Source organism: Salmo salar, chromosome 06 (genome assembly GCF_965601325.2).
Source record: "Salmo salar chromosome 06, fSalSal1, whole genome shotgun sequence".
Lineage (NCBI taxonomy): Eukaryota > Metazoa > Chordata > Actinopteri > Salmoniformes > Salmonidae > Salmo > Salmo salar.
This window is the reverse complement of record NC_138296.1, coordinates 64,692,926-64,837,104: the sequence shown is the minus strand read 5'-3', so window position 1 is coordinate 64,837,104 and position 144,179 is coordinate 64,692,926. Positions and strand designations below refer to the sequence as shown.

At 43.5% G+C, this 144,179-nt stretch overlaps 5 protein-coding genes across 9 annotated transcripts; 4 read left to right on the top strand and 1 right to left on the bottom strand.

Annotated features, from left to right (window-relative positions):
* Positions 1-35,010: 35,010 nt before the first annotated feature.
* Positions 35,011-37,677, top strand: LOC106607767 (hairy/enhancer-of-split related with YRPW motif protein 2). Its single transcript, XM_014205107.3, has 5 exons — positions 35,011-35,239; positions 35,608-35,686; positions 35,882-35,965; positions 36,122-36,203; positions 36,723-37,677. The coding sequence occupies exons 1-5, from the start codon at positions 35,157-35,159 to the stop codon at positions 37,394-37,396; spliced, it is 1,002 nt and encodes a 333-aa protein (XP_014060582.1). The 5' UTR covers positions 35,011-35,156; the 3' UTR covers positions 37,397-37,677.
* Positions 37,678-40,556: 2,879 nt separating this feature from the next.
* On the top strand, positions 40,557-70,543 carry pex7 (peroxisomal biogenesis factor 7). 2 transcript variants are annotated; one of them, XM_014205106.3, is made up of 10 exons: positions 40,557-40,886; positions 41,196-41,253; positions 41,384-41,537; positions 41,759-41,836; positions 41,966-42,077; positions 49,982-50,088; positions 50,496-50,609; positions 57,802-57,857; positions 63,052-63,154; positions 69,894-70,543. In XM_014205106.3, the coding sequence occupies exons 1-10, from the start codon at positions 40,781-40,783 to the stop codon at positions 69,972-69,974; spliced, it is 969 nt and encodes a 322-aa protein (XP_014060581.3). In that variant the 5' UTR covers positions 40,557-40,780; the 3' UTR covers positions 69,975-70,543. The 2 variants fall into 2 exon arrangements, with proteins under 2 accessions (XP_014060581.3, XP_082832966.1); XM_082976840.1 differs by lacking the exon at positions 63,052-63,154 and having other exon boundaries at positions 69,894-70,132.
* A 1,406-nt stretch (positions 70,544-71,949) lies between these two features.
* slc35d3 (solute carrier family 35 member D3) lies at positions 71,950-75,528 on the top strand. Its single transcript, XM_014205105.3, has 2 exons — positions 71,950-72,588; positions 74,128-75,528. The coding sequence occupies exons 1-2, from the start codon at positions 72,153-72,155 to the stop codon at positions 74,985-74,987; spliced, it is 1,296 nt and encodes a 431-aa protein (XP_014060580.3). The 5' UTR covers positions 71,950-72,152; the 3' UTR covers positions 74,988-75,528.
* Positions 75,529-99,120: 23,592 nt separating this feature from the next.
* On the bottom strand, positions 99,121-103,828 carry il20ra (interleukin 20 receptor, alpha). Its single transcript, XM_014205104.3, has 7 exons — positions 103,590-103,828; positions 102,513-102,645; positions 102,142-102,347; positions 101,842-102,017; positions 101,475-101,619; positions 100,978-101,117; positions 99,121-100,876 (listed from the first exon to the last, which is right to left on the bottom strand). The coding sequence occupies exons 1-7, from the start codon at positions 103,627-103,629 to the stop codon at positions 99,902-99,904; spliced, it is 1,815 nt and encodes a 604-aa protein (XP_014060579.3). The 5' UTR covers positions 103,630-103,828; the 3' UTR covers positions 99,121-99,901.
* A 723-nt stretch (positions 103,829-104,551) lies between these two features.
* med23 (mediator complex subunit 23) lies at positions 104,552-137,316 on the top strand. Of its 4 annotated transcripts, none has more exons than XM_014205100.3 (30): positions 104,552-104,736; positions 105,328-105,359; positions 105,550-105,637; positions 105,755-105,879; positions 105,966-106,077; positions 111,668-111,766; positions 111,861-111,962; positions 112,081-112,150; positions 112,264-112,376; positions 112,490-112,585; positions 113,126-113,143; positions 115,621-115,821; positions 116,039-116,182; positions 116,651-116,796; positions 117,481-117,726; positions 118,651-118,793; positions 119,090-119,264; positions 120,370-120,533; positions 125,362-125,486; positions 125,770-125,987; positions 127,741-127,921; positions 128,145-128,315; positions 128,704-128,920; positions 129,149-129,385; positions 129,640-129,805; positions 130,121-130,193; positions 130,538-130,752; positions 133,201-133,321; positions 133,894-134,025; positions 136,619-137,316. In XM_014205100.3, exons 1-30 carry the CDS (start codon positions 104,686-104,688, stop codon positions 136,796-136,798), a joined length of 4,161 nt encoding a protein of 1,386 aa, XP_014060575.3. In that variant the 5' UTR covers positions 104,552-104,685; the 3' UTR covers positions 136,799-137,316. The 4 variants fall into 4 exon arrangements, with proteins under 4 accessions (XP_014060575.3, XP_014060576.3, XP_014060578.3 ...); XM_014205101.3 differs by having other exon boundaries at positions 104,553-104,736; positions 125,770-125,975; XM_014205103.3 differs by lacking the exon at positions 113,126-113,143 and having other exon boundaries at positions 104,553-104,736; positions 125,770-125,975.
* The last annotated feature ends 6,863 nt before the right edge of the window (positions 137,317-144,179 follow it).

Below are 144,179 nucleotides of genomic sequence, written 5' to 3'. Positions count from 1 at the left end.
AGTTGCTTACCAAGAAGACAATTAATGTTTCTGAGTGGCAGAGTTACAGTTTTGACTTAAATCTACTTGAAAATCTATGGCAAGACCTGGAAATGGTTGTCTAACAATGATCAACAACCAATTTGACAGAGTTTGAATAATTTTGAAAAGAATAATGGGTAAATGTTGCACAATCCAGGTGTGGAACACTCTTAGAGACTTACCCAGAAAGACTCACAGCTGTAATCGCCCCGAAAGGTGCTTCTACAAAGCATTGAATAGATTGGCACTTCTGTAAGTGAGATATTTCTGTATTTAATTTTCAATACATTTACAAAAACATGTTTTCACTATCATTATGGGTTATTGTGTGTAGATTGGTGAGATTTTTTATTTTGATCAATGTTCAGGCTGTAACACATCAAAATGTGGATTAAGTCAAGGGGTATGAATACTCTCTGAAGGCACTGTATACATGTCTCCTGTAAGACCAGGTGTGGGCCCATTCAATCCGGCCCGCGGGAGGTTTGAGTAAAAAATATAAAATATTGAAAAATAATTATTATTTTGGGTAAAAAAATACTCCAGGCCAATCTTGAATGTCTAAAACTAGATAGAAAGTATTTTGAAATGACAAAGAACCTATTTATTTATATAAATTACAATGTACCTATATATTTTCAAATAACTGCCCTTTTTCTGGCCTGCAAATTGCTTTTGACGAACAAATAGTTTCTAAAACAAATCAGTGCGGCCCTCCACTGAATTTTGAAATCCCGATGTGGCCCGCGAGCCAAAATTATTGCCACCCCACTGTAAGACCCTATGATCCGTGAACCGTACATGATACAGACAATATCTTGGTGTCATTATACTCCTTATTGTGTTCTCTCAAATTTGAAGTATGTCTAGATTCTGAAATACACATTTTCACATTCATTTATTCAACATTAAAAATATTAATATGAATAGCTAAAAAGTACCCTTTGTGATTTTTTTTTCATCAATATACTCTACAAGTACATCACATTTCCAGAGTGGGTGCTCTGCTACTTTTGAAGTTATGATCTTTTAAATGAGCACCACCAACACAGGGAATGTGAAAATGGATTCAAAGGGCTGGTGATTTGCTGAATGTGATTGGTTAATGACCTATAATGTCTATTTCTATGTATAAAATTAGTCCTGTCTTCAAAAATGTAAGTGTATTGAATTGAAGAGTATATTTTTCCAAACAAACAATAAATCAAAAAGGGTACTTTGGATATATTCAAATTAATGTGGACATTTGTATTTCAGAATTTAAACATACTCCATATTTTAGAGCACACTATAATGATACCAAGATGTTGTCTGTATCATGTGTGGTTCACGGATCAGAGAGACATATGTATAGGTCTAAAAAGTGCCTAAAATGGTCACATTCATCATGACTTTCTCAAAACCGGTTTGTGATACAGATGTGAAAAGCATATCAAGCATCCTACCTCCCAATGAAGTTTCGATGTAAGAATTGTCAGAATAATCTAACATTCCTGGTGTGAAATCACCCTCAAATAAATATAGTGGATGCCACAAGTTATCATTTGAAGGAATGTCACCAAAGACATTGAGGATGTATTGTGTATTCACACTAATGTTCAGTGTGCACTGTGGGTTTATGAGTAGTGTACATTGGTTGATCTTTTGCCCAATTATTGATCTTTTAACCAATCAGATCAGATCTTTTGCCAATTATTGGGCAAAAGATCAGAATTGGGTTGCATTTGTAAACACAGCCATTATGACCTGAAATGGTTTGATTTATGTTTTGACAACCTGTCAACATACTGTGTATTGGCAGGCTTACATTGTGAGGATTTAGGTGCACCTATAATGTTGTCAAACTGACAGTAGACTAGTTGAAAGTGTGTGTGATCTAGGTATGAGTATTGTTTCTTGTGTGTGGTCTTGAGAAGGACCGGTCATATACAGTATCGGCACAAATTAGAGCAATAGCACTTGGCGTTGTCTCTACAATGCATTTACTTTGTCCATATTCGAACTGAATTACGTTTCATTATGTTTCATTGTGGCTTCAAGATAATAATGATGATGATGTTGATGTTGGTTAAAGGTGGCAATGTTAGCTAAACAAGCTCAAGTAGAATCGGGAAGATAATTTAATCTCGTGGGAAAATGTTCGTGCCACTACAGCGTTATAGTTTTATATTATGGCATCCCACCACTTTTCCTGTTGGTTTGTCAAATGAATAACTCTCTTTCATTGGGTAACGTACAATTATCCTCCTCTATCTCAATGAGCAAGGAAACCAAGCCACAAAGATTTCTCAATGTTTTCATTGTCAGGGAAAGAGCTGCTGTAGTACTAGACGACTCGCACTACGCAGTACAGGGAGAGACTGGCGACCACACGGAGAGAGAAAATCACCATAACCTTTGGGGAACCTGGTTATCCTAACTGTAAAATGATGTATCTAATAAACTGTAGAGTCAGGATTTTCCTGGTCAGACCCTGTGGTCAGGAAAAACTCATATGGACCCATGTAATGCCTTATATAGTAAAACAGTGATATTTTTGTAACATTTTTTTTTACTCCATGACCGATCACTTCTCAGCCTGAAGGTGCGTGCCACCACTAATTAAGGGTCATAATGTTGGATATATTTTGACGGGTGGTGCCCAGATCAGACGTACAATGAGTGATCTGAGTATGCCATGTGATCCATTTGTCACAAAGTCCCCCACCCAAAAATCATAACTGCTCTCCAACATTATTTAATCTGGCTAACGTGCAGGGGAAAGGACCCAGCCCAGGCTTGATAACAGATAAAGTGAAATAAGCAATGTGGCGGCCGCTGATTAATCCACACTCTTTTACATTCCTGTGCAGACTAGAATGGCCTTACAGCGCAGGCAGCTAGCAGACGGTTTGGCTTCCAACACGGCTGGATCCTTTGACATGTGAGGAAAAGGCCAGCTGGGTTGTTATGCTTCCTCACTGTCAGAGCCCCATTACTGCTTCAGAGCTGCTCTTTAGGAACACACTGCCTGATTTATGCTGCCTTTGTAATGCCAACTACCAAAGCAGTGAGCGAGAGGGAAAGTGTGTGTGTGTGTGTGTGTGTGTGTGTGTGTGTGTGTGTGTGTGTGTGTGTGTGTGTGTGTGTGTGTGTGCGTGTGTGCGTGTGTGCGTGTGTGCGTGCGTGCGTGTGTGTGCGTATGTGTATGTGTGTGTGGTCTTAAACGAGGACAGGTCATATTTAGCAATATAGTATCAGCACAAATAATATCACTTGGCTTTGTCTCTTCAAGGATTGTTGCTTTGTCCTTTTCAAAATGGATTGCTGGTTCAAGATGTATAATGACACTAAGATGATGATGCACCTTAGCCCCACATAAAAAGAGTACGTCAATCTCGACAAACAGAAAATACAGCCTTCCCTACCTTTGTAGGCTTACCAAATATCGAAGGCTTGGTTTGACAATCTCCAAATGTCATTCAACTTTTTGGTGTTTTGTAACAGATGTCACTTTGCATTCATCAATTGACCACGACACAGTTTGGATTGATTGATTTTTTTATTTGTCAGTAAAAAAAAATCTATACACTACCAGTCAAAAGTTTGGACACACCTACTCATTCAATGGTTTTTCTTTATTTTTACTATTTTCTACATTGTAGAATAATAGTGAAGACATCAAAACTATGAAATAACACATGTGGATTCATGTAGTAACCAAAAAAGTCTTAAACAAATCAAAATATATTTTATATTTCAGCTTCTTCAAAGTAGTCACCCTTTGCCTTGATGACAGCTTTGCACACTCTTGGCATTCTCTCAACCAGCTTCATGATGTAGTCACCTGGAATGCATTTCAATTAACAGGTGTACCTTGTTAAATGTTCATTTGTGGAACTTAATACGTTTGAGCCAATCAGTTGTGTTGTGACAAGGTAGGGGTGGTTTCCAGAAGATAGTCCTATTTGGTAAAAGACCAAGTCCATATTATGGCAAGAACTGCTCAAATATGCAAAGAGAAACGACAGTCCATCATTACTTTAACACATGAAGGTCAATCAATCCGGAGAATTTCAAGAACTTTGAACGTTTCTTCAAGTGCAGTTGCAAAAACCATCAAGCGCTATGATGAAACTGGCTCTCATGAGGACCGCTACAGGAAAGGAAGACCCATAGTTACCTCTGCTGCAGAGGATAAGTTAATTAGAGTTACCAGCCTCATAAATTGCAGCCCAAATAAATGCTTCACAGAGTTCAAGTAACAGACATATCTCAACATTAACTGTTCAGAGGAGATTGCGTGAATCAGGCATTCATGATCGAATTGCTCCAAAGAAACCACTACTAAAGGACACCAATAAGAAGAAGAGACATGCTTGAGCCAAGAAACACGAGCAATGGATTTTAAACCGGTGGAAATCTGTCCTTTGGTCTGATGAGTCCAATTGTGAGATTTTTGGTTCCAACCGCCTTGTCTTTCTGAGATGCAGAGTAGGTGAACGGATGATCTCCGCATGCGTAGTTCTCACCGTGAAGCATGGAGGAGGAGGTGTGATGTGTGGGGTGCTTTGCTGGTGACATTATCAGTGATTTATTTAGAATTCAATGCACACTTAACCAGCATGGCTACCACAGCATTCTGCAGCGATACGCCATCCCATCTGGTTCGCGCTTAGTGGGACTATCATTTGTTTTTCAACAGAACAATGACCAATACCACACCTCCAGGTTGTGTAAGGGCTATTTGACCAAGAAGGAGAGTGATGGAGTGCTGCATCAGATGACTGGCCTCCACAATCACCCAACTTCAACCCAGTTGAGATTGTTTGGGATGATTTAGACCGCAGAGTGAAGGAAAAGCAGCCAACAAGTGCTCTGAATATGTGGGAACTCCTCCAAGACTGTTGGGAAAGCATTCCAGGTGAAGCTGGTTGAGGGAATGCCAAGTCTGTGTAAAGATGTCATCAAGGCAAAGGGTGGCTACTTTGAATAATCTCAAATATTACATATTTAGATTTGTTTGACACTTTTTTGGTTACTACATGATTCCATATCTGTTATTTCATAGTGTAGATTTCTTCACTATTATTCTACAATGTAGAAAATAGTACAAATAAAGAAAAACCCTTGAATGAGTACGTGTGTCCAAACCTTTGACTGGTATTGTGTATACACAAAGATTGATAGAAGTGACAAGGATTGCACAATAATATCGGGGACTTATTTCCATTGTGGTCTCCATTTTTACATAAATACATATACAATTACATAGATACAGACATTACAGAGATAGAGACAAAGAAATGCTACACCTCCGGAGTATGAGGGGGGAGTTTAAGTACAATTCTTACAAGCTTGTTTGGCTGGTAGCTTAATCTTTACATGTTGGGGCTTTAGGGTGCCTATAGCTAGGTTTCCATCCAATTCACGACAGATTTTAAAGTGACCTGTTAGGGCTAGGGGGCAGTATTGACACGGCTGGATAAAAAACATACCCGATTTAATCTGGTTACCACTCCTACCCAGTAACTAGAATATGCATATACTTATTACATATGGATAGAAAACACCCTAAAGTTTCTAAAACTGTTTGAATGGTGTCTGTGAGTATAACAGAACTCAAATGGCAGGTCAAAACCTGAGAGATTCCTTTACAGGAAGTGGCCTGTCTGACCATTTCTTGAACTTCTTTTCCATCTCTATCTTTTACTAAGGATCTCTGCTCTAACGTGACACTTCCCACGTCTTCCATAGGCTCTCAGAGCCCGGGAAAAAACAGAATGTCGTCATTCCAGCCCCAGGCTGAAACACATTATCGCCTTTCTCAAGTGGCCGATCAAGGGACTCTGGGCTTATGCGCGTGACCCGACCGCCCCCGCCTTTGTGATTTTTTCCTCTGTTTGCCGAAAAGGAGATTCCCTGTCGGAATATTATCGCTTTTCTACGAGAAAAATGGCGTAAAAATTGATTTTAAACAGCGGTTGACATGCTTCGAAGTACGGTAATGGAATATTTAGAATTTTATTGTCACGAATTGCGCCATGCGCGCGACACTTCTTTACCATTTCGGATAGTGTCTGGAACGCACGATCAAAACGCCGCTATTCGGATATAACGATGGATTATTTTGGACCAAACCAACATTTGTTATTGAAGTAGCAGTCCTGGGAGTGCATTCTGACGAAGACAACAAAAGGTAATCAAACTTTTATAATAGTAAATATGATTATGGTGAGTGCTAAACTTGCCGGGTGTCTAAATAGCGAGCCCGTGATGCCTGGGCTATGTACTTAGATTATTGCAAAATGTGCTTTCACCAAAAAGCTATTTTAAAATCGGACATATCGAGTGCATAGAGGAGGTCTGTATCTATAATTCTTAAAATAATTGTTATGCTTTTTGTGAACGTTTATCGTGAGTAATTTAGTAAAATGTTAGCGAATTCCCCAGAAGTTTGCTAGTTCTGAACGTCACATGCTAATGTAAAAAGCGGGTTTTTGATATAAATATGAACTTGATTGAACAAAACATGCATGTATTGTATAACATAATGTCCTAGGGTTGTCATCTGATGAAGATCATCAAAGGTGAGTGCTGCATTTAGCTGTCTTCTGGGTTTTGGTGACATTATATGCTGGCTTGAAAAATGGGTGTCTGATTATTTCTGGCTTGGTACTCTGCTGACATAATCTAATGTTTTGCTTTCGTTGTAAAGCCTTTTTGAAATCGGACAGTGTGGTTAGATTAACGAGAGTCTTGTCTTTAAATAGCTGTAAAATAGTCATATGTTTGAGAAATTGAAGTAATAGGATTTTTAAGGTTTTGAAAATCGCGCCACAGGCTTAAAAGTGGCTGTTGAGTAGGTGGGACCATAGAGGTTAAAGTGAATATTCTAAAATCTTCATAAAAACAATATGCCATTTCAGAGATTCCTTTAGGAACATTTGGCACAGTACAACACGACAGGGAATATTTCAATTTCCTGGACATTTGAGAAATTTCACGGACATCCATATGCATTCAGATCCAACGCCATCAATAAACGAGGGATATTGGCAAAATGAGCCACATTTACATGTCCTTAATTACCTCTATAAAAATTTAAAAAACGCTATTCCTTGTGTTCCAAGGTGTAGCATATGCCAAACTTTATAGACTATTTTGTTAAATAGTTTTTTTAGGCTACTTTCCTAAAATAATAATTGTCCACCTCATGGTTCAGCTGTCAGAGATTTTAGTACTAAATGTATCAGGGTCTCCACTGTATAATATATACAGTTAAAGTTGGAAGTTTACATACACCTTAGCCAAATACATTTAAACGCAGTTTTTCACAATCCCTGACATTTAATCCTAGTAAAAATTCCCTGTCTTGGGTCAGTTAGGATCACCACTTTATTTTAAGAATGTGAAATGTCAGAATAATAGTAGAGAGTGATTTATTTCAGCTTTTATTTCTTTCATCACATTCTCAGTGAGTCAGAAGTTTACATACACTCAATTAGTATTTGGTAGCATTGCCTTTAAATTGTTTTACTTGGGTCAAACGTTTTGGGCAGCTTTCCACAAGCTTCCCACAATAAGCTGGGTGAATTTTGGCCCACTCCTCCTGACAGAGCTGATGTAACTGAGTCAGGTTTGCAGGCCTCCTTGCTCACCCACACTTTTTGAGTTCTGCCCACAAATGTTCTATAGGATTGAGTTCAGGGCTTTGTGATGGCCACTCCAATACCTTGACTTTGTTGTCCTTAATTTTGCCACAACTTTGGAAGTATGCTTGGGGTCATTGTCCATTTGGAGACCCATTTGTGACCAAGCTTTAATTTCCTGACTGACGTCTTGAGATGTTGCTTCAATATATCCACAGAATTTTCCTCCCTCATGATGCCATCTATTTTGTGAAGTGCACCAGTCCCTCCTGCAGCAAAGAACCACCACAACATGATGCTGCCACCCCCATGCTTCATGGTTGGGATGGTGTTCTTCGGCTTGCAAGCGTCCTCCTTTTTCCTCCAAACATAACGATGGTCATTATGGCCAAAAAGTTATATTTTTGTTTCATCAGATTAGAGGAAATTTCTCCAAAAAGTACGATCTTTGTCCCCATGTGCAGTTGCAAAGCGTAGTCTGGCTTTTTTATGGCGGTTTTGGAGCAGTGGCTTCTTCCTTGCTGAGCAGCCTTTCAGGTTATGTCGATATAGGGCTAGTTGTACTGTGGATATAGATACTTTTGTACCTGTTTCCTCCAGCATCTTCACAGGGTCCTTTGCTGTTGTTCTGGGATTGATTTGCACTTCTCTCTCCAACGTACGTTCTTCTCAAGGAGAGAGAACACGTCTCCTTCCTGAGTGGTATGATGGCTGCGTGGTCCCATGGTGTTTATACTTGCGTGCTATTGCTTGTACAGATGAATGTGGTACCTTCAGGCATTTGGAAATTGCTCCCAAGGATGAACCAGACTTGTGGAGGTCTACAATTTTTTTCTGAGGTCTTGGCTGATTTGTTTTGATTTTCCCATGATGTCAACCAAAAAGGCACTGAGTTTGAAGGTGGGCTTTGAAATACATCCACAGGTACACCTCCAATTAACTCAAATGATGTAAAAAATTGTAGACCTCCACAAGTCTGGTTCATCCTTGGGAGCAATTTCCAAACACCTGAAGGTGGACTCTACGATTTGTCGAAAGCATTCCACAGGGATGCTGTTGACTCCAATGCTTGTGTCAAGTTGGCTGGATCTCCTTTGGGTGGTTGACCATTGTTGATACACACAGGAAACTGTTGAGTGTGAAACTCAGCATAGTTGCAGTTCTTGACACAATTTTGTGCCACTGGCACCTACTACCATACCCCGTTCAAAGGCACTTAAATCTTTTGTCTTGCCCATTCACCCTCCGAATTTTATAAAACATTTTTACCTTTATTTAACTAGGCATGTCAGTTAAGAACAAATTCTTATTTTCAATGACGGTCTAGGAACAGTGGGTTAACTGCCTTGTTCAGGGGCAGAACGACAGATTTTTACCTTATCAGTTCGTGGATTCGAACTTGCAACCTTTCAATTACTAGTCCAACGCTCTAACCACTAGGCTACCTGCCGAATGGCAGATTGTAACGGCTGTAACGGCTGTCTGTGGAAAGAGTAGACCAAGCTGCAGCAGAGTTAGTGTTCATCTTGAGTTTTAATAAACGTAAGACCACTATACAACAAAACAAGAAAACCGACAGCCAAACAGTACTGTCAGGTGCAAGACACTAAACAGAAACAATCCCCCCACAAAACCCAAAGGAAAAACAGGCTCCTTATGTGTGACTCCCAATCAGCAACAACGAACTACAGCTGTGCCTGATTGGGAGCCACACACACAGCCCAAAACAAAGAAATACAAAAACATAGAAAAATGAACATAGAACGCCCACCCAATGTAATACCCTGGCCTAACCAAAATAAAGAACAAAAACCCCTCTCTATGGCCAGGGCGTTTCACAGATATACACAATCCATGTCTCAATTTTCTCACGGCTTAAAAATCCTTCTTTAACCTGTCTCCTCCCCTTCATCTACACTGATTGAAGTGGATTTAACAAGTGACATCAATAAGGAATCATAGCTTTCACCTGGATTCACCTGGTCAGTCTATGTCATGGAAAGAGCATGTCCTTAATGTTTTGTACACTCAGTGTATATAGCCTACATAAAAGAAGATAAGCTTAGGCCTAACCTCAGAGAGATAGAGAGATATGCCGGGGGCATGCTACAACACCGACATGCATTTCTTTATGTCAGATGGCTACTGTGTCTGCTATACAGATATAGAAGTACAGAAGGAGGCTAATTCATTCATTTTTTATCAGAATATTTTTATGAAGATCAGCATTATGTTGTTAGATTATAGGAGTAACTCTAGTAGGCCTGAAACATTCTCTCTCACCTCAAGTTCAACTGTTGGAGTCAGATGGAGCGCTGGGGCGCACTGCCTTCATATCATAGACCTGCAGTAGCTAAGTTGAATAATAGTTATGCTATACCAAACTTTAACAAACGTTTCTAAACTCTATTAGGATAATATCAAAACTATGTCAATCCATTGTTTATAGGGAAAATACTAGCAAAAGTGTGCATGTAAACCAGGGAAAAAACACACAACCCTCCCCTGTGCCCAATAAAAAACCACATAACCCTGCCCAAAGCAAAAAAAAGAAAATGCCTCAAGTCCTCAACTGGCAGCTTCATTAAATAGTTCCCTCAAAACACCAGTCTCAACATCAACAGTGGAGAGGCGACTCCGGGATGCTGGCCTTCTAGGCAGAGTTCCTCTGTCCAGTGTCTATGTTCTTTTGCCCATCTTAATCTTTTATTATCCAACATGGCACCGACAGAGATGGTCGCCTCGCTTCGCGTTCTTAGGAAACTATGCAGTATTTTGTTTTTTTATGTATTATTTCTTACACTGTAACCCCAGGAAATCTTAAGTCTTATTACATACAGCCGGGAAGAACTATTGGATATAAGAGCAACGTCAACATACCAACATTACGACCAGGAATACGACTTTCCCGAAGCGGATCCTCTGTTTGGACCACCACCCAGGACAATGGATCGGATCCCAGTAGGCGACCCAAAACAACGGCGCCGCAGAAGGGGCAGACGGAGCGGTCTTCTGGTCAGGCTCCGTAGACAGGCACATCGCTCACCGCTCCAGAGTATACTACTCGCCAATGTCCAGTCTCTTGACAACAAGGTAGACGAAATTCAAGCAAGGGTTGCCTTCCAGAGAAACATCAGAGATTGTAACATTCTCTGTTTCACGGAAACATGGCTCACTCGGGATATGTTATCAGAGTCGGTACAGCCACCCGGTTTCTTCACGCATCGCGCAGACAGAAACAAACATCTCTCTGGTAAGAAGAAGGGTGGGGGTGTATGCCTTATGGTTAACGAGTCGTAGTGTGATCATAACATACAGGAACTCAAGTCTTTTGTTCACCTGACCTAGAATTCCTTAAAATCAAATGCCTACCACATTATCTACCAAGAGAATTCTCTTTGATTATAATCACAGCCGTGTATATCCCGCCCCAAGCAGACACCTCGATGGCCTTGAAAGAACTTCATTGGACTCTATGTAAACTGGAAACCACATATCCTAAGGCTGCATTTATTGTAGTTGAGGATTTTAACTAAGCTAATGTGAAAACAAGGCTCCCTAAATTTTCTCAGCATATCGAATGCGCGACCCGGGCTGGCAGCATTCTGGATCATTACTACTAACTTCTACGATGCATACAAAGCCCTCCCTCGCCCTCCTTTTGGAAAATCTGACCACGACTCCATTTTGTTGCTCCCAGCCTATAGACAGAAACTAAAAGAGGAAAGGCCCGTGCTCAGGTCTGTTCAATGCTGGTCCGACCAATCTGATTCAACGCTTCAAGATTGCTTCGATCACGTGGACTGGGATATGTTCCAGATAGCCTCAGACAACAACATTGATGTATATGCTGATTCGGTGAGCGAGTTTATTAGCAGGTGCATTGGTGATGTTGTACCCACGGTGACTATTAAAACCTTCCCCAACCAGATACTGTGGATTGATGGCAGCATTCGCGCAAAACTGAAAGCTCGAACCACTACTTTTAATTATGGCAAGGTGACCAGAAACATGACGAATACAAACAGGCAATCAGCAAGCTAAGCCTCAGTATAGAGACAAAGTAGAGCCGCAATTCAGCGGCTCAGACACGGGATGTATGTGGCAGGGTCTACAGTCAATCATGGATTACAAAAAGAAAACCATCCCCGTCGCGGACACCGACGTCTTGCTCCCAGATAAACTTAACAACTTCTTTGCTCGCTTTGAGGACAATACAGTGCCACTGACACAACCAGCTATCAAAACCTGCGGCCTCTCCTTCACTGCAGCCAACGTGAGTAAAACATTTAAACGTGTTAACCCTAGCTGCGTCCTCAGAGCATGCGCAGATCAGCTGGCTGGTGTGTTTACGGACATATTCAATCAATCCCTATCCCAGTCTGCTGTTCCCACATGCTTCAAGAGGGCCACCATTGTTCCTGTTCGCAAAAAAGCTAAGGTAACTTAGCTAAACGACTATCTCCCCGTAAGACTCACTTCCGTCATCATGAAGTGCTTTGAGAGACTAGTCAAGGATCATATCACCTCCACCCTACCTGACACTCTAGACCCACTCCAATTTGCTTATCGCCCCAATAGGTCCACAGATGACGCAATCGCAATCACACTGCACACTGCCCTAACCCATCTGGACAAGAGGAATACCTATGTAAGAATGCTGTTCATCGATTACAGCTCAGCATTTAACACCATAGTACCCTCCAAACTCATCATTAAGACCCTGGGTCTCGACCCCGCCCTGTGCAACTGGGTCCTGGACTTTCTGACGGGCCGCCCCCAGGTAGTGAGGGTAGGAAACAACATCTCCACCCCGCTGATCCTCAACACTGGGGCCCTACAAGGGTGCATTCTCAGCCCTCTCCTGTACTCTCTGTTCACCCATGAGTGCGTGGCCATGCACGCCTCCAACTCAATCATCAAGTTTGTAGACGACACTAAAGTGGTAGGCTTGATTACCAACAACGACGTGACGGCCTACAGGGAGGAGGTGAGGGCCCTCGGAGTGTGGTGTCAGGGAAATAACCTCACACTCAACGTCAACTAAACAAGGAGAGGAGATGATCGTGGACTTCAGGAAACAGCAGAGGGAGCACCCCCCCCTATCCACATCAACGGGACAGTGGTGGAGAAGGTGGAAAGTTTTAAGTTCCTCGGCGTACACATCACGGACATGCTGAAATGGTCCATCCACACAGACAGAGTGGTGAAGAAGGCGCAACATCGCCTCTTCAACCTCAGGAGGCTGAAGAAATTTGGCTTGTCACCAAAAACACTCACAAACTTTACAGATGCACAATCGAGAGCATCCTGTCGGGCTGTATCACCGCCTGGTAAGGCAATTGCTCCACCCACAACCGTAAGGCTCTCCAGAGGGTAGTAAGGTCTGCACAACGCATCACCGGGGGCAAACTACCTGCCCTCCAGGACACCTACACCACCTGATGTCACAGGAAGGCCAAAAAGATCATCAAGGACAACAACCACCCGAGCCACTGCCTTTTCACCCCGCTATCATCCAGAAGACGAGGTCAGTACAGGTGCATCAAAGCTGGGACCGAGAGACTGAAAAACAGCTTCTATCTCAAGGCCATCAGACTGTTAAACAGCCATCACTAACATTGAGTGGCTGCTGCCAACATACTGACTCAAATCTCTAGCCACTTTAATAATAAAAAATCGGATGTACTAAATGTATTACTAGTCAATTTAAACAATGCCACTTTATATAATGTTTACATACCCTACATTACTCATCTCATATGTATATACTGTACTCTATACCATCTACTGCATCTTGCCAATGCCGCACGGCCATCGCTCATCCATATATTTATATGTGCATATTCTTATTAATTCCTTTACACTTGTATGTATAAGGTAGTTGTTATGAAATTGTTAGATTACTTGTTAGATATTACTGCACGATCAGAACTAGAAACACAAGCATTTCGCTACACTCGCATTAACATCTGCTAACCATGTGTATGTGACCAATAAAATTTGATTTGATTAGAATTTTATTGGCCAGTCGCAGATATGGCTTTTTCTTTGCAACTCTGCCTAGAAGGCCAGCATCCCGGTGTTGCCTCTTCACTGTTGACGTTGAGACTGATGTTTTGCGGGGACTATTTAATGAAGCTGACAGTTGAGGACTTGTAAGGTGTCTGTTTCTCAAACTAGACACTCTAATGTACTTGTCCTCTTGCTCAGTTGTGCACTGGGGCCTCCCACTCCTCTTTCTATTCTGGTTAGAGCCAGTTTGCACTGTTCTGTGAAGGGAGTAGTACACAATGTTGTATGAGATCTTCAGTTTCTTGGCAATTTCTCGCATGGAATAGACTTCATTTCTCCGAACAAGAATAGACTGACGAGTTTCATAAGAAAGTGCTTTGTTTCTGGCCATTTTGAGCCTGTAATGGAACTCACAAATGCTGATGCTCCAGATACTCAATTACCGTAATTTCCGGACTATTAAGCGCACCTGAATATAAGCCGTACCCACTGAATTTAAACAAAATTATTATTTTGAACATAAATAAGCCGCACATGTCTATAAGCCGCAGGTGCCTACTGGTACATTGAAACAAATGAACTTTACACAGGCTTTAACGAAACACGGCTTGTAACAAAAATAAATAGGCTTTAACGAAACACGGCTTGTAACAAAAATAAATAGGGTTTAACGAAACACGGCTTGTAAAAAATAAAAAAAATTGCAGTAAGCTTTAGTTGTCTTTTTGCACTGAGTCAATTCCTCACGCTGCTGTTTCCAACGTCTTATCATCGACTCAAGCTCCCGTGCAGCAGCTCTATTTCCTTTTCCAACAGCTAGATCAAGATTTACCATTGTGTTAGCTTTGTTAAAGTAGTGCACATAGTTATTTCCTACATTAACAGTTCTGCTTACATTTGACCATCACTTTCACATGAATTGTGGTGCAAAAAAATCCAATATTGGTGCCAATGAATTTCTATTGTGGAAAAAAATGTCCAGAGGACTTGGCCACTGTCCACAGAACCATTGTACTGAACTCCCAGAACCCCGAAGACCAATGTCAAGATGGTAATTCAATTAAAGAGTAAACCTTGTCTCCCATACAGTGATCCAACATTGTCTGTGTGGATGAAAGTCACCAATAACCACAACTTCTCATGCTACTTATTTTTAGATGTGATGGGAATAGTGGAGATATGGCATTTATGAAGGTCTCCTTTCACAGTAGAACACAGATTCCCAGACTGTAGGACTGGGATTAGCAAAAAAGTAGTGTATCCATCTTCCAACCTCGTCCATGACCATGTCCCAAATTCTTGAGGTCAGCTTTCAACGGAAGCAATGAAGACACTTGTGCTTTTGATTGAAATTATCTCATGCCATCAGAGCTATTTTTTTGACCTGCATTCTTTAGGTAGCACGCACGCATGCATGCACACGCATACACACACATTTACGTCCTGCTCTCGCTTACTTTCTCCTGCATCCACACTGGGAATTAGTCACGGAGCAGCGACAGCCACTTAAGCACTCCTCAGTGGGAAGAGAACAGAGCAGGTCTGAATGGCCGCAGGTGGCGTTGGCCCTCTCCACACAATGCCAGAATCAATTTGCTGGTGATGTTGAGCGTGGTGCGAGAGGAGAGTGCTGCCAAACTGGCAGTGAAGGAGTGGGCAGTACAGGAAGTCAGCACGCAGGCAGGGCCTAGTTCAAAGGAGAGTTGCCCTGGAGGGAGACTCAGCTCTCTCTCTTTCTTTTTTTTCTCTATTTCTCTGTCTCTATTTCTCTCACACACTCTCACTCTTTTTTTCCTCTCTCTCTCCCCCTCCCCCCCTCTCTCGCTGGTGCTTGTCTGATGAGATTTTATCTGCAGGTATACCACTCAGCCACCTGGAGAGACGTCTCTTCCTCTGCCAAGCGTTGACATCCTCAAGTGTGCCCGGACTCTGTTTGGCTGCCTGCTCTAAATACACTGCTGTGATACTATCTCACACTCCACTCAGTCCTTTTCTCAATCTGAAAAAAGAGCGTGTCTGGGACTAAAACTGACCTGGAAGTAAAGTGCATCACAACAAAATAACTCTGGCCTTGGATAACAACCTGAAGTCATCATTGAAATGTAAACATACAGTAGATCCATACTCCATCTTCATTTTGTTTAATTATTCTCAGACAATTAAATGACATTTGAAGGAGGGGGGGTGTATTTGGCTAAATAAATCCCTATTTCAAAATGCCATTGTCCAATGTCAATGTGTAAGAAGAAGCAGCTGTCCAGCCAGTAGGGTTGATGTGAGGTCTGTGTTAAGTATGTCAGCATTGGTAGGGCCAGCAATACATTAGCACAGTGACTTAAACTGTGACTCCCAGGCCTCCTGAGTGATGGGATAAACATCAGGTTAGGGTTTCATTTTAATTACCAGACAGCTCTTCCAGCAGATAACTGTGGATGAAAGTGATTAAGAGTTTATAAATAACCTGTTCTTGTGGCGATAACGATGTACTGTACAAATACTGCAAACTGTCTGACTAAATGTAGCTGGGGAGGTCAACTGATCAAATTAGACATATGTAACTTGGCAAATGTATAGAACTACAGGCTACATGATACGTTTTCAACGGATAAATAGCCTCTAATACATTGCTTTTTCTCTGTGATATTTGCAGTACTGTACTTGCAACAATACAAGGTACTGTACAGCTGCATACTGTATTTGAGTGTAATATTTACATAAACATGTTAATAAAAAAAAAGGATCCTGCTGATTGCATTGTGAAAACAACGTCAGTGGTTATTCCAGCATGTTGGCTGTCATCACTGGGTGGACATTTGTGTTTCCTAACTCTGCAAAGCAACACAGGAACACATTTCTGTTAGAGTTCCTGGCTGCTGACTGAGACGGAGGTGGTGTGATCAACATGTAATTGCCATCACTCCTATCGACCTCATCTGCTTCAGCATGCCACCCTAATTGTGTTGTGCTGGAAATGGCGCCTTGTCCTGTCCAACAACCTGCCACAACTATGTCACCAAGGAAACTGGCAGAAAACATGGGGCCCATCTCACTTTGGGCTTCCCATAGTTAAATATTCAACAGGTGGCTGAACAGATGCGTACCTGGAGCCTATATAGGGCCAACATTAAGTTAGTTCCCCCGGGGGCTTGTGCTACATATTCTGTGATCGCCTACAGTCAACTCCTGATAACTGCACTTCAGATGAGTGCCAACTCTTCTGTATCAGTCATAGCAATGTAAGTAGGTTTAACTAAAGGATCATTAAAATGAATGCAATTGAATAATTCACTCTGCAGTCTGCACCACAACTATAATTGTTGTTTGTGTTTTTCATTTGCTTAAAACTAAGGACTCAGTGACTGACATTTTGAGTGTCTCAGACAGTCTCACTAAGTAATCAAATGGAATTATGTCTCAAAGATGGTAGTAAAACTTTAGTTTAAACTTCTCTTGATTTACTTTATATTGGGTTTTTTTGTCAGTTGATAAGATCTCATTGGAAGCTCCAACCCAACTTCAATTACAAATTCATGAATACTATGCAAACGCTACCACTAATTCTGCCATTGTGAGCCAACGAAAGGAGAAACTAGAAATGAAACAAGGGGGAGAAGTTAATCAAGCCTTTTCAACCACTTCATAAGACCCATTTCAAAAGACCCTGCAGTAATGTCTCACTCTGCACGGTGGTCCTGTTTTGTGGGACCTGATTTTGAAACACGGCTCCGAGCTACAAAGGCTTTTCTATTTGCTCTGCAGCATAAATTAGAAAGAGCACAATCAGAGCAATCTAACACCAATAGCAGCCCAGAGTCTGAGCTGTGCTCTGGTCACGTTCTGAACTCTTGTCTTGGGGACTTTCCCAAAATCTTGACCCTGTATCAATGGAAACTGTATCAGTAATTTAGTAATTAAACATGGCAAAGAGGAGGGTGATGTCAGCTGATCCAGGGAGGGGCGCAGCCATCAAGGTCTTTCCCACACCCCTGTCTCTTCTGGGGAATGTGCTGAAGCTCATATTCCGCACCCTGCGCCCCTCCGATGCCATCTCTGGAACGTGTGGGGTTAGGCGGCCACAATACGTGCTCTGACAAAGGTCGCACTAATAAAGGGGGGAGTCGTGTAAGTAGCTGGTTCACTTTGCATAATCAGGAGCTGTGCTGACGAGCTCAGCCTATTGTGCCCATCCTCTCCTGATTCACTAAGTAGGCTGATGTTTTGTACGTGCCTGAAAGACAGTGATGCAGTCACATGAACTGCAGTAATCAACCTTTTCTTCATTAAACGTGACAAAATTACACACTTCTATCATTGACCATCACCGACCGTTGAAAGACTTAAACCATAAAGGTTTACATGGTGGATTTAAATATTTAGATGCAGAGAAGCGAGCCAAAAGCTTCATTCCAATGGTAATTTGTAATGAATAATTCTGATTTCATTATAATAACAAATCAGAGACAAGAGAAAACAGTCTTGCTTTGTGACTGTCTGCTGTATTGGCCCTAAGGTATAACCATATCCTGTATAACCACATAGTTGTTATACTCAAAGCAGTGTCTCACAGAATGAGAAAACATTAAATCCCCGTAGCCTTCATCAATGTTTCTATTGCCTTACATATCTTCATATATTACATCTTTCGAATGATGGGCACCTTGTTGAACCAAGTGCAAACAAAACCATTAGAGCTCTTACTATTGCTGTATTGTGATGGATAGTCAAAACAAATGTTCATGTGACATTATTCCCAGTAGTGCCAAAGCTTGATTACAGGGTAATGTAGCATCTCTTGAGAAGTCTTTTGAAAGGTTGGTCACAGCTGTACCTTAGGGACCACAGTTGTTGTTTGTCTCTCACCACTCTCTCCCTTCTCGCTTTATAAATAGATCAGAACAATGACTCACAGAAGACGTTGTCTATTTTGTAGACCACAAAAAGGGTCACAAGCAAAAACCTCTTCACATTCAGCAACTTATGCCAAATCAACCGTAAAGTTGTTTTGAAGCAAGGACAAAGAAAGAAACACAGACACAGACTTCAGAAATGCAGACTTCATTTCTACCTTTAAAATTAGATACAATAAGAGATTTAGGCCACCAAAGTTCTGTCAGACAGTGATATAGAAAAAGACAGAAAGGGCATGAGAGTACAAGTCTAAAATCGGGATGGGTTCGGGGGCGTGTGGTGTTGTGGTATGCTGTTCATGGAGCAGCAGTCGGTTCAGGTGTGGACAGATGGGTAAATGCCAGCTCATACAGTGGTGTGAACATTTGACCTTTCAGTTTGGGTGAGGAGGAACGCAGCTCGTTACAGTGCTGACCAGGCTTCCATTAGTACTGGCCCTGACACTGGCCCCCACACTATTAACAGCCGGTCCCCAAGGGCCCCAATCACATGTGACTACAAGGGTGGCACGGCGGGGCCTTCAAAAGGCTGTCAGCCTGGAACGGAGGTACAAGGTGACTGATGAGGGATTGACCCAGGCATCTAACTGACCACCCTCAATGCTCCCGGCTCTACCCTTTCTCCCCTCTCTCAGGGTGGCAGGTAGCCTGGCGGTTAGAGCATTGGGCCAGTAACCGACAAGGTGAAACATCTGTCAATGTGGCCTTGAGCAAGGCACTTCACCCTAATTTGCTCCAGGGGCGCCGTACTACTATGGCTGACCCTGTAAAACACAGGTGTCAAACTGATTCCACGGAGGGTCAAGTGTCTGCAGGTTTTTGCTCCTCCCTTGTACTTGATTGATTAATTAATGTCACTAATTAGTAAGGAACTCCCGACACCTGGTTGTCTAGAGCTTAATTGAAAGGAAAAAACAAAAACCTGCAGACACTAGACCCTCCATGGAAATGAGTTTGACACCCCTGCTGTAAAACAACACAGTTGACTGCACCTATCCGGTGTGTGACAATAATTATGTATTCATGTATTTTACTCATACAAGCTTCACAGCTCAGCACATATTGAACACACAGGTTTACACCCATTACAATTAACCTTTGACCCCTGCCAATGCCCTCTTGAACACAGTTTGGGAACATTTTATGTTTGAAATACACTGATATAGCAGAGATTTTTATGGCACCTGTGATGTTTTGGAAATATCCAAATCAGAGTTCAGTTCAATGCCATACATGGCAATGACAGTGTAATGGGACACACACGCACGCGCACACACGCTGGGACCTCTGTTGCTACTTGAAAGTCTCCTCTGACTCTGAGAAAGTGTGTCCCAGACTTTATTTAGCCCACAGAGGAATGTCTGCCTCTACCATTTGATACCACAGAGTTTCTCAGCACTCAGAATTCCCAAGGTGAGTCTAATGTTTTATGGGGTGTCTGAAAGGACGAAAGGGATTCTCTCCAACCACTGTCTCCTAAAACAGGAGCGGAATAACATTCACTGGAAGACAGAGGAGGCTTTTCCTTCAAGTGTTAGACAGTAGTTCAGAGAAACTCATGATGACATCAAAGGAAATGCATGACTACTGGATAAATAATATAAATAGAAATGCTCATGAAATTACCAACATGGCCTGCTGTCCACTTCTGGGATGCTTCTTTGGTTAAATCCTTCATTTCACAATAACATATAATCTATTTAATATGGTAATAAACAAGTTTAAAAAATCATTATTATGTGTAATAATTATTCCTGTAATAAGTATTTTTGGCACAGTGTAGCCTTGACTTCTAGAGTTTTTGAGGACCAAGCTGTGAGGAGAATAATGTAGGCTCAGCTGTGGGCTACAAAATGCAGAACTTCTGCAAGGAAGAGGCGGCAGGCCTGGGCTATTTTCATAATATTGTCTAGTGAATGTTTCTTATAGTATCACCCACGGAAAGACAGTTTTACAAAAGATTCATAGACAACCAAGGGAATGTGACAGAGGAAACCCGGATTCCAGGTGGGAAATGGCAGTATAGAAACCCAAATACCATGGCGTGTAGCAATCAATGGCATCCTTGTCAAGGATCAATTAGCACAAGGTCGGCTGCGGTATCCCCGCAGGTTTCCCACTGCCCTGCCGCTGCCCACGCGCCCGCCTCTCTCCCCCCATCTGGTGTTCTCACAGGCTCCCAGCGGCTGGCCCGGGCACATCTCATTAAGGAGTTATGTGTAACACAAACAAACCAACTCTCCCAGAGTGTTTATCTCATGGCACAGAGCGCTGTGTGCCCGCACATCAAAGACTGTGGGAACAGACGACGCTCGGCACAGCAGCTGCACTAGGATCCTGTCCACACCCTTCCTGTTTGCCGCGGTCTACCTCGGGGCTATTATTTTCCCAACGGCCCTGCGACGATAACCCCCCTACTGCCGTGGACACCGCTCCGCTGCCACCACCACCTCCCGGCTCCATGCCTTTCCTCCCGACCGCACCACGTCTCTCCGGGGCTCAACGGCCCACTGTGATGTCTGAAGCTGGCTGGCATTGTTCTCTCAGGGCGCTGGGGTCATAGACAGAGGTTTGATCAAAAGTTAATTAGCAATGTCAATTGAAAGTATTTGCCTCAACGCAGTGTAATGGTTATTAACTGGAAATGAATTATTTACAATCTGAAAATTACTTTGCAGAGGAAGATGTATAGAACAGATTTACAACTGACTGTATAGCATGTGAAGCTATCTTTATGTTAGTGCCTGTATACAAAATGAACTCTGTCCACATGTCACGCCCTGATCTGTTTCACCTGTCTTTGTGCTTGTCTCCAACCCCCTCCAGGTGTCGCCCATATTCTCCGTTATCCCCTGTGTACTTAAACCTGTGTTCTCTGTTTGTCTGTTGTCAGTTCATTTTGTTTGTTCATACCTACCAGGGTCAGGTCAGGCAGAGGTCGGTAATCCAGAGTGGGGCAAAGGTACAGGACAGCAGGCAGACTCAGGGTCAGGGCATACAGGAATGGTCAAAACCTGGAAACAGGCACTAAAGCACAGACAGGAGCAAGGGGGAAATGCTGGTAGGTACGAACGAACAAAACAAACTGACAGACAAACAAAGAACACAGGTATAAATACACAGGGGATAATGGGGAAGATGGGTGACACCTGGAGGGGGGTGGAGACAAGCACAAAGACAGATGAAATAGATCAGGGTGTGACAGTACCCCCCCTCTAGGGACGCCACATGGCATCTTACCTGGGCGCATACCTGGTTGAGCGGGGTGCCGGCGTTGGAACTGGGTCCCGGATGTCCCAAACGGAGACCCAGCACCTCTCCTCTGGGCCATAACCCTCCCAGTCAACCAGGTACTGGAATCCCCTGCCCCGAGGTCGAACCTTCAGGAGATGTCACACCCTGTATGCTGGTTGGCCGTCGAAAAGATGGGGGAGAGGGGTGGGCCTAGAAACAGGAAACAAAAGGCTGTGCGACATGGTATTAATTCTAGACACAGGAAAGTTAGGAAGTGTACGGAGGGTACGGGGCAACAGAGCACAAACAGCAGAGGGGCTAATGATCTTGAAGTGGGGGGGAAGGTCTCGGCTTCCGGATGGGTGTAGCCGCAGGGGTGTAGCCGCGGGGCTATAGTGGCGTGCCAGCGCATCGGGCTTGACCTTCTTGGATACCGGTCGGTGCTGTGGAAGCGTAGTAGCCCAGACCTTACTGAGGTCCTGGTACTCCGCGGGGTTGGCAGAGATGTCCGGGGCAATTTCCAAGCCCCCTGGAAGACATCCCGGGGCAGGCAGAGCTGACTTCAGGCAATGAGTATGGCAGGACGGGCTCCAGCCCATGATGGCACCAGTAGCCCAGTCAATAGATGCCAAGAGAATCCCAATACCACGGGAACCTGCGAAGACTCAACTAGCAGGAATTGGATCGTCTCACTGTGGTTCCCTGACACTCGTAGGTTGATGAGGGTGGTATGGTGGGTGACCCGGCCTATAGAGTGCCCATCCAGCGCTCTAACGTCCATGGGAATGGAGAGGGGTTGAGTGGGGATGCCCAGCTCGGACGCCAGGGTAACGTCCATAAGACTCACATCGGCCCCTGGGTCGATGAGTACCTGGAGAGACTTGGACTCGTCGCCCCACAGCAGGACGGCATGGAGAGGGGGGCAAGTAGGGGGAAAATAAAAAATATCTTTAAGACCCACCAGAGTACTCACTCCAACGAATGAGCTAGGTCTCTTGAAGGGACAGGTAGACACATAATGACCGGCAGTACCGCAATACAGACAACTCTGGGTGTCAAGTCAGCGTATGCATTCAGCTGGAAACAGCCAAGCCCTGCCGAGCTGCATCGGCTCGTAAAGAGGTGAATCGGCAGTCTTCGGAGACTCTTGAAGGAACTCTGGTAAGCTTGGATCCTCTCAGGGACGTAGACACCGGGGACTTCATCAGATGCAAGGTGGGATCCTTGAGTGAGCGATTGGGACCGCATTCAGACCTATTCTCCCTCCTACATACCCGTAGCCTACCATCAATCCGGATGGTTAAAGCGATGAGTGAGTCGAGGTCCGTCGGTAGTTCCCGGGCTGCAAACTCGTCCTTTACTTCCTCTGATAATCTGTTCAGGAACGTGTCGAACAACGCTTCTGGGTTCCAGGCACCCACCGCTGCTAGTGTGCGGAAATCCACCGCATAGTCTGCCACACTGAGGGAGTCCTGCCAAGCTGAAGTAACTTCCAGGCAGCCTCTCTTGCGGACACCGGAGCCTCGAATGCTTTTTTCACCTCCAGACTGTTGTTCCCAAACGCTCGTAGCCCAGGCTAGGGTCCTCCTGGACATCAGCGTGATGAGGTATGCTATCTTAAAGTGGTCTGAGGGAAGGAGGAAGGCTGCAGCTCCATGACACGGGAACACTGAGCGAGAAACGCCCGACAGGTGCCCGACTCTCCATCGAAGCGCTCCAAGGGAGGTAAGCGGGGTTCCCGGGAAATCTGGGTGACGGCCCTGCTACATGCCGGGTTACTGAGGGGCTGGGACGTTACCGTTGTGGTAGACTGCCTAGTAGTCAACCCACTGAATTGCTCCCGCAATGTGTGCAATGCTAGGTCGTTCGGCCACAGCCTGGAACCCTTCCATCAGACCGCGAAGCAACTCCTCGTGCCTACCAATGGTGGCTCCTTGGGAGGAGATGTCGTTGCGGAGCTGGTCCAAGTCTTCTGGGTCAGTCATGGTCAGTTCGTACATGACATGGTCAGTTCGTACAGGTAGGACGTACCTGGGGGGGTACTGTCACGCCCTGATCTGTTTCACCTGTCTTTGTGCTTGTCTCCACCCCCTTCAGGTGTTGCCCATCTTCCCTGTTATCCCTTGTGTGTTTATACCTGTGTTCTCCGTTTTTCTCAGTTCGTTTTGTTCGTTCATACCTACTAGCGTTTTGCCCTTGCTCCCGTTTAGTGCCTGTTTTCTAGTTTCCTGGTTTTGACCATTCCTGCCTGCCCTGACCCTGAGCCTGCCTGCCGTCCTGTACCTTTGCCCCACTACTCTGGATTACCGACCTCTGCCTGACCTGACCCTGAGCCTGCCTGCTGTTCCGGTGTCTTAGACCCTCTCTGTATTATTGACCCCTGCATGCCTTGACCTGTCGTTTGCCTGTCCCTGTTTAAAGAATAAACTTTAGTTTCTTCAACATTGTCTGCATCTGGGTCATACCTTAAAACATGATACCGCATATTGGTCCCATAAAAACAATAACCAAACTTGAATTTATGTTCTCTTACTTATTTCATTATTACCCATCTCCAGTGTCTGACATCAACTGCAGGCTCCGTGGGTACCCTGAGTGCAATTTGAAGAATGAGTCATAAAAAAAAGGTTACAGAGCGCATAATATCCAGTAACCCACAAGTATTCCCAGTGACATAGAAATGTCACAGCTCAGAGGATGTGTTTATGTGTGTCCTGTGTTAGGTCTGTGTGACCCCTGCCCTGACCACCTCCTGGGGAGGCCATGTTTCCTGTGGGTGGCGGTGCATGGCAGGTTGTCCCCGGTTACAGGAGGGAGGAGAGGCGTCAGAGTGTGCGGCACAGACCCAGGTGAGCCACTTCAAAGACCCAGGGTTGTGACCTCCACCCTAGAGCCCCACTACCATGTCCGGGTCGCACTCACGCATGACCCCTCCTCTCCCCAGGAGCGTTGTCCTCTCTCTCAGACCTTGGCGGGTCAGGAAATATTAGTCTTGGTCATGATTGGCACACAGGTTCACACAATAAACACACACACACACTACACACACATCATGGTGACAATCCCAAAACTGAGTGTAGTGTTACTGGAGAGTTATTTGACACTCGGGGGTGTTAATTTGTTCATATTGGGTTTACAGTTGAGTATTGAAAAGGTCAACTGAACACACATGTTAAATCTCATCTTTGTACAAATTCCCCAATGTTTCTTCTACAATTGTACTTTCTCACACAGTTTGTCTTCCAGTAGCACAAACCAATCCGTTTGGTCTGTGTCTGACCTGTGTGACATGAACAAGTAGGACAGGAAATACACAGTAATTATCAAATGACCAACAAGTGTCTGTAACCCCATGTTCAGAGGTTTTTCTCCCACACTTCTCAACATTGCCAATGTAAAATAGGTTCCTTTTGTCATTTTTCAGGGCCTGATCCAGTAAGTAGGTTCTCTTGCTTTGTGCACAGAAAATGAGAAATAGCAATAACACCAAAGTCCATTGGGAGGACAAATAAGTAGGCTGGGACATAAAAGTGGCATTTCAGATGAGAGGAGTGTTGTTTCATACATCAAACACTTATTTTCTACAGTGTTACTTCAAATGGTACTTTTGGTCAAGGGCCCCTGATCTTAAAACATTAAAGCCATGCGCAGGCTGTGTGGGCAGTGTGTGTGTGTGGTGGCTACTGGCACCTGCTCTGCCAACACTACTGGCTCTCACCAAACCAGCCCTAATTTCCATCTCAAAGGGGCAAGTTGTGAGAGAAAAAACGTATTATCTGCTTTTTGGACCAGATCTTAGCTTGAAACCAAGAAGGGGCCCAGTTTTACCATTATACCAACCATTTTGACTACAGCCTCCAAACAGAGACAAAACCAGAGCCACAACAGGAGGCTAGGTGAGAAAGAAGAAGTGTGAAGGAGAACTAGCTGAATGTGATGCAGGATATGAGGTCCTGAATGTGTGGAAGCATCCACTCTGGGCCCAGTATAAACAGTCTTGTTCTGAAAAGTGCAGAAGCCATGAAACGTGTCAAGAGTTGGCTTCCGTTCCCCTCCATTGTCATTCATCTCAAACTGCAGTGGGTAGATATGACAGCCTTGACTAACCCCCCTTTCCACCCTACTGGACTCTCATCTCTGAGGGAAAGGGTTTAATTGAGGGTAAATAGCCACAAAAAAACTGTACACTACCCTTTTGTACTTGTGGGTACATTAGATCACATTATCATTATCGGTGCTAATATCTGTCTAAGTGAGAGCTGAGTGCTGATAGCCTCTACAGTAGTCTTTTCTCAGCCAGGCCAGTAAAGTGGTCCCATGGTGCCAGTGAAGAGAGGACCTTCTCTTAACCCTACACGGCCCGTTCCATACATGCCTTGGCTTGAGCCTGGCCTGGACCCGGAGCACACTGAGGCCCCTCTGTGTGGCGTGCCAGCGCTCTGTCACCGCCCGTTATTTACTCTGTCCCCTTGGCAGTCAGGCCCGGTCAGGTTACAGTCTGGGAGAGAGGAGGGGCAGTGGCTTCGTCTTCATCAGTGGACCTGAACCAAGACCAGCAACCAGATCCACGACAGGAAAACAAAGAGCGTGGTTACGAACAATGGCAGCGACGGCCATTGGCTTGGCGCCGGAGGCACACAGGGCTGCAGCACACCTCTGGGCAGCCAGCTTGGGTCCCATGGACTTCTCTCTACCAGTTAACCCTCCACAGATGTTTAGTCAATAAGAAGAATAGAGTGTGCCATTATGCCTCATAGATTTGTCAGCTTATCCTGTTGCCCGGTCTAACAATGGGCAGCCACTTCCAGGTCCATTCACTGCCCAAGTTTCACTGAGATCATGTAAATAGATTATTCCATGGGGCCACTAATCTTCTGGTCCCATATCCTTTTATGAGGTAAGCATTGCTGGTCAATATGTTCAACAGGAACAAATGAACAGATAAATCATTCATGCTATCTACAATCAAGCCATTATTGCGTGAGTGTTGCTCTGGGGTTAGGGTCTTTTAAATGATAAAACAGAACCGAGTCCTCTTTTAAAGCAACTTTAAAGACTTTTGAATATTCAAAATGGTCTTGACGTCAAAGTAGTAAAACCTTAAATCATTGTTTTTCTTTCCTTTCATTTCCAGGTCCTTTTCTCATACAGGGTGATACATCCTCCTAGTCCAGGCACGTGATATCTATTTGCCAGCTCATTGGGAAAGAACAATGACTATCTGGGAGACGTCATGGACACCTCTTCCTCTCCCTGCGTCTTTCTGTGGTGGTCAGTGTGAACAGCCTTAGATTCTTCTGGGTGATTCACAGGCCCGTTGATGACAGGTATTTTCCAGGCCTGGGCCTCTACAGCCACAGCTGCCCCTCCCAGTGTTTCCCGCGCTGAGTGTGTGAAGAGCCGCTGGACGTGTGGGTGATCGGGGCCTGCGAGCACCCGGCCACCCCCCAGCCGCCCCCACGCACCCCGATAAGGGAGCTGACCCCTCTGTTGTCACATTCTCCCAGAGATTAGCCACGGTGGTTGGGGTAGATTGGACCGGGCTGCCAGGGAACAGAGAACCAGAGGGGAGGGGCAGGGGTCAAGCATGTATGGTAGTAATGTTCTTCAGCTCTTATCTCTGATAATAAGGATCCGCCCCTTTTTTTCAATTTTCGCCTAAAATGACATACCCAAATCTAACTGCCTGTAGCTCAGGTCCTGAAGCAAGGATATGCATATTCCTGGTACCATTTGAAAGGAAACACTTTGAGGTTTGTGGAAATGTGAAAGGAATGTAGGAGAATATAACACAATAGATCTGGTTGAAGATAATACAAAGAGAAAACCAACCTTTCTTTTGTATTTTTATTTGTACCGTCATCTTTGAAATGCAAGAGAAAGGCCATAATGCATTATTACAGCCCAGGTGCAATTTAGGGTTTGGCCACTAGATAGCAGCAGTCTATGTGCAAAGTTTTAGACTGATCCAATGAACCATTGCATTTCTGTTCAAAATGTTGTATCAAGACTGCCCAAATGTGCCTAATTTGTTTATTAACAACTTTTCATGTTCAAAATTGTGCACTCTCCTCAAACAATAGCATGGTATATTCTTTCACTCTAATAGCTACTGTAAATTGGACAGTGCAGTTAGATTAACAAGAATTTAAGCTTTCTGACAATATCAGATCTGTCTATGTCCTGGGAAATGTTCTTGTTACTTACAAGCTCATGCTAATTGCATTAGCCTACGTTAGCTCAACCGTCCCGTGGACGGAACACCGATCACAAAGAAGTATAAGGTATTGTCTTCCCAAAGTGATGGGGGACCGTGAAAAACTAGTCCTGAATTAGAATAGCGTTCATCTCAAGTCTGGCCTGAAATAGATGGCCATTCCCATGATGCAGCTAGACTTCAAGAATGTTTGCTGTCATATGGAAACTGTTATTGCTTCTTATGATATTTATCATATTCTTGTTTTATGTTTCATAAAACTTTTGTAAAAGACAACTGAAATTATTCAGGTGTGTTTGCAGTCAATAGAAGGTTTTATGTTTTTGGTTAGAATTTTCAGACCTCTGAGCGTTGGGCCAGTAACTGAAAGGTCGCTGGTTGGAATACCCAAGCCGACAAGGTGAAAAATCTGTTGATGTGCCCTTGAGCAAGGCACTTAACCCTAATTTGCTCCAGGGTGCCATACTACTATGGCTGAACCTGTAAAACATCACATTTCACTGCACCTATCCGGTGAATTTGACAATAAAACTTTTTTTATTTTTGACACATCAATGCCCATAGTTTCCATCCTTATCACTCATCACAAACCCGCAGCATTCGCCAGTGTGTGAACATTAGCTTATTGTAATTTCACAGGCATCCTTCAAAGTGGAAGAAAAGACAGTGATAGAACATTGGGGACACAGCCCATAACAACAATATTTAGCATTGTTTATCAGGAGCCAGTGACCGACTGTATCAGTGTTGTGGCTCTAGCAGGTCTTGCCCTGATATTGTCTGGCTGAGAGCTCCTTCCTGGACAGCCTTGTGGCTCCTCAGGGCCAGATCAAGAGGGCCCAGACCCACCCCAAGGAGAGATGGTCTGTCTAGGGCTGGGACTGGGCACTGGAGGGGAGAAGTCAGGCAATTGTCTGGAGACCCTGAACACAGACAGTGTTTTCACTAGGATGCCTGTGTTATACCTCTTGCAGAACAAAAGTTAGCTAATATATTCTGCACTAACAGTCTTGGTTATTTTTGACTTTCTGAAGATCAAACAAAGTGTAAGAGAAGTATGCACGTGTGTGTTTTTTTTTTTGGGGGGGGGGGGGGCAGTATCTGTTACTCTTACTGCTTTCTTGGTTCGTTTTCTCCCGTGAACCACAGTAGTAGACTAGAAAACAATTGGGAAGGTAGTTTCATTGGCTGAAGCCACAGGTAAAAGTGTATCTTTTTGCCAGACAACCGCTGTATCCTGCACGCCGGGGCCGCGATTTCACAGTGGTCAGGTCATTTTATGTGTGGCTGATGACTTCCTCACTCCCAGTTGATAATTGGTTTTACACATTTACCACGGGAGTCCCTCCAGTGTGTGTGTGTGTGTGTGTGTGTGTGTGTGTGTGTGTGTGTGTGTGTGTGTGTGTGTGTGTGTGTGTGTGTGTGTGTGTGTGTGTGTGTGTGTGTGTGTGTGTGTGTGTGTGTGTGTGTGTGTGTGTGTGTGTGTGTGTGTGTGTGTGTGTGTGTGTGTGTGTGTATGTGTGTGTGTGTGTGTGTGTGTGTGTGTGTGTGTGTGTGTGTGTGTGTCTGTCTGTGTGTGTGTGTGTGTGTCTGTGTGTGTGTGTGTGTGTGTGTGTGTGTGGTGCGCATCCCCATTGGGCAACCTTTACCAGGATCATTGAACAGCATAGTGGGACTGGTCATAGGTTATGTGATCAGAAATCATCAATTTGTTGTTCCTTTCCTTCTTTTAGAGGTAAAAACAACAATCAGTTGTTTAACTGATTATTTTTTTAAGTTTGAAAGAAATCGTAAATGTTTAATTTTGGCAAGGGATGCCACTACAATTCAAAGGTGAAATGGACAATGGGGTCTGGAGGTTTTGACAATGGGGTCTGGAGACATAGTAGGGAGACCCAATACTTCCTAAAGCATGTATCCTGACAGGAAACTCAGGTCACTAGACAGGAAATAGAAACAGTAGAGTGGAGCACCTGTCTGTAATATGTCTATAAATATGTTCTATACCACTTCTTCCACCAGGATGCCAAAGCTCTCTCACTGCTAAAAAACATTATAACACCAGATAAGTGAATGTCCCCGTCCTCAAGCATTAGTCTTCTCTGGGTATGAACATGCATTCATACCCCATGAAGGATGCAATCTGGACACACCTTATCTGGACTAGGAGATGTCAATCTAGAATGGGGATGATTTGTGGGCTGCTGGACAGAGTCTCTGAGCGTGTGCCTGCGAGGGGGAACTCCAGACGTGTTGCTTTTTAAAAGGCCTGACAGAAATACAGCAGCGTGACAGGGTGAATGGCAGGAAGGGACCTATTATTCTGTGCCGTTTTGTTCCAGCGTTGGCCTGTACGACGCCTGGACCCCGTCTGCCATGTTCTCGCTTCCCAGGATATCCGACTCACAGCCGCCGCTCCAGCTAAAAGCCAACTATTTCACTCCTGAGACGCACAGCGCTTCCTGATATAGGATGCACTTGCTTGTCTCTCTGTGACCTTAAACACTAATAAAGGGCCTATAATATGACTCTGGAGTCAAGAGGTTTGGAGTCCGCCCGCCCAGGGCATTGTCACAGTGACTGCTCGTTCCCACTCTCAGGGAGAATAAACAGAGGGTCGTTTGTCTCTGACAAATTGGACAACAATAAGGAAGAGTCTGGATTATTTGGATAGGACTGGATTGTTGTTTTAGCAAACCTGTTGTAATGATATACACTAATGTTTTGATTTTAAATGTGACGGATTCATTTATTGGTCTCAGACGGTTCTAAACACCCAGAACAAAAGTCTAAAATCCTTTTAAATATTAGTAGACAATTTATGGGGCTGAATCTATATGCCCAACAATGTTTGTACCCTGTTTTGCACTGCTACCATGTTGTGCTGCTGCCATATTGTGTTGCTACTATGTTGTTGTCATGTTGTGTTGCTACCATGCTGTGTTGTGTTGCTGCCATGCAATGTTGCTGTCTTATGTCTCTCTTTATGTAGTGTTGTGTTGTCTCTCTTGTCGTGGTGTGTTTTGTCCTATATTTTTTTTATTTTTTTTTATCCCAGCCCCCAAGGCCCTTTGCCTTTTGGTAGGCCGTCATTGTAAATAAGAATTTGTTCTTAACTGACTTGCCTAGTTAAATAAAGGTCAAATTTAAAATTTAAAAATAATAAAGTAATGATACAAGCAACAGGCTTGTATCCATTACGTATTAAGTTCCCTTAATATGTAATGGATTTACTCAGTAGATCCAAGGTCTGTAGCCTATTGCATTCTGTTAGAAATCCACTTGTTTTTCACTCATATTGGGAGTGGTGAGAGGGGACGTCCTTGTCTGAGCCCAAGAAAAGAGAGCGCAGGAAGTGGAGGCCCCGGTAACGGCGTCTGTTACCATGAAGCAGTTAACTTTGTTTGAAGAAGGCAGCTCGCAGGTGACTAAGGGGCAGCCTTGTGTTAGGAGGAGGGCTTGATATTGTGGCTGTTGCTGTTGTTTTCATTGTGTGCTGGGGACTCTGGGAGGGTAAGAACAATAATGCTTGTAATGCTGATTTTGGAACGACTCCACACAGCCTTTCCCAGGCTGGGCAGCCTTGAGAACCACTGATACCATGGCACACCGGGCCGGGGCCGGGGCCGGAGCCCCATCGCATGGCACAGGGGCAGGGGCTGGTGCATGGGGCAGGGTGGAGGATGGAGCAAGTATGTTTGGGATGACGAGAATTTTACCTCCTGCATGGGAATGGAGGACTCAGGCACAAAAACACACACACACACACACACACACACACACACACACACACACACACACACACACACACACACACACACACACACACACACACACACACACACACACACACACACACACACACACACGTGCACACACTCTCTCTCTCTCTCTCTCTCACACACTGACACACACATGTACACACAGTCTCCACACACACACACACACACTCTCTCTTTCACACAAACACATAGTCTCTCCCTCTCACACACACGCACGCGCATGCACACACACAGTACATTATGCCCTTGCGCACGTCGCCCAAGGCTGGACCAGCCTCATGCTCAGACTATTCTAAGAGGTGACACCAGACATACTGTTTCAAGACACCGTCAAGGAGACTCGACGATGGCAGACATATTTCAACTAATGTTTTCAAGTCATGTCCTGGGTTTTAATCAGTGGCTCTTGTTTTCTATCTCCCAAGGATGGAAGGTGAAAACAAACAGATTAAGGTGGGGGAGATGGAAGTTTTATCCCCCTTTTGGCAAATTAAATGTTCAACAATTTATACTGTTTTGAAGGATCTGGAGGACACGTGAAATTAATTGTCTAATACTTTGCCATCTATGTTATATCAAAACTGCCTTTGAAATCATTTTCAAGGGTCTTTGTGACCTTATATTGTTATAGATTTCCTTAGATAAATGTGGTCGGTTTGATTACAACTAGTCATTAAACATGTTAAAAGAATACATTTCCAGTAACACACTGGTTTGAAATCCCTTTTACGGATAACTCTCACCATGGGAGGGATTGGTAGGGAAAGTCCCAGTAGGACTACAGCACATGTTTTAATTACTCCTCTATTCCCTGGGTCACACCTGAGAGAGCTTGTGCAGGGCACTGGGCTATGAGAGGTTGTTGACAGGTCAATTGGCCTATCTTCAGGGGAGGTGGGTGTGGATGAGTGAGGTGGGGGGGGGGAGAGACCAGCCTCTCAGACCCAGGAGGAAGAGAAGAGGTAAAGAGTGTGGACACCATGGTCATAGTGCAAACCCACTGTAGCATATTAATCACTGATGGCGATAGAAAGAGACAAAATACAAAGAAATAAGGACTTTCTTTTTTTAAATATAATTTTGAGTGCTCAGTTTTTGTACTATTTTACTAAGAGACAGTACTTTCCCTCTAGTAGTGTGGTTTGACTTAAGTTGAAGTTATTTATTAATGTATTTCACAAACAAGAATAAAAACAACCTGTTTACTAAAGATCCCACCAAAGAGACCACCTCTTTGTTGAAACAAAGTTGTGAAAAAGAAATGAACGTGTGAAAGGTCAAAAGTTGCCCAGGTCCATTATGGAAGTGGTGCATTTATAAGCTTTTAGATCATGTGGGTTCAATTGGGCATACCACAAACACAAACAATGTGAAGAATAGGGTTACGAGCAGCGGTGTTGGCAGTGGGGGGGGGGGGCGAAGCTTGGCTAGCGGTAACCTCCCTGTCACACCAGCCCAGCCTGTGTTCCTGGCTGCATCTCACACGACGATTGGGTTTCACTGCAGTGCGGTGAGTTGTGGGAACGAGTCATCACACTGGCAGGCTGCCTGGGAGTCTGTGCTGCCCTCCACCAGGGGTTAGGCACATGACGAGGGGGGGGGGGGATTGTGCACCAAACAATGCGCTGTCTTCACTGTTTAACCCAGGAAACTAACTACAGCTGGAGCATCCAACTGGCAGGGGACCCAATTCATTGTGTGTGTGTGTGTGTGTGTGTGTGTGTGTGTGTGTGTGTGTGTGTGTGTGTGTGTGTGTGTGTGTGTGTGTGTGTGTGTGTGTGTGTGTGTGTGTGTGTGTGTGTGTGTGTGTGTGTGTGTGTGTGTGGTGTGTGTGTGTGTGTACCTCTTGTGGTGAGATACTTTTCTCATACGAACTGCAATGTGTTTAAAACAAGAAGCAAAATGTGTCTTTGATTCAATATTTCCTTTCTTTCTTTTGAATCCTCAATTATATTTACAATGTAATAATTTTGTTCAAGTTGTGTTTTATTTGATCTTCATCCCAATGTATTTTGTTCAGTTCCAAACAGCACTCCCTATCTGTTGCATCTCTGCTTTGGGTTATAGGCTGCATTTACACAGGCAGCCAAATTCCGATTTTTTTTCTCACTAATTGGTCTTTTGACCAATCAGGTCAACTCTGAAAAAGATCTGATGTGAAAAGATCTGATGTGATTGGTCAGAAGACCAGTTAGTGAAAAAAAGATCAGAATTGGGCTGCCTGTGTAAACACAGCCATAGTGTCATATCTCTGAACAGATTATTCAGATGCGTGAAAATCTCTTTCCCCAAAGCTCACATCAGATGTTCTTGGCTCCTCCATGTCTCCATCTACTCTTTTTTATAGTCCTTGATGTCGAGTAGACATTTTCAGTTCAAGACCAGGTGTAGACTCTTGACATTCTCCATGCAAGTCCATGATGTCATACACACTACAGACAGATAGACATTCCTTCCTTCCACTCCCTGGGGGCAGATTAGGATTGCCGATGGTCTGGATGTTCAGTTTCGCCATTTAAAACTTTCCTATGATTATCTAACTTCTCTCAAACACACCATCCCTTTGCCAGCCATGTCATAGACTAATGTGGTCAATTATTAAAATACATTTATTCTGGTTATTATGGAAAACTATTCAACACATTATTCCAAAGTATATCACTATATCTTTCCATATAGGCCTATAAGGAGGGAATGACTTGGTCATGGTGAATAGGTTTCAGGTGGGGGGAGGGGGGAGTAGTTGCTCAGAGGAATTAATTTCTCACTGAAGATGAAGGATTTCACCAACATTAACACAGACTCTATATTTAGAAATAATTATGTTGTTTTTATTGTTATCTTTTTTAGACGTATTACATTTCTCTCATTCACTACTTTTGCTTCGTTTTTTCAAGTTCATCTAACGGTTTTGCTACTGTAGCCTAATTGATTATTCCCTGGCGTACATATATGTTCTGTTATGGTTGACACAGTGCGCTATGTCCTGTGTATGTTTTGTCACAGTACGCGTTGCTGTAAACAGTTTCTCACGCTTTTCGCAGCCCGCGGGTGTTTTAAACAGTAGGCCGACTAAAACTGGGCAGAGCCAATTATCTAGGGAACTTGGTCCAGCGCAGCGGCACAAACCTCTCTCTCGTCATTGCTCAGTGGCTCGGGGCGTGTTTTTTCTACTGTGGGTGTTCCCAAGCAGGACGTAGGCGGCTACGCTGCCCTGCATCAGTGATTGAGGCTCCAACGGTTCGTGGGAAAGCTGTACAGAGGGAATTGTATAGGCACCAGTCATCAGTCTACCTGGCCGCGCACCGATCCACTGAGACGTTAGTAAAGACATACTCTCGCCATCACCATGAAGAGGCCTTGTGAGGATAGTACTTCTGACAGCGACATGGATGAAACTATTGATGTCGGCAGTGAGAATAATTATTCTGGGTAAGTTCATAAAAATGATTTGGGTTAGGTTAGCCACATTTTCCGCGTGTGCGCCACATGGGAAACGTTGATGAAACTTTAAGTTGAGAAAAGTTTAGCAAAAGTGAAAACGTTTTATTCTGGTGTCCTCAGGGACGTGCAAATTCTCACCCTGATGTGTGGTTTGTGAACACATCCAGGCAATTTTGGAGAATTCTCTCCAATGTATTTTGAATATATATGAGACTCTTGCTTGATCAGTGCAGGTTACATAAGTGTTTTATGCATAAATTACACACAGTAAACTGTGTGGTTTTGGATAATTGCTCATTCGCAAAATAAATATATTATTTTGAGTAAAACATATAGATTATGTTTGTCCCATGCAGGCACAGCAATGGATCATTTATTAGATGTGGCTCCCCAACAACAACAACCCAAGTTATGGCAAGAAAAAAACGAAGAGGGGTAATTATTTGAGTAGTTTATTACCATCATCGTTATTATGTATTGCTTATTATTCATTACTGTATTATTTATTACTTATTATTTAAACATGTATTTAATTATTGTCTCGTTATTGTTAACATTATTAGTAGTATTATTATTAGGCCTTGAATTGTTATATTTTCAAGTATGCAATAATATAATTGTCTATCCCAGATCATCGAGAAGAGAAGGAGGGATCGAATCAATAATAGTTTATCAGAGTTACGTCGACTTGTTCCAACTGCATTTGAAAAACAAGTGAGTTTGAATTATATCCGCTCTGATTTCTAAACGGAACTTACACAAAAGTTTAATTTTCATCAAAACAATAACAGATAAGGTCATTTTGTCTGTCTTTTATTCGTAAAAAGTTACGAGAGTTTTAAGCTTCATACATCCTGTTGCTCATTGCAGGGTTCTGCCAAATTAGAGAAAGCAGAAATATTGCAGATGACAGTGGATCACCTAAAGATGCTGCAGACCACTGGCGGTAAAGGTAAGGAGTTCATTGGCTGCTTCTAACTGCTCTCTGCCATACTGTGTAGTGAAATCCTTGCAAGCAGACCCCTTTGACAAGATTAAAGGAGTGGAAATCAATGCTAATGGCAGGGTTGAACTCGTGGGAAAGCGATGCTGGGACAAAAGGAGCACTTGACCCTGCATTGTGTTTGCTTTCATAAATCCGTGGGAGGAGAGAAGGCTGCATTCACAGGCTGCCCTGTTGGTGGTTTGTTTGGAGTTTCCAGCGAGTGTAAAAACGGGTGCACTGGGGAGACAAAACAAACATACAATCATCCCAGCACAATCCCAGACTGTTAAGCTTATGCCTGGAGGCACAGCCGGAGCCCTAATGGTCAGCCTAGGGGACCAGTGTGTATCCATCCCACACCATTTAGTCTTCAATCCCATCAGCAGCTGCTGGCTACGTTACAGATCGTTAGAGGGACCGGCAGTATTTATAGTTGCTTGGCATTCATATTTTCACTGTCACTCCTCTGTCTGTTTGTCTCTCTAGGGTATTTTGATGCCCATTCCCTGGCTATGGACTTCATGAGCGTGGGCTTCAGGGAGTGTCTGACGGAGGTGGCCAGGTACCTGAGCTCTGTGGAGGGATTAGACAGCATTGACCCCCTGCGCGTGCGCCTGGTCTCCCACCTCAGCACCTGCGCGTCTCAGAGGGAGGCAGCTGCCATGACCTCATCCATGGCACACCACCAGCAGGTGCTCCCCCCTCACCACTGGGCCACAGCCTTCCACCCCCTCCCCACCGCCTTCCTCCAGCAGAGTGGACTGCCCTCCTCAGACAGCGCCACCAGCAGACTGTCTGTGGAGGTGCCCCAGCGCGGCTCGGCCCTACTAACAGCCACCTTCGCCCACACTGACTCTTCTCACAGGGCGCCCTCTAATGGCAGCGTGGCACCCTGCGTCCCCCCACTCTCCACCTCCCTCCTGTCGCTCTCCGCCACCGTTCACGCGGCGGCCGCTGCCGCTGCGGCCCAGACTTTCCCCCTGTCCTTTCCCGGAGGATTCCCCATCTTCACACCTCACAGTGTGAGCAGCACAGCGTCTATGGTAGCTTCAGCTGTGTGCCCCTCCATTTCCTCCACATCCACTTCACAGCAGAGCAGAGACCGAGAGGGCAGCAGCAAACCATACAGACCTTGGGGAACAGAAGTGGGAGCCTTTTAAGTGTTCGACTTTTACAAGGTCGGAGGCCATCCACACTATACAGATAAAGGAACAAGATTGTTTTATTAACTATGGCTTTTTTTTGTGTCCATGGACTTTTATTCCACCAGCTTATTTCATTTCTGGCTGTGTGCAAATTCAGAGCACATGCATGCAAGCTCTCTCATGGGAGAGAGAGAGAGAGAGAGAGAGAGAGAGGAGAGAGCGAGAGAGAGGATAATTAGATCCACTTAAAATGTACTAATGTTTTATTTTTATTAAAGAACAGCACTCAAATTAGACCTCTCTAGACTCCATTTTCTCCCTTTGTTTTCATAATTTTCTTCACTGTCACTATTGCTTTAGCGCATGTGTTTCCCCAACACTGGCTGTTTCATTCACACTGTTATGAGCAATATTTTCAGAATTTGAGAAATAGAAACTAAATCCAGCAGACGTTTTGTTTTGCTTCGATCTCAACTCTTGGTGGAAAATAGTGTGATTAACAATCACAAAGCAGTGTCTTTAGTTTGGAGTTGCTCTAATCAATCAGATGAAGAACATTGGAGGTAGAACCAAAGGTTTTGGAGATAATAAGTCAACACATGAATCAATGTAGTGTGTATCTAATCAAATCCATGAACTAACAAGTTTGTAAATATGTATGAATATTAGATGAACTAGAAGCTATATTGAAGGTAGAGGAAGGCATATTTGGTATGATGCACTTCAATTTGCTGCTGTGAACACGACAGGAGCTTTTTTTCTTCTTTAGAAAGTACAAAAACGACACATCACATCAGAGTTCCAACTGCAGTTCAATGATACTACTATAACTTGTCTTTTTATATAACCGCTTTCTATGCAAACAGCCCTCTATGGATGTCACTGATTAAACATTTTTTTAAATATTTGGCCACTCAGAGTATATTCTTCTTTGTTTCACCACAGATCAATGGAACCAGTGTGTGTGCCACTGCCAATACTATAGTACCATATTAAAAGCTATTTTTTTAACAAGTCACAAATTGAAGACCACAAACTATATGTTCAGTCTTTTGGTGAGGGGAAAAAAATTATCTTTCCTGTTATTTGTTTTTGAGACAAAACAAAACTCCCTAAGAGAGACACACATAAGTACAATTGCATAACTGGCACCGTCTGGCACTGTCTGGTAGCCTATACACAGAGTTGTAAATCAGTCACCAAAATGTCTCTAGCCTTTCCCATCAAAAACTTACCCTGTTCTGTAATTATATCTACTACAGGGACCTATAGGCCTTGACGTTTTAAAATATATCAATTTCACGTGTCTATTGTGTCACTTAGACTGGACCTCTAGTTGATTGCATTGGTTAGCTTATGGCAATGCTTAATGGTATTCAAAGGGGAAAAAAGAGAATCTGTAAAGAGTCTGGTTCCGTTTCTCCCTTGGAGAAAGAACTTGTCAACGCGAATACAGGGTATCAACAGCCCTGACAAACCGCTGGTTTGGAACAGAAGTATAAAGGCAAAACAACTTTGGTCACTCCTCCCAAGATGGATCTTTATGCTGGCCTAATCCACTCTCTTTATCCTGGGTCTGTTAGAAAGATTTACATTAGTAAATCACTGTCACACCATTCAATTCCTTAAAAGAAAAAGTATCAGCATTTCCAAGTGAATGGGGATTACGACAAACAGCGCCTGCTGCCCACCGACAATCATGGGAACAGCGCTCGGTCATAAATCCGCGGGTTATATGCTTTGCTCCGGACTGGTTCTCACGCCGGGGCGAGCGCTTTGAAGTTCTGTCATAAATCAAAGACGCACATGAACCACAGAAACGTCAAATGGCCGATGCTGTGGGCTAGCCTGGGCTGGTCTGCACACCTTTTAGTAGGCTCCATCGTCGTTTAGAATGTATTAAATCTAATGTTTATCGATTCAATATCATTGTGGTTATTTTGTGAAATTGTTTTAATCAGTTCAATGTGTCCGACGCTACGCATCATCTCTGGGTTATCAATGTGCCCTTTTTTTTTTTGCCGCGTAGCCTAATAACAATATTTTTACCAGTTTATGCGCCAAAAATAAAAATCACATTGATAATTTAACGGATTTCATGTTCTTACATATATTTAAGACTGATTAAATATCTTCAAATGAAGCCGAGGAAAGGAGTCCTAAATACCTAACTTTGTACTTCAAACCTGAATTGCCAAACACTCAACAAAATGATCTAAGTGATACAATTGTTATTATCATTTTAAACATTTGTGATCAAGTTGCAACAAGTGACTTTTCTTGAATTATTAAAATAGTCATTGTGATTATTTTCAGTGAGTTTTATATAAAGTTACCAAGCAAAAAACAATAACTAGACCAAGACTAAAGAAACCTAACAATTTGAAATTGTACACTACAGGTGACAAATAACATTATTTAAATTACATAAAGTAGAAGATACGTTCAAGTGAGTGATTGCAGACACCCACGGCAATGTCGCCACCTTGTGATGAAATTAATTCAACCATTGGATACCCAGTATCCAATCCATAGACATGAATTTGGACCATAGAGAACCCAGATAATAAAATATATATATGACTAGGTTCTATACAATTATTATCAGCCGTTTGATCCGATTATGCTGAACCGTGAGGCACCAGGCGAAACACGGTAGGGAGGAGCTCCCACTCAAATCGAACAGTAATCTATGCCGCTCGTTCATTTTGTCAACAAGGCAGCATGGTGCATTGTCAGCATGGTGCATCGTCCATAAACATAGGCTACATCTCTTTTCCATAAAATACGTTTGAATTGTCTAACGCGTTTTCATTGGGAAGGCAGATAAAGCTAAATAGCAATCCATTTTGCATGTGATAACAGAATCCTACTCATTACTCCACATGCTCTTACGTCACTTTTTTGTGCCGACTTTGCCATGGGCTTTGAACGGGGCACCTGGCTCACGCTTGGGAGTCAGACCGGTTCCAAAATAAATGCAATCAACTTTCACCCGGGCAAAACACTCTTACACGGGAACCCGGGTCAGGTTAATCGAAGCCCCTTAAAAATAACACAAGGACTGATTTGAGATCAGTAAATCAGTGCTCAAAACCATTCGACCAATGAGGAGCATGCAAGAAATCACTCACCAATCAGAAGGCTTGTGATCTTTGTTCTTCCGTGGTGATCTCGCAAACGAGGAAGTCTGGAGACCATACACTGGAGATGAATGTTTATTAACAATATATGTTTACGTTCCTGTTTAATAAAGCTTTGTTACATTGTAGCCTATTGTATTTTCATAAAACTATGCGCGCACACAACTATTTTGGGCAGGTTAAACATTACAACCAAGTGTTGCTCTGTTTGACGACGCAGTGACATAGTACAACTCACCAAACAACTTGAAAGGTTATGAAGACATTCAAGTTCCCAGCTCGACACGGCTATGCAGTGGAGATATCACCGTTTATTCCAACACGGTTGGCGTGTGCGACATCCCAGTATTATGGAATTGCAGGTGAATAAACGGTGTAGACTATTTAATAAATTAATCTCGTCACGACAAAATCGAAGAGCAGGGCTCGGGTTAATGTCACATTGTGATTGACGGGTTAAGAGTTTCGAGACTGCAAGTGTGTATTTATTGTGGGTTACTGTCGGCGATTACAACATGACAGCCATTGTTTTTAGCTAGTTCCATAGTGTTATGAAACCAAGAACTTGTTGCAATTTAATGCAATGCTTACTTGCATTTATTCTAATGAAGTGTGTGTGTGTGTGTGTGTGTGTGTGTGTGTGTGTGTGTGTGTGTGTGTGTGTTTTCAAGGATGTGGGACGCTGCTTGTGCTGGAGCAGACCGAGACCGGGATCTCTCTTGTGAAAAGGTAATCAACTTTCCAACATTGAATTTCTCATACTGACACAGTTTGACAACAATGCATCACACATTCAACAGTCACTGAAACAACTTGCTGATGCATCTTCTCCCCGTATTGCTACCTCTGTCTCATGTAGTTTTGACTGGAATGATGGTCTGTTTGACGTGACGTGGAGTGAGAGTAATGAGCATATCCTGTTGACGGGAGGAGGAGACGGGTCTCTGCAGGTCTGGGACACAGCCAACCCCCTGCCCGGGCCACTGCAGGTGCTCAAAGAGCACACACAAGAGGTGGGCTTGTTACCTTGCATGAGCTTATATTACCAATGTAACTATTATAAGCATACCATTTTAGGGTTACATCTTACAATACATCATTGTAATACTGTTGTAAGTACAGTATAATTACTAAATGACAATGTTATCACTGTAGCCTACTGGTCCATGCATTATCATATGTGACACATTTGCTGCTACTGTAGTTTTAGTTGATGGACTTCCTGTTCTCCCAGGTCTATTCTGTGGACTGGAGTCAGACCCGGGAGGAGAACCTGGTGGTGTCAGGCTCATGGGACCGCACAGCCAAAGTGGTGTGTTTCAAAATGGTGGTGGTAGTATTGGCATCACACACACACACACACACACACACTGATAGTCAAACTGGATTGGATGAAAAATAGCATGGCTTTGTTTTATGAGTGGAGTTGTTGTTCCAACAGTGGGATCTCAGCCGTGGCGGCCAGTCGCTCTGCACCCTTCAGGGTCATGAAGGGGTCATCTACAGCACAGTGTGGTCTCCTCACATCCCAGGGTGCTTTGCTTCAGCATCAGGTGAGTACAGTTACACTTCCCTTGGTCACTAATGCTTCAGATATTACATTAGTTAAATTAGAATTTAAATTCTCTAGGTTGATCGAGGTTTGTGACTTTTTCATCAACCTTGACTAACCTGTACCCCCGCACATTGACTCGGTACCGGTACCCCAAGTATATAGCCTCTTTATTTTATTGTTACTTTTTATTACATTTTTATTATAGTTTATTTAGTAAATATTTTCTTAACACTATTTATTGAACTGCGTTGTTGGTTAAAGGCTTGTAATCAGCATTTCATGGTAAGGTCTGCCTGTTGTATTCTGCGCATGTGACAAATAAAAATTGATTTGATTTGTAATCAGGTTTTTAAAAATCCAGCAATTGATTGTAATGCCTTACCATAACCACATGGTGTCACTAAAGCTCTAGTTCGGATTCACTGGTCTGGCACACTGCCTCTGAAGCAGTGTACAACTGCTGTTATTAATCAGTACAGATGTAGCCTTTCATAGTAAGTATTTTCTTATTGTTCAATTCTGAATTATAGAGTAGAATATAGTAACTTATGCTTCTAAAAGGTTAAGGCCTACATTCATTATTATTGCTGTTTATGTTATGCTAGAGGCCCAATCAAGCACTATCCACAGTTTCTGTGCTCCTGAAACATTCAAAGAAAAGAGGTTTGGTATGTTACAACTTAACAAATTGACTTTAACAAAAGATCAATGGACTTAACCTGAATTTAGCATGAGCGCTTATCTCCATCAATTATCTGGATCATGTGACCTACAGTGCTCTTGTGCTGCTCGTGAACATGACATTGTTTCTATTAGAAAACAGATACATGTTCCTCTGTTCACAGACAGCTGCCACACTGTGATCTCATCTAAACATGAGTCGTTTAGCCTACAGCGTCCTCCCTCTCACAGTCAGTTCCCAGTCGCAGCACTCTAGGGCCGGGTGCTAACAGGGTTTGTCACCGCCGATAAGTCTTGGGCCCTGATGGGTATCAGAGCCTCTCTGTGGAGACCATATCAGAATTAACCAGGCTCTGTTTGCTCCGCCATAACTTTATTTTATAAGTGGCTGTCTTGTCATTGCCTACAGTCTATGTTCCAGTGTTCAGACAGTTTTCAGCCAGGGAAAAGTTCTGTAGTCAAAAGAGAAGATGTGAATTCATTGTACTATCCCAGCGCAAACAATTGTCATGGGATGTCACCGGGGTGTTTATTGGTTTATGAATCTACTCTACTCTTTATGAATCTACTCTCTTTTTACAGATGTATCAGAAAAATGTACTTTTATAAGTGAATGCTGTAGCCTATTACTAGTCAGATACGTGTCAAACATCATGAATAACAATGATTTGATAGAAGGGATAGTTACCTTTGTAAGAGTTGTGGGAATTATACTGAACAAAAATATAAACGCAACATGTAAAGTGTTGGTCCCATGTTTCATGAGCTGAAATAAAATGCAGTAAGAAGCCAAGGTAAGTTGCTAGCTAGCATTAAACTTATCTTATAAAAAAACAATCAATCAATCATAATCACTAGTTAACTACACATGGTTGATGATATTACTAGTTTATCTAGCCTGTCCTGCGTTGCATATAATCGCTTAGGTACACGTTGCTCCAACGTGTACCAACGTGTTTCTTAAAATCAATACACAGAAGTATATATTTTTAAACCTGCATATTTAGCTAAAAGAAATCCAGGTTAGCAGGCAATATTAACCAGGTGAAATTGTGTCACTTCTCTTGTGTTCATTGCACGCAGAGTCAGGGTATATGCAACAGTTTGGGCCGCCTGGCTCGTTGCAAACTAATTTGCCAGAATTTTACGTAATTATGACATAACATTGAAAGTTGTGCAATGTAACAGGAATATTTAGACTTAGGGATGCCACCAGTTAGATAAAATACGGAACGGTTTCGTATTTCACTGAAAGGAAAATCGTTTTGTTTTTGAGATGATAGTTTCCTGATTCGACCATATTAATGACCTAAGGCTCATATTTCTGTGTGTTTATTATATTATAATTAAGCCTATGATTTGATAGAGCAGTCTGACTGAGCGGTGGTAGGCAGCAGCAGGCTCGTAAGCATTCATTCAAACAGCTCTTTCGTGCGTTTTGCCAGCAGCTCTTCGCTGTGCTTCAAGCATTGCGCTGTTTATGACTTCAAGCCTATCAACTTCCAAGATTAGGCTGGTGTAACCGATGTGAAATGGCTAGCTAGTTAGCGGGTGCGCGCTAATAGCGTTTCAAACGTCACTCGCTCTGAGACTTGGAGTAGTTGTTCCCCTTGCTCTACATGGGTAACGCTGCTTCGAGGGTGGCTGTTGTCGATGTGTTCCTGGTTCGAGCCCAGGTAGGAGCGAGGAGAGGGACGGAAGCTATACTGTTACACTGGCAATACTAAAGTGCCTATAAGAACATCCAATAGTCAAAGGTATATGAAATACAAATCGTATAGAGAGAAATAGTCCTATAATTCCTATAATAACTACAACCTAAAACTTCTTACCTGGGAATATTGAAGACTCATGTTAAAAGGAACCACCAGCTTTCATATGTTCTCATGTTCTGAGCAAGGAACTTAAACGTTAGCTTTCTTACATGGCACATATTGCACTTTTACTTTCTTCTCCAACACTTTATTTTTGCATTATTTAAACCAAATTGAACATGTTTCATTATTTATTTGAGGCTAAATTGATTTTATTGATGTATTATATTAAGTTAAAATAAGTGTTCATTCAGTATTGTTGTATTTGTCATTATTACAAATAAAAATAAAAAATCGGCAGATTAATCGGCATCGGCTTTTTTTGGTCCTCCAATAATCAGTATTGGTATTGGCGTTGAAAAATCATAATCGGTCGACCTCTACAATGCACACAATTGCATTTTATCGATGGCAATTTGAATGCACAGAGATACCATGACAAGATCCTGAAGCCCATCATTGTGCTATTCATCCGCCGCCATCACCTCATGTTTCACTATGATAATGCACAGCCCCATGTCGTAATGATTTGTACACAATTCCTGGAAGCTGAAAATTTCCCAGTTCTTTCATGGCCTGCATACTCACCAGACATGTCACCCACTGAGCATGTTTGGGATGCTCTTGGTCAACGTGTACGACAGCATGTTCCAGTTCCTGCCAATATCCAGCAACTTGGCACAGCCATTGAAGAGGATTGGGACAACATTCCACAGGCCACAATCAACTCTATGCGAAGCACATGTGTCGTGCTGCATGAGGCAAATAGTGGTCATACCAGATACTGACTGGTTTTCTGATCCACACCCCTACCTTTTTTTAAGCTATCTGTGACCAACAGATATATGTCTGTATTCCCAATCATGTGAAATCCATAGATTAGGGCCTAATGAATTCATATCAATTGATTGATTTCCTTATACGAACTGCAACTCAGTAAACATCTTGAAATTGTTGCATATTGCGTTTATATTTTATATTTTTGTTCAGTGTATGTGAAGATTGACTGAAATCACATAATCATATCTTTTCTGGTGATCGCTGCTGGTTTGATATCAAAATATGATACATCTGGTCAAATGTACCAGATTTTTACCCCATGATGATGTTGCGTATTTCGTCCTTAATATACACTGTACATGATCCCCCAATGATCTGCCACGAAGGGGGCACAGTAGAACAATATAATAATTGTTAAGACAATGGTTTTAGTGTGAGACATTTTTTACCTAGCTTCAGGGGCTAGCCCCCTCACCCCACTACACACACACACACACACACACACACACACACAGACCCTGGTAGGTTATCTTATCCTTCGCTCTCCGCATCTCACTCAGTAAGGCAGCCTACCCCGAGAGCCATTAGCTATGATAACACAGCGAAGTGTTGATGGAAGGTCCCCTTTTTCCTATTAAAACCTTGACACTGAAGGTGTTACCAAGTAGGTAATGAGAAGTGGGTGAAAATCAATAGGAGGGCTGTGAGGCATGCACACAGATCCCACAGCACAGCTATATTGGTCCATGGGAGCAAGAGGAGATGGGAGAGAGAGGTTTGCAGGATGCTGCCTCAGCAGGGGTACATAGTAATAGATGCCACGTGAGTGAGATCTGGTGGTAACCCCACACCCGCAGAGACCAGAACCTGCAGTTAGACACTTGATCCAGAACTGCGTATTGTCAAAGCTGCCTTACAGCCTTCCAAAATCACAGTATTTAAATCCACACTCGGTTACGCAAACTCTGGATTGGCAAAGTTTTTTAGGGATATATCAGTGCCATATAAATGGATGCTTGCGTTTTCTATATTATATAAGCTGTGTTCCTTAAAAGCAGCCACACGTGGGTAAGTGATGTGCAGTTCACGAGCGATTCGTTATTTTTGAATGACTCTTTTTACTCACTCGATAGTCATGACTAGTTTTTCTGAGTGACTCGTTATTTTTTTGGTTGTTTGTTTCACCTGCTGGCCGTAAGCGCTCTTCCGGTGACTATGGACATGTGCTCTGACCAACAACTGTCTGTCATGTGCTCACAGGCAAAATAGATCAGGCTGCAGGCAGCATATAAAGAAGAAAAATACATGTTTACAACTGATAATTGATCGAATGGTGCAAGATTGAATGCAATTCATTGATTATTGAAACTTATTATAGATACAGTTTTGTAGAACCAAAACGTACACAACCTCTGCTCAACATCCCTGGGGGGAGGGGGGGGTGCATACAATGCTGGCACTTGCTGATTAGGGCTTATCGGGAACTCCCATATTCTCTCTCTCTCGCTCCTCCAAGATGGGCCACGGCGACAAACCCTGCCTGCTTGCAGCATCTTGGCAGGGATGAAGGAGAGCTTTACAGGCAAGTGGCTTTGTGAGGCTGCAATCTCCACCATGGATCCATTTCACTGTAATTAAAAATGTGAGCTGAGCCCTGAGCGAACCAAAAAAAGCAAAGATGCTATCAAACACCAGCATCTAGATCATCCCAACCACTGAATATTGACCTAACTAATCGCTCAGAAACGCTTGAACAATTTTCATTCATCTCCTCCCCTTCGCCGTGATTCGCTTTCGTAATTGGCAACAACAAAAAAACTCCGCTCCATTCTGAAAAGCCATCAAGGAATTCATTTCTGCAGTGGTTTCAGTCAATAGGAGTGACAGTGGGAGTTAGTCTGTGAGTTGCTGCCTCTCTTCGTTAATGGGAACGTAAAGTGGACAGATTCATTTAGAATTCAAGTCACACTTGGCTACCCCAGTATGGCTACCACAGTATTCCACAGCGATATGCCATCCCATCTGGTTTGCGCTTAGTGGGGCTGTCATTTGTTTTTCAACAAGACAATGACCCAACACACCTCCAGGCTGTGTAAGGGCTATTTGACCAAGAAGGAGAGGGATGGAGTGCTGCATCAGATAACCTGGCCTCCACAATCACCCAACCTCAACCCAATTGAGATGGTTTGGGATGAGTTGGACCACAGAGTGAACGAAAAGCAGCCAACAAGTGCTTAGCATATGTGGGAACACCTTCGAGACTGTTGGAAAAGCATTCCAGGTGAAGCTGGTTGAGAGAATGCCAAGAGTATGCAAAGCTGTCATCAAGGCAAAGGATGGCTACTTTGAAGCCACCCTTTTAACACTTTTTTGGTTACTACATGATTCCATATGTGTTATTTCATAGTTTTGATGTCTTCACTATTATTCTACAATGTAGAATTCTACAATGTAGAATAATAATATTATTCTACAATTCTTTATTTACAAAATAAAGAAAAACCCTTGAATGAGTAGGTGTGTCCAAACTTTTGACAGTGTGCGTGTGTGTGTATACAGTGCATTCGGAAAGCATTCAGACCCCTTTCCCTTTTCCACCCACAGGGGAGCCAGGCCCAGCCTTTCAGAATGGCTTATGGTAGTGAAATTAACATTACATTCTCTGGCAAATGCTCTGGTGGACATTCCTGCAGTCAGCATGCAAATTGCACGCTCCCTCAAAACTTGAGGCATTGTGTTGTGTGACAAAACTGCACATTTTAGAGTGGCATTTTATTGTCCCCAACACAAGGTGCACCTGTGTAATGATCATGCTGTTTGATCAGTTCTTAATATGCTACACCTGTCAGGTGGATGGATTATCTTGGCAAAGGACAAATGCTCACTAACAGGGGTGTAAACAAATTTGTGTGCAAAATTTTAGAGAAATAAGCTTTTTGTGCATATGGGACATTTCACAGAGAAGTTAAAGAAGTTAAGGCAATGCCTTGTGACCGGCTCCACACTGCTTTACAATGCAATGAGTTGCTCTTCCAAGCGGATGACCACAGATCAATGAGGTTAATTAGTGGAAGTGTTTTGCTGCAAACAGACCAACTCTTTATTCCAGAATGACTGGACATATTTCAAACCATCTTTATCCGACCTTATGTTGACTTGCAAGCTTGAGCTGGGCGATATGGACAAAAATCCATATAGTGATAAGTCGCCTGAATTGATGACATAACGATAAATAGAACAATATATTTATAACATTAATATGCTCCACAGTTTTTATTTTATTATCCTTTAAGCTACTACTACTAGTTTGATGGTTGTAGCCATCAAGTGATCCAGGCTGCATCACATCCAGCCGTGATTGGGAGTCCCATAGGGCGGCGCACAATTGGCCCAGCGTCGTCCGGGTTTGGCCTGGGTAGGCCATCATTGTAAATAAGAATTTGTTCTTAACTGAAGTGCCTAGTTTAAATAAAGGTTAAATTAAAAAAATCTATTGTCACATTAACAATCACCCATTTTAGCAAACGGATTTCATTTCAAACTTCACATTTCTCTAGTACGGGCTACTTATTGTAATGAACAATATCAGTAAAATGCCTGCGATAAGTGATCGGTATGGTTGGTGTCGATAATTGAGGGTTTATTGTCCCAGCTCTACTGCAAGATTATGTGTTCCATGGAAATGGCATGGGGCTGTAAAAGTGTTTTGCTTTGAATAGACCACCTATTCATTATAGAATGTCTAGAGGGTTTCTTTCAAGCCACATTAATCCAGTGCTGATACAGTATGTAAACATATTTCCAATGGAAATGGCAGAGTTGAAAAATAAGTCTTAATTTCAAATATCACAAATGAATACACAGTAATAACATGTATTGAATACAGGTGTATAAAGTGTTTAATCAAAATATTTAAGCCTCTAGATTCATATTTAAGCTGTAGATTTAGGACTAGATGGGAAATGCAAAAAAAATTGAAACGTAAACCTTGATTTTGCTGAACTGTAGTATTATGCTGTAGTGGACTATTGTATAGGGTGAAATGGTGTGAAGATGGCATTAGGCTGTGGAGCTGACGCAGCAGGTTTCCATTGATACTTGTAATAGACACTGAACACCCGGCCGAGGTCATTCACTGCAGACTGCAGAGGGAGTGGCCTAAAAACCCATTGTTAGAATCTCACCAGGAAGCCCCTTCTAGCTTGGGTCTGAGTGTGTGTGTGTTAAAGAAAGAGGAGAGGGAGGATGGAGGGAGGGAGGGAGGGAGGGTGGGTAGTGAGAGCATCTTGTCCAGACCCTCTTAAAATGCTTCCATCTGGCTGTCGTTGTGCCGATGAGTGTCGCAGTCCCTTGGCAGGCAGGGCCACATTCCCATGTCCCTGGTCTTGTATCTGATCCAGGATGAGCCAGGGGGAATGGGGGCTGCTGCCTGCCTGCCTGCCTTCCTTCCGCTGTGGAGGGAGAGCTGGCCCTTGAAATGAGCGTCATGTTCCAAAACCCTGTGGTAGATTGTGGGAGGGAGGCTGAGTGTGGGTACAATTGACTGTGGAAGTGTGAGTCATGACTAGAACAGCATGGCTGCCTGTGTCTGTGACCCTTCAACCCTGAATCTAGTCTTTGTCACCAGGGGACGGGACGCTGAGAGTGTGGGATGTGAAGACAGGGAGGTGCAGGCTGGCCATCCCAGCCCACAAGGCAGAGATCCTCAGCTGTGACTGGTGCAAATACGATCAGGTACCGAGGTACTTTACTGCAGTACAGCCCCCCACTGTTAAAACCTCAACCCAAAACGTTTAATTTGACGCTTGGAAGCAGGAGTTTATGAAGTGGACCTAAAGACATTTAGGTTTAAAATGCCAACACTTCAAACATGAATAAAACCCATCCTGAGATTGAGAACAGAGATACTGTACAATCACCTCTGCCATATACTAGCCTCACTGCCATTGTTATTAATGATATTGCATATTTATATGTGAGAAGACCTCTATAGGTTGTAAAAGGTCTTGTCTCAGCATTTCTTGCCATAAAGATTAATATGAATTTCCCCTAATTATAATGACAGTTAATACAGGCCTGTGATAGTACAGTATGTACGTTTGGGATACTTGTTTAACCCACTCTGTCTGGGCTGTCCTCAGAATGTGATCGTAACCGGAGCAGTGGACTGTAGCCTGTGTGTGTGGGACTTACGGAATGTCCGGCAGCCTCTGTCACGCCTACTAGGCCATTCCTACGCCATACGAAGAGTAAAGGTAATGTAGCATTCCTTCTCACCCATACACCATACTAGGGCTGGGCGGTAAACCGTATCTTACTATATACCGGTGTTGATGCACGGACTGGTTTGGATTTTTACTCAACCTTACGTAACGGTTTTTCAATATTTGGTTTGTTAGTTTCAAGTTTTAATGTCACATGCACAAGTACAGTGAAAGGCCTTTCTTGCAAACTCAATACCCAACAATGGGATAATCAATAACAATGTATTACTAGAAAAAAACACACAAGAAATAGGAAATATGAAATACACAAAGTTAGTAAGTAAGCAAGCATACTAAATACAGGAAATGTTGAAAAAGTCAGATCCAATACCATATTTACATGTGCAGGGATACTGGAGTGATGAAGGTAGATATGTATAGGGGTAAGGTGGCTAGGCAACAATATATAAGATAAAACAGAGTAGCAGCAGCTTGTACGTGAGTGGGTGTGTAGAGTCAGTATAAATGTACAGTTGAAGTCGGATGTTTACATACACCTTAGCCAAATACATTTAAACTCAGTTTTTCCTGACATTTAATCCTAGTAAAAATGTCCTGTCTTAAGTCAGTTAGGATCACCACTTTATTTTAAGAATGTGAAATGTCAGAATAATAGTAGAGAGAATGATTTATTTCAGCTTTTATTTCTTTCATCACATTCCCAGTGGGTCAGAAGTTTACATACACTCAATTAGTATTTGGTAGCATTGCCTTTAAATTGTTTAACTTGGGTCAAACGTTTCGGTTAGCCTTCCACAAGTTTCCCACAATAAGTTGGGTGAATTTTGGCCCATTCCTCCTGACAGAGCTGGTGTAACTGAGTCAGGTTTGTAGGCCTCCTTGCTCACACACGCTTTTTCAGTTCTGCCCACAAATGTTCTATAGGTTTGAGTTCAGGGCTTTGTGATGGCCACTCCAATACCTTGACTTTGTTGTCCTTAAGCCATTTTGCCACAACTTTGGACGTATGCTTGGGGTCATTGTCCATTTGGAAGACCCATTTGCGACCAAGCTTTAACTTCCTGATTGATGACTTGAGATGTTGCTTCAATATATCCACATAATTTTCCTCCCTCATGATGCCATCTATTTTGTGAAGTGCACCAGTCCCTCCTGCAGCAAAGCAGCCCCACAACATGATGCTGCCACCCCCGTACTTCACGGTTGGAATGGTGTTCTTCGGCTTGCAAGCCTCCCCTTTTTCCTCTTAACATAACGATGGTCATTATGGCCAAAAAGTTCTATTTTTGTTTCATCAGACCAGAGGACATTTCTCCAAAAAGTACGATCTTTGTCCCCATGTGCAGTTGCAAACCGTAGTCTGGCTTTTTTATGGCAGTTTTGGAGCGGTGCTTCTTCCTTGCTGATCGGCCTTTCAGGTTATGTCGATATAGGACTCATTTTACTGTGGATATAGATACTTTTGTACCTGTTTCCTCCAGCATCTTCACACGGTCCTTTGCTGTTGTTCTGGGATTGATTTGCACTTTTCACACCAAAGTACGTTCATCTCTAGGTGACAGAACGCGTCTCCTTCCTGAGCGGTATGACGGCTCTGTGGTCCCATGGTGTTTATACTTGCGTACTATTGTTTGTACAGATGAACATGGTACCTTCAGGAATTTGGAAAATGCTCCCAAGGATGAACAAGACTTGTGGAGGTCTACGATTTTTTTCTGAGGTCTTGGCTGATTTCTTTTGATTTTCCCATGATGTCAAGCAAAGAGGCACTGAGTTTGAAGGTAGGCCTTGAAATACATCCACAGGTACACCTCCAATTGACTCAAATGATGTCAATTAGCCTATCAGAAGCTTCTAAAGCTATGACATCATTTTCTGGAATTTTCCATGCTGTTTAAATGCACAGTCAACTTAGTGTATGTAAACTTCTGACCCACTGGAATTGTGATACAGTGAATTATAAGTGAAATAATCTGTCTGTAAACAATTGTTGGAAAATGTATTGTGTCATGCACAAAGTAGATGTCCTAACCGACTTGCCAAAACTATAGTTTGCTAACAAGAAATTTGTGGATTGGTTGAAAAACGAGTTTTAATGACTCCAACCTAAGTGTATGTAAACTTCCGACTTCAACTGTAGGTGCATAATATGTGTGAGTGAGTAAATGAGTGAGTGACTGTGTCGGTGTGTAGGGCCATGTGAGTGTGCACAGAGACAGTGCAAACATTGAAATCAGTTGTATTGCTTTGGGATAGAAGCTGTTCAAGAGTCTGTTGGTGTCAGACTTGAAGCACCGGTACCTCTTGCCGTGTGGCAGCAAAGAAAATAGTCTAAGGCTTTGACGATTTTCCGGGCCTTCTTTTCACACCGCCTGATATAGAGGTCCTGGATGGCAGGGAGCTCGGCCCCAGTGATTCACTGGGCTGTCCGCACAACCCTCTGTAGCGCCATGCGATCGTAGGCAGTGCTATTGCCATACCAAGCAGTGATGCAGCCAGTCAATATGCTCTCAATGGTACAGCTGTAGAACCTTTTCAAGATTTGAGGGCCTATGCCAAACTTTTTCAACCTCCTGAGGGGGAAGAGGAACTGTCGCGCCTTCTTCACAAATGTCTGTGTATGTTTGGACAAATTTGTACATCATTTTTTACCCCTTTTTCCTCCCCAATTTCGTGACACTTCTTGACACACTGCTCGCTTAATCCGGAAGCCAGCCGCACCAATTTGACGGAGGAAACACCGTTCAACTGGCGACACGAGTCACCGGCCCGCCACAAGGAGTCGCTAGAGCGCGATGGGACAAGGACATCCCGTCCGGCCAAACACTCCGCTAACCCGGACAACGCTGGGCCAATTGTGTGCCGCCTCATGGGTCTCCCGGTCGTGGCCGGCTGCAACACAGCCCGGGATGGAACCCGGGTCTGTAGTGACGCCTCTAGCACTGCGATGCAGAGCCTTAGACCTCTGTGCCACTCGGGAGGCACTTGTTTGGACCATTTTAAGTCTTTAGTGATTTGGACACCGAGGAACTTGATGCTGTTAAATGTATGAATATAATAACTGAGTGAAACTCGTAAAAAATTATGGCAATCGTCTGTTCTTACCGCCAGTAAGAGACCGCTAACAGACTGCTAGCTGAATGTGCGCACAATGCACTTTTTTTGCAATGAATCTTGCTTGCGATGCAATGCTGGTGCTGGTGCCAAAAGCACGGTAGAAATTGGCACAATGCTCCTGGTGGTGAAGTAAGAAACTGCCATTGAATCTATTGAAAATACTTGGTCATAGATAGGTCGTTTGTTTAGCAACAAAACTGACGCGTGCGCAACTATGGGGCAAAACAGACAGGTTTGGCTTAGACTGTTGACAACATGTAAACTTTATTTTGTTTCCAAATGTTTATTGAGAACAAATACATTTGCACAATTAGCTCTTGTTGTCTCTCAAATACGTTGTTACAGTTGTTGATTAGCTAGCTTGCAAAGTTGAGCCATGTAAGCATTGCCATGACATCAGTCAAAACACCTCAAAACAAGACATGGTATCAATAACAAGATAAAACTAGCTGAAACGAGCCACCTACAATTCCCCACATGGCAGCTTCTTGTCATTGTTGCTAGCTTACGATTCAGAATCGTAACAAAGCATGGCTTCTGTCCCCATCAACGCATGCGCATCATTTTCGTGACATTGTCAGACAACTCGTCTATAGAGGACAATAATTATGATAAAGGAAAAGTGACTTTTTCGCAAAATAGAGGCATAGAAAGACAAAACAGATGTGGTACGGTGTGGAAACGATAACACATGAGTGAAGGAAATGCAGAAATAGATAAATGCAAAAAAAGTATTTGTGGTTGAAGTTTGATTGAACATTGTTTTACAATCAGAAGAGAGAAAGCCCCATTAAAAACACTTAGAATGTATTTGTTGCCACCCCAGGGTCACGCACTACTTACAAAGCATATTTAGAACAGATAAAATACTGTCATACCGTCAAAAATGAGAAAAATATAATGATATTATATTTTGGCCATATCATCCAGCCCTACACCATCCTCTCAGTTCCACGAAAAGGCTTTTCCACTGTGTTAAATTATGTTAGCAAATTGCCAGCTGTTGGAAGCAGGAAACAGCTCAGCAATACTCGACAGCACAGATTCCCTGCCTTACCTGCCTGCCTAGCAACCTGTTCTGGAAAGATGGTTCTGGTGTGATCAAAGCACTTAGCTGAATGGAGTTAACAAGCACAGTACAGTACGGTCTGATGGGATCCTTGGCAGCTTTGCAGTACACTGGCCCTGCTCACAAGTCCTGCTGTGGTGACAGCTATAGATTTTTTTTGTCTCCTCCATGATCTGTTTAATGGATTTTGAGAGAAAGGTGGTGGGTTGGATGCTTGGATGGGTCGGTCGGCGGGCCCTAGCTACCATGTCCAGTCTAACAACCACCAATTAGTCAGATTAAACAGAATTGACTTCACCCAGCAGGTTTCTAGACCTCATCGGCCCTCATCACATGATCCATGTGATTCTCACTCCTCTTAACAATGGGGAATCACCCTGCCACACACTTTAACATCACATAATCAGCTAGAGCTAGCTACAACACTATCAGTTGGAAGTCCAGTGTTTTCAGGACAGATTTTTAGCATGCGTGGGTAATCAATAGATGCAAGGTGTTCGTAGTGGACCTCATCTTGAGATTTCCAGTGTGTTTGTAAAATCTGCCATCAGGTATAGATTTTCTTAAGGCAGCAAGTCAATGTGATGTTACAAATATAGCATATCAGCAAGTCTGCGAGGACACTGAAAAGAGTGCTCAAAGTAAATGAAAAAGTGCTTGGCAAATCCCTTGTGCTTTTACATATTGGAAAGGTAATATACTGTAGATACGAGCAGAGATTTGATTGCTTTCATTTAACAACATCAAAGCCCAAACTTAAAGATGTGTAAAGGTAAAAGTGTTTAGTCATGGTTGTGTGTGTGCCAGCCAATTTCCCCCTCACCAGGGTGACCACGTGTCCCGGATTGTGTGGGACAGTCCCGCATTTTGGCCCTTTGACCTGCAACCAAACAATCACGTCTCGCATTTTATCAACAAATTAAAACACTAATTTACAAAGAAAGGTCGATTTGACCCTTGTTTTAGTCAGACTCCCCATTAATTTGATGAGAATTGACTTTCCAACCTGTTTCTTTTGCAGTCATGTTGCGCTTATGACAAGATATACACGCAGTGGCCAGTGTATTAGGTATACCTATCTAGTACCGGGTCAGACCCCCCTTTGCCTCTAGAACAGCCTGAATTCTTTGGGGCATGGAAACATTGCTAAAATTTGTATCAAGGGAGCTAACGTGTGCCAGGAAAACATTCCCCACACCATTACACCACTGCCACCAGCCTGTACCATTGACACCAGGCTGGATGGGTCCATGGATTCATTTAGCTTACGCCAAATCCTGACTCTGCCATCAGCATGACGCAGCAAGAACTGGGATTCGTCGGACCAGGCGGTGTCAGAGGAAGGCCCTAAAAGACTCCAGTCACCCTGGTCATAGACTGTTCTCTCTGCTACCGCATGGCAAGCTGAACCAGAGTGCCAAGTCTACGTCCAAAAGACTTCTTAACAGCTTCTACCCCCAAGCCATAAGACTCCTGAACAGCTAATCAAATGGCTACCCAGATTATTTGCATAGTCACTTTAACTCTACCTACATGTACATATTACCTCAATTACCTCGACCAACCAGTGGCCCCGCACATTGACTCTTTACCGGTACCACCTGTGTATAGCCTTGCTACTGTTATTTTACTGCTGCTGTTTAATTATTTGTTAATTGTATTTTTTATTTATCTATTTTTTACTTAACCAACAATGCAGTTAAGAAAAATAAGTGTTAAGGGCTTGTAAGTAAGCATTTCACTGTTAGGTCTACACCTATTGTATTCGGTGCATGTGACAAATACAATTTAGATTTTGATTTGATTTATTTTTCCACTCCTCAATTGTCCAGTGTTGGTGATCGCCTGCCCACTGGAGCCGCTTCTTCTTGTTTTTAGCTGATAGAAGTGGAACCCCGTGTGGTTGTCTGCTGCAAAGGAATGACGCGTTGTGCTTTCCGAGAGGCGGTTCTGCATGCAACTGTTGTACTGCGCTGTTATTTTCCTGTTTGTGACCTGCCTGTTAGCTTGCACAATTCTTGCCCTTCTCCTTCGACCGCTCATCAACAAGCTGTTTTCGCCCACAGGACTGCCGCTGACTGGATGTTTTTTGTTTGTCGCACCATTCTCAGTAAACCCTAGACACTGTCGTGCGTGAAAAGCCCAGGTGGCCGGACGTTTCTGAGATACTGGAAACAGCGCGCATGGCACCGACGATCATTCCACGCTCAGGTCACTCGTTTGGCCATTTCTAATGTTCAATGGAACAGTAACTGAATGACGCGATGCCTGTCTGCCTGCTTTGTGTAGCAAGCCACAGCCACGTTACTCACTGTCTGTAGGAACAAACCATTTTCGTGAACGGGCTGATGTACCTAATAAACTGTATCATAAGGATGTGGTACTGGTGACGTAAAATACTTCTCCAATCGTTGTTGAGATCTGATATTCTGCGCAGAGCAAGTCGAGACGTAGGCCAATGTTATATCGTCAGCCAATCACATTTGTCAAATCCTTTTGGGCTAAATTTCAGCTGAACTTGAAGAGGACAGTTAACTACTTACAAAAAGCATGCTTGTAACAAAGAGCTATAAAAGTAAGTAAATAGCTGTTTTAGACTGAAATATATAAGGTAATTCAGCTAAACTTGTGAGGCTCTCCGTGCTCATTAGTTGCTCATTCAACACTTAATGTCGTTTTTAGAAGTCTCCTTTCCTAACTGTTGTACATTCCCAGAGACCAACCAGAAATGTTTCCTTTGCCAAATATTCCCATATTTTCATAAAATCTTTCGTTTCTGCATAACCAAATTTTGCGCAAGGCAGTAGAGTAGGCTAATTGTCCTTCGATCAGCTTGCTCAATGCAGCGGGAGAGGGATTTTTGTGTGTATTTTTATTCATGTAGGCTACACTGTCCGGCGAATGTACTGCAAAATCATTCCGTTGTCCCGCATTTGAGTATTTTAAATGTGGTCACCCTATCCCTCAGCTGTTAATAAAAAATGTAACTGTCAAATTTTGCAAGTTTATATTGTATTCTTATGGCTTTTCCCACAGTTCTCTCCATTCAACCAGACCGTGTTGGCCTCATGTTCCTATGACTTCACAGTCAGGTAAGACATTCTAATCATGATTCTGTAAATCTTGTTCAGCTTGTAATGCAAACTGAGCAATAATATCCCACTGTGCATGAACAATGTTTAAAGACAAACGCCACAAACAAGATTTCATTTGTGAAACCTTTACTAAAACTCATTGGAGTCAGTGAAGCTTGATCACTAGATACTGTTTCCTGGAAGAAGGGCAATCTCCTTGAATTATTTAAAAGAATTGACCTCCAGGAACACTCGTGTTTGAGAGGTCTGTAGAAAGATGTGTAAAATATACATGCAAGCAATGGAAATACCAACCACAATCGTACTATGTTGAGTAGGGTCATAAAATCTGTAATTTCAAGGTAGACTGGTTTATTTTTATTTGGCAATGCGTATTCTCCGTCTCAGAGTTTGAATATGTGAGCCTAATTCCCAAACAATGCCGTTAGTCAAGGGAGTGTTGTTTAGTGTCATGCATCCACCAACAGACATCTCTAGCACCGACAACATGACCCATAAATCACTTTTGTGTACGCTGTCGTATATTAGAATCATTCCTTGAGACAGAATTAACATCATCCTATGCTGTCCTGTACTGAGATCCTATTCTATTCCTCCAGTCTTTTTTTCAATATGGAGCCAATTTGTTTTCAGCACTTTTATTTCCATGACTGTTCAAATCTTGTTTTCTCATGGCTCTCTCGTCTCTCTGCAGCAGACATATGGTGAACAATATGTTTGGAACATCGAATCGCAATAAAATCACAGTATCGAATCACAATACGTATAGAATCGTGAGAATCACAATACATATCGTATCAGCACCTAAGTATCGTGAGGTCCCTGGCAATTCCCAGCGCTATTGTCTTGTATCTCTACAAGTTCTATTGTCACATACACTGCATAGGTGCAGTGAAATGTGTTGTTTTACAGGGTCACCAATCGTAGTGTGACACCCTGGAGCAAAGTAGGGTTAAGTGCCTTCCTCAAGGGCACATCGACAGACCTTGTCGGCTCAGGTATTCAAACCAGCAACCTTTCGGTTACTGGCCCAACGCTCTAACTGCTTGGCTACTTGGCGCTGTTTACAGTGCAGTGTGCAGTGTTCAGTGGGCTGGTTGGCTGCTGAGGTTTGGACCAGCACCAACCTGAATTTTATTGATTTGGCCTGGGGCAAGACTGCCTTGGTTAGTTCAGGCAGATTACTGTGGTGGTGTATTTCATTAGAAACTATCGCTGACTACACAGAGACATTTTATGCGACACCAGTCTTCTTCATGCCCCTCCAAGGCCAGCCTCATCTTGTTGTTTGAAGTCCGAAATCGAGTCAATTGCTTTCATGTGAAAAAAATAAACACTATTTTTTTTTAAATGTTATTCTTGGTGTTGGATCAACACAGTTTTTCTCTCTCTCTGACTGTTGGAAACCTGGTCTCTTTGTTGACAACTTGGTTGCATCTGTCTGACAGAAAGGTATGCCATGTTATGCAAGTACCCTTAGGTAAAACATAAGTAACACACTTGCCACTGATCGGGCTTACAAAAGAAAAACTTCCCACCAAGGAATGAGTCATTTTTGGGAGGTTTTCTTCAGCGTGCCATCACTGGATTACTGTCATACTGTTTGCTGAAGGCCTACCTGAACTATCTATCTCTGTTCTAGCTGCTGTTCACTCTTCACTTCCCTTGACTTGGCTTTTTGTTTCCGATGTCACGTGAAAGTCAGTGGCTATGGGAAAGCCCCTCTCTATATATTTTACAACACCTTGTCCCACACTGGTGCCTCTGTGCTCTTATAGGCCTAGACACACAGAGCAGGATCATGAGTCTCTCACTGAATTTCAGCCTCAAGACTTGAGAAGTGTAACTTGGTCATAAAAAAGGTTTGATTTTTACATTCTCTCATCTCAAGAGGTTATAAAAAAAGTGCCTATTAAGTGTCACATAAAGTAACAGTAACAGAGTTGACGATTTCTTCTGAAATCAGCCATGAATCCCCTTTTGACAGCGGGAATGGAAGCTTATTGTGTGCAACGGGAAGTGGAAATTGAATGCAAGCTTCACAAAACATTTTTTAAGTTCCCTTAAATTTTCATTTTATTTAACTAGGCAAGTCAGTTAATAACATATTCTTATTTACAATGACGGCCTAGGAACAGTGGGTTATCTGCCTTGTTCAGGGGCAGAACAACAGATTTTTACCTTGTCAGCTCGGGGATTCCATCCAGCAACCTTTCGGTTACTTGCCCAACGCTCTAACCACGAGGCTACCTGCCGCCCCATTGAGGGACAGACGTAAATGAATCACTAATCACATGAAATAAATAATAATCTTCACAAATTACTTTGTCAAAGCAACAAAATAACTAAGGCTTTACAATGATGATGAAACTTGGAGAAATTTTGGGATTTAAAATCTTCCTAGAAGTGACACATGGTTGGGGGACATGTCAAAATGCAGAATTTTGGCACTTTACCAAGCATTTATTTATATTAAACATCTGATTTATAGAATTTTCCATATGGTCTATATTAAAAGGCACTTCATTTAATATAAGTCTTTTAAAATTCAATATTGGTGCACAATTTCTACCTAAAATATCAAAAGGCACTGTTTTCATGTAACAACCCAATTATGTTGTGCTGGCCTGTACACGTGTGGGAGAAATTAGCAGTTATCATTCAGATTTATATATGATATGGGTTACTGAACGGATATTTAACCAGAATTGTCAGTGCATCTCAAGCCCACGTTAGCCTACAGAGCTAATAGGCTAAGTCTATGTACATATGGCTGAGTAAACTCATAGATCAATACTGTTTTTAATGTGGAGCGTGTTTAGCCATGGGGTTGTCATATTCCGTGAAGAAACCAGATAATTATTTCTAGCACTGCACTGCATCGATCACCTATGCTTTAAAGGTAATTAACGGAAATGATTTTCCTTAGATCGTCATGGCACTGCTGAACAAAAGGTTTGTTTTCCTATAGATAAAAAAATACGGCCAGGCCTTGTGTGTCATGCATGTACTGTCCATTCATTACAGGCATGGGACTGGGTTGAGGCGATGGCACCTGTTGTAACATAGACCTCATCCCAGGCCTCTGTTTACTCACTCCAAGTTACGTTTGGTTGTCTTTAGAATTCTACCAGGTCCTGGTGTTTACATGAGATTAGGTGTCCTTTTTGATTCACAGCGCAAGGTGAGGTTGGGTTGCCATGGTGGGCTCTGTTCATTCAGGAGTGTTGGGACTGAAGGTAAACGATGCGCTGGCCGCTGCCACCTGTTATTGTAGGGCTAATTAGAGCAGGATATTGCCTCACCTCAATTAGCCTGAACGCTGGCTGGGTATTGTGGGAGGAACGAGAAGGAGAGCCATCTACAGTACCTGAGCTAGAGCACATCGCCACTGGGCCTGGATCTGACTAACTGTTTGTTCCCACAGAAACGTACTGAGTGTGACTTATGGAGATGGATCGTGTTGTATTTTGAGTCCTACTGACACTACTCTCTTGAAGTGAATGGGGTGGTACACCTGCTCATCAAACATTTCATTCCAAAATCATGGGCATTAATATGGAGTTGGCCCCCTACCTGCTGCTATAACAGCCTCCACTCTTCTGGGAAGGCTTTCCATTAGATGCTGGAACATTGCTGCAGGGACCTGCTTCACTTCAGCCACAAGAGCATTAGTGAAGTCGGGCACTGATGTTGGGCGATTAGGCCTGGCTCGCAGTCAGCATTCCAATTCATCCCAAAAGTTTTCGATGGGGTTAAGGTCAGGGTTCTGTGCAGGCCAATCAAGTTCTTCCACACGGATCTCGACAAACCATTTCTGTATGGACCTCGCTTTGTGCACAGGGGCATTGTCATGCTGAAACAGGAAAGGGCCTTCCGCAAACTGTTGCCACAAAGTTGGAAGCACAGAATCGTCTAGAATGTCTTGTATACTGTAGCGTTAAGATTTCCCTTCATTGGAATTAAGGGGCCTAGCCAAAACCATGAAAATCAGCCCCAGACCATTATTCCTTCTCAACCAAACTTTACAGTTTGCAGTATGCATTCAGGCAGGTAACATTCTCCTGGCATCCGCCAAACCCAGATTTGTCCGTCTGACTGCCAGATGGTGAAGCATGATTCATCACTCCAGAGTCCAATGGCGGCGAGCTTTATACCACTCCAGCCGACGCTTGGTATTGTGCATAGTGATCTTATGCTTGTGTGCGGCTGCTTGGCCATGGAAACCCATTTCATGAACAGTTCTTGTGCTGACGTTGCTTGCAGAGGCAGTTTGGAATTCGGTAGTAAGTGTTGCAACTGAGGACAGACGATTTTTCAGCACTCGGCGGTCCCGTTCTATGAGCTTGTCTGGCCTACCACTTCGCGTCTGAGCCGTTGTTGCTCCTAGACGTTTCCACTTCACAATAATAGCACTTACAGTTGACCGTTGCAGCTCTAGCAGGGCAGAAATTTTACAAACCGACTTGTTGGAATAGTGGCATCCTATGACGGTGCAATGTTGAAAGTCACTGAGCTCTTTAGTAATGTTTGTCTATGGAGATTGCATGGCTGTGTGCTCAATTTTATACACCTGTCAGAAACGGGTGTGGCTGAAATAGCCGAATCCACTAATTTGAAGGCATGTCCACGTACTTTTGAAAATATATGGTACATACTGTAGACACTAATAAGGGGAAGCCTTGTTCTCTTTGGATTTGTTTTATTCTTCTGTTGAACACCGATATATGTCATTTAGACTAGAGAACACTCAACACATATTTTATTTTCCCAGGCTAATTTCCGAGTTTGTTTTCATCATCTGCATTGCTTTCGCAAACCTCTTATTTCCTTTTGACTCTAATGCTCTACATGGATCTTTTCTTGAATGCAATCCTACCTTTTAACATCCAATGGGCTCCAGACCCACAATGCAGTTGCAGTATGGGAGAGGCCTATTGCGGATTGACACTAACTGCTCTCCTTCTATAATAACTCTAAATGACTGACTCCCCTGGCACACATAAATAGGCCCAGAATATTTTTCAAAAGAAATCATTTAATTACATTTGCTAAGTGGATCAGTCTGGCGCGCGCTGCGTCAGGGCTTTGAGCCATCGCCCCGGCCGTCAGAAGGGGGAAAGGGGGGAGAAACGGCATTTCAATTAGTGGGATTGCCTCATGTTGTGTTGGGCTGCGTCTGCTTCCACAGGCTCTGGGACTACTCCAGGACCGAGCAGCCGCTGCTGGAGACACTGGAGCACCACTCAGAGTTCGTCTGTGGCCTGGACTTCAATCTGCAAATCCCCAACCAGGTCTGTCTCAGTATTGTCTAACTATTATCTCACTGGCCCATGTATTTATCTCAGCCACAGGGCTCAGCCATTGGACCCAACCTCTGCGGGAAAAAATCGCTACTAGGGGTTCCGATACAGCGACATAACACCACAGTGGACACTTACCCCTGCGGGTCCAGCACGTTCACTTAGAGAAAAACACTACTTCTGCCTTTTCCTGAGGTATATGTTGTACTGAAGAAAAGCGTTGCATAGAGTAAATGTATCCTTATAAAGTCCACTGCAATGCTGTTCTATCTATCTATTGGTCTGCATTACAGTAGCCAGCATCCATGAATTCAATTCTCCAGTCACATTCTCCCTCACAAAGTGTTTGATATCAGTCCAGCTATCAATCTAGCTGAGGAGCCATATAATTGAAAACGTCACTCTCACTTCTTCTTATTCCTACCCCGTACCTAGCCTCTACTGTTGCGTCTCTCATGGCTGTTTACATTGTTCAGCCTGAGAGGACTGGAAAATTGACTGATAGGATGTAATACGCTCTATTGTAAAGGCTAGTCATTACTGGGGATGTCATTTTTCATATGACGCTGATAGCCTTCCTGTGTTATTCTCTGGAAAAAAACTGTCACGCACAATTTGGCATAAACACGACTGTGGGTATACAGTGTCCATGGAGCCTGGGTATCTACACACACATACACACATCGAACAAACACACCCACATTCCAACTTTCAAAGTTGACCAGTAAACTACCAGAATGTTGGTATCTTTCAAGGATTTGATGTAATCTATCACAAGACATCTAGTGGCCCTTTAGGGTACTTCAGATGATCACAGGTGTCTAATAATATCTGGTCCTCTGTGTGGCTTTATCACCTATGAAATAATTAAATAAGAAAACATTTAAATAAAGAATGACAAAGCTGTAAAACATTATCATATATCTCTATATCTATCTATCTATATCTATATATATATATATATATATACACACACACACACACACACTACCGTTCAAAAGTGTGGGGTCATTTATACATATACTTGTTTTTGAAATAAAAACACATTTTTTTGTACATTAAAATAACATACAATTGATCAGAAATACAGTGTAGACATTGTTAATGTTGTAAATGACTATTGTAGCTGGAAACGGCTGATTTTTTTATTAGGTATCTACATAGGCGTACAGAGGCCCATCAGCAACCATCACTCCTGTGTTCCAATGGCACATTGTATTAGCTAATCCAGGTTTATCATTTTAAAAGGCTAATTGATCATTAGAAAACCCGTTTGCAATTATGTTAGCACAGCTGAAAACTGTTGTCCTGATTAAAGAAGCAATAAAACTGGCCTTCTTTAGACTAGTTGAGTATCTGGAGCATTTCGATTGCAGGCTCAAAATGGCCAGAAACAAAGCACTTTCTTCTGAAACTCGTCAGTCTATTCTTGTTCTGAGAAATGAAGGCTATTCCATGCAAGCAATTGCCAAGAAACACTAAGTTGACTGTGCCTTTAAACAGCTTGGAAAATTCCAGAAAATGATGTCATGGCTTTAGAAGCATCTGATAGGCTAATTGACAACATTTGAGTCAATTGGAGGTGTACCTGCGGATGTATTTCAAGGCCTACCTTCAAACTCAGTGCATCTTTGCTTGACATTATGGGAAAATCAAAAGAAATCAGCCAAGACCTCAGAAAAAATTGTAGACCTCCACAAGTCTGGTTCATACTTCGGAGCAATTTCCAAACACCTGAAGGTACCACGTTCATCTGTACAAACAATAGTACGCAAGTATAAACATCATGGGACCACGCAGCCGTCATACTGCTCAGAAAGGAGATGCGTTCTGTCTCCTAGAGATGAACATACTTTGGTGCAAAAAGTTTAAATCAATCCCAAAACAACAGCAAAGGACCTTGTGAAGATGCTGGAGGAAACAGGTACAAAAGTATCTATATCCACAGTAAAACGAGTCCTATATCGGCATAACCTGAAAGGCCGATCAGCAAGGAAGAAGCCACTGCTCCAAAACTGCCAAAATAAAGCCACACTACGGTTTGCAACTGCACATGGGGACAAAGATCGTACTTTTTGGTGAATGTCCTCTGGTCTGATGAAACAAAAAAAGAACTGTTTGGCCATAATGACCATCGTTATGTTAAGAGGAAAAAGGGGGAGACTTGCAAGCCGAAGAACACCATCCCAACTGTGAAACACGGGGGTGGCAGCATCATGTTGTGGGGGTGCTTTGCTGCAGGAGGGACTGGTGCACTTCACAAAATAGATGGCATCATGAGGGAGGAAAATTATGTGGATATATTGAAGCAACATCTCAAGTCATCAGTCAGGAAGTTAAAGCTTGGTCGCAAATGAGTCTTCCAAATGAACAATGACCCCAAGCATACTTCCAAAGTTGTGGCAAAATGGCTTAAGGACAACAAAGTCAAGGTAATGGAGTGGCCATCACAAAGCCCCGACATCAATCCTATAGAAAATGTGTGGGCAGAACTGAAAAAGTGCGTGCGAGCAAAGAGGCCTACAAACCTGACTCAGTTACACAAGCTCTGTCAGGAGTAATGGACCAAAATTCACCCAACTTATTGTGGGAAGCTTGTGGAAGGCTACCTGAAACGTTTGACCCAAGTTAAATCATTTTAAAGGCAATACACTCAATTAGTATTTGGTAGCATGTAAACTTCTGACCCACTGGGAATGTGATGAAAGAAATAAAAGCTGAAATAAATCATTCTTTCTATTATTATTCTGACATTTCACATTCTTAAAATAAAGTGGTGATCCTAACTGACCTAAGACAGGGCATTTTTACTAAGATTAAATGTCAGGAATTGTGAAAAACTGAGTTTAATGTATTTGGCTAAGGTGTATGTAAACTTCCGACTTCAAGTGTGTGTACAGTGCCTTCGGAAAGTATTCAGACCCCTTGACTTTTTCCACATTTTGTTACGTTACAGCCTTTTTCTAAAATGTATTACATTGTTATTTTTCCTCATCAATCTACACACAATACCCCATAATGACAAAGCAAGTACATGTGTTTTAGAAATGTTTGCAAAAAAAATTAAAATATTACATTTACATAAGTATTCAGACCCTTTACTCAGTACTTTGTTGAAGTACCTTTGGCAGCGACTACAGCATTGAGTCTTCTTGGGTATGACGCTCCAAGCTTGGCACACCTGTATTTGGGGAGTTTCTCTCATTCTTCTCTGCAGATCCTCTCAAGCTCTGTCAGGTTGGATGGGGAGCATCGCTGCACAGCTATTTTCAGGTCTGTCCAGAGATGTTTGATCGGGTTCAAGTCCGGGCTCTGGCTGGGCCACTCAAGAACATTCAGAGACTTGTCCCGAAGCCACTCCTGCGTTGTCTTGGCTGTGTGCTTAGGGTCGTTGTCCTGTTGGAAGGTGAACCTTCGCCCCAGTCTGAGGTCCTGAACGCTCTGGAGCAGGTCTTCATAAAGGATCTCTTTGTACTTTGCTCTGTTCATCTTTCCCTCGATCCTGACTAGTCTCCCAGTCACTGCCACTGAAAAACATCCCCATAGCATTAGGCAGCCACCACCGTGCTTCACCGTAGGGATGGTGCCAGACGTGACGCTTGGCATGGTGCCAGACGTGACGCTTGGCATTCAGGCCAAAGAGTTCATTCTTGGTTTCATCAGACCAGAGAGTCTTGTTGCTCATGGTCAGATTCCTTTAGTTGCCTTTTGGCAAACTCCAGGCGGGCTGTCATGTGCCTTTTACTGAGGAGTGGCTTCCATCTGGCCACTCTACCATAAAGGCCTGATTGGTGGAGTGCTGCAGAGATTGTCGTCCTTCTCCCCAGTAGGTGGGCCTATGCCCTCTAAGGTCCACCCATGACTGCGCACCTGCCCAGTCATGTGAAATCCATAGATTAGGGCATAATGAATTTATTTCAATTGACTGATTTCCTTATATGAACTATAACTCAGTAAAATCTTTGAAATTGTTGCATCTTGAGTTTATATTTTTGTTCAGTGTATTATTGTAAATATATATTTTTTTAAACAATCAACTTAGTGAATACCATTGGTGTTCATGAGGGTTTCCGCATGAAATAACCGTAATATTTTGACCGTTGTTACGATAGATTGTCATGCATTTTCTGTTAATTACCAAATCACCTGAAGATTCCGGTAACTTTAGTAAACGACCATTAGCTTTGCAACCCTACACACACACAGGGGGCTGCCTGTGGTGCAGTCTGCGGGGTCTGGACGGTAGTTTCCACAGTCAGGCCTGACGTCAGCACATAGTGATGGATGAAAGACAGCAGGTCAGAACTGTCACGGAGACATCACAGCAATCAACTACTGCACAGTTCACTTCTCCACCTACATCACACACTAATACAGGATACCTCAACTGTGCATATATTAGTAAAGGAATTAGACTAAGACATCTATATTTGTTCAATGTTTGTGTCAGCATATCCTTTTTGGATTACCTTGAGGATGATCTTGAGGTATTTTTTCCCCCCTTCTTCTAGCAGAAGTACATTTGGTAGAAAAGTAGATGGCGTTTAACATTCTGTTTTTAAGCAGTGGGAATGGCATCTCAGTCATCCGTTTAGGTCTTGTACTTTACATAATTTCAGTTACCCCTGTAAAGTTGTGTAAATGTAAACACTTTTTAAGGACATGCCTGCACTTGGAACAGTAATCGAAATTACTCAGATACCCCGCTTCTAATTATTATGAATGATGACGTCCCCTGAGCCAAACTCGCCAGGGGGCTGAAAATCTCTTTCTGGCAGATGTTTGCCAGTTGCACATCTACTGCTACCAATGGAAGTCGTGCCTACCCAGCACAGCTACACAAAAGCTTGCTTGGCACTCCAACCAATTTGTTGGGATAAGTGTATTTTTTCAAGCATAAATTTTTCCTAATTTATTCTTTTAGGCACAGGTTTGTCTGTTGCCAACCTGCGGGGGTGCAGGAGGGTACTGTTACCTGTGCCAGGAAGAGGGAGCATGCCGTATCGGAGCGGGGGAAAACTCCTACAGCAGTGTTTCTCTCCCGCCCCCCCATCAGTGGAGAGAATAAACCGTAGGCTAACGCACATAACCTCTATCTCAACATGCCAAGAAGATACAGCCTTTACACAGCCCACTACCTACCCTCTCTAGTCTCCACATGACTGGAAGTCTCCTACAGTACAGCCCCAACCTTCTCCTTCTACCAACACACAGCACATCACTGCACACCTCCCCCATCCCCTTACCCTCACCCCAGCTAATGTGCAGAGTGGTCCCCCACCCTCCCACAGGGTAATGCTGCATGCAGTCACACGTGTCTGATTGATCCCCTCTCTCCAGGTTGTGCTAGCCTCTGACCAGCTCTATTGTCGTTGTGCTGTGAAGCGCACCACACCACACAGCACAGCAGCCTCCCCTGCATAGACCCTCCAAACTGCAGCAATTACATGTTAACAGCTCCTTACAGAGGAGCAGGAGTTAAGCTGCTTGGATGCCAGGCAGGGGTAATACATCACAGAGGGGAGAATATGACAGATATTCTAACATCCAGAGGAAATTCAGGGAGAGACTCCAAATTTTTCCTCCACCTAGAATAGTTTGGAGAAATCCAGTTTTGGAGAAAGTTGAAGTATAGGATTGGACCTCTCCAGCAGGGACTGGGGATAGGGACACTCCTCAGGGGTCATTCCTCCTCCTCCTCCTCCTCTTCCTCCTATACCCTCCAGACTGCTGCAGCGCTGGCCTCTCTGTGGCTTTCACTTTGTTTTGCAGTAAAGTAATTAATGGAGGACATTTTTTTCCTTCAATGGCTGAGTCACGGGCTGGTCTGCTTGGCAGTGAGACAGATTCTCCTCTCTGTAGTACTCAAGAATAATGAATTCTCCCCTCCCACCAAGGTACGGAGAGGAGAGGAAAGAGCTAAATGAAGTATGGCGCTCTGTTGGAGACATATTTCTTCAGGGCTAAATCATACTGGCAGAATTCTATAGCACCATGTTTGTTATTTTATGACCCTCCATACTTTATTGTTCATAAAATATAAATAAACTTAGCCTTTTATTTAAATATATGTGGACAGATAGGCCAGTATATAATTTGTCGTGTGTGAAGACTTTTGACTGCCGTGCCACGGAGCTTTTTGTCTTTGGAGCTAAAAAGCCTTGATCAATTTGCCATGCTATCGATTAGCATTTTCATTGTCTTTATAAAGACTAAATGAAAGTGGACAGTGTGTAATTGAGTTGATAACCATGACATTCTGTACTTCTGATAGAGTTCAAACTAATAACGAGCGCCACTAAGGCTCAAAAACATGACTCTGCTTGAAAAGCCAATCTCCACTCAGACACTGTACCCGCAGTATACAGAATAATATTGAAAATGTCTAAACGGTATGTGCAATTCTGTCTGAACAACAAAAAAATGAGTCCTAACACCAAAACACTATAAAATGTTCACTGCTATTATAGGAACAGCAGACAATTGTGTACCAAAACTACCCTCAACACTTTCCATCCAACTCTGAAATCCCGCCCATTGTATGAATGTGACTGACCGTACAACAAGTCACATGCATCCTAATATATCCTAGTCCTCTGTCTGACTCCAGTTTGAAACCCAACAAAGACACATTTTCTTATCATGTGAAATCACATGAGGATGTCATCTCCATCACGCGGATCACGTGGAATCTAATTTTGATTAGTGCAATCTGTCTTTGTGTCCACAGGTGGTGGACTGCTCCTGGGATGAGACGGTAAAAATCTACACCCCTCTATGCCTGGCTGCCCCTCTGCCTAGCGCACAGTAGAGAGTTCATAATTGCCCTGCCGCAAGGAACAGGAGAGAGGACTTTTAGGACGGCAGTGGGTTTCAATCATGGCCGTGGCTTTTGCCAAAGCTTCACTGCGGCTTTCATAATGATTCTATTAAAAGGGGGAGCTGTGGGGACGCGTCATCCTAGCCCGCACACACAACAGAGTCTGAATACAGATGGGAAAGCAGGGATTCCTCCCCGTCTGTCCATCAGAGAGATAGAGAGAGGGGGATAATTCGGGATCTCAAGGTTGCTCAACTCAAACACGTGCCAACATAATGCCTGATGATCTGCTGTTTGTCCTTATTGTTGGTAGAATGCTTGTCCTTATTGTTGGTAGTATGCTTGTCCTTACTGTTGGTAGAATGTATGGTCATATTGGTGTATTTAGTGATGGTGTACTGATTTAGTGAGGGGTTGAAATGCATTTGATTATTTACTAAATTTCTCTGGGTCCTCTACCAAGGAGGAACAAACCTGGCCATATAGCTCAACACACAGGCTTTAACTCTATCCATGATCTTGTCAGACTTTCCATTGCATTAAAATGTTAATTCTACAGATATGAAAGTGAATGTCATGAATCTGACAGAATGTTCTCTGTGCCCTGGTGGGAGAGGTGAGGGGAGAGAGCCCTAATTTAGCCCTCAGCAATCCCAGCTTTTTGCTGCTTTATGCATATGAGTTGGGCTCCCGATTGGTGCAGCGTTCTAAGGCACTGCATCTCAGTGCTAGAGGCGTCACGGCAGACCCTGGTTCGATTCCAGGCTGTATCACAACTAGCCGTGATTGGGAGACCCATTGGGCGGCGCACAGCATCGTTAGAGTTTGGCCGTCATTGTAAATAAGAATTTGTTTTTAACTGACTTACCTAGTTAAATAAAGGTTAAATAGAAATTAAAAATAAAAGCTGTTGAGGCCTGAACCAAATGTTCTCTGGAGACCGTTTTTTTTGTACATTTCATAATAAAAGTGACTGCACACAGGCGAGCTGTCTGGCATTGCACCGATCTGAAATAGGCTCCAACGCTCTGGGAATTAGTATTTTACAATCTTCTTTGCTATTGCTTCTTTTTTTTACATATAGACTGAATTCATTGTCTTTCACCAGTTTATTATTTTGCCTATAGGCCTACGTTTATTTTAGTGTTTGTTTTGATTTCTTTATGTTTGTCTTATCAAGATTTGCTTAGCGCTATGGACTAAATGGCAATCACACTGGATGCATTCTTATCGCACTTAATTCCTACTGGTCGATATGGGAAAACTAACAGGGGAAATATATGCCTATTTTATTTTAATGATCCTCCATAATTTGGATTTTTCACACTGGAAGCTGAATTGTCGTGGTCAAAATCAATCTACAGAGATAGTTAAAAAAAAATACATCTGAGACAGTAATGCATGGTTGAGATAACACTATAGAGAGGGGTTCCCCTAAAAACTTTATGTCCCTTGAAGAAAATTAACTGGGTCCATGTGCCCTGGTCCCCGTTCATCATGGCACTACATTTTAGCTGTCTAATTTACGCCGATTTCATGCGTTTGCAAAGCGTTGTAATTGGTCCGAGGACTACAATATGTAAATAAAACAGCCTGGTAAAGTCCTTCAAAGTAAGTGGGCTGGTTCCTACGTCCGTTATTGTGGGTAAAAGGCAACCAACCACAGTTGCGGCAAATGTGTTATTCAACGTGGCAACTTAAGCGCTCAAGTGTTGCGCCCATGCAGCTCTGTGCTAGAGGTAATATACAGTCAGGTTTACCCATATGCACTGTAGTTTAGTTCTTTCACAACAGCTCACCTCGCAGTCTCTGCTGTATCCAACAGCATGTGACACAAAAGTAAGTAAGCTAGAACCTCACGAACAGAAAAGGTGATTTAATTGATGAAAAACGCATATTCAAACATATGCGTCAACATTCCCAAGCTTTTTTTTTTATCTTCAACGTTTTGGGACCAGCCTCTATTTGTTTTACGGACACCGTTATATTGAAAGGTCCTGCTTGCAACCGATTTTTTTCTTGACATTAATAACTTGGACATTTACAGCTGTGCTCTCAAGGAGAAAGGCTGTACAGTATACACTTTATTCAAAAGGACTGAGCGCACAATAAGGACTCGCCGTTATTTCCTCTTTCTTGCTCTTGCGTAAAGGGAAATTCAAGGCAACCATGGAAGTTTGTAAAGGTCGTTTACTTGGTATCTCCGTCGCTGTTGCTCATGGATTTTTCTCGGGATCGTTGAACATTTTGCTAAAAATTCTCATCACGACTTATAACTTCAACTACCTCACTCTCATCCAGTGCCTCACCAGCACATTGGCGGCGGTTACACTTGAGATACTAAGGAGACTGGGAAAAGTAGACATACCCCCGTTCAGCCTTCAACTAGCCAAAGTCTTCGGAAGTGTTTGTATTCTGTCCACATTACAGTCCACTCTAACACTATGGTCTCTCAGAGGATTGAGTCTACCCATGTATGTGGTTTTCAAACGTTGTCTACCGTTGGCCACCCTGGGTATCGGCGTGTGCATTCTGAAGAACGGAACCCCGTCAGTGGGGGTCATAACGGCGGTGCTCATCACTACTGGAGGAGCAGCTCTAGCTGGTAAAATTACACGTATTATTATATTATACTTATACATCAAGTTAAGTAGGAACGAAACATTATGATTTATTCTAAATTGCCTATCCATATGGTGCATATTACGCAGTTGAAAGTGGTGAGTGTATGGGCTTCAAACTACTGCATTCAAGCGATAATTCATCCTAGAGCCAATATTACAAATACACCAACCGGCCCACTGGGAACAGACGTAATTTCAAGGTTTTGTTGTGATTTAAGTCTGGTTGAGTTCTCAACTAACTTGAGTTCAAGTAAAACACAAGTCACTATGTCATTGGATTTAGATATATGTAAAATATATATATATATATATATATATATATATATATATATATTAAATCCCTTTTCAGTTGATGACTTTTTGCAAATCCAATCCGTTTTCTACGTTGATTCATGTATAACGTTTTTCTTTGAAATGACGTGGAAACTGTTGATTAAACCCGTTTTTTCCTACTAGAGAATACAAAGAAAACAAGTTAAAAAAGTAATTAGTGTTTTCTTAAAAGGTGCCATTGTAAAGTATACAGATGCAGCAGTTCTGAATGTTGCTGACACTGTGAGGAAGGTTCACCACCTTGCTCTGTCCCCATCATATGGATAGGATGTGTTAAAGATGTCTCCACACTACTTTATAATAACTTTCAGAAGAGCCATTACATCCGCACAGCAAATTGGTCAGTGTTACCTAGTGTTGATTTTTCAGTGTAACATTTCTAGACTTGATTCAAGAGATAAATCAAATCTGTGGAGTTGGACTTATCACACCCGTTACTGAGATGGTTATTCCAGTTTAAATGGTTTATATAGTCTCATTGAGCAATCTTCCTTACCTTGGCAGTCATTCTGAATGCAAATTGCAGGTGATTAGAAGTTCAAATTGTTGGATATCCTCCGCCACTCTGGATAGATTCCAATAAGAATTACATATCACTTTGCAAGCCAGCATAAACTTGCCTGATTTGGCCTCCAAACAAGGCATTTCAGACCACTGCGTTCGGGTAAAACTAGGCCGTCAAAGTAAGGTCTTATGATATATGTAATGTGTTGCCATAAAAAGTTTAATTTCAATGATAACATATTCACACGGGCACTGACTTGATGAAGGCTACAGGACTGAATGCCATGGAATGCAATAACCATGTTTCTGTCACTTTCAAACACAGTCATGGATGGTACTGGTAACTCCACAATTCATGGAAAGGCACACTGGGAAATATGCAAATAAGGCTTTACACCCTACAGTGTTAAAGCAACACCCAAAAACGAGTTACTGCAACACTACAGGGTTTAATTCTCTAACACTGAGAAAGTGTAATAGCATTAGCTCTAAGCAAAGTGTTAGTAAAGTGTGGACCCATATAGACTGAAAAAGTGTTAAATTTAACACTCAGAGAGCTGATTAAACACTGGATAATTTTTTACAATAAGGAAGTTTTGAGAAAAAAATGTAATCACATATTTTTTTTACTGTTCTCTCACCACTGCGTTTCTTATTGTGACACGGTGTCTGTGTTTACTCAGGGTCTGGTGACGTGACGGGTGACCCGTTTGGCTACGTGACGGGCGTCCTGGCTGTGATCATCCACGCCTCCTACCTGGTCCTGATCCAGAAGACCAGCACAGACAGTGAATATGGGCCCCTCACGGCCCAGTACTCCATCGCCATCATGGCCTCCCCAGTTCTCTTAATCTGCTCCATCGTCAGCATGGACTCCATCAACATGTGGAGCTACACGGGCTGGAGTAACCCCTTCATCTCTGGCATCTTCTCCATCTGCATCCTCATCGGCTGTGCCATGAACTTCACCACGCTGCAATGCACCTACATCAACTCGGCCGTCACCACCAGCTTCGTGGGCGTGGTAAAGAGCATCGCCACCATCACAGTGGGCATGGTGGCCTTCAGCGACGTGGAGCCCACCAGGCTGTTTGTGGCCGGCGTGGTGGTCAACACGGTGGGTTCCATCACCTACTGTATCGTCAAGTACTTTGAGACCAGGAAGAAGACCCTCTACCAGGACCTGGAGGAGCAAAGCAAGGACGAAACTCTGCCTGGACAGCCTTACATCGAGAAGAAGCCACCCAACGGAGACCTGGAGCCCCTGCCCAATGGTCACAGAGGGTCTGACGGAGGATCGATCGAAGGATCTTTCCCCACACAGGAGCACCTACTCAATGATCAGCGCCTCAGTGACTACCCACCTCAAGACACCAGCAACAGTATGGAGTTTGTAGAACTCCAGAGAGAAGCCTTCCATAGCGAGAACCGGGCCAGCCAGTCTGTGAGTGACAGTTACGTGGGGGTGTGGAGGTCCATCCGTAACCTGAAGTTCTTCAAGAAAGACGCCTTAATAGATAATATGGAGGTGCAGAGCCCTTGATGGGGAATCTCTATTTTCAAAGGGTGCATGTTTTGTCAGTCCTTTATGTTTGTATCTTTTTTTCTGTTTGTTTGTTTGTAAGACTGCTTTGACATTGCGCACTGATGAATGTTTTGAGATCCGTTTTTTTTTCCTGGCAAACATGCTCTTATGGAAGCAAAAAAATATTTTTAAGAAGATGGAATGTTTATATGAACTGGATTAAAAAATACTGACTATTCACAAAAAAACATTTGTTTAAATGTTTTATATTGATTTTATCAGTCATATTAATAACAGGTGAATAATTGATAGTACATCGGGTAAGGTTGAAAATGATATGTTATGACATGTTATAAAAAATATTTATCATTTATTTGCACGTAATGTTACTGCCTGTCCTGATTCTGTATGGTCCATGAATTGTGATGTTTGGCAAGTGAAGAGCAATAGCAACTGCCACTGCATGAACAATGCAAAGTCAATTTAAACCATTTTTATGAAACTGTTCCACTGTGATGTTGGATTCTTCTTTATGATAAAACCATTAGAGTGAAATGCATGGTAATTGTTTTAGCCATATTGCCTTTCCATTGAGGAATCTTTTAGAATTAACAGCAATAGATAGCTGTAAGGTTCACTTATTTTCAACACAATATAGGCGTACTGAAGTGTCTCCCAGGGGAAGATTGTGAGGACATCATTATGAGTAGACCACATCGATCCTTAATGTCAACATTAGATTGGAAAGAGAATTACTTCTGTCTCTACAGAACACATGGCTCATTAGTCAAAGTAAACCACAACAATTCCCGTAGAGAAGGTCTCAGCTGTTGAAAACACAACACACAACTATTTCACATCACCCCCAAGGAGGATTCCTGTGTCGTGATTCAAAGTAATACTGTATACATATCTGAAAGCTAATGCATTTTCCAGCATGTTTTAGAATACGTCCTTATCTAAATGCATGCAGTGAGAGGATTTTTGTGTCCTTCCAGAGTACCTGCAGTGGAGAGGAGAGGGAGAAGCGTGAGCAATCTGTCCCCTTACCAACCAGAAAGAGGCCTGCAGTCAGCACTTTAGCTGCAGGAAAATCCATCCCAAAGTGCCTTTGAAATCCTTCAGTGGGGACTCTGGAAGTACAGATAGACCAGGAAAAAAATAACTGGACTTGGAAAATAAAAAAGAAATAGGTGATTCTGATTGAGAAAGGGGAATTTTATCACATCCTCTCATTTTGGGGGAAAATAGAGATTGATTTAGACAAATGTACATGAAAGGAAACACCATACACACCTGGAGGGTTTTTAAATTAAACAATATTCAACATTGGATCGTCTGCTGCACTCCAATATTGTCTACTTACAATTATGTTATCTAGGTATTTCTCAATGTAGACCACTGATTGTGGAATCCATCACAGAGTGATATTTACCTCACACCTCATTAACAAAATCTGCATGGATTCTCCATACAATCCATACCATCCAGCTACACAAATTTTGGCCTGCCCATCAACACAGCCTCTATCTAATCCTCATTTATGTGATAGGCAAATGGTACTTTAATAAAAATATGGAGACGTTAATTTCCATTTCCAATTTTTGCTAGCAAAAAGTTTACTGGAAATATTTTACTAAGAAAGGCCATGGTAACATGGAAATTACACAATAAAAACCTGTCATATACAGGTAAATTCCAAATGAGAGATACAAACTAGGATGGTGATATGAGTTCTACTTCTGCGCCTGGAGAGAGAGAGAGAGAGAGAGAGAGAGAGAGCATTACACACTATTGCAATTATTCAGGAGGAAGATACGGCTGAGAAACATCAGGCGTAGGGACATCAGTCTGCAGGAGTCCTTTGAGGACCTGAAGAAACGGCATTATGCTGTGTGTAAGGAGCACTTTGAAGAGTGTTTTATTCTGATTAAGGTACATAAATCCAGCTTCTACATCTTAGTCAATAAAATACATTTCAGTAAAATGACACTGAACTTTCTGGTAAAAATGTGTCTTTCAACAGGGTTCATGGAAGACACTGTCCTCAGAGGCAGTACCTACCAGAATAAATAGCTGGAATCCACCCCCTCAATCTGCAACAGATGCACGGCTTAGTTGAAAAAGAAGTAAGCCATCTACAAAGTTCGTAGAAATTAAAGATGCATCGTTACTGTTTTATATCAATACAACAGGTTTAAAGTCTTGAATTGTCTATTTTTGAAGGAGAGGACAGGGAAGCAGATATATGAGTTTTAGGTGAGAAAGAGAGCGTAGACCCAGCTCCAGCAGAAGAATCAGCAGATGCTGAATTTAGTTCAGGTGGTCTGCAGGAGGTGGTCTGTCAGGTGACAGAGGTGGCAGAAGGCGTCCTCACGAGCATACAGGAAGCTCAGGTGTCAAAGGAAGCAGCATGTACCACAGGTGTCATGCAGGAGGGGGCCATCATCCAATTGAAGGAGGTCTATAGTATAATAATAATAATAATAATACATCCACAGTGATTAATTGCACACACATTGAAACAAAAATATCACAAAGTTAATCTCCTACAGAAGTTACTTTTTTAAGAGAATACAGTTCCTGGAAAATAAGCTGTTAAAATCACAAAAAAACAACCGCCAAATGCAAAGCAGGCATGCCACAAGACTAAGAGCCATCAAAACCAAGTACGTCGTCATCTTAAAGATTGGAATAACACACATTTTGACTTCTAATAGACAACAATAGGATTGATTATACAATTATATGGTGATTTCATCATGCATCTATACTCTTTATAATTTGTAGAACAAAATAAGATTCAATGTTGGAGGGCATGGAGTCACTACCTCCACATCTAAAGGACTTCTTCAGACTACATTGCAGTGTGCAGAGTTATAAGAGAGGGCAGAGATTCTCTGTGGAGATGAAACAACTTGGAATACAGCTGTACCACAACAGTCCTTCCATTCCTGCAGGAAAAATTATCCTGCCATCCCTAGTACCCTCCATTGGTACCTTGCCCGCACCATTGGTTGTTTCACTATATTGGATCACTCCAATATATTGATATCACTCCGCGGCGGAGGGATACATCCGAGGTGAGGATTTACAGATTTACTTCCGTGTACACCTGTGTCACGGCTGGGGTCCACCCCTATATATAGACCCCATGGCAACGACACACGTTCTCTTTCATTTTCTCGGTGGACGTCCGTATGGTTTGAGGTACAAACTTTCTGAAGTTCGCTTGGTAAGTCACTGGTAAGTGTAATATATTGCGTGGAAGTATACTCACTAGCTGTTTGCAGCCTGGAGAAGCTGGCCACATGGCCAGCCCCTCCTCTTGAGTGCTCCACTCGCTGCACCGGTTGATCTGTATTTTCCGCCCGTGGTTTCGTTAGCGTTACACTACGACTCCATGTGCATCCATTAGTATGGTGGCTCTTGCTGCCATAAACTATAATTTATCTTACACAACTTGCCAACTGGCTTGTTCTATGTGTGTGTTGTGAATTGCTTTAACATGCTGTTCTCTGCTAATTACCCTGCGGTTTGTTTTTCTTGTTCTTTCCCCTGCAGAGTGTAAGAGTATCGTGGGGGGCTTTCCACTACGTTGAGACATTAACTCTGGAGTTCCTTAACGGAGTTACTCCATCATATGGTGCAGTTTTTACTGCTTGGATATTAAACCGGCTAGGTAATATTGCAAAACAAAAAACAAATAAATCAAATCCATTACCTGGTTGCAGTTTTTTTGTCTGCCTGCTTTCCCACACGGGTCCCATTTTTTGCAGAGGTACTGGGTAATTTATCCCTCACCGGGTTCCTATTCCTCCAAGCGGGTCACGTCATAAGCTCTCCCAGGGCATCGGACCCCTGCTCCATGGCCTTGTTGGCTTGGCTGAGCTTATGGCTTCCCTTTGTGGCAAGTGTGATGTAGGCATCCCCCCTGGGGATCCGCATACCTGGTGTTTGCACTGCCTGGGTTGAAGCCACGTGGAGAGGGCGGTGGAGCCCCCTACTGGATGCTTATTTTGTGTGGTGTTCTCAGAACGCCTACGCATGCGCGAGTGGGTCGGCCAGACTCGGGCTCTGGCTGGGGACGAGCTCCCTCCCTCAGGAGTGGTGTGCCAGCAAGCTGTTAGTCCCTCTACTGGGCCCAGTACCCCTACCAGGAAGCATGGCCGGAGCCACCGCAGGCAGAGCCCATCTGCTGCCAGTCCTGAACGGGGGCAAGAGTCGGACCGCTGGAACCTCCTTGAATGGAGGGTGCATGCCCTGTGTCAGGAGGTTGATAGCTTAAATGGCGACGACAGCTGTTCCCTGTTGGCCAGTGATAGGCTGTTCCTGGGGGATGATGCTGGCACTGTTCACCACTGTGAGTGGGGCTGACAGGCCATCAGGAGCCTACTCACTCAGGTAGCCACTGCACTGGACATCAAACTGGTGGAAAGTGATGACTCTCCATCTGTCCCCATCTCTGCTGAGTTCCGTGCGGCCTTGCAGGAGAGCTGGGCCTCTTCCAGGGGGCGCTTCCGACTCAGCAGAGAATGGACCATGGAGTTATGTAGCGGGCGCAGAGTCACTCGGCCTCTGGGAGTACCCGACCATGGACACCATGATCGCTGCCATGGTCCTCCCGGACTGGGAGATTATAGGGCGGAACCCAGAACTGAAGCCGGGACCCCCACAGAGTCTTTGATGCAGACTTGAAAGCCACATTTGGGTCCCTCTGCTCTCTTGGCCGCCTTACCAATGCAGCCATGCTGCTGCAGGCCTACCTGCAGACTCTGTTGCCCCGGCTGCAGGAGGGCACGCCTGCTTTCCCTGCTCCAGAGGGATGTGGCCCGCGCCAATGGACGTCTCTGGCTGACCCAATCCCATCTGCCAGCTGCTCTCCAGAGAACATTTGCCACTCTCCCCATCACCCCAGGACTGACGTTTGTCCCAGGGGTTGATGACATTCTGGAGCGGACCGATAAGGTTCGTAGGGACCGGGAGACCCTGAGACGGTTCAAGCCGCCTCCTCAGGCCCCGGGTCCAAGGCAGACGGACCGCCGCCACCCACCTGCACCCAAACGACGGTTCATGGTTCTTCCCTTCGGCCTCTCCGTGGCACCCCACACTTTCACTTTCATGGACGCTGTCCTGGCACTTCTCACGCCCCGAGGATTGTTGATCCTCAATTACGTGGACGATTGACTGATTTGTTCCCCGACCAGGACCCAGGTCCTGTCAGAGACGGGTGGTATCCGCCCTGACCTGCCAACGCCTGTTGGGTTCGCTGACGGCGCCCTCGTTGCTGATTCCCCTGGGCCTGCTCCATCTCCGGCCTCTTCAATGGTGGTTCAACTCCCACTGGCTGCACCCGAAGCGCCACCGTCACCGGCTGCTGTGGGTGACCGCACAGTGCCTCAGCGCATTGTTGAGGTGGCACTGTCGCTCCTTTCTCTCAGGTGGGGTGGAGATGCTGAGGATGTGCCGCCAAGAGCTGGTCAGCACAGACGCCTCCTAGATCAGCTGGGGGGGTGTGACCAAGGGCAGGTTGGCCAGCGGCTGTTTGCTACACCTTCGGAGCGGCAGGCACATCAATACATTAGAGCTCCAAGCTGTACTGCTGGCCCTGCGGTCTTTCCTTCCATCTGAAGGGAAGACATGCCCTGGTGAGAATGGACAACACCACAGTGGTGGCTTACATCAACCAGAAGGATCTTCTGACCACCCGTCTCTGACAGGACCTGGGTCCTGGTCGGGGAACAAATCAGTCAATCGTCCACGTAATTGAGGATCACCAACCTTTATCAAAAGGAAGCACTACACTGATGATGCTAGGCTGGTGGAGCCATCTCCACTGCTGAGGGTGATGGTAACAAAGATGGAGGACATAATTGACAAAGACCTTAGCAGTCTCTGGGCAAAAACTGGAATTGTGTCAGGACTAAGAGTCCTCTTACTTAGAACTAGTGCCTTTGATTGCGTCCTGGAAGATCATGTTGAGCATGCCTATCCCCTCATAGAAAAAATTATAAAGAAATACACCATGTGTAGAATGCGAGCGCAGCTTAGAAAAATAAATTGTGAAGCTAACGAACCAATAGCCACAGCACAGCGAATACTGAAGTGTTTCACCGGATAGTAATTTGTTTTTGTGCCTGGACTTCCCCCCATCTCACTATCCTGGTGAAGAGAACAAAAACAAACAGAGAAAAGGAGAGTCATACATTCCCTTTATCCAAGGGAACATCAACTAGATTCAGCCACGTCCCTTTTTTTCTTGAGCGGAGGGCCAAATAAAACCGCCCATGGGCCAATTTCATCCCGCAAGTTGGGGAAACCTGCTTTGTCCTCACTATCACTCAGAAACGAATTCCAATGTCTGCCTGATAATGGTTCTGTTCAAAACAAAACGATTGTAAAATAATTTCAGTTCCAACACCTGGTTCTAGCTCATTTGAGGTGTAACAGTGCAGCACATTCATTTATGCAAACTCTGTTCGTATATGCTCATCCGTGTTCTAGCTCTCCAAGTAAACAAATACCTCCTGTACTTTCTCAGATGTGCTGTCCTGAATGATTAGCTAGCTACTGTTCGCTATTTTTCTGGCACATGCAGAATCTGATTTATTGATCTACAGTAGCTAGCTAACATTAGCAAGCGGGTTGGCATTTTGCGAAAAATATAAAATATACTGTATATATCGAACTAGCTACTATTTCTCTCTTGCCCATGTGAAATTATAAAATGTATTAAGAGAACAGTAATCGGTTAGCTATAGTTAATAAACTCAATTATATTTTACTAATAGTCCCCCCAAAAACGATACGTTAGACTATGCACTCTCTTATTTCTTCTTGCAAAGTTAGCTTAGCCACATCGCGCAAGTTGACTGCTCCACTGCTCCCGTTCTTTGGATTGCATCTTCCCAGGTCCCGGTAGTGTAAGATAAACTCTGTGAGTTGTGTGTATTGTCAGTCTGCCACCAACAGTCTGTGACCTGTGGGTCAGAGTGTGAAATTCACCCTCCAAGGCTGTGTGACAGCTTTCCCCTACCTATCCCTTTTATCAGAGGATATCGGTCTTCCTTGTCTTGTGCTGACTTAGCCCACCAGCTAATGTGTGTGTGTGTGTGTGTGTGTTGGCCAAATACTCCGATGCTAACCTTGTCAAAATATCAATCAATCAAATGTATTTATAAAGCCCTTTTTACATCAGCAGATGTCACAAAGTGCTATACAGAAACCCAGCCTAAAACTCCAAACAGCAAGCATTGCAGATGTAGAAGCATGTGGCTAGGAAAAACTCTCTAGAAAGGTAGGAACCTAGGAAGAAACCTAGAGAGGAACCAGGCTCTGAGGGGTGGCCAGTCCTCTTCTGGCTGTGCCGGCAGGAGATTATAAGAGTACATGGCTATATCGGCTAACCATTTATGCATTGATTGAAAATTGGCAGGGGCCCACTACATCATCTGCCAATTCTTACAAGGTGTCCGCCGGCTGCATCCTTCCAGGGCCATCCGCGGAGCATCCTGGGATCTGCCACTAGTATTGGAGGATTTTACACAACCTCCCTTTGAGCATACGGAGGAGATGGACATAAAATTGTTATCTCTGAAAATGGCTTTCCTCTTAGCTATTTCATCAGCGAAACGTGTGAGTGAGTTCCACACGCTCTATGTGAGTCCTGTCTGCTTACGATGGAAGGCAGACGACCTAGGCGTGACCTTATGGCCCAATACAGCCTTTTTACCTACGGTTTTATCATCCCTTCACATCAATCAAGCCATCGAACTGGCGGCCTACTGCCCCCCTCCTTTCCAGAATGCGAAGGAGGAGCGAGCAAATGTCCTGTGTCGAGTCCGTTCCCTCAAACACTATATGCAAGCCTCGGAGCACTACAGGAAGTCAGACCAGCTGTTTCTGTGCTTCGGTGGGAAGTCAAAAGGCCTTCCATTGTCCAAGCAGAGGCTTTCACACTGGGTTGTGGATATCATCGCTCAGGCCTACAAGGGTGTAGAGCTCCCTGTCCCAGAACGTGTGATATGTCGCCACATCCTGGGCTGTGCTGATAGGCGTCCCCCTGAATGAGATATGCGCAGCTGCTACCTGATCGTCGCCCTGCACGTTTTCAAAATTTCACATCCTGCCACACCATGGGCTTTGCCATTCTTCGAGTGGCACCGGCGCATTAATCAGAAGTTAGTAGTGCTATTCCTCGCAACCTTGATGGCATCCACACTTTCAACCATACTGGCGGTCTGAAAGGTATGAAGTAGAACAGAAGTTCCGAATGTAACTATGGATCTATGAATACCTGGAAGACCGTCAGTACATTCCTGTCACTCTGAATCTTTTGGCGAAAAGATTCTCTGTACTCCATACATTTTCCCTGAGACCCAAAAGTACTTGTTACATTTTGAATGGTTAGCAGGACAGGAAAATTGTCAAATTCACACACTTATCAAGAGACCGTTCTTGGTTATCCCTATTGCCTCTGATCTGGCGGACTCACTAAACACAAATGTTTATTTTGTAAAGATGTCTGAGTGTTGGAGTGTGCCCCTGGCTATCCGTAAAAAAAATGTAGCGGTGCCGTCTGGTTTGCTTAATATAAGGAATTGGAAATTATTTATACTTTTGATACTTACATAAATTTAAAACCAAATACTTTTAGAATTTTACTCAAGTAGTATTTTACTGGGTGACTTTCACTTTTACTTGAATCATTTTCTATTAAGGTATTTTTACTTTCACTCAAGTATGACAATTGGGTACTTTTTCCACCACTGTATATAGCCTTCCTAAATAGCTGCATGTAGGCTCCCCTCCTGAAAAAGGAACATGATATCGCTAGACTACCTGTTCTCGTGCTTATGTTTTCTTTTGATTACTGTTACAACTGAAAAAGTACTACGTTTGTTTGAATAAGTGGTAGCAGAGTCACGGAGTGAGTAGCAGTTGAAGGCAGTGGTGTAAAGTATTTAAGGGAAATTCTTTAAAGTACTCCTTAAGTAGTTTTTGGGGGTATCTTTACTTACTTATATTTTTGAAAACAAAGAGTCGCACACTATGTATATACTCACAGTAATTTACTGGGTTAAACCACCAATGTTTCGGCATCACTGTGCCTTCTCTTTGTTTTTATAGCTTACAGTTTATTCACCATTAGTCAGCACATCTACACTAAATAATTTTCTCCAGCTCATGCTTTTTATTAGACTATTTATAGTTTTGACAACTTTTACTTTTACTCCACTACGTTCCTAAAGAAAAGATGTACTTTTTAATCCCATACATTTTCCCAGACAACCAAAAGTACTCTTTACATTTTGAATGCTCAGGCAGGACAACAATGTGGTCCAATTCATGTACCTATCAATATAACAATTTTTTATCTCTACTGCTTCTGATCTGACAGACTCACAAAACACATAGTGGGTTTGTAAATTATGTCTGAGTGTTTGACTGTGCCCGTCTGTCGTAAGAAAAAATTAATAAAATTGTGCAGTCTGGTTTGCCTAATATGACTTTAACTTGAGTAATTTTTCATCTTTACTTTTACTCAAGTATGACAAGTGGGTACTTTTGACACCACTGCTTAGGGTCATGTAAAAAAAGCTGGGTAGGCCATTATTTTGGCCTATTATTTTGGCTACCATGGCTATGCCCTCATAGCAGTGGCGACCCGTCATTCAGGGTTTTGAGCCCCACACTTTTAGGTGGGGCTTGCCTGTGTTGTTTGTTATTTGGGGATTAATACGTGTCACATATCAGTTTGCAAACAATGTAAAAAAAACCCAACAACAACATGTAATTGAGTTAATAAAGCCACATACCAACATGGTCTCTTTTTTGCTTTCTTGAGTAAGGCAGCTCCAAAATGCAGGTGTTTCAGCCTAGCTCAGTGCTTTCTGTGGTGTTGGGGATAGCCAGCAGAAAATACAGAGCGTTGTGCCTGATTGGCTGTTTTCTGTCATGATTGGCTCAGTTTTCTGTCACTCATGGGACAGTACGTCATCCCCAATTCTAAGGTTAGAGCTCAAAAATGTTAGCCCCTTGGGTTCTGTCAAAAAGTTATATTAGAAGTGCCCATCCAAGAAGGCTCAATGTCATTGACCACAGATAGAATGATATCAAATCAGGTTATATCTACGGTAGCTTTGATTGGACTGATCATGTCAACATCATACTTTCATAATCTAGCAAGCTAGCAGTTGTCACAAATTATATAGGATGCCAGCGAGATATGTATACTGTAGCTAAAGTAATACTAAGTGTATGTTGTGTAGTAAGCTGTTAGTAGCCCATGTGCCTCACCCTAATAATTTGGGTCTATTTTCACCAACGTGGTATTGTAAACACGTCGTTTTCTTGTTTGCCTATAACCTGTTTTAAAGAAATGTAATCATTGAATATTGTAAGAGCTTTCATTGTCTGTTTATATGTAAGAACGACCCATGTTCTGAATTCTGTCGCTGTACATTTCAAAAGTGCTGAACTAGATATATTGACTACGTCCGTCTCTCGCTCGTTAATGTCTTAATAGAAATTACGGATTGCCTCTTATCCGCCTGTCGTCCCTTTATGCCATAGTTTGTACATCTCAATTGTCAGTAGAAACCACATTTGTTTAAGCAAGTCAGCCATATCAGCTATGTTTTTTTTTAACACAGTAAATGAGGCTGAATGAACTGTAGCAGAGGTAAGGTGTTGGGACTGCTGTTGGGACTCTGCTTTTGGGACACCTTTATGTAGGCCCAAACAGTTTGTTGTGTCACACCTGCTCCCGCTCTCCCTCCCTGGCGCTCGAGGGCATCAGGCTGCCCAGCATTACACACTCCTGCCACCATCATTACGCACACCTGCTTCCCTCATCACGCGCATCAACGATTCATTGGACTCACCTGGACTCAATCAACTGTGTTATTACCTCTCCTACATCTGTCTGTTCCTCAGCTCTGTTCCCCGCCTCTGCATTAATTGTCGTATGTCATTGTTTTACCCGGTTCTGACGCTGTTCCTGTCCATGCAAAATTAAATGTAGCTGTCTATTTACCACCACCAACCGATGTTGGCACTAAGACGGCACTCAACGAGCTCTATAAGGCCATAAGTAAACAAGAAAATGCTCATCCAAAGGCGGCACTCCTAGTGGCCAGGGACTTTAATGCAGGGAAACTTAAATCCGTTTTTATGGATTTCTACCAACATTAATGTGCAACCAGAGGGGAAAAAAACTCTAGACCACCTTTACTCCACACACAGAGACGCGAACAAAGCTTTCCCGCTCCCTCCATTTGGCAAATCTGACCATAACTCTATCCTCTTGATTCCTGCTTACAAGTAAAAACTAAACCAGGAAGTACCAGTGACTAAGGAAGTGGTCAGATGGTGCAGATGCTAAGCTACAGGAATATTTTGCTAGCACAGACTGGAATATGTTCCGGGATTCTTTCAATGGCATTGAGGAGTACACCACATCAGTCACTGGCTTCATCAATAAGTGGATCTGACGTCGTCCACACAGTGAACGTACGTACATACCCCAACCAGAAGCCATGGATTACAGGCAACATCTGCACTGAGCTAAAGGGTAGAGCTGCCGCTTTCAAGGAGCGGGACTCTAACCCGGACGCTTATAAGAAATCCCGCTATTCCCTCCGACAAATCATTAAACAGGCAAGCATCAATACTGGACTAAAATTGAATTGTACTACCCTGGCTCCAACGCTAGTCGGATGTGGCAGGGCTTGCAAACTATTACAGACTACAAAGGGAAGCACAGCTGCGAGCTGCCCAGTGACACAAGCCTACCAGACAAGCTAAATAACTTCTATGCTTCGAGGCACGCAACACTGAAGCATGCATGAGAGCATCAGCTGCTCCGGACAACTGTGTGATCACATTCTCCATAGCCGATGTGAGTAAGACCTTTAAACAGGTCAACATTCACAAGGCCGCAGGTCCAGACGGATTACCAGGACGTGTACTCTGAACATGCACTGACCAACTGGCAAGTGTCTTCACTGACATATTCAATCTGTCCCTGACCGAGTCTTTAGTACCAACATGTTTAAAGCAGACCACCATAGTCCCTGTCCCAAGAACACCAAGGTAACCTACCTAAATGACTACCGATCTGACTACAGGAAAAGGAGGACGAGCACGCCCCCATTCTCATCGACGGAGCTGTAATGGAGCAGGTTGAGAGCTTCAAGTTCCTTGGTGTCCACATCACCAACAAACTATCATGGTCCAAACACACCAAGACATTCCTGACGAGGGCATGATAACCCCTATTCCCCCTCAGGAGACTGAAAATATTTGGCATGGGTCCTCAGATCTTCAAAAGGTTCTACAGCTGCACCATCGAGAGCATCCTGACTGGTTGCATCATAGCCTGGTATGGCAACTGCTCGGCCTCTGACCGCAAGGTACTACTGAGGGTAGTGCGTATGGCCCAGTACATCACTGGGGCCAAGCTTCCTGCCATCCAGGACCTCTACACCATTGCCAAAGACTCCAGCCACCCTAGTCATAGACTGTTCTCTCTGCTACTGCACGGCAAGCGGTACCGGAGCACCAAGTCTAGGTCCAAAAGGCTTCTTAATGACTTCTACCCCCAAGCCATAAGACTCCTGAACAGCTAATCAAATGACTCCCTGGACTATTTGCACCCCTCCCCCCCCCCCCCATTTTTACACTGCTGCTACTGTTTATTATCCATGCATAGTCACTTTACCTCTACCTACATGTACATATTACCTCAATTTCCTCGACTAACCTGTGCCCCCGCATGTTGACTCTGTACCGGTACCCCCTGTATATAGCCTCGCTACTGTTATTTTATAGTTGCACCTTAATTATTTGTTTTTAAATTTAATTATTTTTTCTTCAGTTTATTTTAGTAAATACTTTCTTAACACTTTTTTTTAAAACTGCATTGTAAGGTCTACACGTTGTATTTGGCGGATGTGACTGTCACGACTGATTTGGACTGGCGTAGAGGCGGAATCAGATGCAGGAGACAGAGGTGCTGGAGGTGAGTGTCTTTTAATAAACTGACACACACAAACGCCGAAAAGCACAGGGTGCTACACAAAGTTTGCCTGGGAGAAACACTTTCCCATAAAACACAAAATTATATATTCCACGGCACAAAAGGCAAGGAGCGCAGCCCGGTAAATCCTTAGACAAAAACTGTCGGAAAACACAACGTGGACAATAAACAATCCCGCACAAAATCCCAACTGAAAACACACATTAAATAAGCCCCCACTAATGACATACACAAAACAGGTGCGGAACAGACAGACAAAACTAAAAGACACAGAAACAACGATCGGTGGCAGCTAATAGGCCGGCGACGACGACCGCCGAGCGCCGCCCGACCAAGGAGGGGCGCCACTTTCGTTGGATCCTGTGACAGTACCCCTCCCCTGACCCGGAGGGCGAGGCGACGGTGGAAATCCAGCAGCATAGAGGGGTCCAGAACGTCCGCCGCCGGAACCCAGCACCTCTCCTCCGGACCGTACCCCTCCCAGTCCACGAGGTACTGCAGGCCCCCTACCCGACGTCGGGAGTCCAGGATGGCTCGGACTGTGTACGCCGGGATCCCCCCGATGTCCAGGGGGGGCGGGGGGGCCTCCAGCACCTCACTGTCCTGCAGCGGACCAGCTACCACCGGCCTGAGGAGAGACACATGAAACGAGGGGTTAATGCGGTAATACGAAGGAAGTTGTAACCTGTAACACACCTCGTTTATCCTCCTCAGGACTTTAAACAGCCCCACAAACCGCGGACCCAGCTTCCGGCAGGGCAGGCGGAGAGGCAGGTTCCGAGTCGAGAGCCAGACTCTATCCCCCGGGTTAAACACGGGGGCGTCACTGCGGTGGCGGTCAGCGCTCTCCTTGTGTCGTTCGCTAGCCCTCCTTAAACATTCCTGGACCGCGTTCCAGGTCTCCTGAGAGCGCTTGACCCATGCCTCCACCACAGGAGCCTCTGTCTGGCTCTGTTGCCATGGCACCAGGTACCGGCTGATACCCCAGCACCACCTGGAAGGGTGACAGGTTAGTGGAGGAGTGGCGCTGAGAGTTCTGGGCCATCTCGGCCCATGGCACGAACTGCACCCACTCCCCTGGCCGGTCCTGGCAATACGACCGCAGGAACCTGCCCACATCCTGGTTAATGCGCTCTACCTGCCCATTACTCTCGGGTGGAACCCCGAGGTCAGGCTGACCGAGACCCCCAGCCTCTCCATAAACGATTTCCACACCCTGGACGTAAACTGGGGACCCCGATCAGATACGATGTCCTCGGGCACCCCGTAGTGCCGGAAGACGTGGGTGAACAGGGCCTCCGCGGTCTGCAGGGCCGTAGGAAGACCGGGCAAAGGGAGCAGACGGCAGGACTTAGAGAACCTGTCCACAACGACCAGGATCGCCGTGTTCCCCTGAGACGGCGGGAGATCCGTAAGGAAATCCACCGAGAGGTGAGTCCAGGGCCGCTGTGGAACGGGGAGGGGCTGTAATTTCCCTCGAGGTAGGTGCCTAGGAGGTGGAGGCTGCTGAGGGGAGGACGGCTCATAATAATGGCCAGAACAACACAAATGGAATGGCATCAGCGTTTGATGTATTTGATACCATTCTACCTATTTCGGTCTAGCCACTACCACGAGCCCGCTCTCCCCAATTAAGGTGCCACCAACCTCCTGTGGACCACACAGTAAGTTTATTTTATAGCAGAAATATACAATTAAAGGGCCTCCCGAGTGGCGCAGCGGTCTAAGGCACTGCATCGCAGTGCTTGAGGCATCTACAGATACGGGTTCGATCCCAGGCTGTGTCGCAGCTGGCCACAACCGGGAGACCCATGAGACAGCACACAATTGACCCAGCGTCGTCCGGGTTAAGGGAGGGTTTGGCCGGCTGGCATGACCTTGTCCCATCGCGCTCTAGCGACTCCTTGTTGCGGGCCGGGCGCATGCACGCTGACCGTTTTACGGTGTTTCCTTTGACACATTGGTGCGGCTGGCTTCCAGGTTAATTGAGCAGTGTGTCAAGAAGCACTGCGGCTTGGCAGGGTTATATTTCGGAGGACGCATGGCTCTCGACCTTTGCCTCTCCCGATTCCGTACGGGAGTTGCAGCGATGGGACAAGACTGTAACTACCAATTGGATACCACAAAATTGGGGAGAAAAAGCGGTAAAAAATCTGTCACCTTTTGCAATATAACATTTTTCTCTGTTATATCATTTGGCAGTTAACATTAAGGCAAACTTAAAGCTAATGATCAGTTCACCATCATATTTCCATTCATGCAAATGGCTCTCAGAACATTAAACATGCCCTCAGGCGGGGACATTTCTATAGAAATTGTCGATGTCGCATTATTAGTCCTTTGATATTCAGTTGTGTGAATCATAACACTGCTCATCATGTGATTCTGTTGACTCCTACTGGGAATACAATACGAGGTTCTAAGGTGTTCAATCCAGCAACAACAGCCATGATTCAAAGCTACTGTATGACGGCCCTTGTCAGGTTATGAGTCAGCTGCTATTGTCCCCATTCTGTGCTCCAATACCGCACTGTCCTACCGGGGTCTAGAGCCTACAACCTTCTGATTTACACTAGGGACGGTTCCAATCTGTTTTATTGCCTAGACTGGCCTATAGATCATCTATCAGCATTAAGCCTTAAGTGCTTTGTCCATAGCCGTCTATTAACCAGTTCTGCTGCAAATATGGATTTCCTTTAAAGAGGAGCACAATGACAGACTGGGGTCATGAATCTCTGATATGATCATTCACCAACCATTAAACCTAGTTCCCTATAATGAAAGGGCTTTGGAGCGGCTGTGTGATATATTCAGCTCAGACTTGTACAGTATATTACCCCATGGGTCAGGCCGGAAGGATGACAGACTTGGAAGCTTGGACTGGTGAAGATCAGCTGCAGGCGCACGAGGCAATTGTGCAGAATTTATGTCTAGTCTCAGCACTGTGTTCAATATCACCCCACTCACCCCTCGTTTGTGCAAAATAAGCACTATGACTTAAACAGGAAAGTGCTCCTTAGTCTTCCTCAAAAGAGTGTGGCTGGCTGTGAGAGGAGTGTGTGATTAATTTACTTTGATGGTGTTTGCTGTGGGTGGACCAATTGGAAGCAGAGCCTACATATTTGAGCTCTGTGTAATTCTGCATATCCACACTTGCCAGGCTTATGAGATGCAGCAGAGCTTTTCTAAATCGGCTAAATAGGATCTTTGAAGGTTTTTCTTAATAAGCATATGAATTATGTTTTCTGCATAAGTCAAATGAATGCTCAAAGAGAAACAAACCTTCTTAAATACAACCTGTGTTTGAAAATCAAACATTGAATGTGGACAGAGACAATGAGATAAGCTTGCCTCAAGCTATCACATTTCTACAGAAATGACACTTGCAAGAGCATGAAATTGTCTCTCAGTAGTGCACCTTCCAAATCCATATCTTCCAATTCACAGTCAGTACAGATGAAAGACTACCAGCCTGGTCTCATAGACTAGACGTAACATAGTAAATGAAATCCGGAACACTCCAAATTATTTTGTGTTACGTTTGGTATGGTTACATAAGACCGATGGTTACTGAAGGCAAAAATGAAAGTAGGGTGGTTGGTCGGGCATTTAGCAACCCAAAGGTTGTGAGTTCAAATCTCATCACGGACAACTTCAGCATTTTAGCTAATTAGCAACTTTTTAACGACTTACTACTTTCCAGCTACTTTGTAACTACTTAGCATGTTAGCTAACCCTTCCCCTAACCTTAACTATTCTAGCTAACCCTTCCCCTAACCCTAACCATAACCCTTTAATCTAACTCCTAAATTTAACCTGACCCTTAACCCTAATCCTAAGCCTAGCTAAAATTCGTAACATATATGTTTTTCATATTCGTAACATATTGTATATTTATAAATTCGTAGCATATAATATGAATTGTAATTCGTAAAATATCAATCAAAATATAACAAACTCGGCAAAAAATGAAACGTCCTCTCACTGTTAACTGTGTTTATTTTCAGCAAACTTAACATGTGCAAATATTTGTATGAACATAACAAGATTCAACAACTGAGACATAAACTGAACAAGTTCCACAGACATGTGACTAACAGAAATTGAATAATGTGTCCCTGAACAAAGGGGGGTCAAGAGTAACAGTCAGTATCTGGTGTGGCCACCAGCTGCATTAAGTACTGCAGTGCATCTCCTCCTCATGGCCTGCACCAGATTTGCCAGTTCTTGCTGTGAGATGTTATCCCACTCTTCCACCAAGGCACAACCAGCTCAGTCCGATGATGCTGTGACACACTGCCCCAGACCATGATGGACCCTCCACCTCCAAATCGATCCCGCTTCAGAGCACAGGCCTCGGTGTAACACTCATTCCTTCAAAGATAAATGCGAATCCGACCATCACCCCTGGTGAGACAAAACCGCGACTCGTCAGTGAAGAGCATTTTTTGCCAGTCCTGTCTGGTCCAGCGATGGTGGGTTTGTGCTTATAGGTGACGTTGTTGCCGGTGATGTCTGGTGAGGACCTGTCTTACAACAAGCCTACAAGCCCTCAGAACAGCCTCTCTCAGCCTATTGCGAACAGTCTGAGCACTGATGGAGGGATGGTGCTTTCCTGATGTAACTCGGGCAGTTGTTGTTGCCATCCTGTACCTGTCCCGCAGGTGTGATGTTCGGATGTACCAATCCTGTGCAGGTGTTGTTACGCGTGGTCTGCCACTGCGAGGACGATCACCTGTCCGTCCTGTCTCCCTGTAGCACTGTCTTAGATGTATCACAGTATGGACATTGCAATTTATTGCCCTGGCCACATCTGCAGTCCTCATGCCTCCTTGCAGCATGCCTAAGGCACGTTCATGCAGATGAGCAGGGACCCTGGGCATCTTTCTTTTGGTGTTTTTCATAGTCAGTAGAAAGGCCTCTTTAGTGTCCTAAGTTTTCATAACTGTGACCTTAATTGCCTACCGTCTGTAAGCTGTTTGTGTCTTAATGACCATTCCACAGGTGCATGTTCATTAATTGTTTATGGTTCATTGAACAAGCATGGGAAACAGTGTTTAAACCCTTTACAATGAAGATCTGTGAGTTATTTTGATTTTTACGAATTATCTTCGAAAGAGAGGGTCCTGAAAAAGGGACATTTCTTTTTTTGCTGAGTTTAACCTAAATGGAGTGTCCTAGATTTACGTACATAATGATACAAAATGCTCTGAGACCAGGTTGACTGCAGATGTGCCATTATAGGAAAAGAGACCCACCTAGTGTACATCTATGATTCTGTTTTGATGATAGATATGAAGTTTTGGTTTCACTTGTAAGCAACAGTAGGCCTGCATTACATGCATAAATTTTTTTATATCAACACTGGGCTAGTGCTGATATTTAAAATGTTACATTTTCAAGAATGTCTGAATAATGGAGATAAAATACTAACATCCACTCAGCTCCTCTTTTCTTAATCCTGATTGGCGCATTTTGGGTGAGAGTAAGGCTACGCAGTGTAAACAGTACAACACAGTTAATCATTAATTAGCGCCAACCAGACGACATTAATCCTTCCTTTTTTTCAGTTCCTCTTTTCAAAAGCTTTCATCACGAAAGAGTGTGGCTTGCTTGTGTTATACCTCACAATGAACAAACATTATGCTTCAGGTAGTATGTTCCATGTTTTTTTAATACTGTATGGAATATATTGTAGGCATACATCATTTTTATAAATTTTTTATTGAGAACAACAATCAAGCATTGCTTTGTGCACACAATGATGTATGATTTAAAACTTTTCTCTTGAGTCACTGCCCTTCTGATATAATGGTTGTAAACCCTTGCTTGAACACACACAGATAACCACACATTCACACCATATTTCAAATCTGTCGCCTTCACAGGGCCGTAATAAACAAAACTTTATAGCTTGGCCTTTATTTGCTCTTATCATTTTCATAGTCTTACTCAAAACAGTAACTGCACCTTCTATTCTTTACCAAAAATGACAAGATATTTCATAACCAACATGACTTCTTTAGTCTGTTTCCTCAAGTCCTATCTACTCAGTTCAGTTGAAAATACATGAAGATTCCATGGTAATATGTGGATCAAGACCCCATCCTCAGCTATGGGTCAAGGCGTGGACTATTATTACCAAATAGCTTAGGTTTTGCTCCACACGGACGGTCATTTTCCTCATTGAATTACACCGAGTGTGGGTTAATCGTTAATGATGCGCACCATGGTGTCATATTAGTATAATTATATCATAATATAATCATATTATAATTTACCAGTAACGAGCCTGCAGATGGAAGCAGGAGTTATCAGCGTGTACGAACATCTAATATCTGCCACTGACATCTGACTGGGTGAGTCACGTGAAAAGACTTCAGTAAAGTGCACATTCTGCACTATAAAGACAAATCTGTTTTTGATGTTAAATATCAAACACCCATTGATTCTCTGAGGTAAATCTTTGTTGACCTTTGTGGTTGTCTTTTGGTCGACATCAACCAAATCCTTTTTAATGTGGCTTTTGGGAAGAACAAAAAACAAAAGGTCCGTCTCTTCACCTTCTAATCTGTCGACTTCTTCAAAGAGATCATGAGAATGTTCACATCCATGTGACAGTAAACTGTTCATTAAAAAATATATCTATGGGGGGGCCATTTCATGCATGCAGGCAGTCACACACAGTCACACACAGTCACACAAACACCAATAATTATACTGAACAAAAATATAAATGCAACATGTAAAGTGCTGGTCCCATGTTTCATGAGCTGAAATAAAAGATCCCAGAAATGTTCCATATGCACAAAAATATTATTTCTAAAAAATGTTGTGCCGAAATATGTTTACATCCCTGTTAGTGAGCATTTTGTTCTTTTAGGTGCTGAGGAGTATTTCTGTCTGCAAGAAAGCCCTTTTGTGGGGAAAAACTCATTCGGATTGACTGGACCTGGATTCCAAATTGGTGGGCCTATGCCCTACCAGCCCCACCCATGGCTACGCCCCTGCCCAGTCATGTGAAATCCATAGACTAGAGCTGATTTATTTAAATTGGCTGATTTCCTTATATGAACTGTAATGAACTCAGCAAAAACATTGAAATTGTTGCATGTTGCGTTCATATTTTGGTTCAGTTTAGTTACAAAAGAAAAAGTAACAAATGGGAAATGATGAAGTGCTTTTATCTATCAGGTTACAGTGTAAAGTCAATATTGCCTCCATGTGCTAGGAGTATAATCCAAGGCATCTAACCTCACCCTAAGTACAGTTAACCTATTTAATCCCTTCACAATAGGGATCAATTTTTCATTTGGAAGAGTCAGCTTTTTAAACCAACATGGCTCAGTTTAAATAGTTTTTACATTGTAGTAAAACAAAATCTCATTTGATATGCATTTTGACATAAAATTACTACGTTTGTACTTTATAGGCTCTAGAGAAGTTAAAGTTGTACTTATCAACAAATAAGTAATATATGATGCATTATTAAGGTGTCTAGTATGATTCAGAGAACTTTCAAATTATTTCTCAAAATAGTCACAAGACCACAAGCATAAATCTCCAATGTATACATTTTTTTGTGATATCCAATTGGTAGTTAGTCTTTTCCCATCGCTGCAATTTTCCTACGGACTCGGGAGAGGTGAAGGTCGAGAGCCATGCGTCCTCCTAAACACGACCCTGCCAAGCCGCACTGCTTCTTGACACACTGATCGCTTAAACCGGAAGCCAGCCACACCAATGTGTCAGAGGAAACACCATCTAGCTGTCAGCAGCTTGCAGGCGTCCAGCCCGCCACTAGTGAGCGATGGGACAAGGAAATCTGGCCGTCCAAACCGTCCCCTAACCCGGATGACGCTTGGCCAAATGTGCACCGCCTCATGGGTCTCCCGGTCACTGCAATGCAGTGCCTTAGACCGGTGCACCACTAAGGAGGCCTTCCACAGTGGCTCTAACTTTTTATATATACACTACATGACCAAAAGTATGTGGACACGTGGTCATCGAACTTCTCATTCCAAACACATGGTCATTAATATGGAGTTGGTTCCCCCTTTACTGCTATAACAGTCTCCACTCTTCTAGGAAGGCTTTCCACTGCTGCGGGGACTTGCTTCCATTCAGTCACAAGAGCATAAGTGAGGTCGGGCACTGATGTTGGGCGATTAAACCTGTCTCGCAGTCTGCATTCCAATTAATCCCAAAGGTGTTGAGGTCAGGGCTCTGTGCAGGCTAGTCAAGTTCTTCCAAACCGATATCGACAAACCATTTCTGTATGGACCTCGCTTTGTGCACAGGGGCATTGTCATGCTGAAACAGGAAAGGGCCTTCCCCAAACTGTTGCCACAAAGTTAGAAGCACAGAATCGTCTAGAATGTCATTGTATGCAGTAGCGTTAAGATTTCCCTTACTGGAACTAAGAGGCTTAGCTAGAACCTTGAAAAACAGCCCCAGACCATTTTTCTCCTCCACCAAACTTTACAGTTGACACTATGCATTCGGGTAGGTAGCGTTCTTCTTGCATCCGCCAAACCCAGATTTGTCCGTCGGACTGCCAGATGGTGAAGCGTGATTCATTCTGCTCGGCAATGGAGAAATATCATGAAGTTCCCAATGAACAGTTCTTGTGCTGACGTGGCTTCCAGAGGCAGTTTGGAACTCGGTAGTGAGTGTTGCAAGCGAGGGCAGATGATTTTTACGTGCTACACGCTTCAGCACTCGCCGGTCCCGTTCTGTGGCTTTTGTGGCCTACCACTTTGCGGCTGAGCAGCGGTTTCCACATACTTTTGTATGTATCATGTTGTCACGCCCTGACCATAGACCACCTTGGTTCTGACCTGACCACCTTGGTTCTCTATGGTATAGTAGGTCAGGGTGTGACTGGGGGTGTTCTATGTTGTTTATTTCTATGTTGGTGTGCTTGGTATGGTTCCCAATCAGAGGCAGCTGTTTATCGTTGTCTCTGATTGGGGATCATATTTAGGCCGCCATTTCCCCACTGTGTTTTGTGGGATCTTGTTTTTGTGTAGGTGCCTGTTTGCATTTTACTGTCGTCACGGTTCGTTTGATTAATTTATTGTTTTTGTATTTTGCTGAAGTTTCACATTATAATAAAGATGTGGAAAGCTACTCACGCTGCGCCTTGGTCCAATCATTACGACGAACGTGACACATGTACTTAATCAGTAGATTGAAGTTGAGTTGAGTTATGAATATACTTGATCAAGATGATCTTACAGATGATTTTACCATGATCCATTAGCCTTTACATACACTACCGGTCAAAAGTTTTAGAACACATACTCATTCAAGGGTTTTTCTTTATTTTGACTATTTTCTACATTGTAGAATAATAGTGAAGATATCAACACTATGAAATAACACACACAGAATCATGTAGTAACCAAAAATGTGTTCAACAAATCAAAATATATTTTATATTTGAGATTCTTCAAATAGCCACTCTTTGCCTTGATGAGAGCTTTGCACACTCTTGCCATTCTCTTAACTAGTGATGGATTGCTGCATCAGATGACCTAGCCTCCACAATCCCCCGACCTCAACCCAAATTGAGATGGTTTGGGATGAGTCAGAGCGCAAAGTGAAGGAAAAACAGCCAACAAGCGCTCAGCATATGTGAAAACTCCTTCCAGACTGTTAGAAAAGCATTCCAGGTGAAGCTGGTTAAGAGAATGGCAAGAGTGTGCAAAGCTGTGATCAAGGCAAAGGGTGGCTATTTGAAGAATCTCAAATATAAAATAGATTTTGATTTGTTGAACACTTTTTTGTTTACTACATGATTCCTTATGTGTTATTTCATAGTGTTGATGTCTTCACTATTATTCTACAGTGTAGAAAATAGTAAAAATAAAGAAAAACCCTTGAATGAGTAGGTGTTCTGAAACTTTTGACCAGTAGTGTATGTTTAAATCAGTGATTTTGTTAATTCAGAAGGAATTGGCCATGTTTAGACCCATAATACCGAATTAGCGTAGATCTGGTTTATATTAGTGTTGGGACTCGGTCAAAGGTGTAGACCTGGTTTGTAGGAATACTGGAGCTGAGGTGCAGGGGTAGACCTGGTTTACAGTTTGAGTATTCAGGCTTCAACACATTTAGACCTGGCTTAGTTGACTAATTGAGTTCAAGCATAGGTGCAGACTTTGTAGGTATGTAAATTGGATCAGAAGTACAGGTGTAGACCTGGTTTGTATGAATAGTGGGTCTGAAATGCAGAAGTACACCTATTTCTATGACAAATGGGGCTGACATGTAGCAGTGGACTTTTTGTTTTTCAATATTGGGTTAGACTTGCAGGTGTACACCTGGTCTGTAAGAATATTGGGGCTGAAGTACACGTGTCGACCAGGTTTGTATGAATGTTTGGGCACTGGGGTAGACCTGTTTTATATGAGTATGCCCATGGATTGATCTGGTTTATATGAGTCATGGGGTGTAGAGATACACAAGGCTCATACAGGTAATGGGTCTGGATGGACCTCTATTGCCCATTAAAATCCTTTCTGGCAATAATTTTGTAGTAGGAAATGATTAGCGTGTACAGGTAGGGGTCATAGGACTGAGATATGCAAATAACAAGGTTGGGATGTACAGCGAATAGCTGGATAGGTTACTGTTGGTGACTTGGGGAATACAGGCCTAATGAAAGTGGGTAACAGGGCTGAGATAGGCAAGTAACATGGATGAGGTGTATTGGCAAAGGAACTGGGGTGTATGAGTAACAAATATGGCATTTAGGGCTAGGATATGGGAACTTGATTGTATCAATATTAGGGTATTGGCATGTGGGTGTTAGGGTTTGGACAAGGGGATAACAGGGCTGGTGTGTGTGGGTAAGTAAGGGTGGCAGTAAGCTTGGCAGGTTGCCCCTAGCGGTTATAGCGTTGGGCCAGTAACCGAAAGGTAGATGGTTTGACTCCCCGAGCCGACAAGGTGAACAATCTGCCGATGTGCTCTTGAGCAAGATACAACTATGGCTGACCCTGTAAAAACAACACATTTCACTGCACCTATCTGGTGTACGTGTCAATAACAAAAACGCTTTTTAAGTGGGCTAAGAGGTATATAGCTATTGGGGCTGAGAAATAAGGCTAATTGTTTGTTTATTTTATTATAGGCAAAGCACAGTATGTTCCCATCGGTCACTTTTGTGACCAAGAATAAAACAACAATTTATTTTACATACTTTTCAATAAAAATAAAAAATAAACAATATGGATTACAAGTTAGGGTTACTAGTGGTATAAGATTTGCATAGTGGCGTGCCTGAGAAAACCCATTTGTTCCCACATTTTAACGGTGATTGTATGAAATCAAAGTGTCAAAATATTTGAGGAAAAAACGAATGCATTCTTCATTTGCATAGACAGGTCAGTCCAACGATTTCCCTGAAAAGCTTTGTCTTCATAGTCAGAGGGAAGTACATATTGTACATAATGTACTCTGCAGGTGGAGGACAGTAAGCTTTAGTGTGTTATGAAACAACATGGTTAGAGACCATTACAGCCACACTCCTTCCTGGTTGTTAGTCATCATGAGGTAAAGTGACATTGCATGTGCCTTCAGTTAAACGTTGTATAAAGTTGTACACAAAAAAAGCTATCTGGCAATATATCAATTGTAATAAGTTAGTAGAAAAGCATGGATAAAAAGGTACAAAGTAAACAAAACCTTTCTCAAAAATGTGTTAATTACAATCACAGTGCTAAAGCAGTTACAAAGTGTTTCAGATGAGTTTTAAAATATTCCTTCATTTGATTTGGCAACTTTTCCACATACGGTAAACATAAACAAATTGCCATTATGAATAGCTATACCACTCTTTAAATAGTGTGTCCCCCAAAACCCAGTGTAAATGTCCAAAAGGTTACTCTTCCATGTTGATCACTAGGCTCCAGTTGTTCTGTAGTTTAGTCAGATCACTCTCATCCTCACCCTCACTCTCCTCTGACTGCCTCACCACCACAGAGGGTAAGATCTCCACCTGCTCTAACTCCCTGTTCATCTCTCCCTCCACCTCCACCTCTGGAATATGCTTGGAGAGCAGAGGGATCTGGAGGATCCCTGTTGTAGGGCTCCAGTCAACACAGTTACCGCCAGATCCATCCTCTTCCTCAGACTCCTGTGGAAACAGTGTATGCCTCTGGTTTCTGTACAGGTTGACCTGAGCTAGCCGCAGGGGCTGAGTATCCCTCCTGTTAGACTGTGTCTGGTACTCTGTTGTCACCACCTGCTGCTCCGGTGCTGCCCTTAAAAAGCTGTAGTCTGAGGGGTAAATTTGGGGCTCCTCAGCCTCGTCTTCCCAAAAGTCCACCTCAGGGGTCTCTCTGACTGAGAAGTGCTGCAGTGCGTAGAGACCCACCCGATCAGGCTCTTTGTAACTCGTGCTCTGCTCCCCCATCTTTAGACCAGACAGCAGTGGAATTCTAAAGAGCCCTGTCTCCACAGGCCCCTGTGAACATGACGCAGATCTCTGTGCTATGTACGGATTGACCTGGCTGAGATGCAGAGGCAGGGTTTCTTCACTGTCAGATGCCTCACTTTCCCTCATTTCCGGAATCTTTGGGGACGCTCCAACGAAGCCGTATTCTAGGGGCTCTGGTTGGTCCTCCCTGAATTCATCTTCCAATGATCCCTCCTGAGAATCCTCTCTACCAGGGGCTTGTTGGGCAGCGTAGGGTAGTATGGGCTCCCCCTCTGACTGGTGGATAAGGGCAGGGATAGTGTTCGGCTTTATGGCCATCATCTCCATGGGCTTGGCCATGTTGACCAGTACCACGTTCACTGTCACAGCTTGCTCGGGACAGAAGGTCTGCAGTGGGTTCTGAATGTCCGATATTTCCTGAAACAGGAAAAAGGTGGACCTGCATCTTAGTAAACTGCCCTTCACAGCCATTGTTGAAGTCTTCTATTAGTCACATATAAGTCACATATCATTCTTACCAGGAAAGGGGGACTTTTCTGTTTATTACCACAGACAAAGTGGTAGACAAGGCATCCGACCAGGATCAGCATGAAGAGGCAGATGACTGATGGGACAACGGCTCCCAGCAACATCAGTAGCAGCTGGCCATAAAAGGGATCTGTAAAGACAGAGTGGTAAGGTAGAGATAAAATAAGACAGATCTATACAGTACACAGCCGTTATAGGAAAGGAAAAGCCCATAGGGTAAAGCTGAGAAGACAAACCCACACTCACTTACTAGCACACGCACCTACAGACACACACAAACACCCCTTGATACATCAACATAATTCCTTCTCTAACAGGAAGAGAAAATACACCCTGGGAAAACACCTCAAGTTTTCACATTCCTCAAGTCCTCTTGATTTCTTTGTCATGCTGTACTAAAACCTGTTGAGTGGATTTATCCTGACAGATAGAAAAGAACACTGCACACTAGGTCATTGGAGCAAGATTAAATCAAGTCTGAGCTTACCTTTTGAGGTTGTTAGGCACTGCCATTCAGATGCATGGCAAGCTAAAATAAGTGATAGGACCTGGGCCTTAGCAGAGAAACAATACTGGGTTTCATAGGCAAGCAGCCTATATTCAAAGGATCTGTTTTCCACAGTGAAGTGTTGCTGAAAGACAAAATGTATACAGAAAGTTAAAATACACAATATAGAACTAACAATCATAATTAATCTGCATTTTAGCTAAATATATAATACAAAAAATATATAATCGTAGATTACAATCTATTAATGCAGCAATTTGCACTGATTAAAGTCCCTGCAGACAGTCCTACATATTATGTCATTCAATTCTTTACACAGAGTTACAGTAACCTAAGTAACACCAACCGTTTTGTTGCTTCTGTTGTCGTACACAGACAGGTTGTAAGTCATCTGAGGGTAGAATTTCAACAAGGAGTAATCTTTTGTAATGTTCCCAGTCTTCCATCTCATTGGACCCTTTAGCTTAACGGTAACACTATTCTCCTTCACCACAAGTTTGACAAGTGGAGGTCCAAAGGTTGCTGTTTGAGAAAGGTATAAAAATGTAATCATACGTGGCCTGACACATTCTCTGATTGAGTGTTTGACTTTGGCTCCTCTTTCATAGATAAGGAAAATTATCTTTGAACAGGATTCTCAACTTACTGTCAGCTTTGGGTTCGAAACTCTTTTCTGTGAGTGTCCATTTGGAGGATCTGTTTTTGCCCAAAGCCTTGACTCTGGCAAAGTAGCCTTCATCCAGGTCAGTTGTCTCATTGGATAGATCACACCAGGTCTGAGGGATGTTTCTGCACTGCTTCTTCACCCTCCAGCGCACCCGTCTCGCTCCACCATCCATACGGTCACCATAGCTAGGAGACAACAAATAAACACATAATGAGATGTGTCCTTAAATCCATGGATCATGGACATTTATTTACAAGTAGTTAATGGAAAGCTCAGTCTCTCGTGACAAAACCGAGTAGCTGATTTGGTTCTGGGTGCCAAGATCATGATAAAGTCTAAAGTGTCCTCACATTGCATATTCCACTGTGTAGTGGGTGTCATTTTGTGCGTCTTTCCCAGGATGCCACTTTACAATGTTCCTCAGGTTCATGGAGTTGAAGTGTACTCCTTCGGGACGCGCTACAGAGGACACGTGTGAGACCACTAGGAAAGGAGAAAGAGCAGAAAGCAGATGATAAAGGGCATTTCAAAATGACTGCTGGAGCGTCACTCCTCAAACAGTAAAGAGATCTAAAATAATACAATTATATTATAGAGAAATTAAGAGAGAGATTTAGACCCTTCTTTTTGTCTGAAAGTTATAGCTGGAGACTGAAAATAAACATTTTATAGAACAGGATGTTGTTGTGATAAAATTTGAACAATAAAATATTTCATAAACACTCAAAAAGACACCCTTCTTTCCCTCTGACTGCACGAGACCACATCTTTGTTTCCTGTGTGATTCAGAATACCACACGATCACGTAATTCAAGGACACCTCATGATTAGATAAAAGAAAATGAACCCTGTTCAGTGCATCATAAATGTCATTGAGCGCTGTTTTTCTGTATGCATGCCAACAACCTTTTGAAATAGCTGTGACCAATGCCTTGAGTATCAACTTATCATGAAAAGTAACACATATCTCTACCATTTCAACTCACTATCTACATCTGCAGGGTATGCTGATGGAAAATACAGTTAGAGTGAGGTTCCACATCAAGCACAAGTAAAGTGAGTGAAAACAAAAGTAAACCAAAGTAAATGTCACCCACATAATGTTGAACGTGTTTGGGTGAGTTCCAAAGTGACAAAAAATGATTACATTGGTTAAACATGCTTAAAATGACTTTTTAAGGGAGAAAGGGGGAAACAAATTGAACAATGACAGCTGAACAATGAAAGCTGAACTATTCCTGTAGCTTGACAGTAGCAAATTATACATTGTAGTTGCAAAATATTGAGTATACTGTCTATAGGGCATAAAACCATGCCAATGGTGTTCTCAAAAACATTGCCAGGTGATATGTGATAAACTGGACTGCACAGCAGTAGTAAACATTTTCTTAAATTGATTATGAGCTGCAAATGAAAATGAAGCCTACCTGCGGTCCACAGAGAAATAACGTAGAGATATTTGACCATTCTTTCCCGTAGAATTGTTGGTAAATAGTGTATTATATTGTCATAACAAATGTTTTGGGAGAATTGAGGAGAATTGAGCTCATGGACATTTCAACCGATAGGCTAAAGTAAATGATTCAGTTCTAGGATCTCGTTCTTCCACATCGCTTCCATGTTGTTCACGCAGTGGTATTGTTAACTGGTGTACCTTACACTGGCCAGGTCGCCTAGTTAAGTGATATGGGCGGAGTTATTTACTGTAAGAAATGAGGAATTCTGGACACTAGCACTTGTGCACATGGGGAAATAAACTAGGCCTAGACGTTAAAAAGTGTTTTGCCATATATTTTTAAACCCAGGTTATGGGATGATAACTTCTGTGATTTGATATGATTCAATGTTTTAACATTTAAAGTATGGATATGAAAAACACTTTTCTGGTAGGGAACATCTGTCAGATTTGTGTCAAACGTTGTAATAACGTGTACATCTGTCAGATTTGTGTCAAATGTAATAACGTGTACATATTTGTTTGTTTTGGGTCACCATAGCATAGCACTTTTGACAGGCCCACAACATTCTTGAGATGGCAGTGCAGTGATGAATGAATGTACTTGTATAGGCCACATTGCAAATATTTCCATGTTTGAAGACTTGTTTGACTGGTGTGAATAGTTTATTTAATTGTCATAGATCACCACCTTGTGGCATAAATGGCAACTCTCCACTTGAGGTCCTTGATGACGTTGACGTTTTACATTATGATTGTGCATAAGCACGTATACTTCGTTTAAACTGGTCTAGACATATTAAATGTATCAGTCTGATTAATAGTTTCATTTTAGATATTCCATAGACTATTGAAACGTAGATCGTATTGTTTTATTAAATTAAATGACATCACAGACATGGAACAGTGTACTGTGCCATATCGGTTTGTTTTTAAGGCTGTACCAACTTCCGGTTAACAAACGTTAGCCTGATAGCTGTAGAAACCATCCATACTCATTGAATGGAGCAAAGTGCATATGCGATTTCTGACATGAATTGGTAAATTGTAGTGTTCATCGTTGAAGCATGGCGATTTCAATGGAAACCCAGCTCCAGAGTATATTCGAGGATGTAGTGGTATGTGCATTCTGTATCAGACAGCTAACTTTAAATAGACAGCTAACGTTAGCCACTTACCTTTTGTTAGCAGCTAACGTTACTAGCTAGCTTTTTTGCTAATTCACTTATGGCCGAATAGATTTTGGTTAGCCACATTTTACAACAATCTCGGCATGCATTCTACTTAGGCTAATATTTGCTGCCTCTTTTTGATCAAGCTAATGATATATGTTCATAGCAATGCCAAAACCCGCTAGCTAACTTTATACAAAATTTCTACTTTAGCTATATAACGTTAGCCTATGACCGCAGTGGTGTAATCATTATGCTGATTCTGTAGCAAAACGTTTTGCTACAGAAACCGTTTACTCCAACCCGAAAACGCAAACGAGAGTTTATATTTGACAAATTCAGGTAGGTCCCTCCCCGTTTAGATCCGTTTGGTTCTTAAACGGCAAACGGTTTCCGTAATGAATACACCCTTAGATCGTGCACGTTTTTTCAGGTCATTAACCCTAAATGTGCTAGCTAGCCAATTTGTCGAGTGTAACATTCTAACCATTACTCCATTGATTGTCTATTCATTGAATGCATCATTTTCTTTTTCAGAAAACAGAAGTTATTGAGGAAGCCTTTGCAGGGTATGACTTCTGAAGCAGACTTGTTTTGTGAAGACATAGCTAGGCCAGATGTGCACTCTCTGCATCCCAGTTAAAGATTAAGTGCAGTATAAAAAAAAACACAATTCAGTGTCATACAATTTGTTATAGTACTTGTGGAGTAGTTATGTTTTCATAGTTGTCTTTAATGACTTCTCTTCTTTCTTCTCAGCATGTTTATGGACACACCTGAGGATGAGAGAACAAAACTTATCAGTTGTCTAGGTGCCTTTCGTCAGTATTGGAGCACTCTTCCTCCGGTGAGAGAGATGCCCAACATTTGACACATGCAGCATCAAACATCATTAAAACCTTATACATTGCACATGTTTCTGTAATATCTCAGTAGTAACAAGACAGTTTGCTGTTTTTTTCAGGATTCCCATGACCAGTGTGTGCAGTGGATTGTCCGATTCATTCATGGCCAGCACAGCCCCAAACGGATCTCTTTTCTCTACGACTGCCTCGCCATGGCAGTGGAAACCAGTCTGTTACCTCCCAGGTAAGGATGTGTTTTTCTCTGTGAGAGAATGACTAGTGTTGTGTATTGTGCTGAGGACAGACAAATTAAATGTCATGTTTTCTCAGGATGGTGTGTCAGGCTCTCATAAGCTCAGATAACCTGGAGTGGGAGCGGACACAGTTATGGGCCTTGACTTTTCGACTCATACGAAAAATCATCGGTGGTGTCGATTACAAGGTAAGAAACAATGCACGTGGGGGTGGGGTGGGCGCAGCGCTGTTGGAAGCCAAGGATTTAGAACGCAGAACTGGTTTCCCTATCGCTCCTGAGTTAGTGACCAAATGTATATATTTAACCTTGCACAATTGCATATATTTCTGTTTGGCCAGGCGTCTGAAGAGACCCATAAACAATTCAGATCAAGTTTGAGAAATGTAAGTTTGTAATGTCGTCTACACGGGCAAAAACGAAGTCTGCAAGAGCACACCGCCGCAAGCCCGCGCCCTCTCCTGATTCACCTCCGCCACCGGACGCTGCTAATGCCGGCCCAACGGAAACACTGAATGTGGAGATGCTACAATCCGTGATAGGCACCCTCAAAACCGATATTTTCGGAAAAATTGACTCTCTCTCTACCAATCTAAGGTCAGAGATATCAATGGTCAAAGACGAGCTTAAAAAATATATTGAGAGTATAACGTTGCAGAATAAGATCGACGCACATGGAGTGGCCTTATCGGATTTGGAACGAGGTGCTACTGACCACGGCACTCGCATTAGCGAGCTAGAGGCTAACGTTGGCTCATTGACTAAGGTGGCATACCTCGACAACAGATGCAAAGATATGGAAAGTAGAATGCGGAGGAACAACAGTCGTCTACTGGGAATACCGGAGGGAGTGGAGGCTCCAAGACCCACGGAGTTCATGACCCAGCTGCTTCAGGAGCTGCTTGGTCTAGAGAAGCCACTGCTAGACCGGGCCCACCCCACTCTGCGTAGCCGACCCCGGGATGGAGAACCCTCGCGACCATTTGTCATCAGGGTGCATTTCTTTCACGTCCGCAATGACATACTGAGGAGATCGGGAGAAGCATCCGCTGTTGTACCGCGTGGTGTGGATCAAATGGTTGGTTAGCTCTTATTCTTAGCAGGCTGAATGGTTTGCTAGCGAAGCCAATTTTGCTGGGTTCATCGACATTTGAATGCCATTCTCTTAATTTTTTTCTAATTTCTAACACAGGTTGCCGCCTCTAATATCAATATCTGGCTGTTTTCATGGTTCAGTCGTAGTTTTACCATCTGTATTGCTGTTAAACCTCTCTTAACCAGGTTAGTTTTCCTTAGACTGTTGAGGACCAATCGATGTATGTTTGGCTTACTCTAGTTAAATGGTCACAAATCTCAGGTAGCACAGAGTAAGAGTTAATGCTTTGCTCTAAACTTTTTTTTTTAATATTTAGGGTTTTGCTTGCATCTCAGTTGGGGAGATGCTTCAGCAAGGGAGGGTGTGAGGGAAGGATTTTCCCCTCTTTATTTGTATATAGTTTTGTCTTTTGTGCCTCGTTTGTCTTTATTTGTTAAATTTGCGCTTTTAGGTTCAACTAAGATCTTCAGTTTACATTATACCTTGTCATTTACAGGTCCTTTCTCTCTTAAGGCATGACTCAGTCTAGTGTAGCCCATCCTGCTGGAGGGAATGGCTTTAATTTTCTCACTTGGAACTGCAGGGGCATAAATAACCCAGGGAAACGTAGTAAGGTGCTACACCACTTTCATCAATTGAAATCTCACATCTTTCTCCAAGAAACTCATCTGAAGGTATCACAACACTCAAGTCTTAGGTGCAGATGGGTGGGTCAGGTGTTCCATTCCTCATTTCAGAGTAAGGCAAGAGGGGTGGCTATTTTACTTCACAGATCGGTACCTTTTACATGTTCCAATGTGATCGCAGATCCCCATGGTAGATACATAATTGTCAGTGGTAGGCTGCTCAATACAAAGGTACTTCTTGTTAATATTTATGCTCCTAATTTGGACAATGGTGATTTTTCAAAATTTCAAATTGGTTTTCTCTTCACTCCCAGATATGTCTTCGCATATGTTGATCTTAGGTGGTGACTTTAACTGTTGGTTAGACCCACGTTTGGATCGATCCTCCACAAAACCTACCACCTTATCAACCTCAGCTAGAGTGTTCCGACCTTTGTCTGAATTCGCAGTTTCAGATCCTTGTGGAATGTTTCATCCAGCTGGAAAAGCATACTCTTTTTTTTTTTCTCATCAGTTCACCACACTTTTACGCGCATAGACTGTAGATGACAGGCTCCTCCATCCCATATCTTCATGTTCATATAATCCAATTGTTGTATCTGACCACGCCCCTGTTACTATGGAAGTAGCCTTTCAAAATGTTGACAATCTGCGACCGCCTTGGAGGCTAAATACTCAACTGCTCAGCAATGAACACTTTGTCAATTTTGTTTTGAGTGAAATCGACTTTTTCATGATTACAAATAGAACCCCGAACATCTCTGCGTCTACTCTCTGGGAAACTTTGAAAGCTTATATCAGAGGTGAAATTATTTCCTACACTGCACATGAGAACAAGCTGAAAAGGGATATGCTTTTAACACGCTGTATTGCCCAATTAGATTACATTTATGCCGTTTCACCATCCCCGGATATTTATAAGGAACGTTTAACTCTGCAAGCAGAATTTGACACATTATTAACAGACCAGGTTACTGAACTGCTTGTCAAGTTTAGGAGCACTTACTATGAACAAGGAGATTAAGCCAGTAAATTATTAGCTCACAAGTTACATCAACTATCATCATTTCAGATTCCTAAATTTCGTACATCATCTGGGATATCATTAGATCCTAGGGGGATCAATGATGAGTTCAAGAGATTTTACCAGTCTCTATATACTTCTGAAAGTAAAGCGGATACATAGGAATTGGATGATTTCTTCCACTCACTTGCTGTGCCTTCTGTCAGCTGGGATTTGGTTAAAAATTAGAGAAAATCCCTTCAATCTGGGAGAAGCTCAGGGCCTGACGGCTACTCGGCAGAGTTTTATAAAAAGTTTATCTTGAAAATAGCCCCTATTCTAATTGAAATGTTCGATGAAGCATTTGTAAATGGTGCTCTCCCACAGACTCCCACTCAGGCAACCGTTTTGTCTTATTCTTGACTGCATCATACCGTCCAATTAGCCTGCTAAATGTTGACTATAAAATTCTATCCAAACTTCTGGAAACAGTCCTCCCATCAATTATCTCACCGGATCAAACAGGATTTATTAAAAATAGACACTCATTCTTCGACGATTATCTAATATTATATATAATCCTTCTGTCGTCAATACCTCTGAAGCCATTATATCCCTGGATGCGGAGAAAGCGTTTCATCGGGTGGAATGGAAATACCTTCTTTACACTCTAAATAAATTCAGCTTTGGCTCCAAATTCATGGCTTGGATAAGACTTCTGTACTCATCCCCTCAAGCCTCTGTCAGGACTAATAACACTCAATCAGACTGCTTCCCTTTGCAACGATCGACACGCCAGGGTTGCCCTTTAAGCCCCTTACTGTTTGCCCTCGCCATAGAACCACTTGCAATAACAGTTCGCTCCAACCCCCTCATCAAAGGTATAGTCAGATACAGACACAAACTGTCCTTATATGCAGGTGATTTATTATTATACACATCCAACCTTTCTGTCTCTGTTCCTGCTGCCCTTGCCACTTTCACATCCTTCGGTCACTTATCAGGGTATAAACTGAATCTCAGTAAAAGCGAATTGATGCCGCTGAATATGGCCGCAAAAAATATCCCTTTACATAACTTGCCATTTTAAAATTGCTCACAGTAGTTTTATTTATCTCGGGGTACATGTCACAATCAGATTTGAAAACCTTTTTCAAGCCAACTTTGCTCCTCTTTTAACCTGTACTAAGGACGATTTGGAACGCTGGTCTTTGCTACAACTCTCCTTAGTCGCAAGAATTAATTATATTAAAATGAATACTCTCCCAAAGTTCTTCTATCAGTGCCTTCCGATTTTTTCTTCCCAATACATTTTTCAAAAAGATCGACGGCCTAATACTACCCTTTAAATGGGACAAAAAGCCCCCCAGGATGCAAAAACAGCTTTTGCAGAGGCCCAAACCAGACGGCGGTCTATCTCTACCGAATTTCAGTATCTATTTTTGGGCCGCCAACCTTACGATCATTCACTACTGGTTGCAGAGCAGAGAGATATACCCACCCCCAATTTGGCTAGAGATGGAGGCTGCCTCGTCTATACCGGCATCGTTGTCTTCCCTCGCACACTCCTCCGTTACTGGCCCTTACTCCTCCTTCACCAAAAATATGTGTCAAAACAACATTGAAGATCTGGAATCAATTTAGGCGCCACTTTGGGTTTCAAACAACCTCTTTGTCTCCGGTAGCCTCAAACCCAGCTTTTCCCCCCATCTATGATTGATGGTGCTTTCTCAACATGGTCTAGTCTCGGTATTAAAAGATTCAGAGATCTGTATATTAACAATACATTTAGTATGTTTGAACAATTATCAGCTAAATTTGGTCTCCCCAGACATCATTGTTTTAGGTTCTTAAAAGTCCGGAGTTACATCCGCAGCCTAGATCCCAGATTCCCCACCCTTCCTGGTGAAACACAGTTCGACATTTCTTATCCCACTTCCTACTCTGAAAGGCACCTTGTCAATAATCTATAGTCAAATTTGCTCACTATAAGTCATCTCGTTAAACAATATTAAATCCTCATGGGAGGAGGAACTGGGTGAGGAAATATCTGATGAACTATGGGAAGGGGCACTCAAAACGGTACATAGCTCTTCTATTTGCGCTCGACACGGCCTCATTCAATGCAAACTCATTCATAGGGCCCACTGGAGCAAAGCAAGATTATCCAACATTTACAAGGATGTGAACCCTAATTGTGTACGATGTAATCAGTCTCCTGCTAATCATGTACACATGTTTTGGTGTTGCCCTTCTCTTGTTGGTTTCTGGAAAGACATCTTTAACACACTCTCAGAATTAAGCGGCACACAGATCGAGCCAGACCCTTTTATTGCACTATTTGGCGTTTCCTTACCCACAATACAATTGACCAAAATGAATAAGGATGAAATTGTCACTTTGTTAGCGAGACTATTCATTTTACTTAGATGGAAATCCTCTGCAGCCCCTTCTCATGCTCTTTGGATTAAATCTGTTTTGAATTGCATAAAGTTGGAAAAAATTAAACGCACTCAGTGGGTCTGTAGACAAATTCTATTTAATGTGGGATCCCTTCTTTTCTTATGTTAAACAAATACATTTCCCTGCAGTTCCAGAGTGATGTATATTTATATATTGGTGATGTAAGAGGCCTGGTATGTGCAGACACGACATCTCGGATGTTAAGGACGGTATTATCTGTACTAGTTGACCTATAACAACTGTATCAAAATATATATTTTTCCTTATTATTATTTTTATTTATAAAAAAAAAAAAGTCTTTCTATGTTTTGCTGTATTGTTGTCTTTGGTGTGTTTTATACTACTACCAAATAACTTACAAGTGCAATTATTTTCTAAATACTGGTATTGAAAATTCAATAAACAAAGTATATATAAAAATAAAAAAAAGAAATGATGCACTTGATCTCAATCAACGTGATTAGAGATCGTAGGATAGCATAGAGGAAGGGCAGCCATATACAACAGTGTAAATAGTTTTATTACATGTGTATTATAGGATATTATCTACTAAATAACATGAATGATGTGCTTCATTGTGTTCCATCACAGGGAGTTAGAGATCTACTGAAGGCTCTGCTGGATAAGATTCAGACCATCCCCAACACCGTTAGCTCAGCTGTGGTCCAGCAGCTGCTAGCTGCACGAGAGGTGCGCCTCCTTTCCAGCCATAGGCTTTTTCCACAAGAGTTTGGGGATTTCCGGTTGAGTTAACCTGCTGAAATGTTTGTATATCTCCTCACAGGTGGTGGAGTACATCCTCGACAGGAACGCGTGCCTCCTGCCTGCCTACTTTGCCATTACAGAGATCAGAAAACTCTATCCCGAGGGGATGTTGTCACACTGGGTATGTTTTTAACCAGGCTATATTCATGTCATTTGTGTGGATGATGAATTGATTTGAACCGAGATGCATAGCATCTGAGCTGGTCAGTCTTTCACGCTATCCTTCTCTTTTATTCTAGCTTCTGGGCAGTCTCATGTCAGATTTTGTAGACAGTTTTCGGCCCACTGCAAGAATTAACTCCATCTGTGGTAAGGCCACCATTTGCACCCAACCTGCTTGGTATTGAGCCGTTGTGAGATATATTTATTTGGGAGTATTGCTCAGAGAACTTTAAGTGACCTATCATATGTTTGACCTGTAGGGAGATGCAGCCTCCTTCCAGTGGTCAACAACTCTGGCGCTATCTGCAACTCCTGGAAGCTGGACCCCACCACATTACGCTTCCCTCTCAGGGGCATGCTGCCCTTCGACAAGGTACTACTCCTAAACCTATCATACCTATCACCTCCATAGAAATCTTTTACCCAGACAGTGTAAAGCCTGTTTGTCAAAGCTTTTGTCAAAGGGTGTGGGTGTTTCTCCCCCAGGACCTGTTTGAACCACAGACAGGGCTGCTGCGATATGTGCTGGAGCAGCCCTACTCTCGAGACATGGTCTGCAACATGTTAGGGCTCAACAAGCAGGTACATCTCCTCTCCTGCCCTGCCCTGTCAGCTCTCCCCTTCCTCCTCTACCTCCCCCCTTGCTCTTGGTATCACAGGTACAGTACACAAGCCAAGGATGCTCCAGATGACCAGCCTATCACGTGAGGTGTCTTGTACTGTATTTTAGTGCATCTGATTACCTGTAGAATCCAGATGAAGGCAAACAACAATGGTTTGCATTGCTTTGTTTCTATAAGGCCAGCCTCCAATCTATTCCCTGCCAATTCAGTGCACTATGTTTACCCCTAGCCCTGCTTGGCAGCTCAAATCAACGGTGTTTCAAGATCTGTCTGACTCTGCCCCTTTGGCCCAGGGACACACAACAACGAGTATTGGTGTAAGGGAATACACCAGTTAATATGCCCCGTCACATTCACTTGATGTGTCTCTTAGGAGTACTCCGGCTTTACTGACTGACAGGGGAACTTGGAGCTGGCCTCCTAGTCACTGTTTTGTCTTCTCCTTTTTTCTTCCTTTCTTTTTGTTCTGTCCTGTCTTGCCCATCCTCCAATGCTCTAGACCTTGAACATTGCTCAGGTATGTTCACAATCTTCCTGTTGTATTGTGACTAACCAGATACTGGACGCAGCTTCCTAGCCACACTGATCACGTCTAGACAACCAAACAAATGAAAAATAAAGCAAAACATAGGGCTTGAAATTACCTTAGATAGAAACCGATGTCCAAGAGCATGTGAAAGAGCTTATATGACAATGCATCACATTGACAGGATGTGCAAGGGTCTACAGTTCAGCTCCCCTTGTTGGCCACGTAGTGTGGTCCGTAGACGTCGCATCTCATTGGAGTTTTAATGCTGTGGCTGTTGCTGTCTGTCAAGACATCTCTCAAAGCTGTTTTTTAAGAACATACTTTCCCACAGATGCGTTGTGTTCGGTCTTGGGTTTCAGAATTCCATCTCCCGTCCCAAGATCCTGTATACAAGTCCAAAAACACAGCAGCTTGACAATAATTTTGCTTCTCTGTCTTTCATAGATTATTCTACTTGATATTTCAGTGTCACCTCTATACATAGCTAGACACAATTGAAACACTCTTTCAACTGCCTGTACACTATGGCAAAATGTGTTAATTCTCATTTTATGGTGGCTAACTCCACTGCCCCTTTAGTCTCCCTGCATTAGATAGACTATGAATTCATGTTGTTGAATTCATTTTGCAATTCTAAGAATGTGCAGAACAGCATTGTAAAAGCTCTCGTGAGATCTCAAGGGAAAATGATTGTATACAAAGTAGTAAAATGTGAACAAATTGTATCAATTGCCACCAATTGATACAATTGCAAATTTGATATTATTAGAATCTACTTTGGTGTGTTATATTATTGAATACACTAGTTCCTTCCCTATTCCAATGTCCTTGAATTTAATAGCCTATATATATATTTTTGAATGAAACAAAAGCATGTTACAAATATTAAACATTTACAAGTTCAAACATGCAACAACATTACCAAATCAGCAAAGAGGATTGGACATTTTCTGTTTGAAACTAGAGGTGTACGTACCTGAGAATGACATGTTAATTTCAAGCCCTGATCTGCTGCATGCCGGAATGTAGTATAGTCCTGTCTGTTTTCAGCTGTGGTTCAGGTGTCCCTTGACGTTTGCACTGCAAGAGTTTTCCATTTGAATGTTAACACTAGATAGGCTATGTTGTTGCAAGGTAGTAGATTTAAAAGCACTCCCGGGAATATCCGGAATTGACCATGTCTTTGTTCCCATAGGAGCATGATCAAATTTGTCTTTTGCCATTGAGGTTACATTATTGGATTTTGACACGTCCACCACAACAGGGATGATTTGGTTCAATAGCTACTATGAATCATGTGCTGACTGACTAATTACTTTTGAGTCTGCTTTCACCATGACTTTTGGCGATCTTCTGATTTGAGTCGTTTTCCTAATGCAATGGGCTGAGCCTTACTAAAATGATCCTTATTACATTTCAAAAGGTAGGTCCAAGTAATCAATCTTTGGTCCTGGCCCTCTATCGGAACATTGTACTAAAAGGCAGCAAAAAGGCTCAAAAGAACCTACTGTATACATAATTCCATCGAAGATGGCTTTAACTCTTTAGGTTCCATAAACCAATTCCATTGGTTGGACACTCATCAGACCAGCCTTAATCCAGTAAAGAAACCCCCATCTCAGAAGAGCATGCGTTGTACCTCTGTTCCCGTCCCCACCTACCCTTTGGAGGTGATGCTACCCTCTGCTCACAGCGTGGTGTTGAGATGAATGGCAGTGTGTTCTATACCTGCATGTCACTTTCAGGGGGCAGCTGCAGTATATCAGAAAGAGAAAAGTACCTTTTGTGGCGTCAGAACAAACAGACTGGGTATATCGACGCTTGTTCTCAGTCGATCAGCATTGTTTTTCCGTAAACTTTTTGACCACACGCCATTATTTATTCGGTGTAAGACTGATTGTAAATGTGCAGAGCACCACCTGTTGAGTAAATATTGTCTTAACAGGTGATTTACATTGGATAGATTACTGAAATTACTTTATCAATGATAGCAAAAGTGACCAATGTGGTGATATAGTGCAGCTACTCTGGGATCTGGGCTTTCTTTGGCAGTGGTGTAGTCTTCATGTCATGCTCTGTTTTGTGTGTGTGTTTGAGTCAGTGTGTACCCTCTGTGTGCCAGGGACAAGCTCTGTTTGTACCCAACATTTATGAGACTCCCGTTTGGGCCAAGTGTCTAGAGTGATGTTGGTGTGAGACCGTGTTTGGAGTGGAGTAAGAGGGAATGGAACTAAAATGAAGCTGTCAATGAGGCTAGTCAAGTGCCCCATTTAAATTTTTTTTTACCTACATTTCTGAATCCACTGTATGCCGATTTCACTTGTTTTGTTGAGGTATGGGCCAGTGCTGAATTCCCTGTATGAGGTACATTAGATTTTTTTTTAAAATATATATATATATATATTTTTTTTGTTTACACCCCTCTCTGACCTCTGACACCCGTCTCTCTGGGCTCCCCCCCCCAGCACAAGCAGCGCTGCCCGGTGCTCGAGGACCAGCTGGTGGACCTGGTGGTGTACGCCATGGAGCGCTCGGAGACCGAGGAGCAGTTTGACGACGGCGGCACCAGCCAGCTCCTGTGGCAGCACCTCTCCAGCCAGCTCATTTTCTTTGTGCTCTTCCAGTTCGCCAGCTTCCCGCACATGGTGCTCTCGCTTCACCAGAAGGTGAGGTGGTGTTGATTTGAAACACAGATGCACACTTTTATAGAAGTGGACACAGTCATTTGTCCTATTATCGTGAATGCTTTATTCTTGTTCTTGGTTCATTTTTACCATTGGCGATTGAATTGGCTCTTTTGTTCCACACTGCTAGTCTGTGAGACAGAGAGACTGTTATATAGACCATGTCTAAAATGTCTGTGTCGTGTGTGTTGCTCCTCAGCTGGCCGGTCGAGGTCTGATCAAAGGCAGAGACCACCTCATGTGGGTCCTCCTCCAGTTCATATCTGGCAGCATTCAGAAGAACGCCCTGGCTGACTTTCTCCCTGTCATGAAGCTGTTCGATCTTCTCTACCCAGAGAAAGAGGTAGCCTGTGTGTGTGTGTGTGTGTGTGTGTGTGTGCGTTTCAGCTCCTCCATCTGTTGAATCACCGCTGCAGGAACCAGGAGGCTCCACTCTGAGCTGCTGTCTCCAAGGGGACGCAGTGAAGGCATCTGCAGCTCCATCTCCCCCCACTTGACTTCCAGCCAAGTCTTCCATTAGCATGCAAATTTTGGATCTATTTACTAACGCTGCGCTAACACACAATCATGGCTTACTTGTCCCGCTTAGCCCAGAGCTAAGTGGATATTTATTAGCTTTCTGACCAATGATGATACAGCCAATTGTGAATGAATGAGTGAAATATTTAGTGACATAATACGTTTTACTAGTCAGGTGATAAAACCATTTACTTGGTGTCTACTTAATTTAGAAGATGTTGATATGAATTGATAATTTATTGACGGTTTTATTGGGCTGATTAGAGACATCGTGATGTGTGTGTCTCTACAGTGCATCCCGGTGCCGGACATCAGCAAGCCCCAGTCGACCCACGCCTTCGCCATGACTTGCATCTGGATCCACTTGAACCGCAAGGCTCAGAACGACAACTCCAAGCTGCAGATTCCCATCCCCCACTCCCTCAAGCTGCACCATGAGTAAGAGAATGTCTCAATCAAATGTATTTATAAAGCCCTTTTTACATCAGCAGATGTCACAAAGTGCTATACAGAAACCCAGCCTAAAACTCCAAACAGCAAGCAATGCAGATGTAGAAGTACGGTGGCTAGGAAAAACTCTCTAGAAAGGTAGGAACCTAGGAAGAAACCTAGAGAGGAACCAGGCTCTGAGGGGTGGCCAGTCCTCTTCTGGCTGTGCCGGCAGGAGATTATAAGAGTACATGGCCATTAAGGCCAGATCGTTCTTAAAGACGTTCATATATGACCAGCAGGGTAAAATAACAACCACAGTGGTCAACACCTCTGGAGTAAATGTCAGTTGGCTTTTCATTGCTGAGCATTCAGAGGTCCAGGCAGCAGGTCCCACAGAAAAAGAGAGAATGTCAAAACAGCAGCTCCACCTTTAGAGGCCAGTATGTACTTAACACCAGCTCTTGTCTGTCATGTTGTCTACTAGAACGCTCATAAGGAATCACTTAGGCAGCCAGTCTAAAAGTGTTTGTAGTCAGTGGTCACCAACTTGCAATATAACTCACAGATGCATGATTTGTGATTCCTTAATAGGCAGTTTGAGATAAAAGCAACATCTCAAATCTGGGATTCAATTGCATTTAAACTGCTTGCCTGCCTCCTATAATATTTGACCTGTCCTTGTGTGTTTAGGTTTCTCCAGCAGAGCCTGAGGAACAAGTCCCTGGGGATGACAGACTATAAGATCGCCCTGCTGTGTAATGCCTACTCCACTAACTCGGAGTGCTTCACTCTGCCCATGGGCGTGCTTGTGGAGACTATCTATGGCAACGGCAGTATGCGCATCACCCTGCCTGGCACCAACTGTACCGCATCAGGCTCCGTCACACCACTACCCATGAACCTCCTAGACTCCCTCACCGTCCACGCCAAGATGAGGTGGGATATACTTACCATAGAGAGATACTGTATATCTCTATAGTCCCTACAATGACTACTACTGCTCCTTTCAATGGTGCTGCCAGGATATCCCAGCAACATCAACAGTCTTACTTAGTTTAGTTAGAGCTCTTACTAGGGGTTATTGACGTAAGAATGGAACATCCTCAGTCTGAGAGGCTTACAGGAAAACTAGAGGATGCGTCCTATGATGTTTTTAATTAAGTTACAAAGAAAAACAGCTTGAAATGCTGTGCTAAAAATAATCTACTTTAATTCAAATGCATTATTTTAGACCCCTGCCATGTTTTTTTTTTAAGGTCACGCCATTATGCAATTTTATTCACATTTATACTGCCCTATTTAAAATGCAAGAAGGCTTGGATAATTTGTTTTTATTTAAACATATAACATTTAAACTCTAGTCATTTTCCCTCGCTCGGGTTTAGTGTAGCCCAGGGTGTATGAAATGAAATGGCTCTGTGCTCAATTACAAAGAACAGATGAGAGCGCTGAAGCGTGATGTCTTCTCCCTCTCTTCTGTTGATCACTGTTGTATTCTCCCTGCTGTTAGTTGCCATTTACAATCAAAAGAATAGAGTGATAATGGCATCCATCCATTTCAACCTAAAAGCTATTTTTACAGATGAGTGGGTTTTGTTTTTTTGACAAGATGTTGTCGCTAATGAAAAATCATCTGCTCTGGTGGCTTTGCAGTGGATTCAGTGCTTATTCATTTTACAATAAAGCCATCTGCAATTTCTGAGCCAATAATGCCTTGAACATTCAGCTATTTTCTGCAAATACCAACACTTGCATAAGCAGTATACTGACCGTTTAGTGATCAAAGCATAATACATAAATTGGAAACTGCATACATTGGTCAAATCTCATTGACATTTCCCCTGTCCCCTGTACTTAAAGCCTGATCCATAGCATCGCCACTCGGGTGATCAAGTTGGCCCACGCCAAGTCCAGCATCGCCCTGGCCCCAGCGCTGGTGGAGACCTACAGCAGACTGCTGGTCTACATGGAGATAGAATCTCTGGGCATCAAAGGATTCATCAGTAAGTCCTGTAAACTCTGAATCGCCTTACAGAGCTTATCAATCCCTGCCTGAATTTTTTTCCCAAAAGAGACCTGGTTCATGTTCCGAAAGGCACACCATAACAAAACGTTTTGCAACGCAAAACTAGAATGTGTGTTTTCATTTGACAAGTTCAGTTTCTCCCACCCAGTTTCAAAAACGTTTCTCCTTGCTGAACACGACCCTGGCCTGAGCGAGCAGCATGGCCAGCTTAACTGTATTCCAAATGCATCACAGATGTTCTAACTGCGACAACATGGTGTCCTGTTTTACCAGGCCAGCTCCTGCCCAACGTGTTCAAGTCCCACGCCTGGGGCATCCTTCACACTCTGCTGGAGATGTTCAGCTACCGTATGCACCACATCCAGCCCCACTACCGCGTCCAGCTGCTCAGCCACCTGCACTCGCTAGCCGCCGTGCCCCAGACCAACCAGAACCAGCTGCACCTCTGGTCAGTAACTACAAGATCAGGCACAGTCGGACACAATATTTAGGGCCATGTCCTGGTTGCATAAAACTCCTTAAGTCAATTTTGCCCTTATCTTTTCCCTTAAAGTTTCCTTAACTTTAAGTCAGGTGCACGAAGCATTTAAAGTTGAATTCCCCCCTTTAATTAAGTGAAAAGGTTAAGGGTGCCCATGAGGTCCCTTAACTGCTTCATTCAGTATGGATATCAATGTAAACAGCATTTTTGGAGGTGATTGTTACTTTCATCTGCCCTGGTTACAAAAGAAAAACATCAACCAGCTAGCTACTTAGCTAAACAAGGGAAGATACACAATCCATGGCTACAAAGCTAGCTGGCTAGTTAGCTAGCTACTCTGTAAGCTAGCTTGACATGCTAGAAAGTAATAGATGAATGGTTTATCATCTGAAGCAATTTGGTGGTCCTGTTTTGATTGTAGAAGTTCTGTTTTACTATCTCACAAAATAAATACGATCTCTTTGACAAGATGTTTAGTCAGTGAATCAGGCCGTCTCCGTGGTAACCAGATACTCTTTCTGCAGTACATGCTTTCAAACTCCCTTAAAACCCCTTGAAGTGTGCCCTTACGTAAGGGAATATTTTAGGAGCTCTATGCAATACCCTTAAACTATTTCCCTTAGGTAAGGCAACATTATAATTCCTTAAGGGAAACACTCAACACCCTAGGTGTAGTCATATACTATAACTAGAGGCCTGAATATTTCCTGGTTAGGTCATTTGACCAGTAAAAACTCCTTCACCTACGTGGTCAGCACCACAGGGGTTAAAGGTCCTTGAGCTCCTGCGCAGGCAGGGTTGCTCATTACAATCACAGATACATACGACCAGAAAGGATTTAGTACTAGTCTATACTCGGGGGTCAAGCCAGTGCAAGCCAAGGTGTTATAAGAGGAAGGATGCGCTATTGAGCGGACGTTATTCAATCATTGCCAATTCAAAAAGAACGTTCCATATAAACATAGAAATGGGTCAGCGTTTTGCATAGACGAAACTCTGTACATAACCACGAGCTTTTACTGTGAAATAAAATTAACTTTTTTTTTTTGTATTTCTGTTTCTGTGTTCTCAGTGTTGAGAGCACAGCGTTAAGGTTGATCACAGCGTTGGGGAGTTCCGAGGTTCAGCCTCAGTTCACCCGCTTCCTCAGTGACCCCAAAACGGTGCTGTCAGCTGAATCTGAGGAGCTCAACCGTGCCCTCATCCTGACTCTGGCCAGAGCCACCCATGTCACAGGTCTGCCTCTATCTAACTTTCAGTACCAGTCAAAGGTTTAAAGGATTTTTCTTGATTTTTTACTATTTTCTACATTGTAGAATAATAGTGAAGACAATAAAACTATGAAATAACACATAGAATCATGTAATAACCCCAAAAGTGTTAAACAAATCAAAATATATTTTATATTTGAGCTTCTTCAAAGTAGCCACCCTTTGCCTACAAATCAAATTGTATTTGTCACATGCACCGAATACAACAGGTGTAGACCTTACCGTGAAATGTTTCCTTATAAGCCCTGAACCAACAGTGCTGTTCAAGAAATAGTTAAGAAAATATTTACTAAATAAAAAGTAACACAGTAGAATTACAATAATTAACAATAACGAGGCTATATACAGGGGGCCCGGTACCAAGTAAATGTGCTGGGCTACAGGTTAGTCGAGGTAATTTGGACATGTAGGTAGGGGTGAAGTGACTATGCATAGATGATAAACAGCGAGTAGCAGCAGTGTAAAAACATAGGGGGAGGGCTCAATGTTAATAGTCCGGGTGGCCATCTGATTAATTGTTCAGCAGTCTTATAGCTTGGGGGTAGAAGCTGTTAAGGAGCCTTTTGGACCTAGACTTGGCGCTCCAGTAACGCTTGCCGTGCGATAGCAGAGAGAACAGTCTATAACTTGGGTGACTGGAGTCTTAGACAATTTTTTGGGGCCTTCCTTTGACACTGCCTGGTATATAGGTCCTGGATGGACTACACTCTGTAGCACCTTACGGTCAGATACCGAGCAGTTGCCATAACAGGCGTTGATGCAACTGGTCAGGATGCTCTCGATGGTGCAGCTGTAGAACTTTTTGAGGATCTGGGAACCCATGCTAAATCTTTTCAGTCTCCTGAGGGGGAATAGGTGTTGTCGTGCCCGCTTCACGACTGTCTTGGTGTGTTTGGACCGTGGTAGTTTGTTGGTGATGTGGACACCAAGGAAGTTAACCCTCGACCCGCTCCACTACAGCCCCATCGATGTTAATGGGGGCCTGTTTGGCCCTCCTTTTTTCCTATAGTCCACGATCGTCTCCTTTGTCTTGATCACGTTGAGGGAGAGGTTGTTGTCCTTGCACCACACAGTCAGGTCTCTGACCTCCTGCCTATAGGCTGTCTCATCATTGTTGTTGATCAGGCCTACTACTGCTGTGTCATCAGCAAACTTAATGATGGTGTTGGAGTCGCGCTTGGCCACACAGTCGTGGGTGAACAGGGAGGACAGGAGGGGACGAAGCACACACCCCTGAGGGGAACCGGTGTTGAGGATCAGCGTGGCAGATGTGTTGTTGCCTACCCTTACCACCTGGGGGCGGCCCGTCAGGAAGTCCAGGATCCAGTTGCAGAGGGAGGTGTTTAGTCCCAGTGTCCTTAGCTTAGTGATGAGCTTCGTGGGCACTATGGTGTTGAACGCTGAGCTGTAGTCAATGAATAGCATTCTCACATAGATGTTCCTTTTGTCCAGGTGGGAAAGGGCAGTATGGAGTGCAATTGAGATTGCGTTATCAGTGGATCTGTTTAGGCGGTATGCAAATTGGAGTGGGTCTAGGATTTCTGAGACGATGGTGTTGATGTGAGCCATGACCAGCCTATCAAAGCACTTCATGGCTACTGATGAGAGCTATGGGGCGGTAGTCATTTAGGTAGGTTACCTTCGCATTCTTGGGCACAGGGACTATGGTGGTCTGCTTGAAACGTGGGTATTACAGACTCGGTCAGGAAGAGGTTGAAACTGTCTGTCAAGACACTTGCCAGTTGGTCTGCGCATGCCCTTAGTACACGCCCTGGTAATCTGTCTGGCCCCGCGGCCTTGTAAGTGTTGACCTGTTTAACCTCTATGGGCTAGGTGGGATGCTAGCGTGCCACCCGTGGTGCACTCCATCAACAGCAGGTGCATTTCAAGAGCGGCAAATTTGAATCCAAATAAATGTCAAAATTCAAATTTTTCAAAAATACAACTATTTTACACCATTTGAAAGATAAACATCTCCTTAATCTAACCACGTTTTACGATTTCAAAAAGGTTTTACGGCGAAAGCATAAATTTAGAGTATGTTAGGACAGTACATTTACAAGAGTTGTGTGTAATGTTTTGTCAAGTCAAAGACAGGGTCACCAAAACCATAAAACCAGCTAAAATGATGCACTAACCTTTTACAATCTCCATCAGATGACACTCCTAGGACATTATGTTAGACAATGCATGCATTTTTAGTTCTATCAAGTTCATATTTATATCCAAAAACAGCGTTTTACTATGGCATTGATGTTGAGGAAATCGTTTCCCTCCAATAACCGGCAGTCAAGTCAGCGTCACAAATTAAATAATTAAAATTAGAAAACATTGGTAAAATATTATATTGTCATTTAAAGAATTATAGATTTACATCTCTTGAACGCAATCAACTTGCCAGATTTAAAAATAACCTTACTGGGAAATCACACTTTGCAATAATCTGAGCACTGCGCCCAGAAAAATACGCGTTGCGATACAGACTAGACGTCATGTTGGGGAGATCTAAAATCGAAAATACTATGTAAATAATCCATTACCTTTGATTCTCTTCATCAGATGTCACTTCCAGGTATCACAGGTCCATAACGAATGTAGTTTTGTTCAAAAAAGCTCATCATTTATGTCCAAAAATCTCCGTCTCGTTAGCACATGATGTAAGCCAGCCGGACTTCTCGTCATGAACGAGGGGAAAAAATATATTTCCGTTCGTTCAAACATGTCAAACGTTGTATAGCATAAATCATTAGGGCCTTTTTTAACCAGAACATGAATAATATTCAAGGTGGACGAATGCATACTCTTTTATAACGTATTGGAACGAGGGTACCCAACATGAACTCGCGCGCCAGGTGTCTAATGGGACATCATCGTTCCTTGGCTCTTGTTCGGTCAGATCTCCCTCCAGAAGACTCAAAACACTTTGTAAAGGCTGGTGACATCTAGTGGAAGCAATAGGAAGTGCCAAAATATTCCTCAGCCCCTGTGTTTTTCAATGGGATAGGTTTAAAGGTAATACAACACATCAGGTATCCACTTCCTGTCAGAAAATGTCTCAGGGTTTTGCCTGCCAAATGAGTTCTGTTATACTCACAGACACCATTCAAACAGTTTTAGAAACTTTAGAGTGTTTTCTATCCATATATAATAAGTATATGCATATTCTAGTTACTGGGTAGGATTAGTAATCAGATTAAATCGGGTAAAAAAATTTTATCCAGACGTGCAAATGCTGCCCCCTGCCCTAACAGGTTAAAACTTTCCACCTTCTCCACTGCTGTCCCTTCGATGTGGATAGGGGGGGTGCTCCCTCTGCTGTTTCCTGAAGTCCATGATCATGTCCTTTTTGTTTTGTTGTGAGAGGTTGTTTTCCTGACACCACACTCAGTGTCCTCACCTCCTCCCTTTAGGCTGTCTTTTCGTTGTTGGTAATCAAGCCCACTACTGTTGTCGTCTGCAAACCTGATGATTGAGTTGGAGACGTTCATGGCCACGCAGTCGTGGGTGAACAGGGAGTACAGGAGCGGGATGAGCACACACCCTTGTGGGGCCCCAGTGTTGAGGGTCAGTGAAGTGGAGATGTATCCTAACTTCACCGCCTGGGGGCGGCCCGTCAGAGTCCAGGACCCAGTTGCACAGGGCGGGGTTGAGACCCAGGGCTTCCAGCTTTATGATGAGCTTGGAGGGTACTATGGTGTTGAATGCTGAGCTGTAGTCAATAAACAGCATTCTTACATAGGTATTCTTTTTGTCCAGGTGGGATAGGGCAGTGTGATGGCGATTGCAATTTATAGATCAGCAGGTAAGGGTGCTCTCGAGCGGCTAGGTGTTCTTTAACATTCGGCCATCCGATTTGCCACCAATGCTCCTTATAGGACACATCACTGCACTCTATACTCTGTAAACTGGTCATCTCTGTATACCCGTCGCAAGACTCACTGGTTGATGCTTACTTCTAAAACCCTCTTAGGCCTCACTCCCCCATCTGAGATATTTGGAACGAGCAACCTCTTCATTCAAAGACTCAAACATCGACACTCTTACTGACAGTTGTGGCTGCTTTGCGTGACGTATTGTTGTCTCTACCTTCTTGCCCTTTGTGCTGTTGTCTGTGCCCAATAATGTTTGTACCATGTTTTGTGTTGCTACCATGCTGTGTTGCTGCCATGCTATGTTGTCTTAGGTCTCTTTTTATGTTGTGTTTTGTCTCGTCGTGATGTGTGTTTTGTCATATATATATATATATATATATATATATATATATTTAATTAATTAATTCTTGGTATTTAAAAAGAATCCCAGCCGCTGTCCCCGCAGGAGGCCTTTGGTAGGCCGTCATTGTGAATTTGTTCTTAACTGACTTGCCTAGTTAAATAAAGGTTAAATACAAATAAATGTTTTTACAAAGCAGCCAACAAGTGCTTAGCATATGTGGGAACTCCTTCAAGACTGTTGGAAAAGCATGTGCAAAGCTCTCAAGGCAAAGGGTGGCTACTTTGAAGAATCTCAAATATAAAAAATAACTTTTTTGGTTACTACATGATACCATATGTGTTATTTCATAGTTTTGATGTCTTCACTATTATTCTACAATGTAGAAAATAGTAAAAATAAAGAAAAACCCTTGAATGAGTAGGTGGTGTTCAAACTTTTGACTGGTACTGTATATGTAATGTCAATTTAACATTTAACGCGTGTCTGATAATGGCTGTGAAACTCATCATAGGTCAGCATTAACAAAACGTTCTCCTAACCCAAGACTCATTTTCCCTCCGCTGCTTTCTCTGGTCCAGATTTCTTCACGGGCTCCGACTCCATCCAGGGTACGTGGTGTAAGGACATCCTGCAGACCATCATGAACTTTACCCCTCACAACTGGGCTTCTCATACCCTGAGCTGCTTCCCTGCTCCTCTTCAGGTACAGCGAGAGAGTCACTAATTGGGATTTGGGTTTATTTTCTACAAGGGGCAGCCATAGAGAATTATTGACTGAGAGAATCCTATTTCAAACGCAACATATCACGACGGTACCTCCCAACCCAGCTAAAGTGAATGTTATATTAATGCTACCTACACACAGACTGAGCCCATTCATTTTTTTCAGATGACAGACGGACACAAAGTCCCAGTGGTACATATGAGTATTTATCCTTTTCACTGAAGGAAGGAAAAAAGACACATCTGTGTGCGTGTTCCCTCAGGCGTTCTTCAAGCAGAACAACGTTCCCCAGGAGAGCCGCTTCAACCTGAAGAAGAACGTGGAGGAGGAATACAGGAAGTGGAAGAGCATGACCAACGAGAACGACATCATCACCCACTTCTCCATGCAGGGATCGCCGCCCCTCTTCCTGTGTCTGCTGTGGAAGATGCTCCTGGAGACTGACCACATCAACCAGATCGGCTTCAGGTACACCACAAAGTATTCACTTCTTTTCTATTCTACAGTTGCACAACACTTAACCATTTTTATTTGAGCATTTATGAAATGTATTTGACAGGGACAGTGCACAATAATCAACGTTTCAGGTTCAACATCAGGCCATCAATTCATTTTTAACGGTAGCAGGGCTACGTACTGTGGATTTGTTCTCATTGTCCTGCTGATATATGGTCATTAATAAATATAAGGTAGCCTGGGACCATTTTTAATGAGGTCAACATTCTGATTGGCTGAGCTCTGTGAATGTTAAGTGAGTGGGGAACAGAGGGCGTAGCTTCCCTGGGGTGCAGCTGCCCTCTCTCCAGACAGAGGACAGTTGTGTGGATGGAGATGCCTGACCCCCCCCCACACAGACACGTCCCACTTGTCATTCTGATCACGAGTGCTGAGAGATAATGATCTTTACACTCGCCGCACGCACCAATACAGCTCCGCTTCCGCTATCATCTCGTCTTTTAATTTATTTCTCTGAGCTTTTTTTTCCTCAGACAGTCTGTACCAGCAAGGCGGTTTTTAAAGTGCTTTCTGAAGCAGAAGTCGTGGCGACTGCCTGACAACCTGTAGGCAGTGCCGAGCTGCTAAAGTGCTGTTGCTGATCCCATCTTAGTGTGGAAATCAGCACAGCCTCACAGCCAATCTCTTGAGCCGGATTGCGGGTTATGTGATGAGTGCTACTGTTCCGTAGACGCTATCTGCTCCCTCTGCAGGCCAGGGGTTTGAGGCGATTGGAGAGCAGAGCTCTTCTGCTTATCACCAGGCGGGAGGGGTGAAATGGCTGTGACGGGCTGCTGTTTGCGTAACCCTCCGGAGGGAGTCTCTGCAAAAGTTCTTAAACACTCCAATGACTCTCTCCCAAGCACCTTCTATACCCCTCTCTCTCTCTCTGACACTTTCTTTCCAACTCTCCCTCTTTCTCTCTCCATCTCTCGTCTGTAGGAAAGAATCCATGGCCTCTCCCTCTGTCCCCAACAGAGTTTGAGTGTGAGGAATGCGAATAGCCTTGTCTACTGTAAACCTGCCTCCGGCTCTTTACGTCACTACCCAGTCGAGAGTGATGGCTTTCCTCTAGTAGGCAGTCATGCGCCGCACGCCACCATTTGTAATATGATTTACCGCCAGTGAAAGGTATTTTGCAACAGGGCTTTTAAGAAGTGACTAAGGACTTTGCTTTTGCGGTAACTGGCTGCTGGTAATGGCAGCCTGTTAATGCATCAGAGCCGGTACAGTAAAACGGCTCTCCTCCTGTTCTCTAAATAGGGCCTGTCTGCTAGGAAGCCCAGAGTCTGGGGGATTGGGAGAGATCGGTGGTTGTGGTAGGGCCAGGTGGTGTGGTACGAAGGCTGCCACAGGGGCACTACCACTGGGAACGGCTGCTGTGGGCCCTAAGCTTGGCTCTCAGCTTCTGGATGCTGTTGAAGGGAACACACTGAAGCAGATGGTGTCAGAAAGCTGTTTGCTTGTTGTTGTTTGTGTTGATGATTGCTGTAAGGGTGCTGATGGTGTTTGAGAACAGCTTTGCATTGAATCATGAAGTAATTGTGTTATTGACAGATGGCCTTTTTGAATTCAGAGGAATGAATACTCACTAGTTATAATGACTCATGGTAAACAAGCAATGGTACTGTACATTATGTCAATTTGACATGTGCGTGACTGTGCATGTGTCAGTATGTCTGTGTGTTGTGACACAAGGCCATCCTCCTGACCAGCCGTGTGTCCTGTCTTGCCCCAGAGTTCTGGAGAGGATCGGGGCACGGGCGCTGGTGGCCCATGTCAGGACGTTTGCAGACTTCCTGGTCTATGAGTTCTCCACGTCGGCCGGTGGCCAGCAGCTCAACAAGTGTATCGAGATCCTCAACGACATGGTGTGGAAGTACAACATTGTCACGCTGGACAGACTCATCCTGTGTCTGGTAAGGATGAGATGAAACTGTGGGCCAGTCATATGGTTCACCTCAAAGAAAGTCTTTGAAAGCTTCAATCACATTATGAATAATTACGTTTTCAGATCATGTACATGAATATATCATTGTTCAATATAAAACTGGTTCAGTTGTTATATAACCATGTTTAGTTCCCTACTAATCTCTCCCTCGTTCCCATCGCTTCCCTCGCTCTTATCTCTCTCCTCTCCAGGCCATGAGGAGTCACGAGGGTAACGAGGCCCAGGTGTGCTACTTCATCATTCAGCTCCTCCTCCTCAAGCCCAACGACTTCCGCAACCGTGTCTCTGACTTCGTGAAGGAGAACGCCCCCGAGCACTGGCTGCAGAGCGACTGGCACACCAAGCACATGACCTACCACAAGGTACCGTACTGGCCCCAACCCTGGAGCTCTGACTGACAGCTCCAGCATGGAAAGAGTAGCACTGCCTGAAAGACAGTCTGAAAGGAACCAGAGAGGGGCTCAAGGCGATACGAACGTAAATGTCAACGGGAGGCCACTGTAGCTCAGCCTGCACTGTTGCCTGTTGACATTTGGCCCTTTTTTTAAATGTGACATTTACATTGGCTGGGCTGGGATCTCAACTGAGCTTTCTGTGGAATTAGCTGGGTTACCTCCATCTGTTCTGCTGGGGTGATTGAATGACCTCCACTCACTGTTTCACTGCTCCCAAGCTTGCTCTTTTAATAAAGCTTGCAGGTGATACAGTTCCATTTGACTTGGACTCTTGTTTTCTTCCCTATTGTAACAGAAATACCCGGAGAAGCTGTACTTTGAGGGCTTGGCCGAGCAGGTGAACCCGCCCATGCAGCAGCAGTCCCACTACCTGCCCATCTACTTTGGTAACGTCTGCCTGCGCTTCCTGCCCGTCTTTGACATCGTCATCCACCGCTTCCTGGAGCTGCTGCCCGTCTCCAAGTCCCTGGAGACCTTACTGGACCACCTGGGAGGACTCTACAAGTTCCACGGTGAGGGAAGGGTACAAGACCACAGGGACAAGCTCTGGTCTGTTGCTTTGATTGTCTATACAGCCTGGAGGTATACTAACATCACGAAAGAGCCCTGATAGAAAACCCCCTTTATGAATCAATGTTACGCTTGCACTTGAAACATTTGGAATGATGTTATGTGACGAGGTCAGTTCAGATGGAGGGTCTAGTTGACCTGAATTGTGTGTTTCTCTGTGTCGTCTCCAGACCGTCCGGTGACCTACCTGTACAACACGCTCCACTACTACGAGCGTCACCTGCGCGACCGCACCAACCTGAAGAGGAAGCTGGTGCACGCCATCATGAGCTCTCTGAAGGACAACCGGGCGCCAGGCTGGTGCCTGAGTGAGACCTACATCAAGTGTGGCATGAACCCCCGTGAAGACAACGTCTGGATCCCCGATGACACCTACTACTGCAAGCTCATCGGACGCCTCGTCGACAATATCCTTTGCTGCTGTTTATTCCCGAGCGCGTTTGACCTGTCCAAATCATTATCAGACTGTTTTCTCTGTCCTTCTGTCAGGATGTTCAGACTGACGAAAGTAGTCGTACGACATCTACGAGGGAATAGTTGATGTGCTAGATTGCTAGAAGATCTTTCCTAGAAAGTCTATGGCGTTCACACACTGTTGTGTAGCTGGTGTTGCTCTCCCCAGTGATGTCTCTTCAGTGTCATCCTTGACCTGCGGTCTCACCGATGGCTGGCAAGTCCCCCGGGCCGTTCCCTAACTGTGACTGGAGGTTCAACGAGTTCCCCAACCCGGCCGCCCACGCTCTCCACGTCACCTGCGTGGAGCTGATGGCCCTGGCAGTGCCCGGCAAGGACGTGGGCAACGCCCTGCTCAGCGTCGTCCTCAAGAGGTCAGAATGGGGTCATAGATCAAACGGGGCAGTAAGCAGCCAATTAGAGGGGAGATTGAAAGGTCTCTAGGCTATGTAAACAAGCACAGTCTTGTGTGCTCTCTTGATGCACGTGTAAATGTTCCATTGTTATGCCAAAGTTCCGGGGGCGAGGAATGGACGATGAGTCATCTCGAAGTGGTGCTGAGTCACTGCAGTGTGTTATCTTTCTGCAGAGCTCAGTTAGACCCGTGTGCCCCTCTACATGACCAGCGTCTGTATCTGTATGGTGTTGTGATTGATTGTCCTCCTGATGTCATGTGACCTCCCTCACAGCCAACCGCTGGTGCCTCGGGAGAACATCACCGCCTGGATGAACGCGATCGGCCTGGTGATCACCGCCTTGCCTGTAAGACTCCTCTCTGTTCACACACACTAGCACAAAGGCTTTGTTACATATCAGCAACTTATTGCGCCAGAAATCTCTAGTTCACGGCACACAGCAAACCTTTTTTTTTCCATTCACGTGGTCAAGTTTCCACTATCCATGAAAAACAAGGTCCATAAATTGTTGTTCTTACTGCTCACAGTGTAATTCTGGGCAGCCAGACAGTAGTGACAGCTTTACCCAAATAAACATCTACTTCATCCTTCAGCCGTCCTCCAGACTCCAGAGAACTGTCTGGAACTGTCTGAGGTCTGAAAAGTCAGCTAAACGGTATGCGTGCGTGTCTGCCTCTCTCCTCTCTCTAGGAGCCTTACTGGGTGGTCCTGCAGGACCGTATCGTGAGTGTGCTGGGCAGTCCGTGCTTCACCACAGAGACTGAGTGGGTGGGGTACCCCTTCGCGCTGCTGGACTTCACCGCCTGCCACCAGTCCTACTCTGAGATGTACTGCAGCTACGTGCTGGCTCTGGCCCACGCCGTGTGGCACCACTCCAGCATCGGACAGCTCTCCCTCATCCCCAAGTAAGACCCTACATTAGTCTCCTGATTAGCTGTTCTCCAGCCTTCTAGTTCTGGTCCACCAGCATCTCCCTGATTAGCTGTTATCCAGCCTTCTAGTCCTGGTCTACCAGCATCTAATCTCCCTGTGGTAGAGTGGTCGGGGTAGAGTGTTAATTCATCAGTAGATGAACGGAAGAGTGTCCTCCCCTCCTCAATAGCCACCTTTCATCGAGGATACTCATGTGTATCCTACCGCGGGAATATTTTTAAATTCTGCCGCACAGCTTTTGTTTTGTCAGAGGAGAAAAACATGCCCACTTTTAAAAACAATATGCTACTTATTGTTTTATCTATAAAATATCTGGAACAACTAACCTCATTTGTTTCCATCACTTTCCACATTTATTTTGGGATCCAGCCCTGTAAACGTCATTTTCCTAATGACGCGGAGAAGGACCCATCTCAATTCAAGCAAGCGCATTTTCATCCACGTTTACTCTCAGCGACTCTTCTCGATTAACTTTGACCTTCAAAGGAAGGGAGAGAGGATGCAGGAGGTGAGCAAATCTAATTGACAAAAGGCCATTTACTTTCAAACGACTGAAGGGAAGTGAACAAGTGCACAATTTGGGAGGAAGGAGCCCCTCTAGCCTCCTCCCTCTTACCTCTCCTCCCTCCATCCTCACCATCTTGTCTCCTCCCTCAGCCCAGGCCCCTACCAGCCCAAGCTGCTCACTCCTGACTTATATCAGATGGGTTTTAGTTAAGATTCTGTCTGCTTCACTCCTACCCCGTGTTTTATCTGGACACAGTGGGATAGTCCTGCTGCCTCCCAGCTCAGGCTTAGCTCAGCAGGCCTTCTCATCTAGCCTGGGAATATCTACCCCTATAACACTGTGTTCAGGCTTCGCTGGACTTCAAGCCCAAATAGTTATGCTCCCTGATGTGTCAGCAAGTGCCCTTGTGCTCCTGTGTCTCTGCCGAACTGTCATGTGAAATGACAGCAGAGCCCTGGCCTGCTGGGATTACATTACTATGAAGCAGATGGAAATGCCTTGGAATGAGACAGAAGTACAGTACACTATCTACTGGGCTGGCTACAGCTTTCTGACATTATGTGATGCTACTGTTTAAGATGAGTAATGTGCCCTTAAATTGGAATGAGCATGGGGATTCTAATTTCAGGAATTGGTGCATATATGCCTTCATTCTCTTTGGTCCAATAACATTTCTGTGCATGTTCTACCTGCATAGTATCTCAGATTTCACTGATGATGAAATATTGTAACCTTTTACCCCTTTTTCTCCCTAATTTCGTGATATCCAATTGGCAATTAGTCTTGTCCCATCGCAGCAACCCCCCCTACGGATTTGCTGGAGAAGTGAAAGTTGAGAGCCACGCGTCCTCCAAAACGCGACCCTTCTAAGCTGCACTGCTTCTTGACACACTGCTCGCTTTACCCGGAAGCCAGCCACACCAATGTGCCAGAGGAAACACCGTCCAGCTGGTGACTGGAGTCAGCTTGCAAGCGCCCGGCCCGCCACAAGGAGTCGCTAGAGCGCAATCGGACAAGGATATCCATGGCCGGCCGAACCCTCCCCTAACCGGGATGACGCTGGGCCAAATGTGCGCCGCCTCATGAGTCATGGCCGGCTGTGACACAGTCTGGGATCGAACCCGGGTCTGTAGTGACACCCTAGAGCGCTGCGCCACTCGGGAGGCCCAATATTGTTTATCTTTGAGATTGAATTTGAAAAGCAACCAGAAATACTACAGAAGCAATTTATATTCAAAAGCCCATCAGCATGAGTGGGCAAGATATATATACGATGACCTCTCCTTGCCAGACTGTTACCGTTGTGACGGCTCTCAGATGGTGTTTGTGTTAGTGTGGAAGCGCTATCACATTGTGACAGTGACAGGCATGTTGCTGCTATCCCCAGGCTGTCTTCATCAGTGTGGGCCGTGGGCCGTGACGTGTGGGAGATCTCAGCAGGCGTCACGGCGTTCTGACAACAGAGCCCGGTGACGAGACGCACCGCCTGTGGCTCGGCCAGCCGAGTGTGTACGCCTCACGCTGAAGCTTCTGGAACACAGATCACACATGACAAGATCCCAGTGGGATCCATCTTGTCGTCTACAAACACACTGAGGCTTTGGTCCTGCTGTACCTGGTTTATATTCCACTGTCTGTGTTCATTCAGAAAAACCCTGTCAATTATCGTTCAAATTCAGCGCCTCCACGGTCTTCCCTCCATTTGCATACAGCTCTCACAGTTAGAGCCTTAGTCACTTTTGAACATCGGGTGCTTGGCTTTACAAATGACTTTCTTTCATTTCTGGGGAGATTTTTCACTCCTGTTCTCCTCCATCCCAGCATGTCTTTGAAAGAGAGCAGTCCGTCCTCTCCTCTTCAGTCTCTATCTCTCTTTATGAGAAGTGTAACATTCTCTCCCCTCCCTTCCCAGGTTCCTGTCTGAGGTGCTGAAGCCCATAGTAAAGACAGAGTTCCAGCTCCTCTATGTGTACCACCTAGTGGGGCCCTTCCTCCAGCGCTTCCAACAGGAGAGGACCCGCTGCATGCTGGAGGTACGGACTACTCCTGTCAATATATACCCCCCCTCCTATCCATCTCCCAGCACAACCCTAATTCAACCCTATTACACCATACAATCCCACACAAAAGGCCTGTCAATTAAATTCCCTTTCACACTCCCTTGACCATTAAAGTGTGTGTGTGTGTGTGTGTGTGTGTGTGTGTGTGTGTGTGTGTGTGTGTGTGTGTGTGTGTGTGTGTGTGTGTGTGTGTGTGTGTGTGTGTGTGTGTGTGTGTGTGTGTGTGTGTGTGTGTGTGTGTGAAAATGGACAATAGCTGGTTAGGTTAAAGGGGGATTAGGTGACTCACTGAGAAATCCTGTTATTTGTGGAGAGGGAGAGTTGAGAGGCAGTGGCTCTGTGCTGGGTTATGCTGTGGCTTCCCATGGACAGCTCTAATGAATCTGCTGTTGACCAGCCTGCCCACCCCCCTGGAACGCGCTCTGACAAAAATATCCATTCATTCTGTTTTTCAGTTTGGCTTTGTGTTAATCAGATGTGTGACCCACCATTCACCGTTTAATCAGTGACTTTATGTCTGTGCCTTTTCTTAACGGTCTACGCAGATTGGAGTGGCGTTCTATGAGATGCTACAGGCTGTGGACCAGCACAGTCAACACCTGTCCTACATGGACCCCATCTGTGACTTCCTCTACCACATCAAATACATGTTCACCGGGGACAGCGTCAAAGACCAGGTTCGAGAAATACTCAGGGGTTCATGTTCTTCGCCACTGTGATGTTCAGATGAAGGGAATGAAATGGTCTGTAATGCTCACCACCGCAGCGCTTAAGTCAGTCAACTGTGTGTAGCTTACTTTAGCTGCTGGCAAAGTCATTCAAAGCCTGTACTTTATCACTCAGGATGGAACTTTCCACTTCCAACTATTTTTGCCATGTAATGTTATTAATCCAAAATCGGACAACCCCATAGTAGAATAGTGAATCTATTTACCTAGTTGGCTTGTGTGTTCTATGCAAGATAAATATTCCTCTCGAGGCGCATTCAAGTTGCGAGGGCCGTAGGAGGGAAACATGTATTCTGATAAGCAGTCAAAGCACAACAATTTTTTTATGCAATCATGGGAAAACACTTTTGAAAGCAGTTTTGTCCTTTGCTAAGAAAGGGTGGGCTCCCAGTTTTCCATTGCTGCCACGTTTATTTCTCTATTCCTTCCATTGAGCGTGTGGCATCGTTTACAAATGCAGTTTTACACACAGAGTTTTGAGCATGGTTTAGGCACAGCTGCTGCACAACAGAGCTTTTAAAGGTGCAGTGTCGTCTTAAAAGAACAATTTACATACTTTGTTATAGAAACCTATTTTTCAAGTGAATAATAATTCATAATTTATGTATTAATAATAAAATATTCATTATTAATAATAACAACAACAACAATCAGGATGTTGTCATATGGGGTAAATGCAGATGGACAAACCCCATTCTTCAAGTGCCTTCAGAAAATATTCCTACCCCTTGACTTATTCCACATTTTGTTGTGTTACAGCCTGAATTCAAAATTGATTAAATTGATGACAGAGAAAACATGTTTTTGAAATGTTCTTTTTAAAATTCTTCAAGCTCTGTCAAGTTGGTTGTTGTTCATATAGACAGCCAAGTCTTGCCATAGATTTTCAAGGCGATTTAAGTCAAAACTGTAACTAGGCCACTCAGGAACATTCACTGTTGTCTTGGTAAGCAACTCCATTGTATATTTGGCCTTGTGTTTCCTGCTGAAAGGTGAATTTGTCTCCCGTTGTCTGTCGGAAAGCAGACTGAACCAGGTTTTCCTCTAGGATTTGCCTGTGCTTAGTTCTATTCTGTTTCTTTTTATCCCCCAAAAAAGATATAAAGCGTTGGATTTGCCCCAAACAACGCTTTGTGTTCAGGACATAGTCAATTTCTTTGCCACATTTTTTGCAGCTTTACTTTAGTGGCTTTTTGCAAACAGAATGAATGTTTTAGATTAACAAAATTCTTTACCAATAGATCCCATTCTTTGCGAGGCATTGGAAAACCTCCCTGGTCTTTGTGGTTGAATCTGTGTTTGAAATTCACTGCTCGACTAAGGGGCCTTACAGATATTATGCGCGGTACAGAGATGAGGTTGTCATTAAAAAATCATGTTAAACACTATTATTGCACACGAGTCCATGCAACGTATTATGCGACTTGTTAAGCATATTTTTAGACCTGAACTTATATAGGCTTGCCATAACAAAGGGGTGGAGTACTTATCGACTCAAGACATTTCAGCTTTTCGTTTTTTATTAAGTTGTAAACATTTCTTAAAGCATAATTCCACTTTGACATTATGGGGTATTATGTGTAGGCTAGTGACACAAAATCTCAATGTCATCTATTTTAAGTTCAGGCTGTAACACAACAAAAAGTCAAGGGGTGTGAATACTTTCTGAAGGCGCTGTACATTTTATAGTCACTATGCTTCATCAGTTAGGCTACAGGTGATGATGCTTATTGCTAATAGCACATCTGATAATATAGGCCATGCTTAGGCTATATGAATGTTCCAATGTGTTCATATTTTTTACTGAATTATTACAAATATGTTACTGGGCCCATTTCTGGAGGTGGAAATTCTATTTAAGATGGTGTCAGCAGCATTTTATTTTCATGTCCTTTTGAAAAGGTCACCAGAACTGAGCTTCTCAGTCCTTCTACAATAAAAGGACCCCGGACCCCATAAGCCATGCGACTGGAATTGGTCAAACTCGCAGTTTAATACATGTACAAAACGATCCTCTTTCCCATAAAGCATGTTGGTCATGACTTTCTTACATGAAAGGGGAGGTTAACTTGGCCCCAGACAATCGATCTGAGATTGACTTAAGTTTCAGTTGTGGGATTTTTAGTTGTTGCTTTAGCCCCTAAAATAATGTGTACTTTATGCCTTTCCTTGACCTCAATGTTTGCTCACTTGGTTTTCTGTCATGTCCTGCATTGGTATTCTGCCTCTCCTCTCACCTCCTCCTCTAATTATATCAACACACCCCGAATTTGAAATTCTAATTTGTTTGTCCTCCAAACATTCCCACTTGTATTTTACTTTGAAGTCACTTGCTGCACGTCCCACTTCATGTCAGGGTCTGAGGCTGAAGTTGGCTTCTCTCCCCAGTAGTAGTACAGAAGAGATTTAGTTGAATTCTCCTCCCAGCTTATCCCTTGTCTCTCCTAGTGTTCTGTCTAATGTTGCGTGTGTGTGTGTGTGTGTGTGTGTGTGTGTGTGTGTGTGTGTGTGTGTGTGTGTGTGTGTGTGTGTGTGTTCCCAGGTGGAGAAAATCATCCTGACCCTACGTCCGGCCATGAAGCTCCGTCTGCGTTTCATCACCCACACTAGCAAGATGGAGCCTGCAGCCGCCAGTGTTCCCCAGCCCTCCTCCTCTGTGTCCTCACCCGCCCCACAGAGCAACCCCGGGCCCTCCAACCTCCCCCTGTCTGTGGCCCAGTAAAACACACACACCAAGGAAGGAGTCTGTCTGCCCCATGGCTGTGGTCCCACTGTCAACAGCTGGAGTATTGCTATGGACACACTCCACGAATGTTTAGGTCAGGGTTGAGACGGACAAGATGACCCTGAGAGTCTGGTCTCTTGAGGCCGACCATGCAGCGTCCCAGTGCTGTGGTCTGTTCCAAAGCTTTAAACAACCTTTCAGTCCGAAAAGCAGCATAGAAGAAAACAGACATGAACTGTTACACAACAGAATTACCTTTTTATAACCTTTAGCTTTATAGTGCTTTTTATTGTTGAGTGTATTGGAAAAAGACAAGTGTTTCTGCAATCATTGGTCTGCTAGAGTATGTATATAAAAGACGAGTTGGTGGCGGCTCATTCTGTTGTTGCTCTCCCTTTTTGTAATAACATGAGATGGTCCAGTGCCTTGTGACTCCCCACTTAATCATGAGAGGCGATTTATGTTGTGTTTTTCACACAAAGTAAAGAAACAATAAACGTCTTTAGTATTCTGTGTTGGATTGTCGTCTTGTCTGATCCCCTGCTATTCTGCTCTGTAGAGAGGACCTGTATTGTGTCAGCTCAGGACCTGCGACAGGTTTCTGGATGTTGTTATGGCCGCACAAACACTTACATCTAGACGTTCCGCTTGCGGAACACCTGCTCCAATATCCAATGATAGGCGTGGCGCGAATTACAAATTCCTCAAAAATCCAAAAACTTCAATTTTTCAAACATATGACTATTTTACACCATTTTAAAGACAAGACTCTCCTTTATCTAACCACACTGTCTGATTTCAAAAAGGCTTTACAGCGAAAGCAAAACAGATTATGTCAGGAGAGTACCCAGCCAGAAATAATCAGACACCCATTTTTCAAGCTAGCATATAATGTCACAAAAAAATAAAAACACAGCTAAATGCAGCACAAACCTTTGATGATCTTCATCAGATGACACGCCTAGGACATTATGTTATACCTTACATGCATGTTTTGTTCAATCAAGTTCATATTTATATCAAAAACCAGATTTTTACATTAGCATGTGACGTTCAGAACTAGCATTCCCACCGAACACTTCCGGTGAATTTACTAAATTACTCACGTTAAACGTTCACAAAAAACTATTATTTTAAGAATTATAGATACAGAACTCCTTTATGCAATCGAGGTGTCCGATTTTTAAAATAGCTTTTCGGTGAAAGCACATTTTGCAATATTCTGATTAGATAGCTCGCCATCACAGGCTAGCTATTTTGACACCCACCAAGTTTGACCCTCACCAAACTCAGATTTACTATAAGAAAAATTGGATTACCTTTGCTGTTCTTCGTCAGAATGCACTCCCAGGACTTCTACTTCAATAACAAATGTTGGTTTGGTTCAAAATAATCCATAGTTATATCCAAATAGCGGCGTTTTGTTCGTGCGTTCAAGACACTATCCGAAGGGTTACGCGCCCGACGCGTTTCGTGACAAAAAAGTTCTAAATATTCCATTACCGTACTTCGAAGCATGTCAACCGCTGTTTAAAATCAATTTTTATGCTATTTTTCTCGTAGAAAAGCGATAATATTCTGACCGGGAGTCGTTTTCGTTCAAAGACGAAAGAATAAAAACATGGTGTCGCCTCGTGCACGCGCCTCCAGTCTCTGTTCTCTGATCGACCACTTACTAAATGCGCTAGTGTTTTTCAGCCAGGGCCTGCAAAGACATCATTCAGCTTTTTGCCGCCTTCTGAGAGCTTATGGGAGCCGTAGGAAGTGTCACGTTACAGCAGAGATCCTCAGTTTTCAATAGAGTGTAGAAGGCCAAGAAATGGTCAGAGATGGCACTTCCTGTAAGGAATCTTCTCAGGTTTTGGCCTGCCAAATGAGTTCTGTTATACTCACAGACACCATTTAAAACAGTTTTAGAAACTTTGGAGTGTTTTCTATCCAAAGCTAATAATTATATGCATATTCTAGTTTCTGGGCAGGAGTAATAATCAGATTAAATCGGGTACGTTTTTTATCCGGCCGTGAAAATACTGCCCCCTATCCATAACAGGTTAAGGTCAGAACAGGGTCAACAACTCCCAACTCTCTTTTAACACAAACTGGACAGGAGCTGCGTACGGTGCTTAAAACACTATTTCTACATGGTTGGAGTGGACTCGTTCCACAGTGAAGATGTGTGAAAACATGAGCATGGATTTTTAATGAGGATGGATTGACAGGCTCAGAGCAGCGTTTCCTAAACTTGGTCCTGCCCCCCCCCCCGTTTTTGTTTTTTGCCCTAGCACTTCACAGCTGATTCAAATAAGCAAAGCTTGATGAGTTGGTAATTTGAATCAGCTGTGTAGTGCAAGGGGGGGGGGAACCAAAGTGTGCACTGGGGGGCAGGACTGAGTTTGGGCTCAGAGAACCCTCTAGAACTCCTCAAGCAGAATAATGAATTAATTCTTATATTTACCCTCTTCTGGATCCCCTTCTCTTGTCCTTAGTATTCTCCCTTATGAATATAAAACATACTGAATTGTTGCTAGGGGATGACTGTGCCAGTGTTTTTTTTATTTTTGTGTTTACCTGTTATGATAAGTGGCTAAATCAGTAGAGTCCTTTAGTTATGTAATTTGTGTTAGTATTATGCAAAGCACATGCCTTTATATCTCCCATAAATTCAAGTATAATTTGGCTATAAAGGACTGAGTCAATCATGCCTTCATTATCAAATATTCCCTGCTGCCTTCAGTGCCGGCAGCTTTCAACTATTTTTCAGATATCAACAGTAAATTAGGTGTTGCTGCTAAAGCAGTCTCTTAAGAAATTACCAGGTTGTAGAGTGGTCTCTGGCAAACAGCATGACAGCGGTGTGGGAATGGGTGATTTCACGTCGGCAATGATGCAAGCCCTGTGCTAACTGGCAGTGGTGTAAAGTACTTAAGTAGTACTTTAAAGTATTATTACTTAAGTTGTTTTTTGGGCTATCTGTACTTGACTATTTCTATTTTTGACAACTTCTCCTTCACTATATTCCTAAAGAAAATATAGTCGTTTTTACTCCATACATTTTCACTGACAACCTAAAGTACTCTTTACATTTTGAATGTAACGACCAGGACAGGAAAATTGTTAAATTCAAGCACTTATCAAGAGAACACGTGGTTATCCCTACTGCCTCTGGCCTGGTGGACTCAATAAACAATATTGCTAGAGATATGATAGCAAATACACTGCCCCAGTTTTTCATCAAGCACATTTCTGAATTAGCGTGTCATTGCATACATACTGCACCAGAATTACAATTGCTGTACATTATAAACTGGGTGGTTCGAGCGCTGAATTAGAATTGGCTGATGACAAAACATTTATTTTTACTGCTCTAATTACATTGGTAACCAGTTTATAATGGTTATAAGGCACCTCGGGTGTTTGTGGTATATGGCCAATATACCATGACTAAGGGCTGTATCCAGGCACTCCGTGTTGTGCGGAGGAACAGCTCTTTGCTATGGTATATTGGCCATATACCACACCCCCTCGGCCCTTATTGCTATTATAAACTGGTTACCAATGTAATTAGAGCAGTAAAAATAAACATTTTGTCATCAGCCAATTCTCATTCAGCGCTCGAACCACCCAGTTTATAATGTACAGCAATTGTAATTCTGGTGCAGTATGTATGCAATGAGACGCTAATTCAGAAATGTGCTTGATGAAAAACTGGGGCAGTGTATTTGCTGTCATACCTCTAGCAATATTGTTGGTATAAATTTAGCTGAACATATAAGTTAGAATTTTTTTGTCTCCCATCAATACATTTTTTTTCAATAGGTAATTACATTAGCCTAGACCATGTGGACTTTTCGGACAGGAAGATAAGGGCCACAGAAGGTGATTCTATTTGACAGTCTGGCTGCTGCTCAGCTCCAGACATTGGGGCAGCTGTGCCTTCACCTGTCATAGATTTAGGAAATGTGGGGAAATTGACTCAATAATAACGCTTGAAATGAATCAAGTAGTTGCTGATGCTGAAGCTCAGTAAGATGAATCTGCTGGGTGACATTGATAAGAGGTATTCTCAGTATGATAAAATGCAATACAGAAATACATGGTAAAGGCAACACAGGCCCTGGATCAAGTAGAATGAGAATAGATTTTATGTTCGGTTCAGATTTCTACTTTATGGGTTTATGTAAATAGTGTCACTTGTCTAATAAATAATTACACAAAGGCTTCCAGAAGCAGTCCTTACTCTCCTACACAACCAAGTCTCCAGAACAAATCTATTACTTTACAGAGAGTCATGACTTGGTTACTGTGGAGAGACAGGGCCAAGTCTTCATCTCCCACTGCAATTTTTGAGAAACCCACCTCACCTCTACTTCCTGTTAACAGTCCCAAGGACCTGCAATCTGTGGTCCGCTGATGATGCGGTTGCCATGGTCACTGTGACCAGCCAGACCTCTCAGACCAGACCAGAGATAGAATGTGACTCCAGGGGACCTGGGGGAGTGGGAAGGGGAAAGGCAAAGATAGGGAGGGAGGGGGTGTGGACTGTCTGGGTAAGGCCCTTTGCTGCTTCCTGTGTCCAGAGGATCAGGCCCTCTCAGTAGGGTTGCATGGCCGCTACATTAAGCATAATTGCTTTCAGTAATCCCTGGTTCAAGTCGAGACATTCCATTAAAACAAGTGAAGCTCCTTCTACAAGGGTTGAACGTTTCTGTTCTGTTGAAAGGAACAGGCTAAACATATAGGATGTATTTTTTTGTTTGTTTTTTATCCAAAATGCAATAGGATCATTTGCATTTCTGGAAATGCATGCGGTGTCTGACGTTTGATTGTAGGTTGCACTGTAATTGCTGCTATACCACCCACCTATTCAGTTTCTGTTAACAGCTACATTATTTCCCTTGCAATATGCCACTTTTATTCTCTCAAGTGGGTTTATTTGTTCACTGCTCTGAAAATGCCATGCGTTCTCAGTCCTTGTTGTTCTCCCAGCAGGGTACAACAAGCCCTGTCTCTAAATGCCACGCTCACTGGTCTAAGAATGAATTATACAGACCTGTTGGTAATCTGCTCAGATGGTGGTGGGACATCTGTGACAGACTGACTTGTCTGTCTCTTCCCAGACCCCCAGAACGTCCACCCCAGGTCCCTGTCTCTCAGTCACCCAGTCCTCTCATCCTCTCTCTGTTCCTCCAACCCCCCAGCCTCAGCCTCCTCATCCGCTGTGCCTAGCGTCTGCCCCTGGGACTCCTAATGAAGAGTAATCAAGCCAGAGCTGTCATTAAGACTGAAGAGACAGACAGCCCTGCTCCGGATGACAGTGGAGCAGCCATTAACTACAGTGGGGGAAAAAAGTATTTGATCCCCTGCTGATTTTGTACGTTTGCCCACTGATAAAGAAAGGATCAGTCTATAATTTTAATGGTAGGTTTATTTGAACAGTGAGAGACAGAATAACAAAAATATTGAGAAAAACGCATGTCAAAAATGTTATAAATTGATTTGCATTTTAATGAGGGAAATAAGTATTTGACCCCCTCTCAATCAGAAAGATTTCTGGCTGCAAGGTGTCTTTTATACAGGTAACGAGCTGAGATTAGCAGCACACTCTTAAAGAGAGTGCTCCTAACCGCAGCTTGTTACCTGTAAAAAAGACACCTGTCCACAGAAGCAATCAATCAATCAGATTCCAAACTCTCCACCATGGCCAAGACCAAAGAGCTCTCCAAGGATGTCAGGGACAAGATTGTAGACCTACACAAGGCTGGAATGGGCTACAAGACCATCGCCAAGCAGCTTGGTGAGAAGGTGACAACATTTGGTGCGATTATTCGCAAATGGAAGAAACACAAAAGAACTGTCAATATCCCTTGGCCTGGGGCTCCATGCAAGATCTCACCTCGTGGGGTTGCAATGATCATGAGAACGGTGAGGAATCAGCCCAGAACTACACGGGAGGATCTTGTCAATGATCTCAAGGCGGCTGGGACCATAGTCACCAAGAAAACAATTGGTAACACACTACGCCGTGAAGGACTGAAATCCTGCAGCGCCCGCAAGGTCCCCCTGCTCAAGAATACATATACATGCCCGTCTGAAGTTTGCCAATGAACATCTGAATGACTCAGAGGACAACTGGGTGAAAGTGTTGTGGTCAGATGAGACCAAAATGGAGCTCTTTGGCATCAACTCAACTCGCCGTGTTTGGAGGAGGAGGAATGCTGCCTATGACCCCAAGAACACCATCTCCACCGTCAAACATGGAGGTGGAAACATTATGCTTTGGGGGTGTTTTTCTGCTATGTGGACAGGACAACTTCACCGCATCATTTGACGGGGCCATGTACTGTCAAATCTTGGGTGCGAACCTCCTTCCCTCAGCCAGGGCATTGAAAATGGGTCGTGGATGGGTATTCCAGCATGACAATGACCCAAAACACATGGCCAAGGCAACAAAGGAGTGGCTCAAGAAGAAGCACATTAAGGTCCTGGAGTGGCCTAGCCAGTCTCCAGACCTTAATCCCATAGAAAATCTGTGGAGGGAGCTGAAGGTTCGAGTTGCCAAATGTCAGCCAAGAAACCTTAATGACTTGGAGAAGATCTGCAAAGAGGAGTGGGACAAAATCCCCCGAGATGTGTGCAAACCTGGTGGCCAACTACAAGAAACGTCTGACCTCTGTGATTGCCAACAAGGGTTTTGCCACCAAGTACTAAGTCATGTTTTGCAGAGGGGTCAAATACTTATTTCCCTCATTAAAATGCAAATCATTTTATAACATTTTTGACATGCGTTTTTCTGGATTTTTTTGTTATTCTGTCTCTCACTGTTCAAATAAACCTACTATTAAAATTATAGACTGATCATTTCTTTGTAACTGGGCAAACGTACAAAATCAGCAGGGGATCAAATACTTTTCCCCCCCACTGTATGTGACACGAAAAACCTCAGCACCAGTCATGAATGGCACAAGTCAATGAGGTGGGGATGTGAGACGGACGCCAGGGAAATATGCATGAAATGTTTTCCAGGGTGCGTCAACAGATCGATGTTTAATGGCTAGGGCTTTTTCCTGCTGTGTTCAATTAATGCAATTTCCCATATTCTTCATGTTTTTTTCCCCGACCATACCAATCTCACTGAATGTAATAGGCGCATGCATTTAACAAGTTGACAAGGAGTTGACTTGATATAGATAGATGATATGCAGTCGCTACTTGAAATAGAGTCCAGACTTTATTAAATGATTAAGCCTCTGCAAGAGAGGCACAGTTGTCACGTTTTAAACTGATGTATTATCTCCCCTGCTGATATTACAATAACAGAAAGAGACACATATAATGTGAACAATATACTTTTTGGGGGGACAGACTGAGATGAATAGTG

Bases quoted from the DNA above. Each gene is read 5' to 3' on its own strand.
- LOC106607767 (XM_014205107.3), top strand. From the start codon at position 35,157: ATGAAGAGGCCTTGTGAGGATAGTACTTCTGACAGCGACATGGATGAA. The intron at 35,687-35,881 runs GTAATTATTTGA...TGTCTATCCCAG, and splicing joins CAAGAAAAAAACGAAGAGGG to ATCATCGAGAAGAGAAGGAG. The intron at 35,966-36,121 runs GTGAGTTTGAAT...TGCTCATTGCAG, and splicing joins CAACTGCATTTGAAAAACAA to GGTTCTGCCAAATTAGAGAA.
- pex7 (XM_014205106.3), top strand. From the start codon at position 40,781: ATGAAGACATTCAAGTTCCCAGCTCGACACGGCTATGCAGTGGAGATA. The intron at 41,538-41,758 runs GTGGGCTTGTTA...CTGTTCTCCCAG, and splicing joins TCAAAGAGCACACACAAGAG to GTCTATTCTGTGGACTGGAG. The intron at 41,837-41,965 runs GTGTGTTTCAAA...TTGTTCCAACAG, and splicing joins GGGACCGCACAGCCAAAGTG to TGGGATCTCAGCCGTGGCGG.
- slc35d3 (XM_014205105.3), top strand. From the start codon at position 72,153: ATGGAAGTTTGTAAAGGTCGTTTACTTGGTATCTCCGTCGCTGTTGCT. The intron at 72,589-74,127 runs GTAAAATTACAC...GTGTTTACTCAG, and splicing joins TGGAGGAGCAGCTCTAGCTG to GGTCTGGTGACGTGACGGGT.
- il20ra (XM_014205104.3), bottom strand. From the start codon at position 103,629: ATGGTCAAATATCTCTACGTTATTTCTCTGTGGACCGCAG. The intron at 102,646-103,589 runs GTAGGCTTCATT...CTCCTTTCCTAG, and splicing joins TATTTCTCTGTGGACCGCAG to TGGTCTCACACGTGTCCTCT. The intron at 102,018-102,141 runs GTAAGTTGAGAA...TTTCTCAAACAG, and splicing joins TTTCGAACCCAAAGCTGACA to CAACCTTTGGACCTCCACTT.
- med23 (XM_014205100.3), top strand. From the start codon at position 104,686: ATGGCGATTTCAATGGAAACCCAGCTCCAGAGTATATTCGAGGATGTA. The intron at 105,880-105,965 runs GTAAGGATGTGT...ATGTTTTCTCAG, and splicing joins ACCAGTCTGTTACCTCCCAG to GATGGTGTGTCAGGCTCTCA. The intron at 120,534-125,361 runs GTCTGCCTCTAT...TCTCTGGTCCAG, and splicing joins CAGAGCCACCCATGTCACAG to ATTTCTTCACGGGCTCCGAC.